Genomic DNA, 124277 nt, shown 5'->3' with positions numbered 1-124277 from the left:
GAAGGAGCCATGTAAAAAGGTTCTTAAAATATAGAAAATAGTTTGTAGAAAAGTTTGAAAATGTATGATGGATCTATGAATATGCAACAAGCTAATAAATTTAAAGAATATCTCCAAAACAGCAAGTATACTCTTAGATAAATGCCAAGCACACAGCCATTATTACCTTTTGCTTTATTATTTGTCTCTGACTGTCTTTTATTAAACTTTAAATTTTACCAAAAAAAGTGAACCTCGTTTTTCACACTAATTGTTTTAGGTTCCTGCCAAGTTTAGTCAGACTGAATGCCCGCTGGTTTTCCCCCGATGGTGGATACCCTGAAACCAAAGCAAACATTTGTTCCTGTGGGATGTTCCTTTTGCTGGGATCATGTGTCAAATGTAAAATATTGCAGGTCTCAAGTAAAAATTGAGCTTCCATCTAACGCAGCCCGTGCCAAAGCCCTGCTGACAGGAGTTGGTGCTCAGACCTCAGGCCAAGCCCAGCTGGACACTTGGAGACAGAGGATGCTTCCAGCTCTCCATTTCTCAGTTCCTTTGCAGACATGGTCATTACCTTTCCTCTCTCTGTTAACTTTACTGGTGAGGAAGTTCCCATCCATTTATCAATGTTCTTCCCATCTAGGAGAGCTCAGCATGGATCAGTGCTTTGTGTGCTGCTGCACCAGCACTGGAGCCCCTCCTGCCGTGCCCCTGCAGCCCAGGAGCTCCAGGTGAGACCAGGAGCAGCCGTGCTGGCTGGGGCTACAAGTTCATACAATCAAAACCCACCCTCCATCATGTTACACAGCATAGGGAAGCAAAATACAGGGTTTATTTAAAATCTTTCTCAAGTGGAAACCAACAGAAGTGACCCGTTATTACTGAAGATTTCTCGAGCCACCCAGGAAGAAAAAGTGATATTTAGTTGTCATTAAAGGCTCAGAACTGCATAACAATTTCATGCTATGTTAACTTCTAGGTTTTCTTTCGCATATAAATTTTTAAGGAGTAAAATAGAAAAGTAAAATAAAGGCACTTGACCTTTAATCACAGTTATTTGTGTGATCAGTCAAGTGTGGGAAAAAGCTAGTTTGTGCTTGAAAGATGCCCTTTAAAGCCAGATTGCTCTAATATGACACACAACTCTCACAGTGTAATATAGGGGATCTTGCTCGCCTGCCTCCAGGCACAGCAGCTTCCTTTTAGTATTCACGCACTGGGTGTCACTGCTGGGGCAGTAGAAGGTATCAATGTCATGAAGCAAATCAATCCACACCCCTGGGACAGCTCCATTCATCACCAAACTCCACAGGCGTGTACACCTGCCTGTCACTGAGGAGCCAAGTAGGGAAGAGGATTTTGGAAGTTTATAGAGGGTTTGATGTTAGATGTGTTTTACTAGAAGAAGGGTCTGTCATGTTAAAAGCACACAGCTTTTCCATTTATCTGAAATATTATTCCAAGCATTTATAAAATCTTGGTACTAGAACAGCCAGAGGTATTTTAATTAAGATTTTAAGTATCATGCTTTGGGAAAACGATCCCATGAATTTTGTTGCAGAAACAGCAGATGACAAAGTCATTGCTGCTGTGAAGAAAACAGAGAAACAGAGCAGCCTTTAATGGACACTACTGGATTTCTTAACAAACCCAAAGCCACACCAGGGACAGGATGGGATGGCACAGCCCACCAGCTCCTTGAGTGGCACAACAAGGGGCCAGCATCTGCAGGGGAAGGAAGAGGAATACCCAGGTTGTCTGGTCACCTCTGCTGCTCACAGCCAGCTCTGGGGCTGCTGCCCTTCCCCACTCCTGACTGGAGGCTGCAGAGACAAGAGCAAAGGGAAAGCAAAGACATGGGGTCAGCCAGGCTCAGATTGTCAGGGGAGCTTGTGCAAAGAGCAGGGCTAGCCCAGAAAATGTGTAATTGGCCAAGCTGAGCTATTACCTGCTGTAAGTGAAGACAGAAAGATAGTTTTGACACCACGGTGAAAATAACCCTCCTGGAAAAAAAAAATCAATACAAACACCACAGAAAGAGAATCAGAAACCAAGACCATCAATTCCTGAGATAAAGAGTTGAAAGTCTCAGTGGGAGGACAGCCAGATCTGCACTGAAAAACAAAACTTTACTTCTTTTGCTGACAAATTACTTTTTATGCTAAAGGACAAAGGAACCATGAGGATGCAGGCCTCAATGTGCAGCTGAAAGAGCAGTCCTTGACAAAAGATGGAGCAGGCAGAAATCTCATGGAAGCTTTTGCACTTCTCCTTTCTCTTCCACACTTGTAAGTATTTTTGTACAATGAAAAACAAAGGATTTCTGCAATTTTGTGCTGTTTTTGGCATGTCACACAAATATGCTCTAGGACTTCTGTTACTTCTGCTGTGACAAGGGCAGAGGCAGAGCAGAGGAAGCAGCAGCAATACAGCACAAGTGTTCCTGGCATTAAAGAATATCCCAGAGAGGAAAGTGGCTCAGACAATCTGATCCCAACTGCACCTCACCACTCTGCCACCCCCAGCTGATCCCAGGGCTCAGACACTGCTTCTCAGGGGCACAACACTCCATCACAGCCAGTGCTGGCCCATCCCTGCTCACCCTTCCTGTTAACTGACAAAAATCACAGTGAAGATGAAAGGTAATGTAAAGCTTCCCCATAAATCTCATGCTCAAAGCTGCACAGCCCAGCCTCAGGGCTACAAAGGGAAAACTCTTCTGCTTTCTGGGTTGTTTGTCTGCAAACACAAAGCAACCAGAGCTGTGCACTTGTTTTTTACAGCTCTGTCTTTCTGTCAGATCTGTACTCTGCTTCATGATGTCTGCACTATAAATGTTTTGCAGCAGTTCTTTAGCTTTTAAAGTAATCACATAAAAGACCCTTGACTGCATAAACACAGCTCATCTGGGTAAATGTCTTTAAGCATCTTTACATTTCATGCTAATGGATTTTCAGACAGCCCACAGAGATCCACGTTGTAGAAAATAATGTAAAATAGAGTGTCTAATTTTTTTTAAATGCCTCACATTCATCATATACTGAGAAAATCCAGAGCTCCAGGCAGCATAATATCATTACACTTAAGTAAGTCATACCCCATTCTGTCACCATCAAAATGAACCCCACCTTTGGCTGGGCCACAGATCCCCTCAGTGTTAAGTTCCAACTCAACCAGAGACAAATTATCACATGCTGTTAATTAGAACCAGACAGGAGGGGTCCAAGTGTCACAGTCTGGTGACAGAACCTGAAGTGCACACGGAGGCCCTGAGCTCAGGAGTTGTGTGTGGGATCTGCTCCCCCTGGGAGCAGTGGGAAGGCTCGTGGAGGATGCAGTCCTGCCCCTCAGAGATGTTTTGCTGCTGGTGCTGAGCACAGGGCAGGATGCCAGCACCCCACAGGCTTCTTCCCCCTCAGCCTGCCCCTCTGCTGTGCCTTCACTTGCTCTGCTTGAAAGGCAGAGGTGCAGAGTGAGAGCTCAGGTGGGTGAAAACCTCTGAGAACTGAGGAGGAAATTAAGATGTACCTCAAGTATAATGGTGCAAACAACCACTAACATAATTTTGATACCAATTACAGGAATTTGAACAAAGGAGTTGTCCTACCTTTCATTTGCTCTTCTTCTCCTCCTGGCTGTTTCATTAAACCACTTACAGAGATTTGCAGCAGTTCTGTTTGAAGTGCTGTCGTCAGGATTTTCATTTTCAGTCACATCAGAAATGGTCTTAGAGCAGGCTGGTTATGTTTCACAAAGGGATCTGTAGCATGTGGCCATCACTCATTGTCAGAGGCATTTTAGACAGGCTGATCCTGCTGGTCATGTGGCTTCTGAAGTGAGTGTCCAGCGTTGAGTGCCAGGGAAGAAGCTCCAGAGTGGCCACAGCAAGGGCCAGTGCCTGCCCTGGTGCCAGGCTCCCTCCACAGCCTGAGCACTTCTCAGACCTCCCTCAGCAGCTCTGAGCTGCACTGCACTGTCTGCAACCCAAACCTTGGTTTATTTGAGGACTAAGTGTGTGCCAGTCTGGTTCACACTGCTCCTGAGGAGAGCATCCTGTACACCCTAAAGGAGGACCCCAAAGTGCCAGTGCACCTTGGGCCTGGATTCCCCAGCTGTGGTGTCTCTTCTATTTATTAAGAGCTTTTTCATGTTTATATCTTTGTGCTCATCACCGTTTAAAATGCATTACCAAGATTTCTAACTTTCCTGGCTCCTCAATGACGTGGCAGTAAATGCCCCTTAACAACAACAAGGGCACTGAACTGCTGTGGATTTCCATGGAGTGATGCTGCTCTGGCTGTTATTCATCAGGCAAATCAGAAATGCAACTTGCATGACACACTGATGAGGAAAGACACTTCAGGACTCACTTGGTAACTCAATCACCACAAGACATTCACCAATTATCCCTCCCCTGTCACAGGGTGAGGGTGACGAGGAGGTCATGCAGAGTGAGTCTTTTTCATTTGTCCATGACAGAAGAAGGGAATACACTTTGCAAATTATAATTAACAATTTAATCCAGCTGTGGCTAATTCATAGATGCATTTTGCACTCCAGGACTCAGCACTTGGGCAGACTCTAAATAAGGCACCAGCATGGTGTGTCCAGCTCCCTGAAAGCTCTCCAGTAATTACAGATTGCTCAGCAGAGAGCAGGACAGCTTTCCATGCCTGCAGGTGCCTCTGCTCCTCCTGCCACCCTGCCAGGGTGAGATGCAGCCCTGGAGAGACAGAGACTGCCAGCTACTGCATCCCCCAGGATTCCTGCCATGGGGTCCTGCCAGCCCTGTCCAAGGATGGAGGGAGGGATCCTCCCATCCCAGCCCTGCTCCCATCCAGGGATAGAAGGGGACTGGGGAAAGGGCTGCAGCTCAGGGAAGCAATACATTCTCCTCCATTCTAATGGGGCACTCCAGGCCCAGAAAGAAATTGGCATACAGGTTCACAAAAATCCTGCTTGAATAAACAGAAAGGGAGGGCATGCTGGAGAGAGCATCCAATCTGCATCATAATTAGGGAAAAAAATAACAAATGGCAGAAACAACCTGTTCCCATCTGCAGCTGCAGTTTGCTCCTGCTGTATTGAACAGCCAGGCAGCAAGCCCACCTTCTCTGGAAATGTATGAGTGTCTCATGCAGTAAGAGTGGGAAAAGAGCCTCTCTTTATGTGTGTTGCAGAACCGGCTGTAATGAGGCATCAGAGAGGATTTTGCCAACCAGACACTTACTGCTGTCTTGGGGGGCTCAGCCCTGGAAGGGAGCCCACATGGGGACAGCAATGAGGCTCCAGATCTGGGGACCACCCTGGTGTGGGGCTGGGTCTCTGCCCCATTCAGCAGTTCAGGTCACTGTCACATTTGGCTACCCAGAACAGGAAGGTGCAGTTCTCAGTGCATGCATTGCAGACATTATTCAATCCCAGATTGACTAATTTATCCATAAAACTTCCTAATGAGTCTGATAGTGTAGGAATGAGAGAAAGCAGCATTGTTATCTGCAAACAGCAGCACCTGACAGCATGTTTAATCACAGGCTGTATAACGCTGACATGGGTGGAGAAGAGGATTAGACACTTCTTCAATTAGTCACACAACAAAGGCATGAACACCAAGCCCGAGGGCCACTGAACCCAAAAAAGAGCAACAAATGTTAGAGCTGGGGAGTCCCAGTGGTGGGGAGGCACCTGGAGCCAGGGGCAGGCTGTACTGGAGCCCTCCCCAGCCTCCTGAGGGCAGCCAGCACCGCTGCAGAGCCAAAGCCACCACGAACACTGCAGGCTCTGTGCTGCCTGTGATCTGCAGGCTGCCTGTGCATAACAGGATTTTGCAATCCATGGCAAACATGCTAATGGGATAGAGAGGTAAAGAGTTCATCCTACTCACTTTTCTCCGCTTCTTTTCTTTTTTTTCTGAGCATCTCTCTCCTGGTTTTCTCTGGCTTATCTCTTTCTGAGGTCTGCAGATTAAAAGCATTAATACGAGCCAGAAGTTATTATGTGAATCCTACTTATCACAAAGTAAATGGGATCTAGTGGGCTGCAGCCCTGGAAGCCACGGCCATTGCTTCACAAGGGTTGTTGTCAAGGCCATCAGGGTTTTCTTTCCCCAGCCCCCAAGTCTGGGGGATGTGGCTCACAGGACTGGGGGGAGCACAGGGAGAAGGGAGCATGGCTGCAGGAGCTGCTGCTGCTGTGCCACTGCATGGGAGGGAGCAGTGATGATGTGAAAAGCACATTGGTGGGGGCCAGAGGCTCTGCACAAACTGTGGGGAGGTGCTGGTTGTGCCAGGCACCATCAGGCAGGATGGAACAGCTCTGGCACCAACATAACAGAGACATCATTGCTGCTGCCACCACCTCTGCTCCCACAGCAGGCAAGGTTTAGCATCTGCCTTCCCTTCTTCCTGATTCCAAATCTTGGGTTAAACCAGTAGCTGCTCCATGGCGAAGTCCAGGTATTTTGATTTATCTCTGAGAGATGTCATTATCAGCCACAGCAGCAGACTCTGACCTTTCATGGCAGGGCCCCTTTGAATTTACTTTCTGCCCCAAGGTAAAAGAGGAACCATGAGAAATCAATTTTCTTTCCTCCAAGACCCCCTAGTTTTCAAGAACTTTTAAAGGGCAGACAAACCGTAACTGGGACATCTTCTACCTTTAAAAAGATCCTTCATCATATTAGGTTTTGATTAATCAGCCTCCTACTGTCCTGTCACTTTCACAGTGGAGAGCACTGGAGACCTCCCACCAGCCCCTCTCTGCAGAGGGAGAGGGAGGAAGAGGAAGAGAGGGAGAGGGAAAAGGAGAGAAAGACAGAGACTTCCATGGCTGGGGAGCCACAGCCATCTGTGGGGAAGGCTCAGCCAGTCCCTGTGCAACCCTGCCCTCCTGCTCCTGCTCCCTTTAGCAGAGAGATGCAGCATTGCTCCGGGTGCAGGGACATGCAGCATTGCTCCGGGTGCAGGGACATGCAGCATTGCACTGGGTGCAGGACCCTCCTGGGCACTGCCAGCTGCCAATTCCTGCTCAGCTGGTGCCACTGGATGCCTTTTGGCTGCCTCCAAGCTTTGAGACATTTCCTGGGACTGCAAACCCCGAGCTTGCCTGACTTGCCCAGCCGGTCACCAGGCCCTTGGCACAATCACCAGGCTCACAGAGGAGCCTGTAGGACTGACACTGTAGGACACAAGGTGCTCATCCCAGCCCAGGCCACAGTGGGCAGGTGTGGGCACCCAGGGAGCCCTGCAGGCTCTGAGTGGCAGCAGGCAGCCTCCTCTGCCTGTCAGATAACATGTATAATTCAGGTGAAATATTCATTTAAGACTATCTGAGCCATGGCAATAACCTAGACATTATGACAATACAGATCAATAAGCCCAGAGAGGATCCTTCACTGAAACATGCTGCAATTGTTCAAACCAAGTCTTAATTGTGACAAGAATTGATTTTTCTTTTCTAATATCCCTGACTTTTAATTAAAAAGTAGTTAAGTAGACAATGCATTTCCAGGATCTTTTAGAGGCAGGACGCTATCAAGGAGCACACACTTAAAATGCAGAAGTGGTGCCTTGTTAATACAATGGCACCAAACACAGCCTGGGGAGCTGCAAAGTCAGAGATGCCCATGGATGAGTAGGGCTCAGGGACACCAGGACCCCTAGGCCACCAACCACTGCCAGTGCTCCATCCTGGCCTCAGAGAGATGAGCACACCCCCACTTGCTCTCTCCTGCTCCCCAGGGTCCTCCAGCCACCTGCATTTCACACCCTCTTGCACACACGAGTGCATCTAATAGCCCTGATTATCCAGCAGACTCCAGCGCTTTGCTTTGCCCTTGTACACAGCACACGGCAGAGGCTGGCAGGGAGGGCAGGACCGGGCAGGGAGGGCAGGACCAGGCAGAGAGGGCAGGACCAGGCAGGGAGGGCAATTGCTGCAGCACCAGCTGCCCCAGGAGCTCGGTGAGGTGAGCACAGCCCCAGCACAGCCTTCCCCCTACTCTGTGTGTTTCTGTGCCCATAGCACAGAAGGGGCTGGAAAGAGAGAACACTGAAGCCCCTGTGAAAGGAGGGGGTGAACTCCTCCAGCCTTTTTTATTTTATTTCCTGGCAGTGTCTCAGTGACAGCAGCACAGCATAGTGAGAGTGCAAGGAGCTAGCTGTAAACCAGATACTTCTCAATCATCCTCCATTAGAGTAAAACGGGCCAAAACACCTTAACCTGATTGGAGGGGGACCATTAACATCAGAGATTCCATTAAAAGAAGAAATGGCCTTTTATCTACTAATCAAGAATCATAAAGGAAAATTCTTTGGAAGACATCCATAAATTCTGATGAGAGGGAAGGGGCTGCACACCCCCTGCTCTGAGTTCCCCATGTACAGATCCTCTGTATTGATGAACCCTCCTGCAGAGTCTTGCTAAAGGCCAGCAGTGGTGGAATTTGGAGCAGCAGCCCAAAGCAGGGAGAGGCCCAGGTTCCAGAGATCTTGCCTCTGCATTGAAAGGGGCTGGAATAGCTTTTGGCCATTCTCACAGAACATTTCTAGTATTTACTCTGCTGGTGGGTACCTAAGTGGTCAGACACTGCAGCAAATCCTGTTTCCCTAGGTCTGATTAGATTAGAGAGCAGCAGTGCTGGAGTGCTTGCTGATATTGCCAGGAAAGGAGAGCAAAGGCTGAAGAAGATTCTCAGAAACATCCCTACCCATTATTCCCCCCCCAGCCCTTGTTCATGCCTGTCAGAGATGCAGAAGCATCACCCTTGCAAACACAGCCCATTTATTTATATCCCTTGACTCATCAAATAAAATTCAAACCACAAACAGTGAGAAATGGTATCCTGGCTCTTCGAACCCCTCAGCTGCCACAAAATGCTGCATCCCTGCCAAAAGCCACCATCTGCCTGCCCCTAAAACCTCTTTCCTAGAAAGGGTAAATCCAGCAACCAAGTACTGAACAGCCCCAGAGGGAAGGACTGGCTGGCTGGCAGTGTCACCGGTCTCATGGAGGAGTGGGATAGCCCAGACAAATTCCCTGAAGAATTTATGGGGCTATAATACCTTTTCATGCTGTTAAGCTTTTAATTCATCCAAATTTGGATGAATTAAATTGTTTTAGGCAAGAGCTTAGGCTCTAATTCTTCCAACATACTTCAGCAAACATCAGCTTGGACCAAAGAGGACATGGGAAGCCACTGTTAGTAATTCTGAAGAAGTTCTTCCCTTGCAGATGCTGGGGACCCTTGCTGGCACCCCTGGCTTTGAGATACTCACCACAGGAGTAGCTGCCAGCCAGCTCCATGCTCAGGTACTCAAGCAGCCTCTCTTCTTAACAGGGGGATTCATCCCTGTTCAAACCCTTTGCAGAGGAGCTTCATGGAGCACACACACGGAGGGGCTGATGTACAATTTGTAACTCTCCTTGCTCAGACAGAAATCAGCATTTTGGCTTCAAAGAGGAGGAGGCAATGCTACCTCCTGCTGCAGGACCTGTCCCCACTACCAGAGCTGGAGGGTCTGTCCTGCCACAACCCCTCCCAGCACCTCTCCCAGCCATGGCCATGCCAGGACAGGACCGAGCCCTCACCACAGCAAACCCAAAGGCCCTTGAACTGCCCGTGGCTGCCATCCTCACCCAGCCCTTCCTCACTCTCAGCTCAGCTCAGCTCACAAAATTGTGTTTTGGCCAACAGCTTGTCTCACCTCTGCCTGCAGCAGGTGCAGTTTGGATCCTGCCCTCTCAGTGCTGGCCTGCCCAGATGACCTGCTGAGGAACACATGGGACATGTTACCCCACTTTCTATTTACTGCTGGGTTTTTGGAGCTGTTCATCATCCAGACAGCTCAAGTGTTGAAGCATGACAGTGACCTTTCCCAAACAAGCCAAAATTTTCCAGGCAGACAGCTCTGGGTTTGTGTCAAGTTCCTGTTCCCCAGCCAGCAAGTCCCAGTGCCTGCCAGTCAGTACATTCACATCCAGTCACTGAGCTCACCTCAGCTGCCAGGCCATTGCTGCAGTGCCAGGATGACTGTGGTCAGTGCTGGCAGCTCTCCAGGGCTACCCCACACCTGCAGGAAGGTTTACTTCACCAGACATACCCAAAAGGGAATGTGGCAGTCAGTCTGGGATGGTTTCCCATCCATCCCCATCTGACAGGAAGGCATGAGGAGCATTGTCTCAGTTTTCACTGGCCACAAACTTAACTAACACGGGCCACATGGAGCCTACAGCACCATGGCTGGGGCTGAGGAAGCAGCCTGTCCCCTGCACTCACTCTGGGGCTGTGGTTTGTGTTTGGTTTCCTCCTGTAACTCTGTTCCTGACCTCACAGCTGTTAACTCTCAGAATCTGACCTTAAGCCTTGCTAAATGAATTTCTCCTGTGTGTTACTGTAAGGGCTGTGCAATGCCAGGAATGATGCTCAATCAAGGCGTGCTGGAGAAGCACGGGGTCTCAGCAGGGCACAGCAGCACAGACTACACCACATAACATTTCTGCCTCCCTGCAGAACGGAGCAATGGCAGAAACTTCAAGGAGTTCTGCTGGGCTGGGAAGCAGCAAGGTGCACAGCTGGAGCCCAGATGTGCAGAGGCCACAGGGAGGAGCTGGGCAGAGCTGCAGCAGCACATGGCACAGGCCATGGCTGGGCCAAGGTGGGCAGGGCAGGCAGGGGCTGAGAGCTGGCTGCCATGGCCAGCAGCCTCATGGGGCATGTTGTCTGGTCCTGGCACAGAGGGCCTGGGCCATGGGCACATCACAGCACTGCTGATGTCACTGCAGGGAAGCATGAGCCTTCAGGTGCCACAGAGACTTGAGAGAGCAGTGGAGTAATTGAGTATTGACTGAGATGTCCCAGGTGAGCCCTGGATGCACATTACATTCTGCTTAACTCAATAATTACCATTTATATTATCCATTCCCACACTCTGTTAAGCTAAAAGGTCTGTAATTAGTTACTTGGTTTAAGTGGAAAGTGTTAATTAATTCATATTATGAAGTACAACTGCTTCTCGAAGATAACATTGAACATTCTATCACACTGTGTCCCTCTGTAATGCTTTAACAAAAATACAAGCTTGTCCAAATGAGCGAGAAAAGGTCCTACAAATCAGACACTGGGATGCAGAACTTCCTCTGCAAAGCCCAAAGGAAACAACAAATGGACAAACTATCCAGCACAACCCCTCTCAGAGCTGTTCCTCCTCTGAGCCCCAGGAGGACATGCCAGGCTGCATGCCTGCAGCATCCCCAGTCCACTGGTAGCACCACAAATGCATTTAACTGTTGATTTATATTTTATTCCATTTAACTTAGTTGTTAGAAGAGTTTTAGTTTGGGACTTGATGTGTTTATGGCAAAGTGTCAGCACAGCACATCAGCCAAGGGTGATTTCAGACCAGACAAATTCTCTCACCATATCATGACAACCCTGACACACTCACACAAACGCAAAATCCCTAAAACTTCCCAAACAAACATCAGCCATACAGACACTTAGAGAAAAACCTTACAAAAGGTGCAATAAATTACTGAACTTTTGGCATTGGGCTGAATTAAAATGATAAACTAAAGTTTTTCTTGCCAAAAGCTGTTTTCATGCTGCTGCAGCAGCAGATGGTCTTTCCTGGAGGTGAAGGATTTTGAAGATTTGCCAGTGGAGAACCAGAGGCTTAACACTTGTATTGTAAGATGTAAGAGGAGAGTAGCTGGAGGTGCAGTAGGAGGGTGGACTGAGCCAGTTACCTGCTTATTGGGGTCCCTTCATAATTCCTGAGGAGGGAAACCCCAGTAGCCACAGCCTTCCCTTCATTCACATCATCAGCCTGTTCTGGCCCTGTTTTATGAGTCATTAATTCCTAAAAGCAGAAAACTGCCTGATGGGCATTGGACAAGAATATTTACTGTATCAGAGACAATAATACAAAGTAAATTTCCAGCTATAAACCAGAGTTTGAACGTTGATGTATCTTTAATAATGATAAATGAGGAATTTATCGATGCAGTGAAAGTTCACATGAGAATTTTGATTCATGATCACACGGAGCTGAGGTGGAGCCAACAAACCCAGACCCAGCATCTTGTCCCAGATTTGGGCACCATCACATCCCTCACCTGCACCCCAGTGATGGCCAGCCCCCCTTTCCCTCCTGTGCTCTGGGGCTGCAGAATGACCACCCAGGCCCTGATCCCCTTCCCTGGCAGCCCCAGGAAGCTGCACCACGGGAAGCATTGAGCTGTGTGTCGTGAGCCAGGGCTGTGACAGCTCCCCAGCCAGCCAGAGAAATGCTAATTGCAAAGCAAGTAATTAGAGGCTATAAAATATGACCAGTACAATTACACTGAGGATTTTTTCTTCTGTCTGTCCAGAGTCTTGGCACAGAACAGTCTTATAATTAGGTGACAAAACTGACAGGCAGCTCCAGTGAAACAGCCTGTCCTCACCCTCTGCAGAGGCTCCCCAAGTGTTCTGCACCAATAATTACTAATCAAGTTATTTCTCTCAAGATTAAAAAAGCATTCCACAGGTAATTTGCCCATAATAGCACAGGCCTGGTGCTGCCTGCAGAGCCCAGCAGGTCTGGGATGGCTCCAGTGCCAGCATCACAGCCCCTTCCTGAGGGACCCCCACCCCAGCTTGGGACCCCCTTTGTGTCCCCATGGGCTCTGAACTGCTGCTTGTTCCCCCAAAATTGCCACACAAGGGCACTCAGTGCATCCCACCACCACCAGGACCTCCAACATGTCATGACAGGTGTCATGAGGGACTGCTTTGAGATCACTTCAAGAATCACCAGCAAAGGTGATCCCAACACAGCCAGGATCCCAACACGATGGCAATGGGTGGGACAGAAGGAAGCAGCAGAGATCCTGAAATGTTCTGGTCTCTCCAGACTGTCAGTGGGCACAAGGATAAACAATCTGAGGAAGAAGAAGGGGCACAAGGTGTGTCTGAGCCACACCAGACTCACCTGGTGCTCACCTGTATGGGGACGTGCCCTCCTCAACACTGCTTCATCCCAGGTGTTGCTGCTGGTGTGCTCAGTGGCACTGTGATGATGCCATCCAGCTGCATTTTCTAAAACTGCTTGGAAAAAAGCCCACGAGCCTGTAATTTGTCATTACCATACCGACCTGGAGAGCAGCTGAACAAACCACTAATATCGAGCAAACAACCAAACAAAACCCATAATGGTTCCTGTCAGGCAGAGACCAACGCTGATGGATGACCTGTAGCAGCACTGGAGAATAATTTGTGAATTGCCATTGATTTCCAAAATCAAAACATAAATTTTGCTTCACAGTTGAAGCATCATGGGAAGTTTTGTTTTTAGTGGGTGTTTTGTCTTCCTGTGATTTTTGGAGGGGAAATAACATTCACTCCAGCCAAACCCACAGAGTCCTTGTGACACAAACTTGCTGGTTCAACTCAGGCACCTGCTTCTGGGTCTGGCCTGGATCATTGCAGGGATCTCAGAATTCTCTTCAGTGCTGATGTGGCTCCCAAGTCAACCCCATGAGCACCACTGGCCACCCACAGCAGCCTGGCAGGAGGGGTCCCAGCCCCCACTGCATTCCAGTGCAGAGCATCCTGCTGCCAGGGAGGACAGTGCAGGACTGCCTGTCCAAGGAGAAGCACTGAAACCTGCAATTTGGCCCAGCTAGGTGCCCACTGATGTTTTTGAAGGGCCCAACACCCTCTCTTCCACCACAGCCCACACGCAGCTCCAGCCCACAGCTTCACCCCAACAGCTCCTGCCTGTGACCAACAAACTCCACAGCTCCCACCACCTTCCAGCTCGGCTCCACTTTTGGGCAGGAGTTCAGCACGTGACTGTCAAACCCAAATCCCCAACAGTCACCTTGAGCTGCTCCATCTCTCTACCAGAACTTCTGCTGTGCTGCACACCCTGTGAGTGCTCTGCTCTTCTCCTGCCACTGCCACTATCAGCATTGCTCCTGCTGCTACAACAGGACCGAGCCTGCAATCTGCAACCTTGAGAAACCACCTCTCTGTGCCAGCACACAGAGCCACCTGAGCAGCCCAGCAGCTGGGGACAGCTCTTCCCACAGCAGCAAACACGGGCAGGACCTGCCACTGGTCCATGCTCTGCTTCCAGCAGCTCCATGTCTGTGTTCTCCTGAGTCCTTTTGTCATCATCTACCCCATGACAGACACATTATGATAGTAAAGATCAGCTTCATTGTGATCCCAGGCAGATGCCCAGGACTGGCCCAGAGGAGCAGCAGCGTTTTGCACAAGGCAGTAACAAATTACTGAGTGTCACCCACGATTTATCACTGCCTTGGTTTCCAGACAGTGATGCTGTTTCCCCCAGGGAAGCAGCCTTGTGGGTGCCAGCACATCTGCTCTGATTGAGCCTCTAACAGGGATGATTTTGCTTATTTTATTGGATTGGAAGCATCCCCAATAAGCATCTTGTCTCCTTGTCGGAGTGATGCCTTTGCCATATGACACTGAATTTACATCCCATCCACTGCATACACCTGCTCTGACAACTGGAAAAGCACCATATGGGGTGGGGACACACTCCAGGTACTCAGTCCCAGCAGGGACGAGTCTTTGCCATGCTCATGAATATGCCAGAAACATCTGTAGGTGACAGGCCCTGCCAGAGATAAGGCTATGCAGCACTGTGCCATGCTTTCATCTTCAAAGATGCTTTAAGATGCAAAGAAATTAGCAACAGCTTCTCCTGGGCAGGGCTTTTGGCTGCATGGGGGTCTGAGACCCCGCAGAGAGACTGCTGGAGCCTGCCTGCAAACTTGAGCTGCTCTGGTGAGGAGCAGACAAGAGGGGAGAGACACCCCAGAGGGCACAGCTGCCTTGGGCACGGCTTCTTGGGAGGCTCCCACTGCAGCTGCCAGCGCAGTTCTGCTACTGAGACCTCACCTCACCACACAGAGATGAGGACAGACTCCTCTGGGCCAGCCCTCCCTCTGACAGCACCCCCAAAATGGGCTGGGGTGCATCCGCAGGGGCAGGGCCACGGTCACCCAGGGTTTGAAACACATAGCAAACAGCCTCCACTCCCTGGCATGACACCTCCAGCTGCTGAGCCACGAGCCACGTCCCTGCAGCCACCTGCCTGTGCCCCTGGTCCGCTGGGACAGCAGCCTGGCCTCACCAGCAGCACCTGGCTTGTCCTTGCCACTGCCTGGGAATGGGGATTGTGGCTCCAGATATCCCTTTCATCTCATCAGGGGCTGCTGGATTTAATTCCCTGCACTTTGGTGTAAAGTGAGGGTCCCATCCAGAAAGCAATTTGTGTTTCTCAGAGCAGGCAGTCAGAACATTTTCCATTAAAATGTAAATTTAGCTGTGTTTTCTGGCATCTCTTTTCCTTCCTTAAGAAGAATATGAACTTGCATTATTTTTCCATCCACGGTATCTTCCCCTCCTCTTTGTTTTAAGGAAAAAATCTGCCTGATATACACCTTTAGCAAATTAAATTTGAATTGAGTCTGACAGCACAACAGGGATCGAGATTACAGGGAGATGTCCTGCCCTAATTGGAGTCATTGCCAAAAAGTTATTTGCCGAGCATTAACTATGGAGGGTACAAGTAGAGCAGGCGTGGTCTCTGCACCCAATGCTCATCTCACCAGTATTCCCAGCTGGCTCAGGACCAGCCTTTCCTAACACCAGCAGCACCTTCACGGTGTCTCTCAGGAACATCCTGGATGCTGAGTTTGGTTTTACTGCAATCCCAGCACCACAGAGCCCCACTGGCTGCTCCCTCTGCCAGCCCTGGGGTTCCTGCCCTGCCAGCAGTCCCTGTCCCACCTCCATCCCTGCCCCACCTCCATCCCTGCCCCACCATGGATCCCTGTCCCACCTCCATCCCTGCCCCACCACTCATCTCCCCACAGCTGCAGCCAGAGGGGGATGGATGTCTGGTAACCAGTAGAGGATTTTGGCCAAACATGCTCAGAATAAGGAAACCAACTGTCCCACTCACTGCAGGGTTTAAAAGATGATGTTTCATGATTAAAACCCCAAATCCCTGTGAAGTCACCATTTCTTTTGCTTTCAGACACCTGGAGGCAGGGAAGGGCTCTCTCCACACCTGGGGAACACTGTCAGCATTTGAAGGGTGTTCAGAGGACACAATTATACACCAAGGACAAAAACATGAAAATTCCCCTCTGCCCACATTGGGCAGGTAACTGCCACGAGCTTGGGAGCTCCTCATTCCCCAGAAATCTCATCCAATCAAGCTGTGACTGATGACAACTTGCACCTGACAGAACAGCAGCCAGGCCACTCCCTGTGGGCAGAGTTAATGGAGAGCATCACCCCAGACCCCGGGGACAGTGGGCTCATCAATAAAAATGAATTATTTCATTGCAAGGGGGATCTGATCCAGTGCTTGCCCTGTCCTGAGCCCTGACCCAGGGCCACACATGGCTTTCCTACAGGATTGCCCCTGGGACCCAGCACATCTTGGAGTGCAATGGAATGCTCTGTCCCACAGCAGCAGCAGCAAATGAATCAGCAGTCTCAGCCAGCATTAATTATGCAGAGAATCATTTGCTGGTAAGGAAAAAAAAAAGTTCTAATTTAATCAAAATTAAATTAATAGTTAATTTAACAATTCCACAGTGGAAAGCCCTTGACCTCTGGACTTCTCCTCCCTGCATGCAGGGACTGTTCACGGCTCCTGCAGTGGTGACATCCCATGGCACCCCAGACTTCCCCACCTCACCTGCATCACCCAGAGCCCCCTCCCCAGGGACTCCCTGCAGCCATCCCCAAGGTGTCAAGACCAGTGTGGGTAAACCACAGCAGTTCTGAAAAAGGGAAAAAATGGAGAAGAGGTGGATGAACACAGACCACGTTACCTTTAAGCCCCTGAAAAATTCCAGTACAAATTACTGTTTTTTTAAGGAACTGGAAAATAGGAAGAGCAGCCAGGCAGAACATCCTCCAGAAAAGGGAGCTGAGAGCAAATCTGACAAATGTACCTGGGGTGACCTGGAAGAGGGAATGCTGTCTGAGGAAACAGACTCTCCAGATGACCTCAAGGTCCCTTGTGTCTATATAATCTACACTTCTACAGACTAATTCCTTAAATCAGTATCCTGTGAAAAACCCTCACTCTGAGCTCCCAGCATCTGGCAGGACAGGCTGGGCTTCATCTGGAAGCATCTCCCCAAGCAGTGGACTGTCTCCTAGTCAAGGCATTAAAACAAAATAAATCAGAAGAAGATTAACATAAATTGTTTGAAAGACTTAATCAGCTGCAAATTCCAATTTTGTGTTTCCAGCTTAATTACCCTGATTCTGGTTCTCATTGTATTGGGAAGAAGGAGGGCAGTAGCAGCATCACAGATCTCTGGTTGCAGTGATGGAGGAAAACTTCTCCCTGCTAAGGGCTCTTGGATGCCTCAGACAGCATCACTGCCAACAGCTCCAGCAGGGCTGGAAAGGGTCAGACACCAAGCAGCTTCAGCTCTAATTCCAACCCTGGCCCAGGCAGCCTGGCCTTGTTCTGCTCATTAGCCACTGCTCCATGAGTTTGAACTGGCTCTGCTAGTGAAGTTCTACAGATGCATTTTTGTTTGCAGGGCAAGTGCAAATTAAAATGTAAACCATGCATCTCCTGCTCTGAGTGCTCAAGCCAAAGTGATCTCCACAAGGGCTACCCAGGTCTGTGAGTAGGTTTGTGAAGGTGTTTATAGCCCCACATTTCCAGAAGTACCTCCCCACTGCAGCAGAAGCTGTGTCTGATCCCCATTCTGCCTGGGCTGGGGGTGCATTTTCACCTTGTCACTGTCCTGGGGACTCACTGCAGGTGCCACCAGCACCCTCACAGCACACGGGGCTCTGCAGTCACTGAGTGTAGCAGCAGGATCCTGGTGAGGGAAGCACCAAGGACACCTGAACGAGCAACAAATCCTGGCTTTGCTCCGTGCTGGCACATTCCAGAGGTGTTGACAGTGCCCCGATGCTGATACACAGACTTGTCACCTCATGCTGACAGCACAGTGCCCCACAGCCAGCCAGGTATCAGAGGAAAGAGGGAATTTATAGTGCCTGCAGTTTCTGCAAGGAAAGGACAGCTCTAGCCCTTTCACCCATGCCTGATGCACGGCTCATCCTCTCGATGCTGGTGGTACAAATAAAGCTGTCACTTGCAGGGACACTGAACGCTGGCAGCAGGGAATGAGCCATGAGCAGAGGCACCAGTTGAGATGGTGACACTTTCCTCCAGTTTTCTGCCCACCTCAGCTGTTTGCAAATGCCACTCCAAGATGAGGCTGTGGGGACCCCAGAGCAGACACCACAGCCAGTCCCACTCAGGCAAGGCAGCTCTTCCTTAGGGCTGTGCCCCACCCGGGGGAGCATCACTCCCCACACAGCTGTAGGAAAGGAGCCCTTCCTGGCTGTGAGGGCACCAGCTCCACCTGCATGTTCCAGAGTCAAGGGGAGAGGAGGATCTGCTGCAGCAGAGCCCCCACAGCCAGGGCAGCAGCTCCTGGAGGCCCCTCAGTTGCTTGGCTCAGTGACCATGGCTCAGCTGCTCCCTTGGTGCAGGGCAGAGCCACCAGCACAGAGGGCAGGGACACAGCTGCACACAGGGTAACCATGGTGCAAGATTAGCTTGTCTGAGCAGAGAAATACATCACTGGGAAAATAAGAAACGTTTGGAAGGTGGATGGCAGGTGTGAGTGATGGATGGACCACTGGAGGAATCCAGCAAGGATCAATGAACAGCTGATGAGCTGAGGAAAGAGGCAGGGGTTGCTCACTGTGCAAATCCAGCAGGGAAATTGCTCACTGTGGTGGGAGGTTACAGCAAGCCCCCAAACAGCCCTTACACCCCCACAGGCAATGAGGGCACCAGGGCAGCAGTTCTGGCTCTGCTCAGAGCTGGGGGATGTGGAGAATCACCTGCCCAGATCCACTGACCACCAGGGCCCACAGGGTTACCACCAGGGCCCCACTCTACCCCCTCTACTACACCAGACCCTCTGCTCAAAGCAGTGCCCACCAGCACTGTGGGGACAGGCAGACAGGACAAGGGGTCCTGTGCAGGCAAAAGGACACGACCCCTCTGATTGCCCTCAGCCCCTTCATCCTCCAGGATATTTGACTGGGAAAGGCAAGGTAAGAGCAGAGATCACACACTCACTCTGCACTCAGCCAGCCTGGTGCTTTGGAAATTTTAGAGCAGAAACTCCAGCCAGGCAGTGATGACTCTGGGGTCAGCTGTGTGTGCAGTGCTATCCATTAGCAGTGCCTGAGACAGCTGCTTGTGAGCAGTACAACAGAAAACTCCTCCATGACCCTCAAGACATTGGGGAAAACATCTCAGAGCAGGCTGTGCAGGGGCTGGGGGCAGGCAGGGGAGTGGCCCTGGCACTCTACACACATCCCATGGGACCCCAGTGGAGCTGCTCTGCCTAGGGACAGGATCCTGGCCCCACACCCCACACCATCCCCCCCTTGCTTCCCAGTGACTTCACTTTTCGATCAGGGATCAATACCAGTGGACACTTTCATCCATTCCCTGTTCACTTCAGCTTAGCACCATTTCAGAGCAAAATCAAGAGAGAATTCTACATTTAAACGAAGGAAGGTCATCACACCAAGAGCTTATTTCATTCTCTGCATTAGGAAGAAGCAGGTTGTTCTGAGCAGCTCTAGCCTGGGTTATCTGAATACTGTGAATTTTCAGAAGTACTGAAAGTTTCATCTCAGGAAGAGGTTTTGATCACATCTAGAACAGAGAAAAGCAGCCAGAGAACAGCACCCTCAAAGCTCCAAAGCCGTCCATGTCTGCTTTCCTTCCAGTGCAGATGGCATGGGATGGACACTCCGAAGTGTGGGTGGGACATACAGGGCCTTCCCCACACCATCCTGACAACACTTTAACTTTCATAATCACTGTATTCACAAAGCATGATCAGGATAACAGAACAGACATTTGGGAACAGTACAGCAGCACAAAGAGGACAGAAAGGGTTTTCTTTCTTTTTTAATCTTCTTTAAAATTTACCTTGACATAACCCATCGACCTTATTAAACAAGGCCATGATCACCCACTCCTGAGTGCACAGGCACACAGTGCCCAGCTCCAGCAGCTCCCAGTCCCAAGGGTTAGGAAGATTCTGGTACCAAGCCATACTTCTTCTTCAGGATTTCAACCGTGGGCGCCAGTGCACTGCAGGGAGAAACAGAGCAATCAGAACTAAGAGTTTGGAGCATTAAAACTTCATTTTCTGGGGAAGAGCTATTAGCAAGACACAGAATTGCACCTAGAGCCAAGGAGAGCATGAACTCCAGAAACTCTAGCTTCACACAGCAGCTGTGAGAAAGGGGAATTTCAGAGCTCCTGAGGATTTCTGTGTGTGCTCATAATTAGGTTAACATTAATGGGAAGGTGGAACTGCTGTGGGAAGCGAAGCAAAGCAAACAAAACAAAGCCAAGTAATGCATGACCCACTCCTATCCAAAAGCTTTGTTTCATTTAAAGCAAAAGAAAAGCCCCAGCTGCACTCACCAGCCAGGCCGGATGATGGAGAATTTCCCTGACACAGATAAATCAACCACAGTTGACCCCAAGCGACACTCTGGGCTCTGGGTGTCTCCTATGGGGCCTCCATCAATGACCAAGGACAACTGAGGCCACAGGTCCTGGAATTCCTGCAAGAGAGCTGCGGGTAACAGTCCTGACAGCAGTTTGTATTATCTAAATGAAATAAAAACACAGCAGCAGAGCAACCCTTGGTTTATTGCTAAAGCTGAGCTCAACTGAGAGAGCCTGGGGCTCTGCCCAACTGCTCCAGTGACATCCCCGAGGGATGAAAGATCCTCACCAACACGGTCAGGGTGCTGCCCTGGGAGCTGATGTTGGCGCTTGTCAAAGCCAGCGGCCCCGGGCAGGCTCGTGCCAGGTCTCTCATGAAGGGGTGGTCTGGAATGCGAACACCAACCAGCTGCAGGGAAGGAGAGGAGGGTTTTGCACACAGAAACTGTTTTCATTTTGCATTGCCTGAAGCTCTGTTTACTTAAAGCTGAAACTCCAGAGAATTGACAGATCTACATCTGCTGAACCAGCAATAACACAAGACTTAAGTCAGGCCCTAACGCTGGTTTATGCCATGCCCAGGTCAGTCACAGGGAGCAGGACAAGGCAGAGACCACTTCTGGGGACAGGTAAGGACAAATGTTACAGCAGCAGCAGTAGCACAAAACCAGCCCCCTGCCCCCAAAGCCCTGAGATCAATCCTGTAGCCATGACCTACCGATGTGAATGGATTCAAGTCTTTATTTAGTTCTTCTGAGCGCTTTAAGACCAGGGTCACAGGTCCCGGGAGCAAATCCCGCAGCAGCTCGTCGGGAACATTGACGTGGCAGTACCTGCAGGGCACAGACCAGCGGGATCAGGGTGTGCGCACGGTGCCGCCCGGGCCACTGGAGCTGGGGCAGCTCCGGCACGGCTCTCCCATCCCTCCCGTGGGGCTCGGAGTCTGCGAGGGAAGGAAGCTCCTTCCGCACCCCGCGGGCTCCGCGCGCACCTGTAGAGCCGCTCCACGTCCCCGAGGCAGATGGCGAGCGGCTTGGCGCCGTTCCGCCCCTTCAGGCTGTAGATGCTGCGCACCGCGGCCGAGTCCTGCGCCAGGCAAGCCACGCCGTACACCGTGTCCGTGGGCACCGCCACCAGCCCGCCCGCCTGCAGGGCACCGGCCGCAGCCGCCACCGCCTCCCTCCAGCCTGCGCCACACCAGGCCTCAGCGGGGTGCCCCGGCTCCTGCCGCCACGGCCCGGGGCCGCCGCCCTCCGCTCCGGCGCAGCGCAGCTCGGCCGAGGCGCTCCCGCCGGCCCAGCATCCTCCCTCCGCTGGTTCCCCGCGAGCACCCTGAGGGTCGGGCCGGGCCCCGCCGCCGGACGGCAACAGCACCAGGCGGGCACGGCCCGGCCCCGGCCCCACCGCTCCCTCCGCCGCCCGCGCCAGCGCCAGCATCCGCGCCGCCCGCGCCATGCGGCGCCACTTCCGGTGCGGGGTTATGACGTAACAACCGGGGCGGGGCCTCCGCCGCCGTTCCCATGGCGACCGGGGGCGCGCAGGAGCCGCGCGTGGGCCCGACGGAGACGGCGGGAGAGCGGCCGGTGCGAGAGGAGAGGAACGGGGGGAACGGGGGATCGGGGGTCCGGAGTGGGGAGGAACGGGAGGGCCCAGGGGCATCGGGGGCTCCGGGGGTATCTGCGGCGCCGGCCGTGACCGCTGTCCCCGCCGTCTCCCCGCAGGTCCCGGATGACCCGCGGAGGCTGCGGGAGCTGCTGGAGCACCGGCAGCGGCAGCTGCGGTCCCGCATCGCAGCCTGCGAGGAGCTGACGGCGGCAATGGCCGCGCTGCGAGCGGCGCTGAGCCCCGGCCCGGCGGGCGGCGCGGGGCCCTGAAGAGCCCCGGGACCGGGGATCGGCCCCGCGGAAGGGACCGAGGGGTTCGGGGCTCCAGGAACGGCCGGGCGGTGCCGGGGCAGCTCCAGGGATCGGTGACGGCGGCACCGCCGCGCTCCCCCGTCGTGGCCTTGGAGCTCGCTCGGTCTCGCCGCGCTCGTGCCTTATCGCATTAAATTTACACTTCAAAATAAAGCGAGACGGGCTTGGTCTGTATCTCCCCGCGCCCGCGTGTGCTCCTGAGGAGGAGGCACAGCCGCCCGTGTGCTCCCAAGGTCGGCTCTTCCCCGGCTGCTCTGGGGTCGGGACCAGCCCGAGCGGACACTGGCGAGGCTGCAGAGGCACAAAAACCTTGCTGAGCTTTCCTGTGGCCTCTGCTCAGACCCGGCCCAGAGCCGTGACCTGAGCAGGAACCAGCTACGGGACCTGGATGGAGCTCTGCGGTGGCAGAGGCCCCAGCTCTGCGTTTCCACTCACACCTCAGGGCACCAGAGCGGCCAAGCTGGGCAGTGCTGGGAGAGGGAGGAGGGTGAAAAGGCAAACGCTGCCTTTCAGGGTTGGAATTCCTCTTCCTAAGGGGACAGGCCAGGACGCTCACACTCCTCTCCCACAGAATACTCTCAGGAAAAACTATTATAACACAATGTTTAAATAAGCATTTAATTAGGATTCCATTAGTATTAATATTGCTTTCAATTCCAAAAAGGTTAATTTCCACTTCTTTGCAGATATTTCAAAGTACAATATTAACTTCATACAAAATGAGCAATTAAGCAAACACCATTATTTCACATTCTTCAAAAAATACAAATTCATATTTACTCTTTTGGGTTTTGGAGATGCTCTTCCTTTGGAAGTACTGTACCTGTAACTAACATCTTCACATTGCTCAATGTAAGCACATTTGTTCCCATGTTTCAGAGTTAAATAAATTCCTTTATTACCATACACACATTCTTGAGAAACTGGGGTTTAGTTCAGCTGTCTCCAAGGCCCCAGGCAGTGCAGCCTCCCCAGCCCCACCAGCTCAGCTGGAGCTGGAGCTGCCCCCGGTGTGGAGCCAGGCTGGGGTTTGGGCTGGCTGAGGCAAAACAGAGCAGAGTCAGCCCGAGCAGTGGGAGGACAAGAGAGTCACAAACCAGGAACACCAGCGACTGCAACTACAGCACTGCAAACACACCCTCGAGTCTGCTGGAAAAGGTCATGTGAAAAAAATCTTTTTTTTTTTTTTTAAGAAAAAGTAGAAACTGCATTTATTTGAGAAAGTGTACACTGCATAATGAACCAAATTTTGGCCAGCTTGCACACCACTGCAGCATGGTGTGGGGTTTCACCTAGTTCCAAAAACACACACTTAGACTATGTACACTACTACATAAATATCCAGTTTAATTTGCATTTCTCAGTGCAGACACAGAATCCAACTTCTAGAACATGTGATAGATATCAAGACAAGACACAAAAAAGTTCAGCCCTGTCCATGAGAATTGACTACAGGTAACATTTATAAAAACTTGACATTGCTTCCAAAATATGTTACGGAAAAAATAGTATACAATTAAAAACTCTGCAGTCAGAAATTTATAGGGTTTATTAAAGACATGCTCTTCTTTTTTGCCTTACAGTCCAAACTGACTCCAACAGTTCTGCCCAGCTAGCTCAGGTAACTCCTGCCTAGAACTTTTCACCCGCAGATCTCAAATCGTTTGGCAGAGACACCACCCCTGTCCTCGTTCCGTGGGGAGGATCCGAGGCAGTGCCAGGTTCTGTGCCTTGCCCGGTGTCTCCCGGCCAGCAGTGGAAGCCAGAAAGTGACACCAGAGCTCTGCTCTGCCCCACTGACCCAGCTGCCTCCCCTCAGGAACAACCCAGCAACAGCTGCTCATCTCCAATCTCCTCCAAGGACAGCTACCCTGGGCTCAGCTCCCCCCCAGCTCCAGCTCTGAACCCAGGTTATCTTGGAGTAGGAGTGCTGTAAACAGTTCACAGCGTTGATGCACATCAAGGACAACGTTGTGGATGGCTATGGCCATGCCACCCCCAAGAAATAAGGCAGTAACAGGACATCAGAAACCATCTCGAAGACAAATTTCAAAGGTGCAACATGCCTGTTTGAAAGCAGCTTGTCACTTGTGTTCCCACGTGGGTACCAGAACGAGGACAAGGGGAAGAAGGACACACATCAAGGGACACAGCATGTCCAACAGGAGTTACAAGCAGCCCCCAGAAAGCGTGAGAGAAAAGGCTGCTGAAGCACAGTGCTCTCAGAGGGTTATTTGCATAGATTGGACGTTTGCTAACGATGCATAATTTGTCTGGGGCACGGGGGAAGGGCAGCACAGCAGCCACCACAGCTGTTCTGTCAGACAGACACACACGGACCACGCGGGACAAGGATCTTTAGCTACAGGTATTGCACCAAGTTAAGTGCTCATCTTTGCACACCCCTGTTAACTTTTACTCAGAGCAAAAATAAACTTTGTGAAAGTATATACAAAAGAAATTGCAGCAATTGGGTTAAAGATAAAATAACCTAAAGTGCATTTTAGATACCAGTATGAGGTTCTGCAAACTTGTCTTCCTGGGCACACTCAGCATTACACAAGTGTTCAACTCGTACTTTGTTGCATGTAATTCAGTACCAGCATTCAATCAGTGCTGATTTTCCACCCCACCCCCCACCTGCAAGCACAAAAAGCAATTTCTCCAACCTTCAGCTGCATGCCAAGTCTGCTTGCTTGGTGACCAAAGCTACCAAAGTCAGTAAGTTGACCCCCTCTACATATTTAAGCTTCTACACCCATCTAGAAACTGTGAGTGACCGAGTAAACCCCCACTAGCACAAACAGGTGACCTAGAGCATCACAGTTTTGCTCTCTGACTGGTAATTAAAGGGGTTCATGCAGACTTTGTAGAGGCAGGCACGCTGTTCCCAGAGGCTCCAGCACATGACCCCTTTTCTGGGAATCCAATGTCTCACCACATCTGTAAGGGAAGAAACTCTCCCTTTTATTAACCATGTAATAATGAATATACTAAATGCTGGGGCAGCAAGGAGAGAACAGGAAAATCTCTGGCCTTGCAGAATCTCAGGGCTTTGCTGCAGCTGCCCTTGGATCTCCTTCCATGCCAGCATGGCACAGACTGCCCTGGAGCACAGTCTGATCACACAGTACTGGGGATGATGCAAATGTGAAAACATCTCACACACACGCAGCACAAACACTCTGGAAAGCAGATGAACGATAAACAACAAAAGCACACACCTGTAAAACACAGTGAATGCACAGCCTGTGTGCTCACAGAATCACATGCTCCTGCCTCAGTACAAGCTCTAACCAGTTCCACCTGAATTGCAGCCTGCCTGATGCACGTCTAAGAGGGCAATGGCAAACCCAATGCACCAAAGAATCAGCAGGACAAGGTGCTTTTCCTGGAACACAACAAAAAAATCCCAGCAGCTGTGAAGAGAAACAACAGAGATTGACCCTGGGCACTGCTACCCATCACTGCAGCTCCACATTGAGCTTCCCAGCTCAGAGACTTTGGTAGTTTCTTCTACTAATTTCAGTCACAAAAGAGTTTCTGAAGATGCTCTCTGATCCAACCAGAAGCATGTTTTAGGTTGACTAAGTCATAAGTAGCAAAAGTAAGAAAGCCTCCCTGAAGGCTGTGAAGGCTCAGAAGTGGTGCTAAATTGCCCAGCTGTCACAGTGCAGGCCACATCTGGGACCCTTGTCCCTCATCAGAGGTAACCCCCCACAACTCCTGGGGAATCTTCACACTCCTGCACCAGCTGTCTCCCACAGGCACACATCCACACCCACTCACCCTCAAACACCACAGCTGCACTTTGCCAAAGAAAATGCCCACAGTGAGAGGCACCAGAGGGACCCCACACAGCTCCAGGCAGTGCTCACTCCCCTCCCAAGTGCAGCTCTGTGCAGAGTAGCTGGCAGGAGACTCCTCTGCGAGGACAGTCCCAACCATGCAGGCTTGGGACTCTGTTTTTTGTGTTCAAAGCAGTTCTTGCTGCCATGCAACCCAAGTGCAGCACAAAATGAAGCTGTAGGAGAAAAGCAAAGGGGCCATCACCTCACTGCCCTCCGAGGATTGCCATTACAGGAACAAAACAAGAAATGCTTTGTTAACCTGTTTCGTGGATGCCAAATTTTGCTGCTGCAGGACTCACAGCCCTGCTACAACAGCCCTGCCACACACCCAGAGGAAACACCACCAGCAGGTGTGATGTTCATCCCTGCAACTGCCAACACCGAGCTCTCTGCCCTGGCAGACACACGGAGTGCTCCTGGCACACCTGGCTGCCCTCACAGGACACGGTTCTTTCCCTTCTGCCCTTCATCAGAAGCAAGCTGTCCAGGAGGGGAAGGCCAATTCCCTTCAGTCCTTTTCCACCCATGCCTGGGCAGTGCATTCTCAGGGGAACAGCACAAGAGGTCGCTGAAGCCAGTCTCAGTGCTGGTGAGGCTACACTGAGCGTGTCCCAGGAGGACTGAACACCTGCTCAACACCAGGCAGCACTCACAGGGCTCTCCCCTCCCTGGAGCTACAGAGAGCAGCTCTGATCAAACACAAAGAGTGAAAGATCTCTACCCACTACAGTTTGCATTCCTAAATTGAGTGCAGGGACACTCCCCACTAATTGGCTTACAGTCATTATCTTTGTATCTACTAATGACAACACTGTAAACTGAATAAAAACTATTTAATATTCTTTCCTTTAACACAACAAGACTGACAGCCAAAGCCAGAAAGATGGATAAAAACTATAAAATTACATCTTTTAAAATAATGCAGCATAAATAAACCATTTAGAATGAGACTGCATTTATTGCAACATTACAGGCTTTTTGGTGGAAGGGGGGGTTTGGATTTGATTTACCCTGAGTAGATTAGAATATAGACTCTCAGTTTGATATGAAAAACTATTCTGTTGTGTAACATCTTTTAGTCAAGAAATAGCCCCGTGCACAAAAAGCTGGCATTGCAGTAGGCTGGAGGCAGAGTCAGGCAGAAATTATATAGCTCACTGAAAAAAAAAAAAGAAGCATGTATGGACAACTGAAGGACAAACTCACTGAATTTAAACTAAATTTACGTTGAATCTTTCTCAAAAATTTTTTAAGGGTTGTTCTTCACAAAAGATGAGAGTAACCAGCAAAGGCACCGTGCTCCTGATTCAACAGTCCCAGGGTTAGAATGATGACTTGTTGCTGAACAGAGCCTAAGGAATCAAAAGAGCAGCAGGCACCAACCTGACCACACCTGGGACCCACTGTACCCTGTGGAGGGGCCAAGAAAACAAACTCTGCAGCCAGAGCCAGCAGCAGCTCCAACTGTGCTTCCATGTTGTGACACAGTGTCTGCAACACACTTGAGTCCTAGTGGAATTAGATGAACAGATCTATTAGGGGCACAGGGTACTTGTGCCCTGCTGAAATGAACTCCCCCAAACTCCTGGAGGCTTTAGCAAGAGCATTAATACACAGCAAAACCAGGCACCAGCTCCTCATCAGGTACGTGACAATCGCATTCAAATCACACTGCAGATAAATCCTCCCCCAGCTATGCCATTTCCTCCCCCTGCAGCCTCCTTTCCTGGGCTCCCCTTTAGTGCATGGTTAGTAGAGACATGAGAGACAGAAGAAAATTAGAGACCCAGGAAGTTGTAACAAAGACCCACTTGCTGCCAGTACCTTAATCCCAAAAGTAAGTGATGTGCAATTGGAGACAAAGTAACCCCCCTTTTCCTTTTAAAAATCTTTTTGCACACGAGTAACCTTAACTTCTGTGTTCACATATGACAAGCAAAAGTGACAGACAGTGCAGCCAAAACAGTTCATATATAACTTAGCTTTTTTTTTTTTTTTTTACCTTTTCTTTTTTTAGATAGAATCTCAAAGGTGGATGTACCTGGGACGTGACTAAGATGACATCCGTGAAGCAGAAATAAGCCACAAAACTTCCAAAGAGGAAGGAATAAGAATTGATCCTTCAGTTTCTGCTTCTAAGGAGAAGGGTTTTACCCTCCAGGTGCAAAGAAAAATCTGGAACATCTTCACTTAGAGAAGCTGCTATTCAAACCAATTTCTTCCTCACCCTGCAGTAGTGCTTCGATTGGAATTATATTAGACGGGGTTTCAGGGCTTTGGAGGGACAGGAAGTCCGATACATCCATGGCACTTAACGTTTCAGTCTGGGAGTCTGAAGGGTTAACTATCTGACTCCTCTGCCCACAGGAAGGAGGAGCAGAGGAGGAAGGAAAGGTCTGAGGCTGCAGCTGGGAAGCTGGCTGCTCCAAAGCTTTTGAATCAGGTGAGGAACATTCCTTCTTAACAGTGGAGGTGGCTTTGTCCTTGGCAGAGTCTCGGCAGGCACACTGGCACTGGCAGGCCTCCTCCTGCTTTATAATAATAACAGGAACGCTGAGACCAATCTGCTGAACGGGGTTTCCTGAAGGTGAAACAAAGACAAAACACAATGGAGCTACATAATTTCACAGCAGGGAGAGAGAAATCAGCTTTGTTAAATTGGTTCAGCTTACCTGTGTTACCAGCTACTGGTAATGCAGTGGTAAAAAACACCTTTTCTACTACTTTTGGAACTTGTGGCTTTCGAGAAAAAAAACAAACAAGAAAAAAAGTGTGAATTGACTCAAATTACATTTCTATTGTTCAAATTCTAAACAGCTATATGTATTCCAAAGAGACACACAGAAAAATAGGGCTCAAAGTATTGTTTCAGTGGTCCTAAAGACTGGGCATAACATCCCTTGCATTCTTTGCTGGCAAACTCAGCTTGTGGGTTTTGATAATTCAATGACTGAATTCTTAAACACTGCTGTGTGTGTTCCCACTGGCTGTACTTGCAGCCATTCACTCATGTCCACTTACAGCTGAGAGCCTAAAGTGGCACCAATATTGTCAAAGAGAAAACTCCTCAAGTTTCAGCTATCCAGACTTACTGGAAACCACATTCTCTTTTCAGAAAAACTCTTTTCATTATCAAAATTAGGCAGAGATAGAGAATACAAAATGCCTAAAAACAACCTTTATAGAGTCTTTTGTGCTTCTATGCATTAAAAGTAATACATTAAGGCCCATGTGTATCAGGGCCTGGTGGTGCCCTGTCCTGGATAAACACACTGATACCTGCTGGCAGAAGTCCACCACAAGGGGAAAGAAGAAAGCAAGATCTTTCTGCAGCCAGGGTTTCTCTGTGCTATAATTATTTCCCTGTCCATTGAAGGGGCTGCATTGGTGATGTGTACACCCATTAACATGACAAGCATTATACCACACTGCATCCTGGGGTTTATCTTACAGGTCTCACCCCCCTCCCTTTTCAAAACCAAGGGCTCTAGTAAGAATGGTTCAAGCTGTTCCAAAGCCCTGCTGGATGTACTGACCATTTGTTCTTGGCTTTGTGAGGAACCAGTGGCACCATTTAAGATCCATTGTAAGTTCTGCTCTCCCATGACAATGCTGGACTGCAGAATGGCGGTGTTGGGAGAAGGAGTAATGGTTATAGTGGGGTTACTGGTCAAAACAGGGTTTGCACCAACAGGCACAGTCTGAACTACAGCTGGCAGGGGCTCAGCAGCACTCGGGGCTGTCGAGGCAGGAGCCCCAGCAACCACTGACAGTCCCTGTACAAAGGGCTGTGGCTGAGGCTGGCTGTGCTGCAGGAAGTCTTGGTGACTGGCTGCAAACGGTGTGCTGTGAGGAACAGGCACTTCTGGGGATTGTAAAGCAGTTGCAGGATTCCCAAACGCAGCTGGCTGTGAGCTGGGTGCTATGGAGGAGGGAGCAGCAGGCGCTGCCGAGCCTTGCAGCGCTGCCTGCGCGGGCTCAGGGAGGCCGAGCTGCAGGACCAAGGGGAGGGACAACGAGGCTGCGTCTCCTGCTGGGGGCGGGACCGCAGCCACCGAGTCCGCGTCGCCGTTAAACCCTTCGATCAAGGGAGCAGCTGAAAGAGAAGCACAAAAAATAGGAATATATCCATTCTCATTAGGTCTGAATAAACTGCTTTTTCAATGAACTTATCAGCTAGCTGATGGATTTTTGCCAAGTAAAGCATTAATCATTACCACATTCCTAACTTCAGGCTAGTGTTCAAAAGCAACCCTAGACAGTGAAATCTAAAGGTAGCTGCAAATTCAGGAAGCTGGTAACACTGGGCTCTACAATGAGCCTGATCAGGCTCATCAGCTCTCTCTAATAAGCCTTTTATCAGCCAGGTTGTGCAGCAACTTCAAGAGGGAACCTTGAAAACAGGATGACGTGGACTGCTTAAGAGCTCCATGCCAGTACTGCAGGACAGTGTGCTGGGTCACCTCCCCTGTCACTGAGTGTCACACCGCCTGTGCACACCATGCATCCCAACACCAATGAATTTCAACACTGAAGTTAAAGTACTTTTTGCTTCTTAGAGTTACATTGGGCATCAAGCTTCAGTCTGAAATGCTGAATTCAGTTCATGCATGCAGAGCTGCCAAAAAGTTCTCTTTTACAGCAGTGCAGATATAACTGGTACCTGTCTGCTGAGAGTCATCCTGATTTGCAGTGTGGTCTGGGCTCTGAAACATAGACTCAAAGATGCTTGCTGGTGAGATTGTGCTGAGGTCCTGTCCATGTGTCTGACAAACAGAAAACAAAGGAGAAGACATCAGATAACGTTGCATCTCAGGTCTCCACAAACCCCAGTCAAGCAGCATGTGCATATCAGAAACAACCCTCCAATGAACCAGCCACCCTCAGGAGTGGCAACATATATAAATCTTACATGTTGTAAATTTACACCCAGTTTTTATTACTTCTAATTAAATCTACCAACATAATGAGCAAATCCCTACAAAATTAAATAACTTCTTCAAAAGTAAAATATATTCTTCCGCCTCCACGCTTTGTTTAACCCTTATTTCTTGCAGTACTCCATCAGAAACATTAACTGGCTGCTTGCAGAACCTTTTCTGGAGCAGAAAAAAATAGCTCCATTTAGATTGTATCCTGGACTATGTAATTTTATTCACCCACACTGCTTGAGGAGCAGAATATACACAAGAGCTGCACCCTGCTCCCACACACAGCACAAACAACACAGCCTCCTCAGCATCTCATTTTCCTCTATGTAAAATCTAAGCTCAGTCAACACTCATCAAGAAGCAAGAACGCTTTTATGATAAAATCAGAATCAGATGCAGAGCTTTCTACAGCAGGTTGAACTAAGCACTGCACATTTTGGAGGACAAAATGAAAACTCAAATGAGGAAGAGGCAATTCCAGGACAGAACTCACTGGATTAGAGTTCTCCCGCAGTTCTGAATCCGTTGATATGAGGCTTAAATCACTCAGACAAAGTGAGTGACTTGTATCCTGTGAAAAAGAAAAACCATTTGAATTATATATTAATGTCAGAAATTTTTTTAAATTACTTTTGAGAGTCCATACTCTGCTTATATGGGACTCAGGTCTCAGTTCTAAAATCTAAAAGAAGCAAGATTTTAAAGCAAAGGATATTTAGCAGCTACCAAGGATTCTTAACATCCCTGTCGAAGTACTTCCAATAAGTCATATAACCCAGAATTTTAAATTAGCATAGGAACAAATCAACTTTTAGAAAATAAAAAAAAAAAAATAAACCTTCCCTGGTAGTATTTTTAGTTAGCATCTATTTTACTTCACATGTTTACCCCACAGCATTGATTCCAACTGAAGCACACACAAGGAAAGCAGCGATCCCAGTCTTAAATGTTACACTCTAAGAACAAGCTGCAGATCAAATGACTTCTTCCCCAAGTTATGGTTTATATCCACCCAGCACAGAAGCATTAAGCAGAAGTGCTACTAACCTCAGACACATTGTTATTGGGAAGTGCATTATAGGTATGTCCTTTCTCATGACCTTTCATGTGACTCTTGAGACTGTACTGGGTACTGAAAGTCTTCTCACAACCATTGCTGGGACAGAAGAAGGGTTTTTCCCCTAGAGGCAGCACAGAAGACATTTAACAGACTTAAAAGCATCCTTTGAAAGCACCTGGGAGAGCAGTATTCCATACAAACAAGATATTTAATGCCCTTTCACATATTCAGTATTCCTGGGAGTCCTGCAGGTGAGTGCTTCCATTTCACCACAGGAACTGATACACAACACAATATTTAATTATTATGCATCATTACTGATATATTTGTGAAAACATGTTCATTGAATTCAAGACCTGTCAAGCATAAATATACAAATATAACTGCATTAATGGAAAAATTTGGATTGGCCTGACTCAGGTGCAGGAGTTCACAGCTGGCCTTTTTAAACTCATGAGTTTTCACATGGGCACACTCCTCCAGCCTGCAAAGGTCTCTCTGGATGCCATCCCCTCCCTCACACGTGTCACCTGAGCCACTCAGTTTGGTGTCACTCCCATATTGTATGTAACTATAAATTCATATCAGGATTCTGAATGTCAGTGTAAACTCAATAAGTTCAATTAAAGAAAAATTTTTTAAAATAACACAGAACTTACCAGTATGTGTTCTAACATGTGTTTTGAGGTGGTGGCTTGCAGCAAAAGCCTTTCCACAGCCATCATGCTCACACCTGAATGAGGCATTACAGGACAGTCAGCATCAGCCCCCTTTGATACATTAGCTACAACCTTCAATCATGCTTTGCAATAGTCCCAGGACTCTAACAAGCAGGCCCAAAGCTAAGCCCTGTTAGCAACCAGGTATCTCCCAGCAGCTGCTGTGCATGCTACACACATCATAGCAGGGCTCTGAGTAGATTTTAAAATCCAAGCACAAAGGCAGTACGTGGGGGGTCTCCATGGAATGCATGTTGCATCCCAGATGAGAGCAGCAATGTGTTTTAAAAGATGCTCATCATGGCATAGGTTTATGTTTTAAAAACTACCTTAACTATTCTTGTCTTTTAGGACAATCACTGCACCCACTGTTAAAGGTGCTGCACGAGCTCGAGAACAAACAAACTCCAATGCCAGCCAGACCCCTTCACTTATTTCTCAGGAGAACACCATTCCATTCAGAGCAGTAACAGCTGCTTTTTGGCACAGGTGCCTCACTACCTGAGCCACAGAAGCCAGAACTGCCACCCAGTAACTCACCGAAATGGCTTTTCTCCTGTGTGTGTTCGAATGTGCTTCCTCAGGTCACTGTGCGTTGTGAAGTATTTGCTGCAGCCTTCTGATTCACAGTTAAATGTTTTCCCTGTGTGAAGCCTTTGATGTGCTTTCAACCTAAAAAACATGTCCAAAAAACCCTTCTTAGAACTGGTAGGATAAGACAGCCCTGGCCTGAGGCAAGCTAGTTATGGTTTCAAATGTGCAGGACAGGATCAAAGGTTTAACATATCCTGAGCAGAAGGTAATGAGCTCATGGAAGTGACTACTATCAGTTCCAAAGTCCTCCCAGAAGTCTGAGAGACCTTTGTGTTCAAGCACCACCTTCAATGCTACTGCAGTATAAAGAAGTCACCACAGTTCTGTCATCCTACCCCTTGCACAGCATTGCCACACTTAAGGGGTTTATATTCATACCTGTACATGGAAGAAGCAAAATAAATGTATTCGAACACAAACACAAAGCAAATGCAACCTGCAGAACAGCAACAGCCATACCTACAAGAAAACTCACCAGAGCCTTCCCACCTGTAGTGTTGAATACCCTCTCACCTGTACAGAGCTGAACACCCCTTCACCTGTACAGTGCTGAACATTTCTCACCTGTACAGTGTTTAACACCCCCTCACCTGCACAGTGTGTTGAACATTTCTCACCTGCACAGGGTGTTGAACATTTCTCACCCGCACAGGGTGCTGAACATTTCTCACCTGCACAGGGTGTTGAACTCACCTGTACAGGGTGTTGAAGGCCTTCTCACAGCCCTGCACGTCGCACTCAAAGGGTTTCTCCTTGGTGTGCACCCTGACGTGGATTTTGAGGCTGTAGGAGGTGAGGAAGGCCTTGCCACAGCCCTCCTGGTTGCACACAAACGTGTACTCCCCCCGGTGCGTTTTCTGGTGCGTGCGCAGGTTGCCGGCGGTGCTGTAGGTGCGGGGACAGCCCTCAAAGGTGCACTGGTAGCGCTTCACCTGAAGGACAAAATGCTCCATGCTTAATCATTTTTATTAATTTCTGGAATCTAGACGTGGATGTAGTCCTTTGATGCAGTCAGACATCAAAGACAATGTAACAGATTTTGATATCAAAGCCCCCCCCCCAAAAAATTTACTGCCACTTAATTCTCTGACAGCAACATTTCTGCTGTGCACTGTGAGGAAGGAGTGGCACATGGGAAAGCAGCTGGCCTTGCAGAACAGGAATCTAACAGAAGGGGAAAATGGAAAAACATAATCCAAAATTTTTCTAGCTAAAAATCTGACAAAACAGTTGGAAAGAACATTGAGGAGCCATCAAACCTGTCCACTGGTAACCCACATTTAGCACCTGTATTTTAGTCCAATGCTTCCTGCAGAGCTACTTATTTGTGGAGCAAGAAGACAAAGGAAAATGCACTGTCACAGTGCTCAAACCCACTGCTCTGTGTGCTGAATTACCATCAACACCTTGAGCAAAACAGTTTTCACCATTTCCCATGGTTTAACCACCAGTCCATTCACTACTTCACTTTATCCCAACAGCCTTCACTGAGCCTGGCTCTTTCCTTCTGTGGTTACTGCAACAGTCAGTGCTCAACTGTAACGGATCACATCAGGTCACAAGGACACCCAAAGGTGTCTCAGATTTCTCAGTAAGCCACTGAGATCCCTAGGACATTTTCACATGGAACTAGATTTAGTACCTTCCCCACTTCTGGAACAAGCACAAGGAATTGTTTAGAAGCTTCCAGTGTGCAAGTGGTAACACCTAATGAAATCCCATCCTCTCTTGTGAAGCAGAAGGAATACATCCCCTGATCTGCCTGAATAAACTTATCCTCCACAATTAATTACCAGACTGATGGCTTTCATTTATCTGTTAAAGTTCAGAAACTTCAACACCTAAAGGTGATTGAGATGCCCAAGAGAAAGCCATAAGTCACAAGAGATGCCCAAGAGACAAGTCACACCAGCTGTAAATCAGGTTCTAGACACTCCACCATAAGAAAAGAGAAAATCCCTTCTTGGTTACTTCCAATCTGTTTTGTAGGGCACAAAATTGCCAGCAGAACCCCTTTAAGAAAATTCTATAAAGTAAGTAAGTGATCTTTTGTGTGTCTCAATCCATGGTCTCTTGCTGCTCCCACAACAGATTGGCATTCACCTTCACCTTGCCTCAACAAAACCTTCATGTCTGGAGAACACTAAACCCTCATGAGACAAACAAGAGACTTTTACACAGAGCACAGAAATACCAAACGTGCTGGGTTTGGCTGTGATAGAGTTCATTTTCATACCTGTATAGAGCATGTTCTGGATTTGTGCTTAGTACAGGGCAAATGATATAGAGATGGATTTTTTTAGGGGGCTGGGGGTACACAGGGAGTGGAGAGGGGACACCCAGGACAGCTGACCCTGACTGATCCAGGAATATCACATACCAAGTGATGTCATGCTCAGTATAGAAAGCTGGGCGAGGAGGAGGAAGGGGAAACATTTTGTGTTCCCCAGTCTCTGTTAGGTGTGCTTGAGCCCAGCTTTCCTGGGCATGGCTGAGCTCCCACCTGCCGGGGGAAGCAAGGAATTAATCCCTTCACATTTTCAACTAGTCACTCAGCATTCTCAGAGAAGGAAACAGTAATTTCACTCTAAGCAATTTGCCCTTAATTTACAGTACAAATCAGGCAGAAATTACCACTAAATGCCCAAGAAGGGCAGCATGGTTACAATGCAGTTAGGAAGTCTGGTTGGGCTGAGGCAGCCACAACAAAGGAGCACAGAGCAGTAACACACCAACATCAGCAAGGACATTTTATTACATGAGGAGGGTACATCATCCTCTCCCAGAATCACCAGATCCACTACAATTTGTGCATCAGTCCTGAGGTGAATGTTCCCAGTTACAGCTTTAAGGCAGCTGGAATTTACACTTTACAGAACATCCCCCATGATACTTCCCATGGCACACGAGGGATCTGACACAGGCAGGAACTACCTGAAAATCAAGGAAGGGTTCTGTTAAGCTTTCTAGGTGTTTACATTTAGGTCTAGAAGAAAAAGGACAGTATTAATTACAGATTCAGCTGTTTGGTTCCCAGCTGTCACTGCCCATGTGTAAGGGGAGGTGGCAGCAGCAACATCACTTTAACGGCCTGAACTCTGTCAATGGCCTTGCAGCACTCCCCTCCCTCAAAGGCCAAATCCTTATTTCACAAATCCCTCCAAGGACAGCACAGCCTGCAGCAGTATCACCACCACATTCTGAGCAAAACAAACTTGTCTGTGAAGCATCCCAACATTTAATTCTCCTTCCACATTAGCACATCAGCACACTGCTTTGTGTTACACTGCTTATACAAAACCATCAGATTTATTTGAAAGCCTCACAAAGACAGCAGCAAGAGCTCCAGGCTGCCACAGCACCCAAGCACAACAGAAAACAAACAAGGCAGCAGAGGCCAAGCCCTGGACAGGCAGGACAGGGCCCAGAAACTTTGAAACTAAAGACCATGGCTTTTGGCCAGGGACAGTGAGCTGCTGCCTCTACCAAGGGACACTGGAAGAGCCGTGATCCAGCATTTACCTCAGAAATGGGAACTTGTTGTGCAATAGCCAACAGGGCTGGAGGAAGCAGAGACTCACACCCTGGTTCAAAGTCTACAGTAACTGCTCTGTTTACCTTTAACTCTTCCTGAGCTTACCATATTTCTCCTAAATGGCTACACTTTCTGTGTCATCGCTGAACAAAGAATAACTGAATTTGAAATATGAAACTGTAACCATGTTTGTTCTTACCAACACAACTATGAGTGATGCATAACAGAATTAAAAGTACAACGATAAGTAAAGTGCAAAACCCCTTTTTAGCTTCATAAATGTAAAAGGCTGACCTGAAAACCTAACACTTTAAAACAATTATCTCAAGTGTTAAAACTGTTGCAGACATTTTGGAAGTACCAAAGAACGGAGCTGCTGATTTTCAGAGATGAGCCAGATGTCGGGAGCTTTAGAGCTCTCCTTTCCTCACCTCCAGACAACTTATCAGACCTTTGAAACAGCAGGCAAAAAGGCCTTTCACACGTGCTCAGGGCTCAGTGCCACTGCTTTCACATTGTAGTATCACTGCTCTCTGTTCTGGGAAATTAATTCCAGAAATGGAAAATAAATTCATATAAAACATTTCACTAGGAAATTCCACATCTTACAAGCCTTCTCTAAAAAGCAAGGGTGAAAAAATTAATTTAATTGCACATGCAGCCATTAACCCTGTTTAGCTCCCACCCTCTGCTCTGGAAGTGGCTCAGGGCCCCAAAAGAGGAAAGAGAGTAAAATACTTCAGCAGCTCCAAGCTGCAGAAGCTGCTAACATGAGTAACTGACAAAAGGAGACTCAAACAGGCTTGCTGAACACATCTCAGTCCAGAAACTCCCCAGCTGCAGAGCTGACACCCCCCAGGCCCTTTTCCCCAGCACTCAGCCACGATGGTGACAGTTCTGTGCTGAAGGACAGGACTCAGTGTCACAGGCAGGGCTGACACTGGCACAGACACCTGGACTCATCACACATAACTCAGGCAGGCCTAAAAATGAGCACTAAGCTGTCCCTGAGCTCGTGTCACAGGCAACTTCCCTTTGCTTTTGCACACAAAAGAGTCCCAGGACAAGCCCTCCCCACTGTGCATCCAGACAGAATTCATCAGGGAAACAGAATTAAGAGTAAAGTCCATTTTAACCATGCAGGCTGACCTGTGCTTTCAAAATACATCAGATGGCAGCTTAAAGCTTCCCTCTTCTGCTCCCATTCTCCCTGTGATACAATAAAACTACAGGTAATTTAAAATTTGGCATCTCACGTTTGGTACTCCAGCTCCAAGCAATGGCCTGGCCCATAACTGTGACCTGAACGTGCTTTTCTTGAGAATGTGGCCAATCCCAGAGTAACAGCTCAGGTTGTTTCAGCTGCCTCTGAACTCACACAATAATGACCCGACCAGAAGAAAACCTGAAGATCACTAAAATTACACACTAACATGTGTCACTGCCACACCCTCCTGCCATCCAGTGTCACAAAGCACCTTCTGGCAGGTTCCTAGGGCAGCAGGTGGTGTCAGAGGGAGGAGGGATGGCCCTGGCAGTTCTGCTGGGACATGGTTTAGGGGGGGCTGGGGATGACAACGAGAGCAGATTTAGTGGAGGGCAATTCACTCTGTTACACAAAATCCAAAACCGAACAAAACTACTGCCCCTCTCCTGAAAACAAGCCTTGTGAAAGCCCATTTTCAAAGCCTTTAAGGTGCACAAAACCCAGAATCACATTTAGCTACTCACTTCCTTACGCTTGGTTTTTGGGCACTCAGACTGCAAAGTGAGTGTTGCTCCTTCGATGTTTCTTGGCATGGGAGTTGAACCAGGATTTATTGTTAGATGAATCTGATCTGGAGAAATAATGTGTTGCACATAACCCTGTGACATCCCTTCATGATCTGGTATTAAATGAAATCCTTCTTCATGACCCTCGGGTAAAAAAGGCAAGTGATCACCACACTGTCCTTCATCCTCCTCATCTTCCAGCACACTGTGGTCCTGCTCTATGAGCACAGTTGTCCTGTCATACACCGTCCCGGACGAGGAGGACACCAGTCCGTTTTTGTCAGAAAACCTCATCATGTTTTCATCTTGGGTTAAGTCGTCTTCCTCCGCTTCATAGTAGATGGCGTTGCCCTCGGGACTGTTCTCGCCCATGGCTCCGCGCCTCTCACCGCGCTACCGGGAGCTCCGGCCGGAACGGCTCATCTGTAACAGACGGACGGGTGCGGGAGGGTCAAGCGGCGCGGCCGGCCCGGCCCGGGCCCCATTCCGCTCGCAGACACAACCCCAGGGCGGCCGGTGGCGGTGGGGCCGGGCCGGGCCGAGCGCCGCGGTCCCGCCCCGAGCGCGGCACTACCCCCACCCGGCGCGGTCCCGCGAAGAGCCACTACGGGTGCCTGCGCGAGCCGCACTGCTCCGGCTAAGCTCGGCTCTGCTCGGCCCGTCCTTCCTCCCTTCCCCTGTCCCACTCACCCCCGCCCGCTCACCGGGTGCCGGCAGCGGCTCCTTCCCCGCCCCAGCGGCACCATGATCGCCGCGACCCCACTTCCGCTTCCGGCCGCGCGCGGCACGCCGGGAGCGCCGCGCCCGCCGCGGGGGCTGACGGGAGGCGGAGGGCGGGCGGAGCACAGCGCCCCCGCGCGGCCGCGCGCGCCCCTCACGGCTCTCAGCGACACCGGGCTCAGGCCGCGAAAAGGCTCCAGGTCTTTTTATTTAAATAGCAGGGACTTAAAAACTCTCGTCGTTTTCACAAGTTAAATAAAATACAGTGTAAATATAAGCTCTTGTATTTTTTAACTTGTCTACATACAGCTTATTGGGAAACTTTATGTCCTTTACAGCACAATCAGGTGTCAAACTGCCTGACCTCTGCCTTCAAAAGCAACAGATTGTATAAAATACCGTGATATCAAAAAAAGCTCCAGTATAATGTACAAAAAATATTTTTTACAGTGATTCAATGTCTAAAAGTCAGATTAAGTGCATCTGATATTCATGGTAAATAATCATCTTCTCTCACGAGGAACTGGTGGATGAATTGCTGAGCTTTCCTCTTCTCAGCCATGTCAGGCGTGGGGTGCCCAGGAGGAGGCCGCAGTAACAAGCCACCAAACACGCTGGCTGCAGGGAAAAGCCACACAGACACACGGTGAGAGCAGGAAGGACAGCGAGGGCCATGCCACCAGCCCCAGGGAAGAGTGCCTGCCTGCAGAACGAGGCAGGGGAAAGCTGATGATCCCCCCCATCTCCAGGTCGCTTTCCCAGACTCCTGCTTTTCTATGGACTGTTCACTTATAATGAAAGGTTCAAAGCACTACAAGCCACAGCTGCACTCAGGTATGAAGTGTTTTGTTGCCCTAACTGTGCAGACCCTCTGAACGGAGGGTTATTTTGCTTGCCTTACCAAGAATATTCACATCCAAATGGTTTTTCCCTGAACTCTTCAGTAGTTCTCGTAGAAACGCCATCAGATATCGAAACACATTTTTATGGCACACTGGCAGCTCAGAGATAATCTGAGGAGGGAAAAACACCAACATTTATTTTGCAGGCACAGCAACACCTTCCAGCTGCACCTGCCCCCAAAATCCCTGTCTTCCAGTGCCCAGAGCTCGTTATAACCCAGAAGCAGCAGTTCCAGACCATTTCTATTAACAGAGGATTGAGTTACTGAGAGCACAACCCGGTGACTGGTGTACCAGAGGCCAGTTTTCCTCCTCTCCCCCTGGTTCCTCAGGGAAGGCAGCAGTACCTGGCAGCTCAGCCCGTAGCTGCTGGCACTCTCCAGGCAGGAGCTGTAGAACCTGGAGCAGATGACAGGCTCGGGCAGGCTCTCCAGAAAGAGCAGCAGGGCCTCTGCCACCGAGTGGTTGCTGCCCACTGATCCAAACATGGTTAAGGAAGAGCACAGCACCACCTAGGCTGAAACATGGATGAACTTTTGGTGAGGTGTCCAGAACTCTGCCTACAGCTCACAGCTTTGGGTTCATCCCCTGGCCTGTGCACCAGCTGCTGCTGCTAGCAGTTGGGCACCTGTGTAATTCATTGGCATTGCCAGGACTCAGCAGAGGATGATATAAAGCCACGAGGAAATGCAGAGCTCAGTTACCCCAGGAGCAACTCAAAAACTTTTCTCAGTTTTGGCACCTTGGCACAGTGAACCTTCTTGGACATCAGTCTAAAAGGATACACAAAGTATCATACATTCCGTTGTCCAAACAGTCTCGGATTTGCTCAAATTCAGATCTGAGGCCTGGCTGCTGAAACAGGTCCTCCTGCAAAGACAACCCTTTATCAGTCCAAGGAAAATAGAAGAATTTTGGGTAAATAGAACAATGTCCTTATAATCTGCCTGTAAAGTCTCTCCAAATTGGTTACCACCCGAGCACAAACAGCTCTAGGAAGGCTGTGGCACTGCAGTGAGAGCAGTGCAGGAGGACACTGCTGATGCCTGGACACATAGACATGGTCACTAGCACCAAACAGTACAACCTGGGGCATCAGGACCACTTATCCCCCACAGCCTTTGGCCAAACACCCCCAGCTCACAGTGATTGCTATTACCAGTATCTTCTTCAAAACTTATGCAATGCAAACAATCTCATTTTGTGTTTTCAGTGCCAACCTGCTGGGAAGCGTTGCGATTCAAGTGCTCCACCATCATCCACAGCTCTTTTGGGATGTTCAAAGGCTTTTCAGCTTGGGCAGGATCATCACTCATGTCTACTGGCATCAGGGTCTGAGGGAGGGCAGCGTGGGCAGGAGGGAGACAAACAAAAGGTAGCTAGCCAAGTTCTTACTCAACTCGGCAAAAATATTTCACAAAGCTTCTATCTGAGAATTGAGACTTCTTAATAAAAACAGACAGGCCTTAGCATCTATTTTAATGCTCTTGTGTGTTTGGAAGGGAATCTTGTCTTTAACTCACAAGTCTCCGAATGGATTCTGCTGACATGTCCTGGATTGGTTCCCTCATGTAACACAGTGTATGGATGGGAGACCCAAAGCAACTTGGCAAATAGTTGCCTGTTATGGATAGAAAATAATCCTTCCCTCTGACAAGATGCAAGACTAAAATATCTTCAAGTTTATCCTCTCCAGAGTTTAAGCGAGTAGCTGTTGATTTATTAACAAACACCTCCAGCTCAATTGTGATCTCAGCATCTGCCAGAAGATGATAAAAAACACAGACTCAGAACCAGTATTGAACCAACAGCCTGCAAACAGGCACAGCACTCTCAGAAGTGTAGAGGGAACTAAGCCAGAAGGGGACAATATCAGCTCATTAACATGAGACAAATGAGGAGCTCACCTGAGAGCAAGAAGCCCTTACTGGGATTAGCAGTCAGCCACTCCTTGCAGTAGGTTTTCTCATCTGGTTTGCTGATAAATTCAAACTGGCAGGGCACTTGGCCATTGCGGATTGTAATCTGCTCTACCTGCAGCTGCATGTATTTAACATCCTCAAAATGGATCTAGAAACAAATGTCAGTGTAACATCATCAGCCAATTCCACCTTGCTGAGCAGCAATTCCTGTCCTATGGTTCAATTATTAAGCAGCAATACAACTAGATTAGCCCCTTGCTCCCACTCCCATCTCTTCCAGGACTGCACTGGATCACGCTTACTCTGAATGCCAAAGTCCTTTGTGTCAGGGGGCCCTTTTAAACAAATGCCGTCCTCAAATAACTACAATAAAATTGAGAACGAGATAGCTGTAGCCTCAGATGTCTCCTGGGCTTATCTTTATAGTCCCAGCACACAAAGCAAATACTGGTTTGTGACCTTCTCCAGATCCTCACCATTTTACCTTTTATGTTTGAAAGCACAAGTCAGAGCAAGGGTCACAAACCACCTTTTTACTTTTTACTTTCTCCCTTCCACCTCAGGGAATGACACACCCCGTGTTTTAGCCTTGGACTGTGAATGGAATTCACCAGAATCTCAGTAGGAACAAGGATTCCTAGGGCTTGTAAAGAGAGCAGCTGGAAGCCAAAATATTCCACTTTTTGGAACCAGACACAAGGGTCTAGGATCCATCTTCTACTGCTGGGGTCTAGGGCTGCTCAGCTCCCTCAGGGAGTGCTGGCACACGACCATGGCTCACCTCTCTGCGGGACAGGGTCACTGAGGGAATGTTGGCATTCTCCAGCTTATCCAGGGAGCGAACTATTTCCTCAAAGGCTTTTCGATAGAGCTCTTCATTCACAACCTTCACCTGAAAAGGACACACACACTGGACCAGCTGGCATTGACTGTGCCTCTGCAGGACAGCTGGAACACAGCTGGAAACGTGGGAAATAAGTTGATTTTAGCAGCACATTAGAGTATACAGCACGGGGAATGGGCAGGGCTGCTTGGAGCACTAATCTCCAAGATCTTCTCATGATCCAACACTAAAGGACCTCGCCATAAGTAACAAGAGTCACTCAGTCAGTACTAGATCAACCTTTTTTCCCCCTCAGAAAAAAATAAGAAGTTTGACAACACACTACTGTGTTCCCAAAGAACACTGACAGATATTCAGGCCTTGCCCAGTTTAACTGCAGTATCATTTACACAACCCTTGCCTACTGTGATCAACAATCCCATCTCCAAATCTGATCCAGCCCTTTCAAGCCATTGTTCTCTGTGGGTGCCATAAAAGCAGGAGAGAGAAATCAGCACGCAGGGAATGAGATGAGCAAAGCTACTCCATCCAGCACTGACATACTTACCCCAATTTCAAACACAGAGCTCACTGGCTTGTGGTCACTGAGCTTCAGAGCCATGTGGCTGCGATAGCTCAGCTGGGAAACGTTCTGCCCTTTCCAGAGTATCCGATCACACCATGCTGGAACACGACACTTCTCACTAAAACAGAAAAAAAAAATAAAAAAAAAAAAATCAACATTTCCAGGCATGACTGAGATGCAGTAACAATGCAGGGCAGAACACTGTCACCCAGAAACCAGGGTTTCCTGCTATGGCCTGCAGCTCACTCTCTGTCAAAGTGGTATTTTTAACAGTTTCTTTGCATATATATAAAAAATTTGAGTATCTACTATGAGGTATCTCGAGCTCATGCTTTACTTCCTACTTCTTCAAAGGTGCAAGATACAATTAACATACAAAACAATACTCAGGTATTTTTGACCATGAGAGCCATTAAAAATAAAAACTCGGGCTCTACATTTAAAGTTTGCATTTATTGTTTTCACTGTCAGCTGCACAGATTTAATTTCTGCACTTGCAGCTGAAGTTCCTGGTTTGCTAAGACTAGATGAAGTGCTCTGTGTATAGAGCATTGCAAGAAGCATGGTTCTCACAGGCTTTTGAAGAACAGCACAGCTGACTCCACGTCAACCCTGGTTGGCCACACCTGAGCAGGTACAGGAGAGATCAGCAAAAATGAGATCCTAAAAATTTTACTTGGGGAGAAAACCAACAAACCAGACAAAAAAGAATTGAACTAGCTAAAAGGATTCATTAACTTTATACACCTCTAAGAGGAAACCTGAAAGGATTATTACTGGAAAAAAATATTAGGAGTATCTGACAAATAGCTGTGGGAGAAATCAATGTAAATAGATACAAACAGGAGATGAATTTTGGAGCAAAGGGAGAGAACCAGAAATAGTCTCAGAACTGTTCCTATTTACAGCCACTAGACCTGCAATATTTTTTAGCCTTGTTTTTACTTCCTTCAGTGGTAACCTCAGCCATTTGTAGCATCACATCTAAGACAACCACTGTACCTTGTGTCCCAGTCATCACAGCCAGCATCATACTTGTATGTTGGCTGGAAAGAGATCTCTCCTTCTGTGAAGCCTTCAAAGGCTGCATTTGCCTTCATTTGCCTCTTCAGCTACAAAAGAAGAAAAGATGAAAACTTTAATTTTAGATAATCCCAAGCACAGTTTCCAAATGGAGTAAGAGGGAGACACTGAGCACAGAAAAGGCCAAGGATTCGTGTGGTTTGTCCCAAGCACCCTCAGCACCATGAGCAGGTAGGTGAGACATCAGTACCTGGTCATAGTGGCAAAGCTCTAGAAATGCTTTCTCCTCTACAAGCTGCTTCACTTTTGCCACATCCAGTTCCTCCAGACGATAGTTGAGGTCTCCCAACCATAGGATCACACTAAAAGAGAATAAATACCAGAATGTGTACAGGCCTGAAATTGCCCCAGAGTGCAGCCAAGCCACAGACAGCAGCTCCACTGTGCAGCTCTGGGGCTCTCCTCATCACAAACCCCTGATGAGCTGCTCTCATCAGGAATAACAACAGTGAAAACTTAAAAGAGAAGCTACCTTTTCTATTTTTGCCATTATTAATCACTGTTCTACATGTTTGTCACTATCCCTTAATGTCTCCTGTTGTTATTGTGACTGAATTCCACAGCTGGGGAAGTCAGTGCTTATTCTTGTCCCATCCCCACTCCAGTTTTGAGAATAAAACAAGGCTTGGGAGAGCATAAGGTGTGGGAAAGCCCTGTCCAAACCAGGTAAAGCTTTTCTGGCCCCTCCAGCTGACATTTATGCCACTGGGCCCCTCTCCTCGACCCCAGCACATTCACAGAGTGCTCCCTTGCACATGCCATGGTTCCCACAGCCAGATGGGAAGCATACTCGTGTTTGCCAATAGTGAGAGGGGGCAAATTTGGATCCAGCTGGCAGAACTGCATCCGAGAGCAGATGTCTTTGAAGTCCTGGTTCCTGCGCTCGTATTCCTCCGTGTGAGCTGCGAGGTGAGAATTCACAATGCACACGCTGGTGTTATGGAATTTAAACCTGATGGCAACACCACCTTTGTTACCCTGAAAGAGAAAGACAAAGACATTGCTCAGCAGCTTCTACACTGCAGATGAGTTACTAGCAGTGGACAAGCCAGAAGACTTTGAGACAGACTTGTTTAATTCTTGAGGAAGGAATAGGCTGAAAATCCTAATTAGTGATTACTGCTTTGAACCTTGGTGAGCACCTGGCAGTTCCCTCTTACAGTTCCCTGAGCTGGCATGGGGATAGGACTGTCTGCTTCTAGAGGCAGCCACAGCCCTTGGCTGGAGGAATAACCACTGCATCCAAGGAAGGGGGCTCTTCCAAATCTCACCCCTTCTCATGCACAGTTGCCATCTTACCATTCTCCCCATGATTCCAGTTCCCACAGTCTCAACTTCCACCTCAGAGATGTTCAAAGCCAGTTCTGCCTTCACGTACAACAGGAGCATGATCCCCACCAGCCGCACAAGTTTCACCTGAAAAAAAAGAGCCTGGTCCATTCAATGCTGCAATGGAAGAGGATTGCTGGGAGAAGGCACATCCATCCATAACATGGGTCACCAAAAAGAAAGTTTCAGGATCATCCAGTGCACCAGCAGGGCTCACAGTGCACAGGCCCCCAGCAGCACAGCCCAGGAAGGAGCTGGGAGCAACACCAGTAAAGGAAGTTGAAGCCCAAAGCAAGAGCTGCAGCACAGACATACTCATGGAAGGAGATTCCCCTCAGCAACAGAGACAAGAGACAAAGCAGACCTATGGAGCAGGAGCTAAAACACAAGCAGTATTCCTACCAAAATACCTTCACAATTCATTCCACCATACATTGTAGGCAGTCCTTCCAAACATGGAGGAAGGTACAAAACTTCCTATTCTCCTTCCCCAAGACAGCAGGAAGTGGGGAAGCCTGGATTTGTTTCCCATCCTGTCCCTGCCTCAGCACCCTGCACAGAAACACTCCCTAAAGAACCTGCACAGCCTCTGAAGACACAGCCATTGAGAACAAGAGAAAGCAAAGGGAAAAGAGAGCCAAGTGGAAAATGATTCCACACTCAAGCCTCCCCAAAAGTCACATTTACCTTTGCATATTTGGCATCTGGATGAAGACTATCAGTTACAGCTTTAAACCATTCTTCTTCCTTCGGTGTGTCATTGAAAAAGAAGGCTTCTTTAGTCAGATCAAGCTCCTGGAAACTGTGTTAGAGGAAGGAACCCGTGGATGCATGCACTTGTTTATAACTCTGCAACTCCTTCTCTGGGAAAGAACTAAATCAGCTTATACTCACTAAATTTATAACTGAAAACTCAAATTCAGTTTTGCTGATGGTACAGGTATGTTAAATGTAAGGCTAAATTACTGTCATTGTCACATCAAACGGCATTAGGGATTTGGTAACACTGAGAGGCCAAACCCTGCCAGACCAACAACCCTTTGTGGCTGTGGGCACACCCACCCTGCAGCTGTGCAATGCACTGCAGCAGTGCCAACATTGCTGTGGTGTCCTGGCTGAGCTCCTCTGGGGGACAGATCGGCCAGCACAGCCCAGGATTGTGAGGATGGGCCAGGAACAGACACTCACCCCACGCAGTAAATGTCTGGAGGCTCAGCATCACAGCTCAGCCAAGGCTGCAGGCTCTCCGTGGGTGACTGACCATTCACGTTGTATGTCCCAACAAAAACCCTGCCAAGACAACGACAGAATCCCAGAGCTGCAAACTGCAGAGCCCAGGAAACAGCACTGCTATGAACCAGCTAAATAATGTTCCATATAACTAACATGCTGCTAGGGAAAATTAAGAAAGGTGACAAAGTTTAAATCCCTAAAATGGTTTAACTGCACCTTTACAGACACGTTTTTACAGAAGGACATATTATTATACACAAATACCAAGTGTTAAAGAGAAAACAAAAATAAGGCTACAGCTGTGCAGCAGCAGTTTGAAATTATAAACTCACAGAGAGTTGAGATGAGATGCATAAAACCATTTCAAACACAGTAAAGTTTTGGTGCTAATTATATATTTCACTCAAGCTCTTTCTTATGAACTTATTGCAACAACTGCATGGATAAACAGTGGACAGAAATGGAGAGGGAGAGGTTGGAGTGCACAGAGCTGATGCATTTCTTGACACTGTCTAAACTAAGCACAGAAAAAAGTGATTTCAAAAAGGCCATTTCTTCCACAAGAACCATGAAGCAAGTCTTGATAGAGACATGAATTAAATTCTGCTCTTCTCATGCCTAAAGGTGGGAAGAAAACTGTTCTGGAAAGTATGGATCATACTTTTCTACAAAATTTCCTGTTTGTGGGGACACGGGATGAAATAATAAATGCTAAGAACCCACAAAAGTAAGTTCTTCTCAGGAATGATCATTACCTGTAGTTCTGGATGTGTGTGTAGGAGTCCTCCATTTGTACAAGCTGAGATTTAACAATAGTGTCTCTGAGTCCAAACTTTGGTTCTGATAAAATCGAGGCCTTGTTTGAAGCCATGACACGGGAGGCCCGAACCTGTTCAGTTCTCACTTCAGACTTGAGTTTGTTTTGCCTGCAAATGAAAGCAAAACTGCAGATGAAGCCCAGGCTATGCCCACACCCTAACTAGCATATTTCTGCCACTGAGGCCTTAATTCACATTTTTCTGTTTGTTCATTAAAGACAGATAACATTTGGGATAAGCCAAGAAGACTGAAAGGAGCATTTCTTAGCAGGGTTGAGATCTCCAGACAAAACCAGTTTAACTAACTAAAATAACAACTGGTTTTCACCATCCTGGTGCAGCCTGTTGATGCAGAGCAGGCCTTACTCACAAATGGAAAATTATACAAAACCTGATACATCTTCCCTGTTTACTGGAGCAAGGAGAGGGAAATCTCATCTCCCTCTGCCTCTGCTCAGCCCTTCTGACCTCAGCTAGAGAATGAAGAACTGTGTTTGTTTATAAAACCTTCTGGTGGAAATCTTCCAGTTCTGCCCAGAGTGGGTGGAGGTAGAGGTGGTTTTATTTTGTGCCTCCTGGCTCTGCAAACTCCTTTTGCAAAGGAGTAATGCCACAGCTTGGGAATTCCCACCAGCAATTGGATGGTAAAAATTTAAGGTCAGCAACCTGCGTACCAGTGCCAAGGACAGCACAGTGACAGACTCTGAATGATTTGCATCAGGGTCCACAAAGTCCTGGGAACTGGAAAATGAAACTGTAACATTTTAAGGGTGCATCTATGAGACACAGTGGCTCTAAGCCAAAGCTCTCTAAATTCAAAATAAACAATGCTAGCAGGTCCTGTCCCACTAAACAGCCAAAATTTGCCCAAAGAGAGGACTGGAAGGATGGTCTCTGAGGGACTGGAATGAAATTTCCACTAATGTTTTGATAGCATGCTTATGAACTTCCTTCTCTCTTAACTTGAACCTGCAGATTCTCATCTCAAAAAGTTTCCAGCTTCTGCTCTAGACCCCCCTCACCTCTGTGCACTGACCTGGGAGCACCTCTATCAGTGCTGTCATGGCTGGAGCTCTGACTGACTGCAGCTTTTTTTCCATTTTGTTTGATACCTTCAGAGCCAACCGCTTCTGGAAAAAAAAAAAAAAACGAAAAAAACAACAAAAAGTTTCACTTTAAACACAAAGTGTTCTTCAATTTATCAACATGCTTATGTAAACACCGGCAAAAATCCGTGGGCAGAAAATAATTTAGATTTGTGTGGAAAAACAAAGTACCCCACAGTCTCTCTTTGAGCTATCTGACAGATTTAGCTTACTCTGACCCAAGTGTTCTGCGATCATGCAGCTTCCCCTGCAGAGGAATAAATGACAGGAGCCACAGAGAGCAGCAGAACCACTGTCCTCTGTGTGGGAGCACTTGGTGCTGCCTTTCCTTACAGCTAAGCAGGACTTAACAGCACAAAATCCAGGGCTTTACCCCAGGAATCTGAAAAATTTCTGTTAATAACAGACTTTTCCTTTCTGAAGCAAGACAGGAAGTACCAAGAAAAGGGGGGAAAGAGGAAACAAACAAACCCCACCATTTAAAGGGTCTCTACCTATCTGCAAGTACCCAGCAAGGCACAGGTGCCAAGAAATCTTGAGGGCCATAAAGAGTCACAGCACGGACCCACTGAACCTCAGCAGAAACATCTGCCTCAATGCAAACTGCACATTCCTAAAACAGTAACAGGGCTGCTACCACACAGATCAAACCAACCACAGGAGTGACACTAAACACATCACACTACCTTAGCAAAATTTGACCAGCCTTTCAGCATTTTGTTTCAGTTACAATATTCTGCTCCTACAAGTTGCAAAGGAACAGTTAAAAAGCTGGATTCTGGGGGAGGTCTCAGTGTTTAAGATGCAAAACCAGCAATCTTAAAATCATGCTCCTTAGCACACAAATTCAATGATGCAGCAATTGTTAAGACTGTTAGGTTCTAGGCATTCAGTTGAGCTTCTCCTCCAATGAAGACAACCCAGAAAAAATTAAGATGTTATTGCTGTCACAGAACATTCTGCAGAACAAGAGCACAGAACAGAAATAGAACTTGCAGCACTTCACCCAAGCCCTCAGGACAGAAACCAGATGGCAAGAAGTGGCCAAATTCTCAGCCTGGAAAACCTCTTCTGCCCAAGAGCCTTCTGAGAATAGACTGTGTAAGAGGATTTATCAGAGCTTGGACGCAGAAGAGCACATGACTGAAACCTCCCTGCAGATCACACAGCTCATGTCAAGCAGAATTGACCAGGAGCACACAGAGATGCACTGGGATGTGCAGGCCCAGGGATTTGCCACACAGCAGTTTCTCCAGGGGCATTGAAATTCAATTACTACTCCTTGGACCTCGGCAAGCTCTCCCAATAACAACCATGCAACATCCCTTGAGAGTGAGTGACAGGAACCAACCTGAACCTTCACCTCAATGGACAATGGTTACTTTTGTGCCAAGAAAAGAGCAGATTCCAAGGGTTTATTACCTTCATGGGTCCATGCCACTCGCCAGTATGCAGAAGGCATTATTGCAGAATGGAAAGACATGTGAGCCTGCTGCTGACACAACTGCTACCTGATCCAAAGATCAGAGTTATACATCACACCTTGCATTCTAACCTCATGGGGAGAAATCAGCTTTAGGTAGGATTCTCCTAAAAAAGATTAGCTTTGCAAAAGGGCTGTTTCCTTTAGATAAATTTACATCTAGCCACAAATTCCTGTAGTCAGAGGGATCTATATGGAGCACTCTGAAGTGGAATAATGACCTTGTTCGATAATTGAACTGAGCACAGAAATACAGAGCAACATGCAGAGATTATAGATCTCAATTGCACAGGATTTGCAGTTAAATGAGATTCAAGCAGTAATAAAGGCATTAATGTTAAAAACGTGCAGTGATATTATAGTACAGCAGGAGAATGTATCCTATCTCCTGGATAAAACAGGATTCATGCTTAGCGTCCAAAGGGGAGAATTAAATCAACCTTCATGCAACGAGAGGAGCCCAGCCTAAACGCAGCGGGGTACAACAAAAAGCCAACATTCAGGTTTTGAACCCCACACCGACTTCCAGGAATTTGCTTTAGCTCTGAATCTTCTCACACGTGCACTGTGCAAAGCGGGAAACGCCGGCGAGCCCCGGGGGCGGCGGAGCCAGCGGAGGAGGCGCCGGAAGAGCGGGGCCCGCCCGGCGGAGCCGACCCGGGCGCACGGCGAGGGCACCGGGCGGCAAAGCCACGGAGCGCCGGCGGGCGGCTCCCGGAGGAGCTGTCCGGTGCCCTCTGTCCGGTGCCCTCCGTCCGGTGCCCTCCGTCCGGTGCCCGCCACAGTTTCCCCTCCGCCTCCCGGCCCGGCCGCGCCGCGGAGCTCCGGGAGCGCCGGGCGGGCGCTCAGCTCTGCCCCTGCCTCGCCTCCCCGAACGGCGCCGGCCGGGCAGAGCCGCCCTCCCGCCCACCCCGGCGGGTCCCCGCGCTCACCTCGGCGGGGCCGCCCGCCCGCGGACATCGCCGCAGCCACGGCCGCCCCGGCCCCAGCGCCCGCCCCAGCCCGCCCCGACCCGCCCCCGGAGCCGCACCCCGCTCCCGTTCGACCTCGGGCCGCAGAGCAGCCGTGCTGCGCCCTCCAGAACACCGACCGTCGCCGCCGAGATGCCTGGCCGCGGGGAATCGGCACCCACGACGGTGCTGAGCGAGTTTCAGCAGGGAGAGGCCGGGGACGGACGAGCGGCGCCTGCACCGCCGGAGCCGAGCGCGCCGCCACATCCGCACGCACGGAGCTCGTACCTGGGCTGCACCTGCTGACCTCCTGCAGGAAGGTGCGCGTGTGCGAGCCGAAAGGCAGCTGCACCGTCAGTCGATCGTCTGCTGAGCTGATCTGCACAGTCACGTCCGAGCCTGAGGACAGCGGGAGAAAGAAAGAGCTCCTGTGGTTCGTGGGTCGTGCTGACAAACCTTCACAAACTCAGCTGAGCGTCTCTCCGCTCTACAACGGTGGGTGTGCACATGCATGCAGCCTTTGGTAATATCTCCCCTTGCCTTCTTACTGTGTTCCTTTTCAGAATTTTACATGAGAATGCCACTTAAAATATAAAAACCGTCATTTATAAAAAAAATTGTTCTGCTTGTACAGGAATAATAATTAATCTTCCAGCAGCAGTTTAAAAACATATGGAAAAATAGTTCCCTTGGTTGGATGGGGCTGGCAATGCTCATTAGCACCAGCTAACAATGGCCAACAGCATGGCAACTGCCCCAGGAGCCACAGGGCACAGCCCCTCTCCCGGGGCCAATAACCCCCCACTCCTGCCCCACTGTGCAGCTGGCACAGGGCCCAGAGCACCTGTAATGCAGGCGCTAAAGCAACCACAGAACTCACCAATGACGTGAAGGTCACCGTCGAGTACAACTGCAAAAGCAAAACAAAGTTCAGTTGAAAGCTAAACAACGGGTTTTCAGACCACGCTGATACTTTGTGATTAGTGAGCTCGGCAACTTCTCCAAACGTTCCCTGCAGGAACAGAGTCAGGCAGAACAAACCTGCTGGGCAGAGGCTGTGGCTGGGGCCTGGAGGGACATAGGTACTCTGGTCCTCACAGGGCCCTGCCAGAGATGCCATGGGATGCACAAGTTTCACCGAGGATAACAAATTGTTAAAAAATGTGAAGCCAGAATAGATTGCAAATTTCAGGAAGCAGAAGAGCAGAATACGGACTCCAAACCCATTCATCCCATTCTCTGGAACTGGCCCCCTGAGCCACCACAGTGTGTCAGTACCTTCTTCCACTGCAAACCCGTCTGTGATGGGGATCACTCTCTCCAGCCAGACGTCCTCAGCTGTGATGGCCATCCGCCGGTGAGTGTACACATAGATCCTGCAGGCACAGAGCACAGATGGAGGCAAAGCCTCCTCAGTTCTGGCGTGTCTGCAGACAGACAAGCACAGACCCCATCCCACCCAGCAGCACCTGCCTCGTGCAAACCCCAAACTAACTCCTCCACCAAGCGCCCACCCACCTGCTCATCCCATCACTTAAATGTGTTCACATTACTGACAGAGCAGAGCAGCTCGCGGGTCTGGGGCTTCTCAGTGAGCACCCATAACATCAAGGTACAACGCCTTCAAACTGCTGCCCTACAGGACTGCACCCGGGTGGAAAGCCCTTGGGATGGGGTTCCCGGGTGGCTGTCGAGGCTCGTGGGGGACCCGCAGAGTTCTCCCGGACACGCTTCCTGCCCGCCCCGCGCTCCGGTACGGCACCCACGCGTGCTGCCCGCGGCGCTCCACCAGGCCCAGCAGCCGGCTCTCCACACTGTCCCCCGACGCCAGGAGGCCCTGAACCGCCTGCGGCTGCGGGTCAAGGAACGGCGCGACAGCGGCAGCGAGCGGGGATCGGCGGGGAGGAGCGGCCGGGACGAACCGGAGGGGATGGAGCGGGGATCGGCGGGGCGGCGGGGAGGAGCGACCGGGACAAACCGGAGGGAGAGGGGACGAACCGAAAGGAGCTCAACAGGGACAGCGGGAGGGAGCGGCGGGAACAAACCGGAGGGGACAGGGACAGCGGGAGGGAGCGGGGATGGGTGGGCGGGGGGGCGGCCGGGACAAACCGGAGGGAGCGGGGACGAACCGGAGGGGACGGGGAGAGCGGGACAGAGCGGGGATCGATGGAGGGGATCGGCGGGGACAGCGGGATAGAGCGGCGCAGACAGCTGGAGGGAGCAGCGGGAACAAACCGGAGGGGACGGGGACAGCCCGGAGGGAGCCACGGGGACAGTCCGGAGCTGGGAGCGCGGCAGCACCGCTACACCGCGGCCGATCAAAGGATACGATCCGGCAGGTCGCCCCCTCCGCTAGGCTCTCCTGGATGGCCACCGACTGGTCCATGTCCGGCCCGGCAGGGCGGCGGACGGCGCTGCCCGGGGCCGGCAGCCGGAGGCTCTCCCGGCGGCGGCTGCGCGCTCAGGGCGGCTGTCGCAACGCGATCGGCGCGGCGGCCGCGGCTCCCCCCACCGGGGCCGCCCCCGCTGCCGCTCCGTTACCGCTCCGCTCCGGAAATAACGGGGCCGCCACCGCAAGCCCCGGTGGGAGCGGTCTGGCTCGGCAGGGACGGCGGATACAGCGCGGAGGGATGGGGGAGGCACGGCCCGGCACGGCACGGCACGGCCGCAGCTCCTGCGGCCCCGGTTGGCTCCTCCCGGAAGGAGAGGGAGACTGAGGGGGAGCCTCTCGGGTCGGCAGATATTGGAAAGGATAATTTCCATGGAAAGTCGCAAGATGTTCTTATTTTCGGTGGCACCTTGAATTATTTTTTTGGTTTAATTTCAAGACGACCCAGTACAGGAGCCGGATTATTCTTCAAATTAGTTCATGCAGAGTGTGGGAGTAAGTGCTGTAAAATATCACCAGAGCCTTTTGCACTGTTGAGAAGGAGCTGGGCTAAATTAGCTCCTTCCACAGATGTAGCAGACGTAGGTCAACAGACAGGGAAAACCCGAGTGGTCTCGGTCAGCGACAGCTCTGCATCACTTCCCCATTCCCTCTCGGTTCACCAAGGGACAAGGGAGCAGTCTGAAAACGCTGCTCTAAGCACCAAACCTTAGTGGTTTGTGAAATTGTGGTGCTGGGCCGTGTTTTTGAGATAGAAGAACCCTTGACATGAATACACCGACACTGGCCTGACACAAAGTAAACACACACCCCAAACGCTGAGCTGTGGTTTCCCTGTACCAGAACAGGCACTGCAGAGTGGGAAGGGCCGGCTGTGGTAGAATGATGTGTTTTTCATGCAGCCCCACATCCACCCCGTTAGGGCTGGCCGTGCTCCATGGGGGCCAGCACCACCGAGCCTTCTTGCTGGGAAAGTTCACAAGGCTCCAAGGGCTCAAACCCACCCAGCCCAGCTCTCCCACCCTCCCACAGCTCACCACGAAACACCAGCACTAAAGGGGGCTGACACAAAGATTTTAATATTTTACAATCTTTTCTCTAAGGAACCAGTGGCAGCAGAGGACAGTGGTGGCAGGGAACAGCACTGTTCATGTGCATTGACTTCAGGTAATTCTGCCTGGCCAGCTCCACCTGTGCTCTGTGTGTTCAGCTCTGGGCTCTGCCTTTAGCAGTAGAAACCACAGATGTGAAACAGAATCATCTAAAACATGAGATGCTTTTAGATTAATCCCACTTCCCTGCCTAAGACTGGGAGATGAAACATAAAGTTACTATTTTACATACACGGGCAAGAAGCATTTCAGAAAGACCTGTTTGAGACTAACAGGTCAGAGGAGGTGCAGGGAAACTGTGCCACAAGCAGGTCATTGATTAGAGCAGCCTCTGTGCCTCAGCCAATGCAGAATTTTGTGAGTTTTAAGGAGGCCTAAAACCGTCTTGTTCCAGCTCCTGAGGTCCCCCATTCCAGCAGCACAGAGGCACACACTGCACCGCTCCCAGTATCCACAATTAGCTTGCAAGTCTCTCAGGTCTGCAGGATTTGGGCGGGGTAGAGTAGAATCCCTTGATGTAGCTTTCTAAGTGCACAGATTAAATGCTTTTCCTCTGGATACACAGGGGGACTCTTGTTCTCAAGTACTTAAAATTTACTGAAATGCCAGGACTCACCCATCCTGGGATGGTGCAGGATTCAGAGTGCAGCTTAAGGGGGAGTTTAGGATCAACAGCAAGGTCCTGTGCAGGGCAAGCAGAGATGTGCCCAAGGTGTGCAGCTACCCATGAGCAGATGCAGAGGGCCCTGGACACCTTGTTGATGGGAGGGACAGTACAAAGGGTGTTTGCTAGCAACCTTGGCTGAAGGATCCTACTGATCCTACAGGAGAGGCTGTGGAGCTGCCTGACTGCTGCCTAACCCCAGAGAGATGTGGAGGCCCTGTAATTCAGGAGCAGGAGCACCCCACATGCCATGACCTTCAAGAGTGGGGCCAGTGTCACCTGCCCAGCACTGTTGAAGTGAACTTTGCCATCCAGTTTGAGACAGCTGTTGTTTGGGGTGGCTGTGCAGCACTCCTGGTAACAGGCAACATTTTTCCTACCATCACAGACTGGTTTGGCAGCCTTGCAGGCTTTGCTACATCCTGCCATGTAATTCAAGCCCGTCTTCTTCATCTGGAAGGAGAGAGTTATTAGCTTGGGGGTCATGCCGAGCCTTTAGTATTAGCATTACAGGAACACAATGCCCTGCAGCCCCAGGCCATACCTCACAGAAGTCCTGCCCCAAAATGCATCTAGTGGTGGTCTTCCTGCCTTTGAAACACTGGTCCCCGTGACAGGAAAATGCTGCACACACTTTTCCCTAGGCGAAAAAGGACAGGGAGACCCCATCTGTCCATCAGACTCAAAGGACAAAAACTGCATTTCAGACAGCCCTTCACTCTCCAGGGCTCTTTGCACTCCCCTCTGTTCTGCTGGTATTTGTGCTCTCAGGCATTTTAGATTCAGAGATAAAGGAGTATTCTGAAACTGCAAGAAACTACTGAAAGACCAGCAAAGCAAACAAGTTTCAAGACTCTTTTTTCCTTCCTCTTCTGCGTTCTGCAAAGATAAGCACCTTCCCCTCCCCTAGGCTCAGGAAAGGGCTGCAGAGCCCTGTGGGCTGTGGGTCCTGCACCCTCCGTGCAGCTGCAGGAAGGCTCATCCCATGGTCAGGTCAAACTGCCTGAGCTGATGGAAGCACTGGTCTGGGGAACAGGGCAGATGGACAGGGGTAAGGGCCACTGGACAGGGCTCCTGATGGACTCCTTACTTCCAGTGCTTGTTCAGGATTTGCTGCCTTTCCAGAGCCAGCTTTTTACCCTGTAAAGCAAGTGGAGGAGGGAGCTTTTCCTGTCCCCTGCTCAGGAGGGAGCTCAGCCATTCCAGCAGCCACAGACTCCACAACCCATGGATGCAGCAGCCTCTGCTCCTGTGGTACTTACATTTTGGGGAGGAGGCCGAGGAGTGGTGGTGGTGGTTGTCAGTGGCACAGTGGTGGTGGTGGTGGGTGGAAGGTCACCTGCAGACACACGAGGAGTCCTGAGAGGCTGGACACACACGGGCCACACTCACCAGCACTGCTCATACTGTGGTCAGAGCTGCCAGGGCCACCCTGCCCTTCACCCGACTCCAAGGACAGAGCAAGCCCCAGGGCAGAAGAGATGCAGCCATGCAGCCACAGCCCCTGCACGACTCTGCCCGCCCATCTCCCCCCTCTGCTGCAGAACAAAGCTGGGCTGATACCATAGGCAGTGGCATTGAGCTGCAGGCAGAGAGGGCCAGCACAGCACTCCAGGGCACACTGCTGCCTGCTCACACTGCCGTTGGTCCTGCAGGGCTCTGCACACCTGCTGGTACATCTGGCTGTGTAGTTGGTGCTGGAGAAACGATAGAGCTGCAACAGGCAGAGTCAAAGGATAAAATGAGTGTGAAGAAATGCTGTCATGAAAGAGCAAAAATAACTGACAGACTGTCAGAGAGGGAAGGGAGAAGGACACAGACTTAATAGAGCATTGTGGATTCTGAGATAAAGGGAAGGCTTTCCCTGTTGCAGCCCCCTTGCATCTCCATACCTCGCAGTAGGTCTCGTTCTGGCAGGTGTTTGTTCTGTTGGCGTGGCCTTCATCCTGGTAGCACCTCTCTCCGGAGCACTGAAAGCTCTGGCAGGTTTGCTGGTGAGACACCAGGGTGTCACAGCACTGCAGGGCTGTCCCCAACCTCCCCCTCACTGTCTGGAGGGGCCACACCCCACTGTGCTCCCTTCCACCACAGCAGATGCTCCCATGGCACTCCTGGATCTTGTCACTGACCAGCTGGGCAAGTGACACTGACCATGGGGCTGCCCAGCAATACCCCCCTTTCCATTCCTGGCCTTACCATTGTCTCTTCTGCTCCCTTCATAGAGGTGTTAGTGACTGCCAGAGAGCCACTGTTGGTGGTGGCCACCACTGTGGCATTGTTGGTGACCACCACCACTGAGGTGTTCTTGGTGTCTTCTGAGGCTTCCTTGGTAGTCACTGCCACTGTCAAGGCATTCTTGGTGGCTGCTGAGGTGTTCTTGATGGCCATGGCCACCACTGTGGTGTTCTTGGTGGCCACCACTGCAGCATTCTTGTTGGTAGCCACCATCATGGCATTCTGGGTGGCCACTGAAGTGTTCTGGGTGGTCACAGCCGCCAATGAGGCCTTCTTGGTGGTCACTGCCCCTACCAAGGCACTCTTGGTGGCTGCTGAGGTGTTCTTGATGGCCATGGCCATCACTGAGGTGTTCTTGGTGGTCACTGAGGCCTTCTTGGTAGTCGCCGCCACCGCCAAGGCATTCTTGGTGGCTGCTGAGGTGTTCTTGATGGCCATGGCCACCACTGTGGTGTTCTTGGTAGCCATCAAGGTGTTGGCAGTGGCCACCACTGCAGCATTCTTGGTGGTAGCCACCATCATGGCATTCTTGGTGACTGCCACCACTGTGGCATTCTGGGTGGCCACTGAAGTGTTCTTGGTGGTCACAGCTGCCAATGAGGCCTTCTTGGTGGTCACTGCCCCTACCAAGGCACTCTTGGTGGCTGCTGAGGTGCTCTTGGTGGCCATCACCGTGGTACTGGCAGCTGTGTTGTGTGCTGAAAAACAAAAAGCTCCTGCTTGGTGAAGGAAACACCAAGGAGGAACGTGCTCAGTAAGCCCTGTGTCCCCTCCTGAGCCATGGCACAGTCCAGAGGGACTGAGGGAATCATCTGTCACCCTGTGGCTGGGAGATGAAGTGGCAGTCAGTGACAGGATGTCCCCAACCACGTCCACTTGCAGCCACCAACTGGGCAGCCCAAGAAGCAGGTCAGAGCCAACAGCCACCACAGCAGCACGGGACAGATGTCACAATGGCCTCTCCCTCCCACGTCCAGCCACATTGCCTGGCAAGAACAGGCTTTTATGGGGGCTAAACCACGAGGAAAGGTTCCTCACCTGTCCTGTCCTATAGAGCACAGCCTGGAAAGGACAGACAAACTCCCTGGTGCACCACGCTGCCTTTGCCCCACTCCCCAAGATTTCCCCTTGGGATACAGGACTCACCTGCTGTGGCAAGGGAGTCCTGAAGACAGAGTTGCAGAGCCAAGATGCAGAGCAGCAAGCCTGGAATGGAGTGGGAATGACTGAGAGCACCACACCTACAAGTCTGCTTTACCCACAGCCCAGAGAGCCCCCCAGCAGCACGGGCAGCTCATCCTTGAAACATAAGATAAGCAGGGATATTCCTCCACCTTCCCAAAGCCCCAGAAGGCACCCCTCACCCCAGGGAGGCCTCTGGTACAGCCCCCAACAGCCGGAGCAGAGATGGACCTGGGATGGGGGACAGACAGACACTGCTCTCTGTCCCCATTACCTCGAATGGAGGGGACGAGCCATCGGTGTCCAGCCATCGTCATCCACCAACAGCTGCACCCAGACCTGGCAGAAGGAGGCACAGTCAGAGCTGCTCCCCCAAGGTGCAGGGGGGACACCCCAGTGCAGCTCTGTGCTCTAGCTCCAGTGCTCCTCCCTGGGACAACCAGCCCTGAGAGCCTCCCCAAATCCACCGAGGCTGCTGACGGGGAGCAGGAGCCCTGGGGAGCTGTGTGTGCTGTTGGTGTGGCAACAACTCTCCCCAGAGCTCAGCCCTCAGGCAGTCACCAGAGCAGGAGTCAGGGTGACGCAGTGGAAAGTGCCACCCTGCAGGAGTTGGCTGCTGCAAGTGAAGATGTGACTGGCTCTCCATCCTCTATTTGCATTCCAAATGTTTACCTGTTTTGCTAAGGAAATGGTGATGTGACTCCAAACAGGCTCCAAAGCCAAATTCTCCAAGGACAATGGTAATACTCCCCTCCTGTTTTATGATTTAGGCTGAGTAACCATTCCCTCAGGACCTGGAGGGCTGAAGCTCATTCAGAGACCTCCAAGGCCTTTCCCTGACAGTGACAGAGCCAGCTGGCACCTCACCTTGCAAACCAGCCCAGCCACCACCCAGAACAGCTCTGAACATCCTTACTGAGCCCAGTGCCAGCCCAGCCCAGCCCCAGGGCAGAAAAGGAACCAACATCTGCCTGAGATAGTCTCATCCCAAAACAACCTTCCCCCCAGGCAGGGAAAGAACCCACAGCACTGACTCACCTGTCTGCCTATTCCTGAAGCACCTGCAGTCGCTGCCAGCACTGGAGCACCTCTGAGCAGCTGCTGGTGCACCTGCCCTGCAGCCCAGCCCCACCCCTGCCAGCCAAGCCCCAGGGAAGTGTCACATGTGGCTCCACAGCAGCAGAGGCACAAAGGGACCTGTACAGCAATGGAAAAAGGGCTCGTGAGGATGGACATTGTCTTGGTTTGAAAGACAGATGTCTGCTAAGGAAGTCAGGAGCGTCTCTTGAAATGGAAAATGTAAACCCCCTCTCTCTAAATTATTGTAATTTTGAAATTAAGCAGCTTTCAGGTAAAGATATAGGGAATAGAGTTAACAGTTTTTTATTAGGAAAATTAAAATAGAATTACAGTAACAAAAAAAACCCAAAACACTGACAGAATACAATCTAATACCCTATTAGTCAGTCAGGGTGGTGGTAGCAGTCCCATTAAATGGTGGCTGAATCCTCCTGCAGTGACAGGTGTGGTTCTGTTGGAGCAGTGCTCCTGGAGAAGGTAAAGTTTTCTTTCAAAGGCCCAGTGATGATGTAGAAGGGTCTGGCTTTCTTCTGGAATCCAATGGAAAAAGGCTTTGATGTTCTAAATTTCAGATTTTATTTTGGTAGGAAATGTTTGGCTCCTCTCTCTGGCTGGAGCATCTTCCAATGGGATGATGTAATTTTATCAATCATGCAGTGGGACTCAATGGCCAGAAGATACTTTTTGGAGGAAGGGTGGGCCGTGGAAAAGATAAAGAACACTGCCTCACCTGGTTTTTAACAGATGGCCCATTAGCAGCAGATACCCCTCCCCCAGAGATGAAGATCACTGCCTTACCTGGTTTTAACAGATGGTGATAGAACACATACTTCTGGTTACATCCTGTATTGCAACTCAAAACATGTCACACAAGCCACGACTGCACTCAGGGGACTGGGGGGCACAACCACTGCCACATGTGATGTGAGTGGCCTCTGCACAACGGGCCAGCAAATCTTGAGGCATCGTGAATCCATGGGCTATGCACAGACACCTCCCAGCATGGCACCAGGGGCCAAGGATGCTCCTGAAGCTACAACAGGCACCTCTAAACACAATCTCTGTTTCCTTCTCCATTCTCCTGCACTGCAGAAGGATCTGCACCACCCACCAGGTCATTCAAGCCAACAGCAGAACCATAGAAATCACTGCAGAGCCAAACCTGAAGCTCATTTGGTAATTCCCTGAAAAAAACGATGGCCAAAGCTCTCCAGGGAGAGAGACCCAAGATAAAAACAGTTCTGTAAGCCAGGTGAGCTTGTTTTGAAAAGAAAATCACAAGTTCACACCAAGATCTAGAAACAGGATCAGTACCCATCAGCACACAGTGTCCATGTGCTTTAGAGAGTCAACCCTCACCATAAACATTTCCAGCAGAGGGGAAATGAAAGAAGGGTTCCAACAGCTGTGTAAAAAGCATTTTAAACACACTGTAATCAAAACTCCTTCCAGCACACGAAAGAAGACAAGTCTCTCGGCACTTCCTAAATTACAATGACTTTATTTTTCAAGGTATTTTTTTAATATAAAACAATGTCACAAGTCTAACTGGCTTACTAGAAAGTGACTCTATAAAGTATTCTTGAAATCTATATTCATGCACATACAAAATCCAGACAATGAAGAAGTCAGAGGTGCTGCCAGATCCACTCTCTCTGCAGATGTGTGATCCTTCACCCAGGGACAGCTACAGCAGCCCTTGGCGCTTCAGATCTTCGTACGTCTTCTTATTCACCACGTTCCCACTGGAATCCTCATATTCCTCCTGCAACAGAACCAACAGTTCAGAGACAGCACTCAAATGTCAGCTCCAAGAGCAGCCACTAAACCTGAGCACCCTGGCAGAACCTCTGTGCAGGAAGGCAGGCAGTGGATCTGCCAGCAGGGCTTGGGAGAAGAGCTCAGCCAGGGCCAGAGTCATTACAGCCTGTACTACAGGGTTTACTTCCCACTCTTGCCCTGCACACTGCTGAAAAATAGCTTTGGAACAGAAGTTTAGGAAAAGGCATCAGTGTAAGTGAGGACACTGCTCTCACCCAGGGACAAGGGGTTCCCATGGACACAGGAGTGGAGACAGAGTGCCTCTCACTGCTCACCTCTGTATCAGGCTGCCACCTCTCTGAAGCCTTCTGCTGTTTCAGCTTTGCCCACACTGCAAACACAAAGTCAAACAGGATCTATGTCACTTCCCTTGAGATACTGGTTTTTAATGCAGTAAAATATACACATGAGCTTTTTTCCCCCTCCCTTTTTAAACACTGTCACTTCAGCAGTCCAGGAATGTATCTAACCCTCATTACAAAGTTATCATTCCATTGTGTGGTTACTGAAAGGCACTGAACTGCAGCCAACAAGAATTTAAACGGATTCTTCAGGATGGGACACGAGAGCAAGGTCCAAAGCCACTCCTTCACAAAAGGTGGTGTTCTTTAACACGTTCCCTGACCTGCCATCACTACTTACACGAGACTGCATCCTCAATCTGTGTGACATTGGCAAAGTGTGCTGTGTTGGGAATGCCCAGGCACCGCATTCCATGGGCATGTCTCCACTCCTGGGGGAAGAGATGAGGTCAGTGTGAGAGAGAACACCACATCCTCCACAATGACAAAGAGCACAAAAGACATTAGCATCTGAACAGGCTGCAAAACATACTATCAAAGTACAAATCTACCAGTCTTCTATAAAAACATTATTTTCTTGCCCTGCAGACAGTAACACCACACCAGCCATCAACAGCCACACTGCACCCATCAAACCTGAGCACAGGCATTCAAATGTGTTCAAATGGGCAGGACAGCAGCATCAGCAAAAGAGATCTCCATATGCCTGATATGATCTCTAGGTCCTGTTGCATGGCCCTGCAGCACAAGCTCAGACCCACATGGCAGAAATGCTGCTCAGGGACTCGGCAGGGACTCATTGCAGTGGCTGAATGGATGCAGCAGGGCTGTTCCTGCAGGGAATGTCACTTACTGCAAAGTGCCTCTGGAATGCCTTGGGCCCTCGGTAGGTGTAGTTACCACAGATCTCACAGTTGTAGTTGATGTTCAGCCCGTGGAGTTTATACAACCAGTAGGGGATGGGCTGCAAGCAAGGAGACATGAGGATTAGGTCACATGGCAAAGAAACTCAAACAGAGAAGCAGCGTGGAGCCAGTGACCTCTCCCACTTCTCCAGGCCTGACAGTCTTGGTTACCTTCCCATCCCAACCAAGAGGCAGATTTTTAGGGTTATAAATGATTTCATTTTCTTCATCTTCACTCTCACTCTCACTGATCTGCTCTTCCTCCTCCTCCTCTCTCTCCTCCCCTGTCCGTGCCTGCTTCCGTTGCACGTTCTCGTGGGTGAGGTGTCTTTGCTCCTGGGGTGAGAGAAAAGAAGGGATTGTCCACATACCACGACAGCAAAAAGTCAGGTCAAACTCCTGCAGTGAAAAACTTCTTCAGTGTAGAGAGGGAGAAAACAGAAGACCAGTGTGAAGCAGAGAACTCCCACCTTACTCAGCCAAATAATTTCAGTTTTTAGTACCCTGACATTTCCTACTTGCAAAGAATGAAACCTTGTATCATCTATTAGCATTTCCAGTGTTATTACAGCTGAAAACAATCCCCCAAAACTGAAGGCAAGGAGCAAAGCAGATCAAGTAAAGGTTTGCAGTACTGTATGACTTATGCACAAAACAGAAGTGGTGCAGCACACTGATGTGATGCTGTCCATGAAAGCACTACATAAAGATGAGGACAACATTCCAGTCACTACTTGATAGCTCTGAAATAAAAAGCTCAAAAACAAAATAAAATCCTTACCCCAAGAACTTCCACATATTCATAAATCTGAGCTTCCAGGAATGCAAGATCTTTATTTCTTTCTGTGTCCCTGAAATAGATGAGGTATCTTCATTAAACACAAGGTCAGCTCTGATACCTTCCATTTGGTTCAGCACTATTTAGTCCAACATGAAAAGCTTCTAATACTCCAGAATCTGTCCTAACTGCACAAGAGTGGTGACTATAGAACATTCCTCATCCAAGAGGAGAGAACATTGCCAGCCCTAGAATGACCTCGAAGAACTCACCTTTTGCTTCCTTTTGTCTTTGGATTCTTAGCAAACAAGGAAGGATCAAGAGCTTCCAGGGATTTGCCTTTTGTGCTAAAAAGCCTCTGAGCACGCTCCTCCAGAGTCCTGCAGAGAAACAGGGAAGGGATTAGTCTAGACTGCAGTTTTACAATTTCTGAGAATTATCTGAATTCATGCAACAAAATTCCATAAACGTAGCTTTTAGGAAACCATTAGATTCCTTTTATCTTTGTCTTCATTCCTCAAGTCAAACTCTACTGTACTAGAGACCAGTTCAGAGCAGCAGATCCCACTGCTTGGTTCTTAACGTTTTATCTTTCAAACATCACTAAGGTAATTCTAGTACAACAGAGCACACAACTATCCCAGAAAGAAACGTGATACAGGAACACCTCAGAAATGGAAAGGAACTCTACAAAGACTGCACCTTACCCGCCACACTTCAGCCCCAGAGCCAGCAAAGCTGATTTTAATCTGTCCAGTCCCAGGGAGGCCAATTCCTGTTCAATTAAACAAACCACTGTAAGAGACAAGCTATTCAACACATACAATATGGGTATAGTCCACTTTAGCTTATTCATGAAGAAAAATCCCAGATGAACAGTATTCAAGAAAGGATGAGGAATGTGACAAATCTAAACAGGTTTAGATTTCAAGGTACATCCCCCAATGGGAGAAACTACATCATCAGCACCATCAAAGTTTTACCCAGAAAGCAGGGTACAAAAATACAGCACTAAAATTACACAGAAACCCCAAATGACTGAAGTTCCACCTGCTCAGAATGTGGCAGTAAGTGCAGAGCACTGGAAACATACCTCCCAGGAGGAGAAGGCCGAGAGGTCCAGGTGGGCACCAGCATGGGTCAGGGCACTGCTGGTCTCTTTCTGCCAAAAAAAAACCACAAGCAAGAGTTGTAAGACACTCTACAACACTTCTGGCCACAGAACATTTTAACCTCAAGAAGAGCAGTTCACAGAGAAAAATCCTCTTACTAAACTGAAAACGGAGCACTAGAAAAGATGCAAAATGAGCCAACCTGAAACAAGGCTCGTTTTAAACCAGTTATGCTGAGTTTTAAATACAGGTCAGTATCACCCTGCACCCTGGTGACACAGAGCTGCAGCCCTCACTGTTATGGTCACCCCCAGCAATGACTTTACACAAATGCTCACACAGCCCCCTCACAAACACAGCAACACCACCCAGGCTCGGGCTGCTCACCGGCCAGCCTGGGAATGTGCCGTTCTCCCACTTCTTCTCAAACTCCGTCTGAATTTTCCCAAAGAGTTCATTCTGGTCCAGCAATGGTTTCACTCGATCTGTGTAATCCTGCAGGTACTCAAGGAGCATTTCAAGATACCTGGCAGGGGAATCATGAGCACAGGTAATTCACTATTGCCCTCCAACCACATCTTTGGACAATCACCACCCTCCAGTGCTGCAGAGGGACGTGACCAAGGTCAGGACAGTTTTCCACACAGGATTTTCTTGACATAGCAGTTCCAAGGGTAAATTAAAGCTCTTCCTCTGAGCTGAGTGTGGCTCTCCACATTTCTGCTGCACTGCAAGTTCGCTTGGGGCTCAGACACATGACTGAGCTCAGGGACCCAATTTATGTGAGTTAAGTTTGGCTGTTAATTATAATTCACTGATATTAATTAATTATAATTAGCTGAACACTTCAGAACCAAATTCCTTCTCAGGAAGTGCCATAAAGAAAGCAGGCAGGCAAACAGGCTCACCTCTTGTATTCAGCATTTTTTCTCTCCTTGGGAATATCAAAGAGTTGGTCAAATGTGGATAAGTAAGTGATATAATCCAATTTCTAAGAATAGAAAGTCTGAGTCAGAGTTCATACACAGACAAATTAACATCCAGCTCCCAGAAAAGAGAAGCCCCAGCCTGTGCAGGGCTCACACACAGCAGCCACTCACCTCTGATGATTTCAGGTTAATGTACTTGAGGTAACAATCGTGCAAATCCAAGTATCGTCCATACCCTTCCTCATCTGTGAACTCCACCAGATCTGCAGGAAAGATCATGAAAAGCTTTATTATGAACTTAATGTTCCCTACTTATTATACAACTGTTTTTGAACTGGAAAAGGATTAGCTGTGAAGTCATTTATGCTTAAGAAAGGTGCTGTGATGCCTCTGACACTCATTGAGCAGCCCCAACTGCTTCTCTGTGCAAGCACCAGAACATTCCTCAGGACCAGCAGCCTCACTGGGGAACATTCCAGAGACTGCAGCTCAGAAGTATTTAGACGACAGGAGAATTTTCAGAATTCATTTAGTAAAAGGGAGGTGAGGCCCTGAAACGTGCAAACCAGATCAAACAACCTATTAAATAATGCCAGAGCTTGAGCAAACTACAAACTTACTCTGAGCTTCTTCACTCGGGTTGTCTCTGGCCTTCAGCAGCTCCTCAAACTCCACTGACATAGGAACACAGATCTGCAGGGGCGGATACAAGCCACACAGTGATTTACTTCAGCTCCTGTCCCAGAATAACTAATATAAAATCACGCTAGGTGGCAAATAATGAAATTGCAAACAGAGAAGAGACTCAAAGCTTTGTCACCTTTCTTTCTGCACAAAGGCAAAAGTGTGGCTTTAGCCAACACGAGAAAGGTGAGATCTGATCCCAGCACAGCTGAACATCCCTGTTCTAGCAGGGAACAGGGTGAGTGGCCTGCACTGCTCCCTCACATGCTGCCTGACCCCGAGCAGCTGTGCTCAGGTGACTGCCGAGTGTTTTCGTATGTTAATGCAATAAAACTGGGGAAACAAAATCTGTTTCTGTAGGGATAAGACCCAGCAGAGCACATCTCACCTGTTCCTACGGAGCAGGTAACTACTCACCTCATTTGGATGCTTCCTGTGAAATTCCTTAATTTGCTTCAGTCTGTTGTAAAACTCTGCAAATTCATTTGGCCCGGAAATGGCACTGAGCTCTTCCTTGCGTAGGCTACGAGTTCATGGACAGCAACAGATTATGAAGGGAAGGGAAGGGAAGGGAAGGGTGACACTGACACAGCCAGGTGTATGCTGCAGTGTCTGACTGCAAACCTCCGAGTCATGGGGGACCTCTCAGCCCACCGGGCTCAGGAGCTCGGGGCCACATTCCCCTGCACACGCTGCAGTCCCTGACAAGAGCCCAGAGCAGCCAGGGCCTCCCCACGACACGACACAAGATAACAGAACGTGTCCATCCAAATCGTTTCCCAGGTGCACTCGGCTCCTGGCCTGCATGCAGTGGCCACATCTCGATCCGCGCGTTATTCTTTAGACATTTACATTGACTTCAGGCACACGAGGGCCCCGGGCACACTCACCCGTCCTTGTCGTCGTACAGGTCCCGCAGGTTGCCGCTCACCTCCATGTACCTCTGCGGAACAAAGGAGAGGCCCGAGCGCCGCAGGGCCCGTTACGGGACGGGCCCGGTTCGCTCCGGGGAGCCCGGCCCGCGCCCAGCCCCGCTCCCGCCCCCGGCCCCGCAGCACTCACGTCCTGCATGGCCCGGGTGCGGTGGTCCGAGTTGATCTGGTCGCGGAGCTGCGGGGAGAGCGGAGGCGGTGAGCACGGGCCCGGGAGGCGGCCTGCCGCACCCCCAGGGCCCCAGGCGCACCGTGGACTTCTTGGTGAGCATCTCCTTCACCATCACGTCCATGAGCCGCTCCCGCTCCTCATGGTACCGCCGCTGCTGCTCCAGGATCGTCTCCATCCCGCGCACGGCTCCCACTACCGCCGGAAGGCCCCGGTGAGGCCCGGCTGTGTGTGCGGGAACGTTCCGGTTCCGGGGCGCGGCGCGGTGCCCGGAGCGGCCGGCAGGCGGCGGCTGCGGCCCGGCCGGGGCCGAGCGCGGTGTCCGAGCTCAGGGTCCGAGCTCAGGGTCCCAGCGCGGTGACCGAGCTCAGTGTTCGAGCTCAGTGTCTGAGCTCAGGGTCCGAGCTCGCTGTCCCAGCGCGGTGTCCGAGCTCGCTGTCCCAGCGCGGTATCCGAGCTCAGAGTCCCAGCGCGGTGTCCGAGCTCAGGGTCCCAGCGCGGTGTCCGAGCTCAGGGTCCCAGCGCGGTGTCCGAGCTCAGGTCCGAGTGCGGTGTCCGAGCTCAGAGTCCGAGCTCAGAGTCCCAGCGCGGTGTCCGAGCTCAGGGTCCCAGCGCGGTGTCCGAGCTCGGTGTCCCAGCGCGGTGTCCGAGCTCGGTGTCCCAGCGCGGGGCCGTGTCCCAGCGCGGTGTTTGGTGGCACTGGGTGTCCCCAGGTGCAGGTTTGTGTTTGGGACAGGGCTGCCCCAGCCTCGAGGCCTCTGCGGTGCCGAGGCCGAGCCGGGCCGGTGTCTCGGTGCAGACTTTGCTTTCACACACGGGTGTCCCCGAGCCACACGATCGCCCTGCGAGTCCTCCACAGACACCCCGGCTGCCGCATTCCACTTGGGTTTCAGCTGCCTTCTTCAGATCCACCCTAAATCCAACGACGGATCGTACCCCCACACTGCCAAATGCGAAGCTGTAATTGCATTTTAACTCACTGAATATGAATAAATTATTCGTGTTTTTCTGCCATGCGCGATAAATTACTCTAAGCCAAAAGCAATTTAAAAAATTGTCTTAATTAATGGCAGACAAAGATGATCCTTCACTGAGGAAAGGATGATGCTGCAGGTAAGAATGTTGTCCTTAATTACTCCCTTGCATTATAGGCTGCTCCAAAGTACATCACTTTTCTTTATGAATGCCTGTCTAAAAATAAAAACAGAGATAAGATTCTGAACTTTAGTGTTCTTCCATTTCTGTCTGCATGAAACTTCATCTCTGGAAAGGGAAGGAGTTGAAATCCAGCAATGTCCCATCCAGCCTCCTTATTTTGGGCTGCTGGCATCAGGAGGATCCAGGTGGGACAGGACCAGCCCTTGCATGACCACCCTCCTCCTCACACACAAATGGCAGCGCACATGGGAGGAGGTGGGAGAAAATGGGAGAAATTTGGCCAAAGAGACGCCCTTTCATTTCAGGGCAGCAGCACAGCCTGTTAGGGGCTAGGAGCTGAAATGCACAGAATCACAGAGTATCCTGAACTGGAAGAGACCATCAAAGAATGAGAATCGTCCAAGTCCAACTCCTGGCCCTGCACAAGACTCCTCAGGCAGTGGCTTGAGCCTGGCTCTGCCCATGGGGGCTGCAATTGTTGTCCCTGATCCACAGTGGTGCAGGAGAGCACAGCTTAGGCAGATTTGGTCAATGCCAGGGTCTCTTTCTACCCCTGCAGTGCTGCCCCATGTCCTCAGCAGCTTCCCCACTCCCACCTCACCAGTGCAGCAGCCCTGGCCTGACCCCCCTCACATTGCTCCTTGTGCTTAATAAAATTTCCATGACTATTTCAGACCCGCACTCCAGAGTCTCGGGGGATGTTTGTGCATGACATCACCCTCCCCCTCCTGTAAATCAGGCACTGGGCCATGTACAGCCATGACCCATTCATGACAGGGATAAAATCCAGATGTTCCAGTGCTATGTGCAGCTGGGTCATTTCCTTTTTTGGCTAAAAACGTGAGGCTCTGGAGGCTGACTGAAAGAGGAGCCTGGGGGCCCTTTGTAGAGAAACCTTTTGCGGTTAATCCCTGGAAACAGCACTGCAGAAAACCCGGCTTGTGCTGCTGCTGCTGGAGGAGAGGCTCAGCTGGGAAGCTCTGGGCTGGAGCTGCTCACTCACCCTCCAAGGCCCAGCACAGCACCAGAGCCCAGCCCAGGTCACAGGGCAGAAACAGCAACAAAAATCATGCTAGAACTCCATCAGCTACCAGAGCTGGAATCTTTGAAGAAGCCAGGAATGTGCACATACCAGTGCCATGGTCCTAGACAGAGGCACCCCATGGATTGTGCCAATCCTGCCACCAGAACAGCACTCACAGGAGCTCAGCCACTGTGCTGGGGGTGCTGGAGCAGGCACGAGAGAAAGTCATGACAGCTGTTAGTAAATGTAAAGGATCTGTGGAAAATAGTTTCATATGTTAGGAAATAAATGGCTCCCCGGCTGATAAACATGAGTAAAGAGCATGCAGCACTTCAGGGAAGGCTGCCAAGAGGGACCACGGATATCCTGGCTGGAGGCTGCAGCAACATCTACCCAAGTCCCCTTGGAATGTTGTGGCACGGGCAGGCAGTGCACACTGCAGGGCAGGGTGTTGTGGCACGGGCAGGCAGTGCACACTGCAGGGCAGGGTGTTGTGGCACGGGCAGGGTGTTGTGGCACAGGCAGGCAGGGAGGCTGCTCTACACCACAAGGTTGGTTTGGTACCGCGGGGATCCCGACAGTCCCACAGCCAGCCTGGAAGCACGGAGTGGTGCCCACGCAGGACTGGCACCCTGTGTCCTGCAGAACTGCCTGCCTGTACACACAGCAAGCATGGACAGATGGACACCCCCAGCCCCAGGAACCCACTGCAGCCACCCAGCAGGAGGAGGGAGATGCTGTTGTTCTGCCACAGCCACAGGGCCGGCAGGGCTGGGCTGGGCTGTGGTTTGGGAAGGCAGAAACGAGCACTGTGGACATTGCCTGTTCCCAGAATGAGAGTAGGGGCGAGGCAAGGCTGAGCAGAGCCCAGCACCAACTCAGTGCTCTGTCCTGTGCCCGCTGTTCAAGAGACACAGAAGAACAAGTGTCACGAAAACAGTTTATTGTATAAAGCTGTAGGAAATACAGAGGACGCTGAGGTTTAGGACAATTCCTTCTGGAGATGGCTCCGAGATCCTCTCATAATAGCAAACACACAAACTCTGATTTGCTGTCATCAAAGCTTCCAAACAAGGATTCAACAAGGATCTGAACACAGAGTAATAACACTTCAACATGCATAACATTTTCTGTTCCTAAGTGAAGCCCGGGTGGGGGGCTTGCCCCTTCATCCTGTAGTTGTGTACAAAATGATGGATATTCATGATGAATGAGTACAAAAGGGGGAAAAAAGCCACAAGAACAGGTTTTCAGAAAAGCAGATGGCTGACTAAGCAGTAAAGCAGGGCTGGCGAAAGTGCCCCAGCAAGACAGAAGCAGAAGGATGTAGAGGTAAGGCAGGCATGAGCATCCCACTGAGAGGGGTCTTAGCCCAGGGCCAGCTCAGCCATTGGGTAAGGATTGCTCAAGGCCTCATGTGAGTCTGGGATGGCTCAAGACACCCTGTTTTGCAGTTAAGGCCAGCTGGGACCTGGGCAATGCAAAGTCCCCCCCAACAGGTGCCATCTTTGCTTTGCTTCTTGTTTGGGACACAGAGATGGACGAGTGTGGCTGGAAGGAGCCACCACTCCCTGCCTGCCACTGGGGACACAGGCAGCCCTGGAGGAGCAGGTTGTGGACATCCTGCTGCCCCCTCAGCTGCTCTCTATGCTGGAGCCCTGTGCTCTTGCAGACCCTCCCAGCAGCTACTAATCACAGGCACAATCTGTTGCCAATGCTCCCTTCCCTGAATTAATGGAGGTCTCTGGTGTTCCCAGTGCTGCTGGCAGCTGAGCTCTGTATAGCAGTGCCCATCCCATGGATCCTCATGAGAGGGATGGAGGAATAAAGCCCTGAGTGCTCTCAGCCTTCAGCACGCTCTTCTCTAGGGCTCAGCCAGATGCATCTGAGCATCAGCAGGCCAGCCCTCCCAGCTCCAGCTCAGCCACCCCAGCCATGGGAGGTCACAGCACAGGCAGATGGGAAGGGTAGGTGTGGGTGGGCAGAATGCCCCATACATACAAGTGACTTGAACTCCTCATTCACTGCTAAGAGAGCACCTCCATGGAGGTGCTGAGCAAAGGGTCTGGCCTGCAAAGACTGAGGTACTGCAGAATTCCAGAGGTGGATCCCATCTGTCAGGATGTATGCTCTTCTCCTGGCCACACTCCAGCCTGGTGTCCCCAAACCTCCAGAACAGAAGACATGCCCTTCATGCCCGGGCCAGCTGTGCTTACAGGAAGGCTGTGCAAAGCCAGCTGTGACACAGGCCAAGCTGCATGGCCCCGAGACACTGCCTTGTGTCACCTAGCAAGAGGGAAGCACATGGAGAAAGAAGAGAAGTCAGCACTGTGCCAGAGGGTGAATACATGCTTGCCAGCGTGCAGATCCCAGTGCTGAAGCCACTCCTGCCCTTTGCTCAGCTGGGGCCTGGGCTCATGCCTGGTTAGACTGGAAGCGAAAAGAAAGAGTAAATAATGGGGGGTCTTGAAGCTCCTTTTTCAGCTTTATTTAGCTTTGACTGCACAGAGCCATAGCACAGCATACTCTAGCCTTCAGGGAGGGGGCACAGGAACCCTCTGAAGACACCACGGTTCGGGGTCAGCTCCCATCTCCTGTGCCTTGTGCTCTGCCCCTGAAATGCTGCTGGGGAATGTGGCACAAAGGCCCTGAAGAGTAGAGGAAGCCCCTGCTCCGTGGTGTCCTCGGGGGCTCATAGGTCATTGCTGCAGTCACGGCACAGGATCTCATCGTTGTCAGGGATGAAGCCTTTCCCCACCAGCGAGGTGCTGCAGCGGGCGCAGTTGAAGCAGTTGTGGTGCCAGTGACGGTCCTCAAAGGAGACGTATTTGCCACCACCAAAGCCTGTGGGAGGGACAGAGGGCAATGTCAGAGTCTCTGGGGAAACTGGGATATGAGCTTCCTGACCTGCTTATCTCCAGGTCAGGATGTGCCATCTTCACACATGGCACTGGTGGTGGCACCCAAAACACACCCCAGGACCAAATATATCTGAGATGCGAATCTCCACTCTGGTGGGGGAAAAGCACTAAAATTGCTTCAGAGCAGACTTTGCGGGGTTGACATATTTGTACCAGAATCACGATTTTCTTCCCTAGGAGGAGCAGGGAGAGGAGCTGCACCATCACAGTGGATGAAGGCAGACAGAACTACTTGAATCCTGGGAAGAGCCACCCTGCACCAGCTCAGGCCCAGGTTCTAGCAGAGGCTCCACAGGAGCTTCCTTTCTCTGCTGGGAGTTGTTGGACTGGTGAGCTGTGACCCTCTTCTCCCCAGGACTGCAACAAACTCAAAAGGACCGGAGGGGAAGTGAATGCCTGGGAGCTGTCCTCAGCCAGAATCAACCTCTGAGTCACCAGCTGATTCACGGCTTCTCCTGCCTTCCCAGCAGCAAGAACCTGGGAATTGCAAGGGGGAATGTCAAGTGGGGGAGGGCAGGAAGGAAGCCAGACTCTCTTAGGGGGTCTGCAGAAGAGGACCCCCTACTTCCCCTGCCTTAGGAAGGGTACAGCAGGTCCAGACTCCCCTGCCCCACGTGCTGCTCTTGGCTTTCTCTGTCTGTGAACAACCTTTTCACAGGACATGGCAATCAGTATCAAAAAAGGCAAGCTAGAGACATGAGATCATGGTTTGAGGGGTTACTCTGAGGCTTTTACCTGTAGGTAGAAGGAATTCCTCCCACAGGACACAGTTCACCACTTTGAAAGATACAGACAAAAGGACAGAAGTAGCCCCAGGACCACTGCACCACGGGGTTCCTCAGAGAGCTGTTCTGCTCACCTGTGATGGGCTTTGTGCACGCACTGCACTTCTTGGCATAGAGGTTCCCAAAGCACTTGATGCAGTATGGGTTGTCATCCTGGGAGGTGAACTGCTGCCCAGCCAAGGGGGTCTTGCAGCCCGTGCAGACAAAGCACTCCTTGTGCCAGGGCTCATCCCGGTAGGTCACTCCTCCCTTGGTGAGGGTCTGCAGGAAGAAAGCACATGCTGGTGACACACAGGCAAAGGGAAACAGCCCAGACAGGGTTCTAGCACCTCTGGCAGGGCTCAGGCAGGAGCAGGGAGTTCCCTGTCCCTGCATCAGAGTTGGGGGCTCTGGGCTGTCAGGCCACACGAACCTTTTTGCATCGAGTGCAGCGAGGAGCGAACTTGCTCTCGTAGCAGGGGACACAGTAATAATCCTTCTTGTCTGGGATGAAGGACCGTGACCCTATGGGCTGCTGGCAGCTGCTGCATATGAAGCAATGCTCATGCCAGGTCTGTCCATTGTACTCCAGCTTACGGGAGCCTGCAAAGAGAGCCCTGCAGTGACAGAAGGGAGCAGCACACACGCACACAGGGATGTGGGGGGCCGGGCAGCATGAACTGTGGTCCTGCACACCCGGCTCTATGCTTCCCCTCCCCGTGGCAGTTCAGGACCATGGGCATCTGGAGAGGGGGCCCCAGGCTCACAGCACAGCCACAAGGGGAGGGCTGCAGGAACATGTCCCCAGCACTGGCACAAAGGCCATGGCAGAGACGCCTGACGTAACCTGCATCTGAAGATGGTGCCAAAATAGTCAAGTAAAGGCACACACACCTTTGCCTCAGGCCTTCTCCAGAGACACTCATACATCTTCAGTCATTCTGTCTCTTCTTGTCAGCACACAGCAGAAAATGCCCAGGAAACCCTTTGTTATCTCCGCCCTCATTCACTTCCCCATGAAAAAAGGGAACAGACAGATGGAGCTGCTGTGGTGACCACAGCTTAGGATCGTGCTGTCTTGCTGGACAAGCAAAGGACCCAGCCCTCTACATGCAGTGACAGGAAAACAGATCCAGCTCTCTCCCATGCTGCTCTCATGCTGGACCTGCACCCCAATTGACACCAAGGGACCGGGAACAAACTGCAACGCTCAAGTCTGCCTGCTCCTACCTGGCATGACGGTCTTCTCACAAGCGATACATTTGGAGGAGAACTCGCTGCAGTAGCAGTCGTTGCACAGCAGCTCCTTGCCCTGGCAGGTGAAGGGCTCATCAGCCAGAGAGCGGTCGCAGCGGAAGCAACGGAAGCAGTGCTCGTGGTAATGGCGGTCCTCATAGTACAGCTCCTGGGAGTACAGCCAGCATGAGGAGGGGACCAAAGGCCCTGGGACTGACCTGCTTGTCTGCAGAGCCTCTACTCACCCTGCAGTCGTGGCCGATCAGCTCCTTGCACTCGTCGCAGGTGTTGGCGAAGTGCGCGTCATAGCAGGGGATGCAGTAGGGGCCATTGTCCATCTGGATGTACTTGCGCCCATACAGGGACTCCTTGCAGTTGTCACAGTCGAAGCACTCCGTCATGGTGCCGGTCTGAGGCCCTCCTTCACCTCCTTCACAAGCAAAGATCAGGGCAGGTGTGGGTCAGTATCAGCTCAGGCTGTCCGAGATACCCTTGAGCAACCCTGCTACCTCCAGAGTCCCTGCACTGAGCCAACAGCTGCTGTCAGCACAGGGGACAGACCCACACTGTGCTCCTGCTTTGGGGCTGCATGCACTTCCCTAAGAGCCCGCAGTGAACCTTGCTTCAGGCTTATACTCCAGTTCACAGCTGGAGCACTTTGGCACCACTCAGAAAACCTGGACATGTCAGCATGCAGCTAAGCTCCTCACTCTTCGCTACCTTCCTGGGAAGTGAAGTGTAAAATAAAAAGGGAGAAATTTCCTGCATGAAAAGTTTTGGTTTGGCACTAAAACCACGCACGTGCCATGTGGTTGTGTGTCCACTGTGACATCTGAGAGCCAGGCACCCTAAGGGAGATCTGTCTGTCCAGCTGCCCTTCAGAGACCAACGCTCAGCCTGGCACGGTCTGTAGCAGGATTCCTTACAATGGCTGAAAGCTCTGCCTGAGGGGCTGCTAGCAGCTCAAACCCTGGAACTTCTCCAGAGGTTTAAAGCAGCTGCTCCCTAGGGAAGCAGGAATCAGGCATTCTGTACTGTGCCTTGGCTGTGGGATCTCATCCCAGTAAACTGTTCTGCATGTGTTGCTTCAACTACAAACGCTCTCCAGGGAGAAGCTATAGGGGCAGATGGGTGCTCCACAAGCACCCTGTTGGGGTTTGACATGAAGAGACCTGACATCTCTCCTTGCTCTTTATCTCCCTCACAGACAACAGGTTTGTGGAACTATTTTGCTTTCCTTGGAGCATTAACTCCAGGACAAGAGTATCTTCCTCCTGTTTAGTTTAGCCTGATTATTACTAAACACAGAGTTTTCCACTTGCAAAATCACACCCTACTTTAACCCAGGTTGCTGTCAAGTGTAGACAAGCCCACTGAGTTACATGGGAGCTGTCAGCTGCAGAGCACCTCCACGAACCCACCCATTTAACAAAGAGCAATTACAGCTCAATCTGCAGTTAAGCATTAATGGTCAGGGAGCTCCCTACTAGCTCCTGCACCCTCTCCCCACAGCCGGCTGTAGGTTGGGAGGCAGCCTCCAGGGCAGGAGCTGATCCAGACAGCTCTGACTCACAGCCCAGAGCTCCCCAGGGCTATTCTTGGCCAAGCCACACAGCTCCCAGCTGTTGTCAAGCCTGGTATGTGCCGATAGGACTGATGGAGAATAAATCCAGTGCTCCCACATGGCTACGTGACCAACCGAGGAGGAACAAAGTCCCTTTTCAGACATTTGCTACCAGCTGCCACCCAGGCCACTGCCCGCTCCGTGCCCTCCAGTGCAGCAGGCCAGCGTGTGTGGCTGTGGCCACGGGAGCAGCTTGTCCTTGCCAGCAACACAGGCTGGTGCCAATGCTCCCAAAAGCCTCCCCCAGAGCTCCAACCAGCAGCCCTGAGTGCTGCCTGCAGTGCAGAACAAGGCAATGTCCAGTCTGTTACTGGACACAAGGCAGGCACATGGTGGTTTGCTGCAAGGTGCTGAACTGGACCTGCTGTTCCAGCTCTGCTCCAGCTTGTGCTGGTCCCCCCCAGTGTCCCTCCCCTCTGGAACACCCCCAAGGTGCTCCCATGACAGGACAGGAGCTCCCCTGACCCCCCCACAGCTCCTGGCTGCTTCTCTGCCACCTTACTTGCCTTTGCTCCTTGAAGCTACCTGGGACCTTTTTCTCTGGCAAAGAATTAAATGAAATTTCCAACTCTCCTCCTCCCCCTCCCAGGCCTGGTGAAGGGAACTTTCCAAGGTGTGTCTGTAATAAGAGGACCTCTAATGAGCACTCCTGGCCTGGGAGCTAAGGCACTGCCAGAGCAGGGAACTTCCATACTTCTCAACAGGCTGCCCTTTAGCTCTGTGGTCCAGCAATAGAGGCTCAGAGGACATCAGAAAACACATAGGAAGAAAAAACAACCTGAACGAAAAAGGCTGGGGTTTTACCAGTGACAAGGAATAAGCCTTTACCCTGACCCTGATGCTGTCAGAAGAGGAAGTGAAAAACAAACCCTCCAGGAATGATATACCAAGGAGGAACCTAAAGCACTGGGCGAGGCTTGCCTCCACTTGGAGTGGATTCTCCCCAAAGTCTGTGTACCCCTGCTGCACACTGCCAGCTGAGTGTGCTCCCCAGGCTGGGCGTGCAGCACAGCCAGGTCCAGGAGCCTTACGTGGCCAAGGCTGCAGCCAGTGCACCCGGCAACAGACTTTGAGCTGCCTTTTCAACAGAACAAGAACAGGCCCAGGAAGTTTGCTCAGGGTTATTTGTGTTAGATAAGCTGTTTGCTCCCTTTGTTCTGCTCTCACATGCAGAGCTGGGCAGGGGTGTTGAAGCCTGGGCAGTACCAAAGCAAATGCAGCATCTTCGTCCCTGAGATGTGGTGCTGTGAGACCAAACACACCGGGAAGAGGAAGGTGGGGCAAAAGAAATAGTAGAAAAGCCCACAATTCTTACTGTGATTGTAATGATGAGCCTGGGAATTCATTTCCTTATGAAGGACAGAGATAGAGTTTTAAAACCCATTAAAAACCCCTTTAATCGAGGCTCAGACATAGAAGGTACAATATAGGCCCTTGCTCTTGCACCAGGGACCATGTGCTCATCCTTTGCAGTCTGCATCACCCTGTCAACATCAGCTGTGTGCTGGGTGTGCTGGGCTGATGGCAGGAACGCCTCAAATGCTAACCAAGGTGTAGCCCTATAATGATGGGATTGCAGTTGCAAATAGTGTTTGTCCATTGCCAGATGGCTCCAGTCCAGGGGGACAAGGCTTGCTGAAGCAGGTCCCTTGTACAGGTTGATGGTGGAGCTGGATGTGGGATATTGCTCAGCTGTCTCACTAGCTGTAGGAGGGCAAAAATAAACACAGATATATGCCTGCCAGCTGCCTCCTCTTTTCCTCTGAAAGATGTAGCTGTGCTCATGGAGCAAAGGAAGTTCAGTTCCTCTCCTGTGCTCGTGAACAAACAGCTTTAGGAACAAGAGCTCCACTCACAAACAACATTCAAAGTGTTCCACCATGCAAATCTGATCAGTATGGAGCAGAGCTCAGAATAGCCTCATGTATGGGAAAGGTCAGCAATTTGTCAAGGAAGCACAGCAAAGTCCACTTTCTAATTAGAGAGTAACATGCACCCAACACCACCCTGGTGTCATTGTCCAAAGCCAGCTTAGCAACAGCCCCAGGAGATCACTACATTAATTTTAGCACCAATAAACCAGGGATTTGTTATGCAAAGGAGGCAATACAGACAGAGTAGGGCCTGATTCACACAATCACTGAAGAGTTTAGCTGGCCTTTTGAGAGGTTCCTCCTACAACGAACTCCTTAGGTGCAGAGTCTTGTGTGTGGTGAACCTGTAACCCCATGTAACTTCACACCAGTTTGTTGTCAGCTCACAACCAGCTGCTCCACAGAGTGACCCTAGAGTAATCCATGGGGCTATTCCTAGGGAAACACTTAATCTTTTCAGGACACAGGAAAAGACCTGCCTTTGACTGTCTGTCAGGTCCCTGCCTATTCTCACCTCCTCAGGGCTGTCTGAACATAAATATAAGCACTTTGAGTTCACACCTAAACAGACACACAGAAAAGAAAGCACGACCTCACTGGAGGCAAGTATTCCCCATGTAAGGATGAAACCATCCAGGGACATGGCTTTGAAAGACAGTCCTCAAAGCACTCCAAGGTCAGCAGAGGAGAAGAACACTTTTTGTTCCTGCTCGCTTTCCAGAACCATTATGGGTCCTGGAATCTGCATGAAATTGTTTCTGCCTGTGCCGACCCTAAAAGGCAAACCAGCTGCTTGCTCTGAGGAGCAGCTCCAGCCCCTCCGTTATGCTGGGAGTGCTTTCATTGCACATTTCCTGACACCACTTCTGGGGATGTGCACAGGGTCACTGCGCACCCTGGCCCCAAGCCAGCTGAGGTTCTTGGGGGGTAGGGGATAGCTCCCTGGGGGTTTCTGCACACTCATGCTATTGCCTACCTGTACCCTGTCATTCTGCTCCCAAACCCACCTGCACTGCAGCGAACCTGGTGCATCCCTGGGGCTGTTAGAGGAGAGCTTGAGGCAGCTGGGGAGAGGTCCCAGTGCTTGCTCAGAGTGACCCAGCCTGCATGGGGCACCCATGGGAGCAGAGTTGCATCAAACATTCACCCGCCTGCTTTCAGCACCAGTGAGTCACTTCCTGCCCTCAGCTCTCGCCTCCAAGCTGCCTTCCAGCCTCAGCCTTCCCTGGGACAGCTCTGAAATCTGAAGTAGGAAGGAGAGCTCCAGCATGGCAAGGAATAGATACTTTGCAGGGACCACCGGAACAGCCACAGGCTTCGCACAAGCAGCTTCCCCATCACCAGCACAACCCCAGAGGATGCTGCAGGTCGTTCCTCCAACACACAGAGAAAATTTGGTTCTTGCAGTCACCCTCAGAGGCAGGAGATAAGCAGATCAGCTGGCTGCATGGCCACAGCCTCCCTGCACCACTGGGGTGCTGTGCTCATGCATGTGCATGCACCGAGCTCTGCTGAGCAAGCTCTACCTCAGCCTTTCCCCCAAGCATGGGCAGGACACCCTCCTGCCCAGAGCAGTCACGGGCTGCTCCAGGCTCTGCAACAGATTGAGTAAAACGGCTGGCAGCACTTAAAAAACACCTCGCATTTCAAATAAAATAACTTGCTGTCAGCAAGGTAAGCAGCTTCTTGAAAATGCCCACAAGTTTGTGAGGAAGAAGCAGCAGAATCCGTTAAAACTGAAGTAGCAGAATCTGACAAGCCACAAGACCTAAACTGTTTTAACAGTCTTAGAATGACAAAATAAGGGTCTCCCATTGTTCAGAAGGGATCCCTGAGGTGCCCCATCCAAAGAACAAAGCCCTATCACAGACTCCTCCTGACAGCTTATAGATAAAGTGCCAAAAACACATCTATCCCACAAATGTCTGATTGTACTCTTAAACAGAATACAATCAGTAAGAAAATCACACCTGCCTCCAGCCCCCACCTGCCCGGAGGTGCCTGCAGGAAATGCTGTTCTGTTTGCACAGCGTGATGGAGACATCACACCTGGTCCAAGGTGAGCAAGGGTAAGCTGCCATCACTGCTGGCCTTGTGAGGTACCAGCAGCACGGGCAGAGGCACAAGAGACAATTCAGCCCGTGCTCTGGATTTACTTTCTTTGAGGAAAGCTAATTCTACCAGGGTCTGAGAAAGAAGCTGAAGAGTTCTACTATGCAAACTTAAAATTAAAAACTGTACCTAGGAAAAAAGGAGGGAATGGTTTCAGAGTTAAAAAATTAGTACTAAACATCTGTAGGGGTTAACTAACTATTTTAGGTTCTGAACAAAATCCTGGCCCTTCAGAGATGTAGCTAACAGCAGTAAATCTGGGAATACGCAGAGCAGGCAGCCTATGTCATTCAACTAGACATTAAACTGGAATGTTTGCTCAAGAGATCAACTGTTAATCTTATTCAGAATGAGCACAAAGTAAGCAAATTCTGTGCACTCAACAGGAAGTCAGGAATTGAAATAATTTGGGCACTTTGGACTCATCACATTCAAACCGCCATTAATTGATGGAGGAAGTCTGAGAGCAGAGGAGCCGGATAAGAACACACCAGAAACTTCTGCCCAGCTCAACACAGAGCCTTCTGTCATGCAGTTAAGAAAGCCATGCCAGGAGAGATTCTGGCTTGTCTCTGAGGAGGCTGCAGAGAAAAGAGAGGCAGCCTGGCCCAAACTCCTCGTGACAGGTAGCTCTCCTGCCCTGTGCCAGGGACAAGCAGGGCACTCTGGCAGCCAGGCACAGCTACCACCGAGGCGAGGGGTTGGCTGAGGGCAGCAGCTGCACACATGGTCACGGTGGCCATAAGAGGAAGAAAGATGCTGAAGCCAAGTTTCAGGGAATGTGAGTGATCACAGGAGCTTTGGGGCGATCGGAGGAGCAAGAGCTGCAGTCCGGGGAAAGGGCTGCTGCTGTCACTTCTTAAAAAGGAGCAAGGGACAGGTGTGCAATTACTCTCAATAAGCATGCTGTAAGCATGTTACAATCTAGCACTGAAAGCTTAATTTTGGACTGAATTAGTTTATGCCTCTGTAACCCACAGCCATATAAATGCCTTATTGCTTATCCAATGTAACAATCCAAGGATTCCTGGCAATCGTATTTTCAAGATCTCTTTGCCCCACAAAATAAAGGTCGTATACAGTACAACAGAATTCAAACATGAAAGCGTGACAGGAAATGACTAACTGCACACTGGGGCCAATGTACCTTCATCTTGGATCAGCTCAGCACACAGGAATCCTGCAACTCAAACAGACATCACAGCCTATATGCAGAGAAAACAATTTGACTGCTCTAGTTGCTAGTTCTTGGGGCCTGTGCATCTTAGTGTAGATATTACTGCAAAATAATGGAATTCCACTCTATTTCCCTGAAGTTCTCTCACAACTGAATCCTTACGCTGTAGTTTGCATTTTTCCTTCCCTTAGAGACAGCTGCTTTTAAAATTGAGGATGAAGCTGTTCTTATTTCTGCGTTGATACATAATTTAAGTTACTATTTACAAAGCTTTTTCCAGTCCTTAATAAAAGACACTTACGAGACTACACCTCTGTTTTGCCCAAAAAGGCAATCAAGGGGCTGCCTCAAGCACTGGACGCAGCCCTAGTGATCGTGTTTCTTGCTCACGTGCTGAAAACCAACCTGTACAATTTGAGCCCAGTCCCCTATTCCCTGCCTCCCCAGCAAGCCTGAAAGCTCTTTTGCTGATTAAGGCTCTGCTCAGCTTCATGTTTCTTTTCAATAAACAAAGCAACTTTGACTTCCAGTAGCAGGAAAAGATACATATCCCAGATATGCTTTATTTAATGCGTGCCTATTACTTAAAGGGCAAAGTGAATTTTTTCACCAAATTTGGTCAAAATACTCCCTCTTCCGATTTGATTCTTTGCCTCCCAAACACAAGCATTTGCAGTTGGTTTCTTACATACAAGCAGATCTGTTGATGGAGAGAGGTAATGTGCATCTGAGCCCTGGCAGTTTTGTGCCTTTTGGGGCTCTCCAAAATCTGCAGAGAGAAGAGAAAGGCAGGAAGGTGACAGGAGACGCTGCAGTGACATTTGTGCACTCCTTCTCTCCCACAGGGCCTCTCCACCTGCGCTGGCTCTCAGCCCAAGGAACACGGACAGCCTCCCTATAAAGCGCTTTTTACAGCTGCTGATGTCCCTTGCAAGCAAAGGCAATGCCAGCCCTGCAGCACGAAGCATGCGAGCAGCTTCTAAATCTGGGGGAGGACTGAATGCTGGCAGAGACAAATTGTCTCATGTTACCACCCCGCCAGGGGCTTGACGGTTCTCCGAAACAAACCCAGGATCATTTGTTACCCGGGAGATGCTGTGTGTGCCAGCTGCAACCCTCCCCAAACAGGGCAGCACAGCCCAGGAAAGGGGACAGATGGGATGGCTGAGAGGGGAAGAGAACACCTTCAATCAGCCAGCGTAAAAGTGACACAAGTTCCCTTCTGTGACCGGAGACTTCTCTGCCAGGTGATTTGTGCAGCACGTGTCATTTACTTTCACAATACAGCGCTGGTTATCTTCAAACCGTTCTCACTGACACCTTTAAAATTGCTCTTACGTACTGTAAAATTTAAATAATAGGAGCCATCAGTTGCAATTGTTACGTATTTCACATAAAATCTCTATAAAATAACTCCTTGCAAGTACTAAAAAGAAACTTGCACAATGCAACATGCAACTGTTTTTGCTGTGCAGAGATAATCTTTGGTGGCACCCACGAAAGGGAAAATTGTCACATCCAAATGACCATGTGGGAACAGCTATTTTAAGGGACAAAAATGCTCACAAAACGTATGAAAGCCTTTATATCATGCAGCCACACATGGAGTTTCCAACCCCATCCCCTGCCCACCGGACATGTCTATCTCAGAACTGGAGCTGCTGCTGGCAGGCAGCTCAGTAAACATGTGGAGTGACTGTGCCTAAAAACTCAGAAAGAGAGGAAAAGCTGTTTCTTTACAGAAAAAAATCCCACATGAACAGAAAAGAAGTAACAACATCAAGAGTCCCTGATCCAGTTCTGTGGCTCCTTTACAGAACCTCATTCTCTCATTCCCATCTGAGATTTATAAGGAAACCTACATGAAACATCTTTCACAGGTTAAAAAGGATCAGAAAGACCAGAATTTTCACTAACAGAATCTCTTCTCTTGGCAGCTTTCAGCTGAAGACCAAGAAGAGCTGCTGTCTCAGCCCTTGAAGCAGCATTTGAAGCAATGCCTCGTTTCTTTGCTGCAGGGAAGGTGCTCCACACTCATTGATGCTGATGGCAGCAGCAGCAACGTGCACTCTGACTATTGGGAAAAAGTTCCCAAAGCTGTTCACACGCTCAAGCAGCCCGAGGATCAGGGGCTTTGCTGCAATGTCCACAACCCTCCCTCTGCTCTCAAACTGATCAGAATTAAAGTGCTCCATTTACAAGCCATTCGTCCCAAACTGGCAAAGCCCAGAAATAAAAGCTCAGCCCAATTTCTGTTACCTTGCATTGCTGAAAGCGATGGAGCAGCACGAGCCCAGCTGTGCCAGGGTGCTCCTCCAGCCCCCACCTCACAGTCAGCTACAGCAGGTGCCACGGCCAGGCACTCTCAGGAGTAAATCATCACTTCACTAGCAAACACTCAAGTGCTTGTCCAGCAACAAAAGCAGTCACATCATAAACCAAGGGTGACATCAGCACAGGGATTGTATTTCCAAAAGGGGTTTAAATGTCATTACTTGTGACTAGAAATCGGACACTTGCAATAAGTTACTCTAAATTTTCACAAGAGACATGATTCCAGTGTCGTGTAGACATATTTTACTTCCAAAGCCTTTCTATTGCTCAATGTCATGATGACAGAAAAAAACCAAAAGAGAATAAGCAAAACTCCTAACATAAAGTGAAAAACTCATGAACATCATTATTAGCCTGAATTACCAAGTCAGGTGCTAACAAGGTGAGCAGCAGAACCTGTATTGACACTTGAAGGGCTCAGTGTGATCTCCTCGGGGCCCTGTTATTCAAGGTCTCTTCATGGCCCTCTTCCATTCTTATTCAAAGTTGTGCTCTACATCTTCTAAAATAAAAACTCAAAACTATCAAGGACCTGAAAGCATTACTTCATCATCCTGTAGTTGTTGCTGTTTCACACTTCATGAAGCACAACACAACCCGTGCACCTTCACCAACCTGACGTGCAGTTATGATTTCCCACACTCAGCTCTGGGCTCTCCAAAAGCAACACATCCAAGACTTCTACACATGCACATTGGGCAAGATTTAATATTTCTGTGAGTTATATGGTGTTTGCATAGGGTTGAGAAATAGCAGAAATAAAACTTCTCTTGGCTGAGATAGATGCAAAACATGCTGTGCACTTTTTGCTTTTAATGACTCTTGGTGAGTACCACTACTAGTCTATGTATTCCAGAATGTTCTGAGTTAAGCAAACAGCAATTTTCTTGATATTAACTGTTCAGCAAGTTAAAAGGAGCCAGTGAAATTCCTTTAGATTTAAATGCTGACTTTTCTTTTTGAAAATGTCCATGTGCCAAAGAAAGAGGCAGATGAGAATAATCCAAATTTAAGGACACAAACTAAAGATTTACCTGGGAAGCAGTTTAGCTCCCTGACTCTCTACTGCCAGTAACACAAACATATGTGATGATCCAGTGCAAGATCATTAATGCAAAAAGTCCTCAGTTTCATCACTTCCTCAATTCCCTAACAGCTGTCAGCAGCAAAAATATTATTTACCCTTGTAATACCTGCAGGTCAGGGAGTAATGCTATATCTCTCCTGGGATTTGTACCTCAGAGGGTTCTGGCACTAGGCAAAGCCTGTAGAACTAAAAATGGAACCAAGATCCAAGTTCCATCTTTATTCTCCTTCCGAGATGCAGCACGTATCCCTGTCAGTGGAAACTGTGACACCCCCTAACGTGTGTTACAGACCTGCACCTATACATTGCACAACCCTAACTCTGTGAGAAGCAGGAGAAAAGGGAGGAGGAAGAGAGGGACGTGGTCTTCAAGGTCCCTTCCAACCCTGTAACAGACAGACACGGTGCTGTGCTGTTACAGAGCACAGCTAATCCAGGGTCCAGATCTTTCAACCAACACCATGCCTCTGCTGGCTGCTCTTGCTATTTAAACTTGGGGGTTTAGCAGCGAGCAGGCTGAGCTGGCAGGCACAACTGGAATAGGGCAGCACCAGGTCAAAATGGGTTCGTTTTTAAGAAAGGAAAAAGCCACGTTTTCCTTAAATGAGAGTAGTGGAATTCCAAGGTGAGGTCAAAAGACTGGCAAAAGTCAGGAGTTTAGGCTGGTACTGGGGCTCATGATGCTGACACAATCCTTAGGACCCATGGTTTTTGTTGCTATTCTTTTTTTGTTGTCTTCCCATCTTGAACAATATCCAGGAACAATGTCAGGTGAGGACCTCAGAGAGGAATTTTTGTCTTCAACCATGCTGAAGGCTAAGCCTTTCAGATACATATTTTATATGATTCCCTTTCTTTTGTTTCATTAGAAGAATTACAAAAAGACGTTTTTTTCAAGAAGCCTGAGTGTACATGCAGGTTGTGTATGATCTGCATCCACACAGACCTGAAGCACAACAGAAATTACCTCTGACACACTCACATGAGGAAAATCTTGTGGGCTTGGATCATTCAAGAAATAAGGTTGTTTTACAGCTACAACAACACATGGCCAGAATGCGTTCTAAATGGGTAAGACACAGGCTGAAAATCAACTGCTAATTGTTTTTAAACTTTGTATTTTATATTAAAAAACCTCCTTAAGACCTTAACAGGCAGAGCTGAGCCTAGAAAGTATTTTTATGGCTAAACCTGAAAGCAGGGACCTAGAACAGAACGAGTCCATTAAATCTCAAACCCTGATCCCCTGCTTGAGAGTTCTGCCTCAAGCAGCTGGGATTATTCCTCCAGTTAAGCAAATTCCTGTTGCTAAGACCCACTCTGATATTTAAATAAATTTGGAGAAGATGCTGAGTGGTCACTATGCTTTACAGATAACAAGATCAGAACTGTATTGTTTGATGGATTTCTAAGAGAACACTTGAAATTTCGGCAAACAAATTTAAAATATCAAGGTCATATTTACATTCCAGGATAATAATTAAATACTTAATATCTTGTGGTTCCACTATTCTAGGTTTTTCTACACACCAAAATATTTAGTCATGTGAAAACCATCTGTAGCAGCTGGAAGACATTCATTTGGCCTGCCAAGATTAATTAGTTTAAAAATACATAAATAAAGTGTTCGTTTTATTTCCAAAAAGCTGCTGCTCTTGGTTCTCTTAGGGTGCTGGTGATTAATGCTTATGGAAGGTTCTCAAAAAGAGGTATCAGATGCCAGTTTCACAAATATCTGTTAAGTAAAACAAGGCCTGTGTTTAGGTTACTGCTCTTCTGGACTAACTCAAGTCATTATTCACAGCAATATAAAAACTAGCTTGCAAACACTTCAATCCCTATTTTTAGTCTTTCTCCTATGCTCTCAAATCCACAATGCTGAAATCTGCTTTTAAAAATTGATGAAAAGAAATTTCTCTTCAGGACTGGGGTTCATATAACCGTGTTTAAGAATTACAAGACCTAAGTCTCCAAGCATGTCTTTTCTCTCCAAGAAGTTCCTGCATAATCTTCTCCTGCATAGAGCTTTTCAAAGTCAAGTAAACAAGACACACAGCTGAAATCGTAAAAAGGGTTGAATTTGGCTTAGTATCCATAGGGATCACTTCTCTGGCCAACAGCTTGCAAAGGGTTATTTCTTGGCTCATCATTTTTGTTTTGCTGGAAGATGCTGAGGTTTTAGTGAAGTTTCTGCAGAGCAGGCAATAGCATTCAACATTTTTTGCTCAGTTAATGAGTTAAGTTATCTTAGCTCTCCAATGGCTGGAAGATTATGGGTGTAGGAAAAGGGAATGCTCAGAGAGCGGAACTTCTGAGCAGTCACCACTAAACTGCGGTTAAAACAGACACCAATGACTCTATTCAGCTCCCAAACCTCAGACAGTTTCCATTTTCTCAATAACAAAGCATTTTTGTGGAATGAGGTAACAGCCTCCATCTGCCAGGTCGACATCTCCACTAAGATTTCTCAAGAGTGTGGCTGACGAGGGCTGGCCAGCAGAGCCGGGAGAGGCAGGAGAGTCCCTTTTGCCTGGGCAACACAGGGACAAACTGCCACGGGACAGACGTGGAGAGGAGTCTCTGTGGCACCACCACACAAACTCTCCCGGGAGTTTGATTCACAAGCAGCCCGGAGCAAGCTCTACACACTGCAGAGCTGAAGAGTCAAAAGGAAAAGGGTTGAGGTTTGTCACTAAGGATAGCCAGGGACAGACAGGAGGGAGCAGAATGGGTGCCACAGGTCCAACAGCCCACGGTGGGTGGGTCAAGAGCAGGGTGGGTGTGATTTCAAGGCAAACACGGGTCTGCAGGCACACACTGCCGGATGCACAGTGCAAAGGGCAGGGCAGACATCCTGCTCCTTGGTGACAGCACTGCCTGTGGGATTGGCCACTCAAGAGCCATACACCCTCCCACACCTGAAATGCTAAATATCTGAGACTGAGCAGTTACAGCCTCAGGACACGGCCTGGGAGAGGGTTTGGTTTTGTTCTTTACTTATTTCTTGATTTTGGCAGCCTATATTTTGACATCTCAGTTCCAGGGATGCTGAGCACCCAATCATTCTTTTGATTTCAGGTAAAGCCAGCTCAGTTCTTCTGAAAAGCAGACCTTCATTTAGATCCAGATGAAGATTCCAGCTCCTGTCAGGACCCCCTCATCTGACTCTTGTCTCCCTGTGAGTGGCCAGTCACTCAGCTCCCTTGCAATTTTGAGACTCTCAGCTCCAGGTTCAACACTCCCACATCTGGTTCTCCCATCTAAAGCAAGGCAATTTTCCAGTTGATTTTCTGATGGCCTTTGCATCCCTGTAACACTTCCTCCTGAAGTTTAGAAAACGTTAACACTAACGTCCTCTCTCTCTTGTGCAATTCCAGCTGTGTGCCCACGTGGATACCTGGTGAGTGGCATGTTCCTTCCTGGCCAGGACAAAGCATTTCCCAAGCCCCTTTTCTTCCTATGAGGAATGCTGCTGTCAAATCTCAAAAATCCACGCTGCTAGTACTAGCCTTCTACAAGGTCAGCCAAAGAGGACTTCCATCAGGGATGAGCTTTGCTGGAGAAGGCTCCCTGGGGATTATCAGAATAGTACAGTCAAGCCCAGATGGCCACAATGTGCTGAGCACATTTCCCGCAAACACAGCAGCAAGGCAGAGGCCTCTACAAATCAAAGTACACCCTGATTTCTGCCATCTGCTGAACACTGAGGGCCAGGCTGAGGCCTTTGGGAAAGGTCAGGATAGTCTTACAGGCTCTCAAGATATTGCTTTTGTTCTCACTATTTGCCTCTCAATTCCTTCGTTAGAAGATACTAATCTCTCTGTAAGGCAGTTACTTGGAGCCAAGACTTTAGATATTATTGCAAAACATATGCTTAAAAGAGACTGGAAATTATGCTGGCAGTGTTACAGAGGGGAGCAAAGCACAGCTTTGGGTCAAAACAAACAAAAAAAATGTAAGCTAGTAAGCAATTCCCATGCAATAGTTTAGGAGAGCCAGCAAAAGCTTCTTCTAGAAAGAAAACAATGCTGTGAGAACGAAGCTAAGGAGAGCTGGCTCTTGGAAAAATAAAATAGCTAGTAATGAGCCAACAGCATATATCCAAGAGACTCTTTCTGGGAAACCGACCCAAGCCTTATGCTGGAAAGCCCTGAGGGACTAGGGACCTTGAGGCTAAAAGCTGGCAAATTGCTTCATCAGTTAAGGTTGGTCTCAATGTTTCCTACAGTGTAAAAATAATTTGTTTTAGCCTACAGGTCTCCACAGAGCACTGGGTAAATTCAGGCTACTTCCTTTGGGAAGGGAAACGGAGTGCCTGGCAGAGCTCTGCCGGTGGGATATTTTCAGGGGTTTCCCACCATCACTGACAGCCCTCCAAGCCAAAGCTGGCCCAGCACACTGAGGCCATTGGCTCTGCTGGATTCTCCCGGAGCTGCTGTAGTGCACTGGGCACCACACGCCCATTTTACTGGGATGGGAACACCCTCTGAGCTGCTCTGGTCAAGGTTACAACAACACGATGAATGTGCCTGTGTAAAACCCCCTTCTGGAGGCTCATTCAGCCAAAATGGAGGCAGCCAGGCCAATGATCCTGATCTTGTTTTCCAGAGCGATAAGGAGGAGACCTTGTTATCTCTCTTTCAGAGATTATTTTATACACCCACCAGGATCTAGGTGCTGATACAGAGGGGCAAAGGCAAGGTTTGTCTTTGCAGCCTGCTGGTTCATTGCCAGCTCCCCAGCCACAGGACTGTACCAAGAGCACAAGACAATGAATGTGTGCTCCAGCCAGGCTTCTGCGTCAGCAGAGAAAATCCCCGTTTTGGCAGGGGATGTCAAGGTGCTGTCTAATGACTTTCTTTCTCTTCCAACTCCTCTGATTCATGTTGCCATCCTTCTTGCAACTGACCTAAATAACATGTTCAGGCAGCACTGGAAGTGTTTCCATCTCATACTGCAATGACAGTGAAATTTTCTCATCTGGAAAGGGAATTTCATAGGGAAGTCACAGCACAGGTGAATTAACAGCGTCCTTCTCAAGAAAGGAACACAAGCACCTTGTCTTATCCCATCAGGGAGACTTCCTGGCTGCAGGAGAACAAAGGTTGCCCAGGAGCAGGGAAAACACATACTAAGTCTGTGCCCAAGCCCCAGCAGATCTGAACAATGTGGGCAGATTACTCAGTTACCTCATTTCCAGGTGTGCTGTCAGCATAAGCCATGATTGGCTTGGAATGAAAGAAGTAAAACTGTTCCTAGATCTGGACTTAGTCTGCATAATTTATGGTAATTATTGCTCGGTAGCCATTAATTCTTTAATGCCATATCATACTCTCAGCCCTCAGTTCTCTCTAACCTTTTGGTCACCACAGACCATTGCACTGCAGAGGGGTCTGAAGGACAGGGTGCAGGACCACACTGTCCCTCCAGAGCCAAAGGCCTCAGGAAGGGAAAAGCAAAGAAAGCCAAGGTAGAAGGACTTCAGCAGGTCAGCCCTCTCCAGACACACAGGGAGATGTGTGCTGGTAACATACAGGCACTAAAACGGCCTTATCCCCACACAATTACAGCTCTTCACTACAGCACCATCTGAAACTCAGGTGTCCAACAGCATCACAGGAATACAGGGGCAATCCTATCCCTGTCCCTCCACAGTGATACTCTCCCAATCTCATTCTTTACTGTAAGCCAGGGCACTTCCAAGAGCCACGTAAATATGTCCTATCCTTCCAACCCCTAGCAGACTACAGATCTCAGTGCTACCTTATGGCAGCGGCCCTCACAGGCTGTGTGCTGAGGAACTGAAAAGCCAATTCAAAATGCATTTATTGCCAACAAGGAAAGTGACTGTGGGGAAATACAGAAGAGTATTCCAAAGCTGCACAGCCTGCCACAGCACTTCCAGCTTTCAGGTCAGGAAGTGCTCACCTGGGGCTGGTGCACTATACCTTGCAAGGCAGGCACTAGAGCCTCAGCAGCCTAACAGATGCCTTTTTTATTGTGAAGATATACATGAATACAGATAAAGTTTCCCTATTGCAATAGAAAGGAAGTTATACTTCATCCATACCAACTCTTTTTCAGGTAACTGAGCTTCAAAACTTAAGCAGAAAAGCTGCCAGCAAAACTTGTGCCTCTTTGTGCTACAGTTAGTCTGTAACAACTAGTCTGTATGTGTTATCTCTAGTTTTTATTAGCTCATATTTACTTTGGCTGCACATCCAAGCAGTCATTTAAACAGGGTGAGAGAGGAAAATCTTGGACTCACAACAATGGCCAAGCAGTTTAATCTACCACTGGGGATAAAGACTTGACTCCTATTGGTGTGTAGTGCTGGCAGGGTCAAGTGTAACATGTGCTGAAGGAAGCACTAGGGAAGCAGGTCTCTGACTGTTCAAACAACACCAAGCATTTCCTTGAGCTATTCAGAGTTCTCTTTGCCCCTCCTGGGTAGAGAAAACAGCTCCAGCTGTCCAGTCACCTGCGCTGGCTTCTCCACTCACTGGATTCATGACATTGGTGGCCGCCAACAGCTCCAGGTTAGATGCAGCACATTCCTCGTTCCTCACAGCTCAGATGTTCAAAGCTAAGTTAGGAAGCAGTCAAGATCATGTCCTTGGCATCAGCACCAGGTTGGTGCTGGAAGATAATTTATACTCCTGAGCAGAACTGGCACTGGGCAGATTGACCATAAACATCAACAAACTGCTGTTCCAGCCATGAGACCAATCAGGAGGGTCCAGAATTATTATCTAGCCATGCTGCTGATTTAATTTTCTTTTTTGTATTTGGGAAGTTCAAAATACTTCACATAAAAGAACTCTGCCGTTTGCAACTGTGGGACGATCTACAGTAACATATTCAGAGGCAAATAAAAAATGAAATGTATTAACAATCAGATGACCACAGGCCAAATCAAGTCAAGGTGAGACTACACTAAGAACATGAATTTCAAGATTTTTTTTCCATTGCTCTTTGGATTCTGTGTTAAGACATTACTAAATAATTCTTAACTATTAATTTAGCCCTAATGGACGTGTCTAGGATTCCATCCAGAGTAATATTATTGTTTTGGTGTGCCCCTGTGAGTAAGGGCAGAATCATTTGCTAAAATCGTTCTTCATTTAGCAAGTATCAACAGATAAAGTGGTCACTCAGCAGAGGCAGTTCTGCTGGAGTGAAATACAGGAAGGTAGAAGCCATGTGGCATTCTTCAATTTCCCCTTTCCCTTCACAATCAGACCCTTGATATTTTCTTCAACAGGAAAACTGACGTTCCCTTTCCATGTAAACTGCTGACAATTGTATTTTACACCTGGTAAAACCAGAGCAAAACGGAAGGAAGAGAAGAAACAAAGACCAATGACTTTTCTCAGCAACTGCATCTCTACAGAATGAAGTATTTTCCTTTCCCCACTTCAGAGCAGACAGAGTCCAGTAAACACATCTCAGACTTTGTGGGAAATGCCCCCTCCTTGCTGGCAAGTGGCTGTGGGACAGTCTGTGCAGCTTGGCCCTTTTGTCCACAACCTCACTTTAAAAGTGACCTTAAAACTCTTGGTAATAGTAATCTGAACATTAAATACCACTGGTAAAGCTTCTCTGCCCCCTAACAACTGGTCTTCTCTCTTTCCTAGGTACAGCTGGTATTTAGGGTTATAGCTATTCTCTCCTTTTGAAAAAAACCCCACCTGAGTAAAATGTTTAAATTGATTTTGATGACATCACCAAGGCAAAACACTGTGAAGCTCTCCCTGAATTTTTCCGGTTTGGTCATAGAAATTGCACCTATTTCAGCAGAAGCAGCCAAAGTCCCCTAAGGAATGAACCACTTGCACTCTGAGCAAAACTGCAAATATCACTGGCAACACCTTCCTGCCAGAGCACCTGGGCACGGGCAATCCAAGAACAGCACATGTCAACCAGGAATACTGAACACCAGAAATGATCTCTTATTTGAGCAATTAAAAGGAATTATGGAGCTGTTTGTCCAGTTAAGAGGTTTGGCTTTAATTCAGAGCGCTCAGACCTCAGTTTTCTGGGTACCTTCTTTATCACACAAAAGGTGAAGCACAGTGACAAGGTTCAACTCGTGCCTCTCTCCCAAGGTTACTGCTGCAACTGTGGCTCATCAAGCACAGCCTCGTGTAAGCTACAGGCAGCAAAAATCCTACAGACATCCATGAGGATCCCAGTGCACCACCAAAACAATCTTGTGCATCAGTGCTGCAATTACCACAAAAGTCCTTTTTAAGAGCGAGGGTGTTGGAAACACTTTGGGCATTGAGAGTAATCAATTTTTTCCACCTTTCTGCTGGCATTTCAAACACCAGTCAACTGTGTAACAGCAGAAAACTCAGCTGCAATTAGGAACACAGCAGAAAGCATCTTACCTCATCAGGCAAGCAATAGAGCAAGCAAGTCCTGGCTGGGAACAGAACCCAGTGCTTCCAAAGTTGGTGCACTGGGAATTCTGGTAACCTGCCCACAGGGAAGTTTTTTCTGGCTCCATTAGTTAAGGGTTCACCTCAGTCTTGAAGCTGCTGTGTCCAAAGTCAGAAAAGAATATGGCTAAAGTCATACCCCTCAGAAATCAACTGACAACTAGTGAATACTGCCTACGGTCATACAAGACTGGGACACTACAGACAAAAACCCATGTGCCATCAAGGACATCGTGATGACAGCAGACGAGAAAGAGACTCCTGCCTTTACTCCCCAGGATGATTTGGGAAAGCTGAGCTATCCTAGTGCCAGCTGTGTTCTGGGAGAGCAGGGATGTTCCAGCACCTGCTCTAGAAGAAGCCACAGTGCAAACCAGGAGCTGAGCTGAGGGCACTGCTGGAACAGCAGGGACCTCCTGTCCTCCCAAAGCCTGGGGAACCACAGTCACCTTCAGCTCTCTACTCACAGCTCAGCTCTTCAGATGCTGTTCTGCAGGCAGGGGAAAAGGGCAGATTTTACCCCAAAAAATCCAAGACAGAGAGACAGGGATGCTCCAGAAGCTGAGATCATGGAAAAGTTCACAGGGCCTCCTGCTAGGGAATTCTGGCTCTTTCTAAATGCTGCCCTGCCTTCAGTGTGTCCCACCACTCCCTATGCACAGGTTTATGGAGTTCATATTCCAAAACATACCTTTTGCTCTAGAGCATCTGCTATAATTAGTGCCCACAACTAACCGTATCACCTATATTTTTGTCTCCTGTGCTACGCCACCATTTTTAAAAGTGTACAAAATTACAGACTAAGCTGGGTAAGACTGAGCTGGTAACTGATAATTCTATGCCTCAAAGGAAGTGGTCAGCAAGAAAAGCAAGGGAACAATACAGTCGCCATATTAGGAAAAGGAAAGAGGGTGGCACAAAAATAAGATAGGAGAAATGTCAGACTTCCTCTTTCCTCTCTGCCTATCATGAAGTTAAACCACATATTGACAAAGCAAATCAGGGAAATTAGGCAGTTTCAACACCTGGGCAGCTAGGAGAGCCACAGATTTCTAATGCTTGGTAGAGGAGTCAGAAAAGTAAAAGGAATGTCCCTACGCTCTTCCCTAGAGGTGTGTGCTGCCACCAGGATGCTGCACCCACCAGAGCTTCGCCATTCCCTCTGCTCCTAGGAATAGGTTTTCTACTTTGGAAAGATTCCTTTATCGTTTTCAAAACCGGGAAACACTAAACATAGCAAGTTCAGATTTAAGTAAAGAGACCTCAGTATCAAATCCTGTCCCATGAAGATACATAACCCTGGCACATGCCATCCCTCTGCACTGCAAGCCTGTGGAGAGAAATTCTTAGTACCACGCTTCACCCAGGCTAACTGGAAAGTGTATCCAACGTCCCCATGAGTTCTCATTAAAGTGTCAGTGGTTAACATAACCACAGGTACAGAACTGGAAATGGGTAAAAGAAAACAGTAAAAAGTTACCTGTAAGAAAACAAAATCCGAAACGTAGCTGTGTTGAGGCAAAAAAAATTTCAAAGATCCTGAGCTATTTTTTAATGTGAGATCCAAACTGTGACTTCCAAGTCTTTGTCTAAAACACACACACACACACAAAGCAAGGCTTAGAGTCTTTTCTCATAGCTACCCCGGGATTCTCTGGAAAAATAGCAATCACTCCAGATGTGTCGAAAATTTTCCTGTGCTACATTTGAGCATTTGGTTATAGTTTACTCCCGGGTCTGTTGGTCGGGAAAAGTCTCCGTACTCTCTTCATAAAACACTGCTCAAGCTCTCAACTTCGCAGTCTGGCAAAGGGGCACGGCCCAAGGGCTGTGGTTTTCTCCTTTCATAAAGCGGAGCGCACCGTGCAGCCGGAGCAGAGCTCTCCGGCAAGCGACGTCCCAGAACCGCCACCGAGACCCCGGCAGGGTCCCGGGAGGATGCCCCGACCCCGGAGAGCACCGGGGACGCTGCGCTTTTCCTCCAGCCCCCCAGAGCACCCCCAACACTGCCCGACCCACCCAGGGCTGCGGAGCCACAGCGGCCGGCGCTCCCCGGCCCGGCCCGGCCCGGCCCGACCCGACCCACCTGGTCGGCGTCCCGGGGCTGCGCTGCCGCTCTCGGTGCCCCGGCGCTGGGCAGACCCGGCTCAGCTCGGCGCTGCTCCCCAGCCGCGAGCGCGGAGCCCGGCCCGGGGCGGAGCCGGGGGCGGCCCGGGGCCGGCCCGGCCGGTGCCCGCCCAGCACCGCGCCCGGGAGGCGCCGCCACCAGCGGGGGGGAGCGGGCCGGTCCCGCCCGTGCGGCCGGCAGCGGGATGGATCCCCCGTCTCGGGGCGGCGGCTCCGGCGCCTCGCCTCCCGCGGGCAGGAACGGGAGCTCCGCGGGAGGGCTCTGGGCGGCGGCGGGCGGACCGGAGGCGCTCGGCCCGTGGGGCTGTCCCGGCGGCAGCGGCCGGACCCGCCCATGACCCGGGGGTCTCCGCTCGGGGCCGCGCTCGGGTCCCCGCTCGGGGCCGCGCGCGCGTTCCAGCCGTCGCCATGGACACGGCGCCTCCTGGCGGGGGCGCGCGGCCTCTGACTCCTGACCCCGGGCCCCGCCTGTTCCGGCGCGCGCCCCGCGTGTGGACGCGCGTTCCCGGGCCCGGCGCTCGCAGCCGCCATCGCAGCCATGTCGGCCGCCTTCAGGAAAGCCGCCAAGGCGCGGCAGCGCCCGCACCGCGAGCGGAGCCAGGTCAGTGAGCCGGGCCGGGCCGGGCCGGGACCTAGCGGGGCCCTCCGCGCTCCCTCTCCGCGGGGCCCTCCCCGCCGGGCCCTCCGCGCTCTCTCCCCCTCACGCTCCCTGTCTCTCCCGTAGCCCGCCGCCCGAGCGAAGCTGGGCTTGCTGGAGAAGAAGAAGGATTATCGGCTCCGAGCACAGTGAGTGCGGCCGCGAGGGGCGGGCGGCGCTGGGTGGGTCTCCCCGAGGGTTTCCCTGCGCTGTCTCCGAGCTCTGAGCCTCGCTGGGAAAGACTCGGCGCCTCAGCAGGGCTGAGCACGGAGAAGCTGTTGAACAGCTCTGATTGTTGGTTTTATCCTCCCCAGTGACTACCACAAGAAGCAGAATGCTCTCAGGGCGCTGCAGAAGAAAGCGCTGGACAAGAACCCCGATGAGTTCTACTTCAAAATGATACGCGCTGAGGTCAAGGTGAGAACCTCCATTGCCTTCAGGCAGGATTACACTTTGTTGCTCTAAGTCACATTTTTTTGCCCCCTACCTTGTTTTGATTTAAATTTACGACTTAATAGATAAATGAGAAAAATTGGTTTGATGCCTGTAGAAGGCTTTGAAGAAAATGAGGGACAAGGGACAAAGTTCTGCTGTTAGTAGGCCCTACAGTGGGATGGGCTGTCTGTAAATGCTGTGTTTGTCTGCTTGTAGGATGGAGTCCATGTAACAAAGCAACCAAAGGATGAAGTTACCCCGGAGCAGCTGAAACTGATGAGGACACAGGATATTAAATATGTAGAAATGAAAAGAGTTGCAGAAGCCAAGGTAATAACTCACACTTTAGTGTTTTCTAGTTTTCTCAGAATTGTTTTTTTACTGTGTTGTTCTTGATGTTGCTGCTGGTGATTGTGTTTGTTTGGTGAAGTCTGTTTTGTACAGTGCTGGAAAGGACAATAGAAGTGTCAGTGGAGTGCTGGATATAGAGCCTAAAGGTGTGGTGATTATAAATGACACTGTGCATTATTATAGGATGCAGTGACTTTATGTAAATTTCAAGACTTTAAATGTATATTTCTGCGTAGCATGTTCATAGAGAAATGAAATCCCTGAGGTTGGAAGAGAGCTCTCAGATCATGAAGTCCAGCTGTTCACCCAGCCACCACCATGGTCACCACTAACCTGTGTGTCCCCAGGTGTCACAGCCACATGCCTTTAGAGCACTTCCAGGGATGGTGATTTCTCTGGGCAGCCTGTTCCAATGCCTGACTGCCCTTTCAGAGAACAAGTTTTTCCTAATACCAGATCTGCACCTCACCCAGCATAGCTTAAGGCTGTTTCCTCCTGTCCTGTCACAGAATTAATTATGTTGGAAAAGACCTTTAAGATCATCAAGTTCAACCTGTGATCTAACACCACCTTTTCAACCAGACCATGGCACTGAGTATCACATCAAGTAGTTTTTTAAACACTTCAGGGATGGTGACTCCCCCACCTCCCTGGCTCATTCCAGTGCCCCGAGATTTTTTCCTAGTGTTTAGTCCAGCCTAGACTTCTCCTGGTGCAGCTTAAGGATGTGGTCCTCTCATTCTGTCACTGGTTGCCTGGGAGAAGAGACTGACCCCCACCTGGCTACAATCACCTTTCTGGTCTCACCTGAGCCTGCTTTTCTCCAGGCTAGACAGCTCCCTCAGCCATTCTTCATAGGGTTTGTGTTCCAGACCCTTCTCTGGACACATTTGAGCATCTCAATGTCCTTCCTAAATTGAAGGGCCCAGAGCTGGACACAGCACTCAAGGTGCAGCCTCACCAGTGCTGAGTACAGGGGAAAACCCTTGTTAATTGAGAGAAGGGACTAACTGACCCCTGGCTACACTCTCCTGTTGGAGTTAGGAGGTCTCCCATCTGAGGAGAATAATCTGAGGTGGGCTGTTGGAATATGGTGGGCTGGCAATCCACAAAAACATGATCCTCTTCTGAAGATGTGGTATGCTCTGATGTTGATTCACAAAACAGAATCCAATTTTCACTGGGGACAAAAAATCAAAGCCAGCTTTAAACTTCCCTTCATGCTTTTGCTGGTGGTTCCATGGCAATCATTCCCCTTTGCCAAACAGAGGACTCAGTTTTGCCAGGTGGATGTGTGCACTTTGCTTGGGTAACAGCAGGAATCACTGTAACCCTCTGTCTGGAAAGGCAGTGAAGACACATCATAAATATAGACTAGATGTGTTTTCAGAGATGAAAAAAGGAAGGAGGAATTGGGCTATTTGTAACAGCAGCGTCCTCTGGTTTTACTCGCTCTGAGTTTGGCCACGCTTGGACTCTCCGCAGAAAATCGAGCGGTTGAAGGCAGAGCTCCACCTGCTGGACGCCGCGGGGAGCGGCCCGCGCCGGCATCTCTTCTTCGTGGACACGGAGCGGGAAGGTGAGGCTGGAGCCGGGACGACTTGTTCTGTCACCTCTTAATGTGGACTGTCGCTCCATAAAGAAAAGAAAGATAGATACATTTATTTTCCTCAGGAATAAAAATTCGGGTGCTCTAGAAATCCCTTTTGGTTACAAGCTTAGACATCACTTCTGCAGACCCTGTGTTGCTGGGGCTCCTGTTGCTGACTGTAGCAATGTGTTTGGAAGGTTTGCTGATCGAAAGAGTCCATGGAAGTTTATTCCTATTTTTTTTTTAATGTATAGTTCAGGAGTTTGATATTGCTACTCACCTGGACACCGTTCCTGAGCTCGTGGATAGAGTGTACAACCGACCAACCATTGCAACACTGCAGAAAGAGACAGTGAAGGGACCTACTGATCCTGCCCACCTAAAGGTACTGCTGTGTTTGCCCTACAGAGTTCTTCATGTTTTACATCTTTTATATGACAAGCACTAAAAAGCATTAATTGCACCATTGTGGAGGTGAACATAATTGTTTTCTTAAAACTTTTATTGACACAAGGCAGTACTGGATGTTATTTAATCACCAACTGACTGCCTGGAGCCTGCAGTCACATCTTCTCCTGGACTAACATACAGTACTCTTTTCACTGCATCCCAGTCCACTGAGGATGGACCACCATAAGTTGTGGTGTACAGGCCAGAAAAAAGTGGTGTAGATCTAATTAGGGAGTGTCCCTGCAAAACTCTGATAATTCTCCTCTATAAGGGAACATATACCCATGGGACTATCTTTGCTATTTTTTCTATCTTTATCTATTAGACTGCTGCAGTTTCAGGTGTAATTTTTTTCAGCATCCACTGTTAACTCTCCCCTCACACTTCCCTAAAACCCCTTGCACCTTGAATTAGGTGTATATTAGGTGTGTGTGTGTATGTATGTACATATATATATATATATATATATATATATATCCAACACAGATGTCTCTGTTGTCTCTCCTGAACTTACAGTATTTTTCACTTTGGTTCTGAGCCCAAAATGGTTTGAGATTTGTCTCCTTGCTTTCCTTCCTAAAGCCATTTAGGCTATAGTCTCACTTCCTGGCTTTCCTATTTTGAATTGTTTCATGATTCTTCAGCATGAATTGCTTATTCAATCAGCTTTTATTCTTATGTTTTAGTGTCATAGAAGTAGCTACACTTGGCTTTACTGCTGTAGATTCTGCTTGGGTAATTCAGATCTGTTGGACAGTCCTCTGAGTATGAGTTGGTTGTGTGTAAGGTAAAAATAGTTGTCTTAAAATTGCCGACTGGTAAATTTTTAACCTGTTTTTTCTGACTGAGATGTCAGATAATAAACACCCTGTGGTCCCTTTCCTCCTGCCAGCTGTCTCAGTTTGACTTGTCAGTAAAGCAGCTGGACGAGTCCTAGACTGACTAGTTTTCTCCTAAATGTCTGAGTCATATTTTAAACATGTTGGGATCTGTTCTCCTTAATTTAATTACTTAAATCACACCTGCAGTAATACTGTTCCTGTGCTGGGAAAGCTATCCACTCTCATTAGGCAAACTTGACCCAACAAGTTGCATTTTGAGAGGCCTCTGCAGGCTCTGAGCACTTCAGGAACTGGTCTCTGTGTCCTTTGGATGTGTCCTTTTTTTTTGTTTTCCCTCCTCTGGACAAAGTGGACTTACATTAGGGAGTCAAATGTTTTCTTGCATCCGACATTAAAATTCGAAGGTTATAGACCATAGTGTCTAGTTCATCTCTGTCTTAAAACAGCTTTTTTTTTTTTTTCTTGTTTCCAGAAATTAGCCCAGCAGAGGAAGAACCAGTATGACCTCCTGAGGCAGCGCATCGAGAGAGAGAAGGCCATGTTTGTCATCTCACAGAAAATCCAGACACGGAAGGATCTTCTGGTGAGGGATTTGGGTCTGGTTCTCCAAGTCTGTTCTGTTCTGTTCAGGTCATTAGGGCTGGTATTAATGTGTGTTGTATATGTTGTATTTGTTTCTTCATTCTGCTTTTATAGTGACACCTCTAGATAACTTCTAAAGATAAGTAATCCTCTTTTAGTGTGGAAAAAGCAAGAAGATTAAACATTCCAGTAAACTGTATCTGCTAGTCCAAGTCTCACCTTGTCAGCAAGGACAAAGACTCAGCTGTAAAATGGCACTCAAAAGGAGTCCACAATAGTGTCACTAGGGGTTAGAAGCAGGGAACCATTTCTCTAAGTTATTGGAAGGTCTTAAAAATCAAAATGATCACAGAAATTACTTGTCTCAATGGGAGTCCTGTTCTCTGGTGGTTGTGGGCAAAACAGATTGTGCCTGACAGCCTGAAGGGGAAAAGACCAGATAAAATCATAATCCCCACCTAAACAGGGCAAAGTGATCACTTCTCTTTTATGATCAGACCCAGAGAGGGATTCTCTGATTTATGTGGGTATGGGTGGCTTTTCTCCTTGCATGGCAGCAAATGTTTGTATTTGTTCTTTTTTCCAGGACAAAACTCATAAAGTAAAGGTGAAGAAGGAAACAAGGACTAGTCCAGCTATTTACAAATTCAAGTTTCAGCGGAAACGTTAGCCATTCCTTTGAATAATTGTTCCAGTCTGTGCTCAGAAAGGAGGAGCCATATCCCTTGGAGAAGGGCTGGTGCCAGCCTGCTCTTGACTGCAGCTCTGCACTTTGCTAAAACAAATCACTGTGGGCTTGTGGTAGCCATCAGTGTGTTTTATCTAATTAATTGATTAATAAACCAGAGTTTGTCGGTTCTCTTGATATTTACAGTGGGAAGCCATGAGATTTACCTAAGTGTCCTGGTAAGATGCACCATAAACAATCAGTGAACAGTCAAAGTCAGAGTGGAAGGTTAGGGAGGTGGGTTAAGTACAGCCCAGGGATGGGGAAGATACTTAGGGATTGTCAGCTCTGGGGCTGAGCAGGACCTGTCCAAACCCATGAGAGTGGAGCTCAGCGTTTTCAGCTGTCTTTTCAAGCAGGTGAAAGGTGAATTACTCTCTAGTCGTTTCACCAACATCCCCCAATCCATCTCATTTTCCTATTTGCACTATTCTATTGTGTGCTTTTCCTCCAGAGTTGCTTCAGTCCAAACTGAGGCAGTGCCAAAATTCTGTGTACGGAGAGACAATGCAGCAGCCAAGTGTGGGACAAGAGTTTGTCCTCTGGGTTTTCCTCGGGCCGGTTGCATTGCCAGGGTTGGGGGGTGTGCAGACACATCCAGAGTGTCCTGGAGCAGCCCAGGCACGTTCAGAGAAGCCTCCGTGTGAACATTCCTTTCCTTATCTCTCCCCATCACCCTATCGCTGCCAGCAATAAGCACATGGGCTGCAAAGGAGGGAAGAGAAAAAAGATGCTCTTCTCAGGCCCTACCTACTTTGGAGCTTTACCAGCAGCTGGGTGATGAAACGCGATGTTTTTACATGCTTAACTGCAGCTCCAGACGTTGTTCTGCCATCGCAGAGAGAACTGGGGGGAGAACCTTTCAGGGGAGGGTACACAGAGTGTGCAGAACCTGGAGTCTGCGGATTCTGTAGCGGCTGTGAAGCGCCGGGAGGGGAAAACAAAGCCCTGCGTGTGACAGCGGCGGCTCCGGTTCGGTCCGGTTTGGTCCACTCCGGTTCGGTTCGGTCGGGTTTGGTCCGCTCCGGTTCGGTCCAGTCCTGTTTGGTCCGCTCCAGTTAGGTCCTGTCCGGTCTGGTTTGGTCCATTTCGGTCCGGTTCGGTCCGGTCGGGTTTGGTCCGCTCCAGTTCGGTCCTGTCCTGTCCGGTTCGGTCCCCTCCGCTCCGGTTTGGTCCGCTCCAGTTCGGTCCTGTCCTGTCCGGTTCGGTTTGGTCCGCTCCAGTTCGGTCCTGTCCTGTCCTGTCCGGTTCGGTTTGGTCCGCTCCAGTTCGGTCCTGTCCTGTCCGGTTCGGTCCGCTCCGCTCCGGTTCCCCGGAGCCGCGCAGCCTTTCCCCGCTCGGCGGAGCAGCCGCAGTTCCGGGGCCGGCCCGCAGGGGGCAGCAGCGCCGCGCGGCGGGGACGGAGCGGGGCCGTGTCCCCCGTGCCCGCCCCGGGGCTCGGGCCGGTCCCGCGGGGTCACCGCGCACCTCGGGGTCCCCGCTGCCTGCGAAGGGAAATCCCTCTTAGGCTGAGGTTTGAATAGATAAATACTTCATCCTTGCCTTTGGTTAATTTTACCTGCATCCAGAGCGTTGCTGAAAAGGATGGGAAAGAAAAGCAGCAGTTGTGCTGGGAGACCCTCGAGGAGTCCTGTAGCAGGAATTGAAAAGCAGCAATCTGGCCAGGCCCAGCCTTGTCCACCTCTGTCCCACTGCAGAGCAAGTGCTGGAATGGACATAAGTTTCTTTTCCATTCCCTGGAAGGGAGGCATCTCTTCCTGATTTGGAGTGAGGTGTTACAGGACGCAGTAGGCATCCCATAACAGGGATATGTTAAGGGATGTGTATAACATATGTATGCCATAACATAACTGCCAGGCTTTCTTTGAGCAGTCACTGGTCAAGGTCCACAATGCTTGTCCTGGGGGTGGTGGTGTCCACTGGCACCAGCCAGGACACACAGACTCATGATCACAATATGGGGTCTGGGTAGAAAAGATTGTGCCTGCTCTGATTTACTTTTCCCTGGGAAAGCATGAAGGTTTTAACAAAGGGAAAACAGAGCACTGTTACATCTATAGTGGTCACATTGAGCAGGCTTCTTGCTGGACCCTGACCTCCAAATCCCATAGCCTGTGGAGTGATTTATCATCTTGTGGCCATAACAGACTGAAAGGAGGTGCCAGCTCTTGTGCACAAATATTTTTCGCCTATCCCTGCCTGCAATGATGAAGGATTTGGCAGGTGCTGATTTCTGAACTTCTGTGTTAGCAGACAGGGCTGACTCATACCTGCTGCCCTGCAGAATTCCCAATGGCTTCCAGGAAAAAAAATCCACACCTTCTCAAAGACCTTGCTCTTTGACTCCCGAAGCCTTTACTTTGGTATCCTCATACTAAAGCACTGAAATGTTTCAGCAAGGATCTGGAAAGAGCCAATACCTTATAACTGAGTCAAAAACCCAGCCCACTGGACTACAGCATAGGATTTAAAGTGAGACATGGGTGGGATCTGTCATCTTCAAGCTGGACCCTCATGAGGCAGGACAGTGAGAAAATGCCCACAGCTATTTTTTGTTTGTGATAATTATACCATCAAAAGCTGAACCAACAGGTTCTTTAGCAAGGAGATTTCCTACAGCTTGAAAGATACAGATATCAAAATACCCCACAGATTCACAGCTCAGGTTTCAGGTGACTCAGTAATATTGTGCCATATAATCATTTAGTGTAATTTCTTGTTCAAGTCCTGAAGAACTCAATTGATAATGACTGTCTATAAAAGTTAATAGCAGACTACACTTGCAGGATTATCTCTAGGCAGCTGCAACAATATATTTTACTAGCAGGAGAACCATAACCAGCCCTTAGGCTTCTCAGCTGCTTTCCTGTAGGCCCCATTTTCCAACCCTGAACCAGACTGGAGAGCACGGCGGGGTCCCTGGGGCACGGCAACAGAAGCTGACTTGCCTGGGGGTGCTCTGGATCTCCCCAGGGTGGCTACTGTGGGGTCTCCATCAGTGGCCACGTGCTGTAGCAGCCAGAGGGACCCCCAGAGCCTCTGGAGGACCCCAGGCTGTGTTCTTTCAACAAAGGATAGCAGGGAGTCTTGATCCCACCCATGCCACTGCTCCCAGTGCTGCCCTGGGAATTTCCATCTGCTTAGCACACACCCTCCGGATCATCCCGCACTCGCCCACCAGGTGCTGCCATTGCAGGGTCACCAGTGGCACTGTGGGCTGGGCACAGGTGTCTCCAGCTGCAGGACTGGCTGCCCTGGCCCTGCTGGTCCCTAGGACCCTACAGCCAGGTTCAGCTGAGGTGTCTTGCCCGAGGGCACCAAGGAGAAGAGGGTGGTGAAGTTCCTCCACTCAAGCCTGAGCAGCTTCACAGCAGGGAGTTGAAAGAGCAGAATGTAAATCAGGAATGACTAATTGCTGCTCAGCATGGCTGCCCTAAACCTCTCTGTTCCACAGCTCCTTGGCCACCTGGACCTTTCCCACCTGATTAGGAGCAACATGGGGCTGCTGATGTCTGGGAAGAGTCTGTGTACAGGGCACTGTCCCCGTTCATCCCCACACTTGGACACAGCCACCCTTTTCCCTCCAAACAAAACGTTCCTCTCCAAATTCCATTACAGAAGGTTTCAAATAAATACATAAATACCTGCTGCTGCTTCTGTTGAAAGGTGCCAGGCATCAAGAGTGGACCCAGGGCTGAGCAAGGTGAAAGCAGCAAATATTTGCTTTGTTGTCTCACAGTTGTGTACCTGAAGCCGTTAGTGCCTTGAGAGAACCCAGGTGAGCAGCATTGCTCCAAGCAGGCAGGAGCCCATTATTTAGTGAGAACCTATTCCCAGGATGTCCCTGGCTTGGCAGACCTAAAGACTGCAATAGTGAATTAGTGCATACAGATCATCATTTACTGAAACGCAAGCCCCGATGCACCTTTCTAGGGAAGCACTAATTTATTATGCATTGTTATTAGCTGCAGCAGGGCCTTCATTAGAGCTAGAGTTAAGGTCTGTTTTGGCTGCCTCATCAGCATCAGTGAACTGCGTCCCTGCGAGGTTTGATACAATTTAATTAACCTAATTAAAAGCTCTGATTGCAGAGATGATTGGGGTAGAGCCAGCAGCAACTGCATATTTATAACGAGCTAGAAGGTGTGGGACTGGAGCCAAATGATATGCATCTCTAATGAGCTGGTGCTATTGAAGTGTGGATTTGGAACACTAACATTTATTTTTGGCAACAATGGCCAGTTTATCTTCATGATAGAAACGATCACGGGTTGATTGGGTGTAGCAGGCAGCTCAGCACTGTGCTCCCTGGCCTTCTCCAGACCACTGGCAGGCACACACAAGCACCCACAGCCTACCTGCTCCCCACTGATCTCCCCCACACTGCCAACACCTTCCCCTGCAGGCACAGCACACGCAGCCCTGGGGGGGACACAGCACTCACAGCCTGCCCCAGCCCCATGCAGCCATCCCACATAAGCCCTGGAAGATGCCAGCAAGTTTCCCTTCCCCAGCCACCACTTCCTGCAGCCCTCCCAAGCCACCTTCACTCTCCCCACACCTCCTGCCCCACAGCCAGGCTGGGCTCCTGGTGCAGGTAACCCACCTTGGTTACTCCCAGGTATCAAATACTTCATGCCCTGATCTGCTGGTCACCAGGCACAAGTGCCCAGACAACACAAAGCAGCCTGGAGCAGAGATCAGCCCCAGCACTGGGGCTTCAGTGCAGCCAGAACCTCCTGTTTAGTGATGGACAGGCTGCCAGCCCCTCAACCCCCACCAGCTGTGCCAGAACGTGGGGATTCCTGGCAGCCCAGGTCAGGGAACCCCCATTTCTGGGCTGCAGCATCTGTCATCTCAGTAGTGCTCCTTCTCTCTCCACCTTTAAAGGCTACGTGGTGCTAAGAGGAGTCAGGGGTCCAGTGCACCCAGCAGCAGCACTGGGACGTCCCAGGCATTCTTAGCAGCCAAGGAACAGCAGCAAGTCTGCCAAGCCACTTGGAAAATTTGATCCATGCTAATTATGCTGAAAAAAGCTCTTCTGATAATGAGTATGAAATGGAAGCGTAGCTAATACTCATCTCTGAGTGCCATTAATCTTTAAAACTGGAACAATAAGTGAAAACACTGCAGGGCATATGAAGCAAGGTGTGATTCACATCTGCTCCTCCATGGCTGCCTGATTTATTGGCACAAGGCAACTTTCCTGCACTGTTTCAACAGAGCTGCATTACATAACACCATGGACTGCTTTGCTTTGCTTGCCTTTCCAATCAAGGCATCTCCTCAGAGTTTTACTGATCTTCTGTCCTTTCCTGGGACATGTCAGGAGCACGGGAGACAAGTCTTCCAAAGCCATGGCTTTTTCCCAGGGCTTGGCCTCTCCAGAGATGGTTCTTTCCTCCTGGCCCTGACAGTCACTGTGGCAGCAGGGATGTGGTTCTGGGTGTACTGGTGGGGCAGGGCAGGACAGACTCCCAGGGCCCTGGCTGCTCTGTGCTGCCCAGAGAGCTGGAGGGGGGAATGGATGCAGGCAGGGGGATGGAGCCTCCCTTCCCATCCCTGCCGTGACAGGTGCTTGCAGGTGCACCCACAGCAGCACCTGGGGTACCTGTCCCCTCCCTGCACTGCACACTCTGTTACAAAGCCAAAGCTCTCCAGGACCTCTGCTGCTCAGATGCATCTATCTCACTTTTGATGTATTTTATTTTCAAATAGCTCTCTCTGGGACTTACTATCTTCTATTTAAATTGTGGATTTGCTGAAGTGACCTTTTAGCTGACTCTGAGGAGAGATGGGTAGCTGCTTCCCCTTGCAGTCCCAGAAAGACTGCCGACCCTGTGGCTTTGAACAAGTTCAAAGCATCACTTGCCTTTTGGCCATAGCCTCAATAGTGCCTTTGCATGGATTTTTCTCCCACACTCTTGAAAAGACATCATCAGAGACATTTCCCCTCATGGGCTCTTTAATATTTACAATGACTTTGTGAATAGATAATATATTCCACCTTTTTTTTTTTTAGCCTTTTAAAAGCACATGATCCTTGTGCAGTTGGAGGAAGCAGTGGATGCTGTGTGCTGCCTTTGAGGCTGGGAGGACAAACAGATCTGGGGGAGATGAGGATTGCTCTGAGCCATGCTCACTGCCTGCCCACAGCTCCTGGCAGAGTCCTGGGGACACTGGGGACAGACCTGGGGTGGCCCTGCCGAGTCTCCTACTGCAAAAGTCCTTAGAACCTTCCTCCCACTACTGACTAAGCCCAGAGCTGATCATCTTGGTAGCTGGAAGACAACTGAAATGCAAAACAGAATGCTTCTGAAAACTGTCCCATAGATTGCCAAGCATCTTATAAAGCCTGGCCATGGGCTTAAGTATATCAAAATCATATGGATGCTTTTTGTCAAAATCATTCTAAACCAGGAAGGCAGCAAGCAGCTTACAACCCAGAAGTGTCATAGATGTACTCGTGAATGCTTGTCCATAATTTTTGTTTATTCCAGCCTGCAAGTCCAGGAGGGACTGTCAGATCCTGTGTTCTGATCTATGCTGCCATCCACTGCACTCCACTCCGAGAGCCAAGACCAAGTCCAGCAGCTTCAGCTGGGTTTTGGTTTGTCAGTCCTGAGGAGGCTGAGCCCCAGCAGCCTCAGGAAGGAGGGCTCCTGATGGCAGAGATTGGCTGAAGGGAAAAATGCCTTGGTGTTCCCAAGAGCTGGACTGGGATCTCTGAGGCAGGGGAAGGCAAGGGTTCTGTGATCCTTGGCGTTTTCACTTGGACATAAAACTTCTTCCTTGCCTCAGACCTGGTGAACACAAAAATTACAGACACACGTGGGCAGAGCAGAGCCAGAAATGTGCACGGAGGCTTCGTGCAGGACTGCACGGTGGGGGAGAGAGCCCTGAGCAAGGTGCAACCTCCTGCTGCAACAAAACACAGCAGGCCAAGTGTTCTTTAGGGCAACAATCCTTCTTGGCCTGCAGAGATGACAGGACTGGTGCTGAAGCTGAGGCTCAGGGGCTGTCCTCAGGGTGACACCAGGCTTAGGGGCTGAGGTAGCCCCTGAGGTGAGCTAGCCATGGTAAGGCACACAACTGTGCAGAGGGGAACATTTTTTTTTTTTCAGTCCATGTTGCCCTAACAAACAAATGTTCTGGGATACAGACAATAATGTTTTTATGAGGCTCTAAATTCTAAACTGAAATGCTCTTTGTAGTGGACTAATAGCCAACACGTGTCCCTTCATCTCATGCTGAACTTTTGTGGTCCTACAGGGGTAAAAAAGGCCCTGGTGAACATTTACACTGAGCACTTTGTTCTCACAGATTTGTAGAGCAAAGAGAATAATGTATTGAGACTCTCAGCCCGTGCCAGTTTGGCTTCATTTGTCCTGAACTTGCCCTGAGAGATAATGTTTCCTTCTAATCTGCTGCCTTCCACCTACAGCAGGGACCAAGTGAATAATTCTCCCAAACAAGCCTTTATTCTTAAAACTCTGCCTGGCCCTAACCCTTTCTGCCCCTGACAGAGTAATTGTTGTGTTCATGACATGCTAATAGCCCGTGCTGTGCCCCAGCCCACACTGGCTGTGGCCACACAAACGGGGCTCAGGCTGTGCTGCCTGCAGATAATGCTGCTCTTTTGGCATTATTTGAAAGAATGTGCCAGGCCTCTGAGCACCAGGCATGCTCGCTCCCAGCCTGCCTGCCCCACAGCACAAACCAGGTGCAGAGGCTTCGCAGAAATCAGCACATCTTCCAAGGAGTGAGGCTTTTCTCTCCACACATGATAATAAAATGAGTGCTACCCTCCTATAGGAAGAAGACACAAGGAAGAGGAAACAAGACATCTAAGTCTCTGGTTAATGAGACAAATATTTTCTATTCTTTTCTGTTCAGGTGCTTATGTCACCCTTTCACAATGATATTTTAATAAGCCTTTGTAAGCTCTACAAATTGCCCTTTATATCTGCAGGAGAAGGGAAGCTCCAGGGGATGAACAATGTATGCATTGAATACACAAGAAATGCCTTATCTAGCCTGCTCCTGGAAATCACTCTCCAGAGACATCTGGAATGGGTGTCCCTCTTAAAACACCCAAGGGAGAGGTATTAGTGATTTTAGTGGTGGTTTCACAGTGCTTTTCAAACGGGACAAGGCTAAGCCGAGGTCAGACCCCATGGTCAGGGACTGACAGGCAGCTTTGTTCCTTTGTTCCTAACCCTGCTCCTGAGCTTAAGCAATGGCCATGGGTCAGTCTCTGATACCTCCCAGAAGGCTGCAGAGAAAAAAGCCTTCAGACTGTACTGGTCTAAACCTTGGAGTTGGCTGACACAGTGTTCCTGTGTGAACAGGAGGCTGCAGCAACTTTCCTCAGTGCCAAGGGCTGGGTTTGTTTGGAGTGACACCTGTCTGGTGTGTGGGTGTCACATGGCACATGCCAGTGCTCAGGTGTGGGACAGGGAACACCCACAGGTACAGGTGAGCTCACATGTGTGCATGTGAGTGTTGAGGAGCACGCATGCACAGGTATGTGTGCTAAATGCAATCTGTGTGGGCTGTTCCCGAACTAGTCCATGCATGGCAGGGGGGTTTCTCTCCAGGAGATGTAAGAAAAAACCCCTTTCACGTGCAGGTTCACACACGAGCGTGTATATGCAAAACCAGGCAAGTATCTGCTGTACACATTCACCCCAGTGTGGGGACAAACCCCAGCAGCTCAAAGCAGTAGAAAAACCAAAAAAGGCACCGAGAGACGCTTGGCTTTTCCAGCCTGCACTCAGGGCTCTGCATTGCAGCCCCTGCACAGCCCTCCCTGCCCCAAACCCTCCTCCCCAGCCCCATGGCTCAGGCCCTGCCCTGTTCCCAGGGCTCCTCCAGAGCCAGAGTGCAGCATCCCCCCACAGGACAGAGTGTTCTGAGAGAGCAGAGGCTCAGAAAACCTAAGCAGGAACGGCAGTATCCTTTGTGTATCATGAGCCTGGGCTCCTGCCAGATTCCTCTGCACCCACTGCCTCTATTAAATGTGTCAATCATTTCTTGGCAACCCAAGCCCCAGAGAAGAGTTGAGAGGCAACTTCAGGCAGTGCAGTCGTTTTCATTAAAAGGTAAAAATACATGCTGAGCAGGAGCTGGGAGCAGGACTGAGATCTGCCTGCACAGAGAGCAGGGCTGCCAAACCCTCCTTGCTGAGGAAGAATAAGTGGCAGCAAAGAACAGAGCTTCCCATGGTCACAGCTCTGGCAGCCTGTGAAATCCCTGTGGCCACTCTTCAGGGACAGCTGCAGATCCTTGCATGTGGATCTCAGTCTCGGTGGAAAGCAGAGGGAGAGCATCAAGGGGCAGGGCATGCAGGAATGCCCCTGCACGGCTCCCCTGGTGCAGGTGGGCAGGTCCTGGGGTGATCACCTGGCACCAAACCCCTGGCACAGCAGCAGGTGCTGCCTGCAGCACAGCTACCAGCTCCTGGCAGTCAGCACAGGGCTGGAGTGCAGCTGGGACCCAGCTCTGGGGGTGAGCCCTGGGGAGAAGCTGTGGGCTCCATTCCCCACCTGGAGCCTGGTGCTCCTGGCACCAGGGAGCAGCAGGGCTCCGGGGAATAGAACAGGAAAGTCCAGGTGACTCAAATATTCCTGGCACAGGGCACAGCTGGTGCCAGCTGAGCACGGTGGGAGAGAGAGGAGGACAGAGAGGCAGGGACCCACTGGAGGAGCCCATGAGTGGGGATGAGGGGCCTGGGGACACCATCAGGAATGGTCACTGGAGGGAGTTCAGGTGGTGGGTGCAGGGACAGTGAGGCACACTGTGCAGGGACACTGCTGTCCCCAGAGGATTCCCCAGTCAGGAGCTGCTCTGCTCAGGCCACTGTGCCAGCCTGGCCACATCCACTGGGCTCCTGAGAGTGGCTGCATGCTGTGCCACTCCCAGCCAGGCAGCTCTGTCTCCTGGCCTGCTGCTCTGTTCCTTCCCTTTGCCTCTTCACGCAGTTGCTTTGATCTGCACTCCAGGGGTTCAGTGTTAAAAATTAATGTTTCATGAATGTTGCTGCCCATGGCTTGAAAAATGGCTTTTTTTTCCCCCATGGTGGTGGCTCACACCAGCTCCTGAAGGACTTCTGCTCCAAGTTAAAAAGACAGGCCAAAACCTCTTGTGTCCCATGCCTTGGTTTAGGGCAGGACGGGACCTGCTCCTGCCCTGCAGAGCTGTGCTGCAGGGTGAAGCTGGGACCCCATCCTGGTGCCCGAGGCCACCCCAGCAGGCTCTGTCAGTCCCCAGAGCAGCCCTGCCCTCCTGCCTGGGCCCCACCAGCCCTGCCTGCTCCACCAGGGCTCAGCTCTGCTGCCTCCTGTGTGGGTGAGGAAGGGGCTGTGGACAGTGGGCTCATTGCCCGAGATGGGCCAGTGCCAGGTGCAGTGTGCCATGCCCTCGGTGCTCTCTGGAAGGGGCTTTCTGCCCCGTTTCTCTGCACCCAGGTTCAGCAGTCAGCAGAGAGCACAGGTTCTCTGAGCTGGTGACAGAGAGGCAGCGATTCCCCAGCACCTCCAGCACCCTTGTGTCCCCTCACAGACAGCCTTGCCCAGCCTGGCTGGTGTGCCAGGGGCTGGCAGGGGTCCTGCCCCATGTCCCTGGGCTCTCTGTCTCTCTTTGGGAGGCTGCTCGGTGCAGTGCCCTGGCCAGGACTGCAGCCCGGGGCCAGCACAGCCTGGGAACGGTCCTGTGTCCTGTCCTGCTGGGTGCTCTGGGAGGGATGGGAGGGAAGGGATGCAGCGCCTGGGGCAGCAGGGTGGGTGCAGCAGGAAGTCAGGCTTGCCAAGCTGGGTGTGTAGCATGTGGGGATGCTTGTCTGGGCTCCCAAAGCATTTTCCAAACACTTTAATTATAGTGATTTATATGGCAAAAGTGTGGGGGCGAGAGCTTGGGAAAGGCATTAGCAGGTTTGTTCTGAGGGCTCTAATCAGAGGTAGGCGATGGGGAGAGGGAGGGGACAGCACTGGGGCTGTACCTTGAACTGCGGCGTCAGGACAGGTTTGAAGGATGCAAAACTTCCCAGCTGTGCCAGGGATGTGCTGAGGGCATCCCTGAGGCCTTAGTGCTCCCCTGGGAACAGCCCTGGCATCAGGAGCACCACCAGATGTCCTGTGCCTGCCCCTGGCGCTGCTCCTGAGGCCAGCTCTGAGGCACTGGGGCTTCCTGCTCCACCAGGCTCAGCCCAGCTCTGACCAGCCCCAGCCCCACACAGCTCCAGCAGCCCCTGAGCATCACCTGTGCAGGCACAGCAGGTACATGAGGCCACAGGTGAACACGGCACAAAATGCCTTGACTGCAGTCACCAGAAAACGATCAACAATCCAACAGCAACTCAGTGTTCTCATTTGGTGTTACCTTGAAAATTAATAACCTTGTCTGGTTTTGTTTTGCAAAACGTTGCTCTCAAATCCCCACTGTGCCACAGAGCAGCACACTCACATGCACACACAGTTTCCTGCAGCCCCAGCAGATGAAGAGACCCCTGTCTCTGCACAGAGACAGCAGCTCCTCAAGCCCAGGAGCTCAGCAGCCAGGGCAACTCTGCAGGGCATCAGCGCTGGGTCTGAAATCTCAGCTCTTGTGAGCCTGGCTTGCTCTGAGCACACTGTCACTCCTACAGAGCCCTGACGGCACCGGGGACAGTGAGAGGAACCCCGGGCTGCTGTCAGCCTGGTGGCACCGTGCTGGCCAGGGGCACAGCGTGGGGCAGCTGAGCTGTGGCCAGCAGCAGCGTGGGGATGTGGCTCTGCAGCAGCTCTGACCCCTCTGAGCCACCACGGGATGCAGCCCTGGCAGCGTGGCCACAGCACATGTCAGCACCGCTGCAATCTCCCTCCTCGGTGGTTTTTTTTCTGATAAATAACCTTTTCCTGTCCTTTTTGACAGTGATGTTTATTGATGTGTGACATCCCTCACAGCCAGGGCTGGCCTCAGAGAGCTGTGGTGCCCTGCACACCCCAGGGCTGTAGAGAGAGTGGCAGAGGCAGCTCTGCTTCTCTCAGATGCCCACAGCCTCCCTAAAACACTCGCTTCCAGACGTGTCAGGATGGGCACTAGCTGAGTCTCCTGGTGGGAACAGAGTGAAAACAGCACTTTAAATAACTGTACCTCGGCCTCCTGGGGCTGCTCCTGTCAGTGCTGGGCAGCCCTGCCTCGGCTCCTGCTGCAGCTCCCTCTCTCAGGAGAGGTTCACCACAGGGTTCACCAGAGGGTTCTTCACACCCCAACTCCTGCCCAGGGCACACAAACCCCTCAGCATTACCTTGGAATAATTTGCTGATACAGGGATAAGCAATCACTGCTCTGCCCATAGCCTCACGTTATCACTTAATTGAATCCAATTGATTGAGAAGCTAAAAGCAGCCTTGGCTTAGAGCACTGCAGATGGTGCTGGGGTGCTGAACCCTTAAAAGCATTGGCACCAAGGGCAGACACAGGCTTGCTCTCCAAAAGTGTCTCACATCTTACAATGACTGGGAACCAGCAGCAGGGATATTTTTTCATACTTCAAGTCTGCACAACCAACCTCTTATTCTTGCCCTCCTGCCCTCAGTGGGCAGGCTCTGCTCCCACAGAGATTTCAGGGGAAGGAAGTGTGCATCTGCAGGGCGATGTGGGGGCAGCCTGGCTCTTAAGTGGTCTAACCACAAGCCCACAGTGCTGGGAACGGAGCCCAGCAGACCTGCTGCCCAAACAGAAGCTTCTGTGTATGAGCAGCTGCATGCAGGGCTGCTTGTGAACCCCCCGAGCAGTGCTAGAGATGGGAAGATGCAGGAGCAGCCCTGTCACAGCTGTCCCCTGTGAGGGAAGTGGGACAGGCACTGAGGTCCCTCCAGGTGCAGGAAAAGGACAGGGAGGGAAGCAGCTGCACCTTTTCAGCCAGCTGAAAAGTCCCTGGGTGCAGCTGGCACACAACACTGTCTGAGGCTGCTGGGGCATCTCCACTCCAAAGAACAGCATGAGCTCCACAAACTGCTTTTCTGCTGTGATCCTGACCATGGGATACCACAGGGGTCAGGGATCTCTCCTGGGACTCTGTTTACAATGCCCCTGCCCAGACATGCTCAGCCTTGGCTCACCTTGCACTGGTCTTTCTGATTTGATTGCATTTTCTAGGAATTCAAGACTGGCATCCCTGCAAAACTCAGTGCATACTTATCAACTATGCTGCTTTCTTGCCCACTAATTAAAATCAAATTATATTTGATGCACATAACATACTTTGCAGTGAAAGAAACCTCCTTTCCCAGCCTGCTCTCTGAAGCAATTTATTTAGCCCACTGAGCTGAAAAGAGTGCAGCCCTGCAAAGACCCCAGGGATGCTGAGGACCCAGCTGGCTGGAACTTCTCCTGGGCTCACCTTTTTGTTTTCATTCCAGGCTAGAGCCAGGATTTCCCCAGGGCTAAGGGGAAGAGCAAGGGAAAAGTGATCCCAAGGGAGCAGCTCATGGGTTTCTTTTTGGGTCCACCTGTCTCCTCTGCCACGGGCCTGGGCACCACACATGCCACCAGCAGGTTTGGCTGCCTGGGCAGCAGGAGAAGATGAGTTTCCTCAGAGTGATGCAGTCCCTGCACAAGGGCACAGCAGTGCTCACAGTTCTGCTCTCTAGCTGTATTCCCACAGGGAAGGACATGGGGAGCATGAGCCCAGAGCAGCCCCCTCCCAGGAGGGTGTCAGCAGTGCCAGCCCTGCAGCAGCACTGCAGGATGCACCCACAAATGCCTCTGGCTCAGGCAGGGCCTGAGATCCCATCCCTCTGCCCAGCAGCACTGGCAGATCCTTCTGCCCACATGCACTAAAATGCAGGTGCTGGGTCCCCAGAAAGCAGCACGAGGCTCAGCATGGAGCAAGTCACACAGTAAAGAGACTCAGGAGAGAGGGGCCAGACCCTGCCCCGTGTCTCAGTGAAGCCACTACTCTCAGATTTTTTTTTCCTTAGGGGAAGGGTCAAGTTTCTGCAAAAAGACAAGACTTTCCCTGTGGTCCCTGTGCTGGTGCTGGCAGGAGCCATGTTTGGAGTAATACATCATCAATGGAAGGTATCTAATGATGTATTGCCCTAATACATCACCATAGCAACAGCACTCTAATGATGTATTATTCTAATGTGTTACTCAAGTGCCCATTCCTCCACATGATGTATGGGTAGGGTGGCTGTGCTCTGCCAAGCCCAGATGCAGCAAAGCTCTCCTGACTGCCAAGCACCTTCAGGAGGGTTACCTGCCTCTCTATGGGCTGCACTGGCTGTTTGCTCCCACCTCGGAGGGCAGAGGTGCTACCTTGCCACCCAAGGCTGGGGGAGCTCCCAAACTCGGTGACCATCACAGTTCTCTGGCAACTACAACTGTGGTCCCTTTCCTCCCCTCCCCACAGCCAGCCCAGCTACAGTGTCACTTGTGGAGCTCTGAAAGACAATTTTAAAAGCATTCCTTCCCTGGCATTTGGAAAATCCAGAAGGGGAAGTGACAGGCTGGTTTGTGCATTTCTCCAGCCCCTTCCAAGGTATTAAGGCCACACAGTGCTCTGGGTTTGATCATTAACAATGAAAATACCAGCTGGAATTCTCCTGCTGCCTGTGACAGGGACAGCATTGTTTCCAATTCACACTATCTTTTTGACCATTCAAATGCCATCAATTCAGTCACCCCAATGCGTAGGACAGTTATCTGAAATGTTTTCCCAAACAGCTTAGTGACTATAGAGCAACAATTCATGGCATTGCTTGGGGACATCTGTGCAAAGCAACGCTCAGTAAAGAGCTCGTGGCCAGCTGAATGCTCCCTGTGTGGACTTCAGATTCCAGAGAGGAGCAGGGAAGCTGGCAGACAGAGAGACTGAATGAATGGCAGGAGAAATCATTTCATCTATGCAAATCCATGCCAAGCTCTCAGTGCAGCTGCTGTCAGTGGGGAGCTCTGCCCCTCTGGACTGACATGGAAGATTTTATTGAGCTCTGAGATGCTCTCTCTGCCAGACCAGCAGCCACTCACTGTGCAGGGACTGCAGCCTCCGGTGTCCTCCACAGCCACCACGGGCATCCAGGTGAATTCTCCAGGGCACAAGTGCAGGTTTTGTGGAATGTCTCTCTGATCTGAGATCCCCAGGCCTTAGAAGCCTCCAGAAAGTGGAAGCTAATGGCACCCATGGCTTATTCCTTCAGAGGAGCAGCAGCACAGCCTGTATGAACACAGTGTGGCACAGGCTGCCCAGGACAGTCACCATCCCTGCAGGCTGTGGGGGCACTGCAGCAGGAGCTCTGCTGGCTCATGCTTGTCACACCTGGCAAACCACAGATCATTCAGGTCACTCTGAGTACCCAGAGCTGAGGGACAAGCTGCTTCAGAGACCCAACCAGCCCAGAGAGGATCCCCTGGCACAGAGCAGAACCCCAGCCTGGCCAGAGCAGAGCTGGATATGCCAAGCCTGCAGTCTCCCCAGGGCTGTGCCACACTTCCCTCAGCTGTACCTGTAAGTGTGGGTGTAGAGGGAGGCAAGAGGCCTCCCCTCCCTGGCTGGGAACCTTTGCAAGGCTCCCGTGCTGCACGTGGGCAGATTCCAATCATCTCTCAACGTTTCAGCACTGACAAATTACAGGATCTTCAGCAGGAAAAAAAAAAGTGAAGCAGAGTGACCAAAAAAGAGGAATGATTGTATTATCAATAATGTTTCCAGTGGCTGATGGATGAGGACACCCAAATGATTTTCAAGATTTCAGTAGAAACCCTCCCAATGGCAGCACAAAGGCAAAACGTTTGTTAACCCAGGGTCTCCTGAGAAAATCCACCAGGGATGTGCACAGCCATGGCAGCATGGGCTCAGCATCATGCAGCTCATCTAACTGCAGATGAGACAGGATCTTTTTCCTCATCCCCACAGAGACAGGAGCGATCCTGAGTGTTCCAAGAGGGATGAACAGACAGACACACTGCTCAACGAGGCCCCTGCCACTCTTTTCCTTCCCAGGGCTCAATGCAAATGTTTCCTAAACAGCTCTGGAAACAAACAGCTTTTCGAAAGCTGCCCTAAAAGCCCTCTGCTTTCACTAACATCAAGAGTAGGGAACATCAAGAAAAAGATCACCTCCTAATTCTTTGGGGAACTGAATTTGCAGAACAGGCATCCTGTCTTAAAGATAAACATTCCCCTGAAAAGGCAGGCACAGCCCTTGCCCTGTGCATGGCAGGACATCCAGCTGATGGTTTTGTGATGCCACACATCCAGCACAGCTTTGGGAATGCTCTTGTGCTGGAAACATATTAGACAACATTGTCATGTATTGAAAACTGGCAAATCTCCAGGCTGGGGTTTCAAGGGATAATTTGCAGATTGAATGTTAGTAAGTATTATTGTATTTAATAATATTTACCTTGCAAGGCTGTGCTGACTTTACTTTCTTGCCCATTGCACATCTTGATTTTTACATTTTTTACCCCTATAACAAGCAGTGTAGGCAATTCCAACACAGCTGGCAAGTCAGGAAGCCAGCTGAAAGCACATGGGAAGAGGTGATTCTTCTGTGCCTGTGTCACTGCCTCCCCAAACTCTGCTGCTTCAAACATTTGCTGACACAGGATTCTTGTTTTGAGTCCTCTCTGTCCTTCTTCCTGCAAACTCACCCGGCCTCAGCAGTGCTGCCCCAGCCGAGGCACGTGGAGATTAGGAGCAGGCATCAAGGGGATCCTCAGCAGCAAAGATCTTCTTTTATCTCCATGGGGAAAGAGGCATGGAGGGGAATTGCTGTCATTTCTCCAGCCCTGCTCTGCCCTCAGAGCTGTGATGTGGCTTTGCTCTCGGGAGCCTCTTTGTGCAGAACATCAGAGCAGCAGCTCACCTCAGCACACCTGCAGCAGGTGCTCCAGTGGGCTCCCCGGGAGTGTCCCCTGCAGCTCTGGGACCCTGCCCTCGCCAGGGGCAGGCTGGCCCCAGGGGCCACTCACACCGTGCTGCAGCTCGCCATGATTTATGTGGCACTCCTACAATTGATGTGCTTTGTGCCTGGGGACAGTTAAATGGTAGCTCTGTCATTAGCTTAAGCAGAGGTTAAAGGTGATCAATAACAAGGGTTTCACGCCCAATTGATCACCCCTTGCTATTTATTTCTGCCTTTTGCTTTCCATTCCACGGTGCTTTTAGAAATAGTAATTAAAGACATAACAAGTGTTCCACTAGGCAGAATATCAAACACTCCAGATATTGATTCAATTCTCTCCCTTTTAATGACGTTGACCTGCTCCTGTCCCCAACACCAGCAAGGCTGGGCCAGCCTGCAGGGCCAGGGCTGGGGAGTTGAGAGCCCTCCTGGGGCAGAGGCAGCCCCTGCCCTGGGCAGAAGGTGGAGAAGAGCACGATGCTCTGGGACTGACAGCTTTTAGGTCCCAGTCACTGTCTGAGCCTCAGTGCTTGGCCCATCCTGCAAGCACAGACCCCTCACTGGGCTCGGGGTGGGGAGCACAAGGGAAGAAAGATGTGAGGTCAGGTTTGGTGACAGTTTGCAAATGCTTGGACACCCGAGCCCATGGCACGGCACGGCAAAAGCATCATGAGAACTGCCCTGAACACTGAGAATTCTCAAGCTCCTGGCACTTCCAGCTCTGCAGAGGACACACAGGCACACAGGCTGTGCACCTTAGTCCTGAAGGAGAGAAATTCAGAGTTGCACCCTGACCCCCACCTGGCAGCAATAAGGGCAGGGGACAATGTCCAACACCACAACGTGTCATTGCTCCTGCAGACAGCTCTGCCAGACTCAGGCCATGGGCACAGAAATAACCCCGTGCTGCTGCGAGCCAGCCACGCTGGAGGGACACACGGCAGCGCTCCACAGCCTGAGCTGGAGCTCCGCAGCTGCCGGCGGATGGGGAGAGCTCCCGCAGTGGGTGATGCCCTTCCCCAGCACCCATCCTCAACACTGAACAGCCTGCCCTGCTCTCCACAGCCCTGGGCAGCACGGGCAGGAGCACTTTTAGCAGAACAGGAACCCACAGCAGTGTGGGGGCAGCGGTGCTGTGTCCCTGCAGCACACAGCACACCGGGAGGGACTGAAAACCCCTCTGCATCTCACACGGCTGCAGCTCTGTCTGCTGAGGTGGCTCAGCAATCCCTGTAAATTCACCCTCCCAACTTAACGTCATGCTTTATGACGTCATGAGAAGTAAGAACACTTATTGGGAAAAAAAAATTCTAAACATTTCTCCTGTCCTTAAGAAAATGAACAGGGGATCTGGGAGTAACATCCAGGAGCTCTGATAGCATTTCAGAAGAAAGTCTGTGCTATAGCAAATCTCATAATCCCTTCATGTACTACAACTCCCTCATTGCCCATCCTTCTGTTGGTTTGTCTGTAACCAGGTCAGTCTTAAACATGACTGAAAAAAATATCTTCAATTTAAAACTAATTATTTATTTAAAACATCTTCAAACATAAAGACATCTAATGCAGGAGCCTGACTCTTTAACCTGCAAATCACTGCAAAAGATGCAAATGAGTAAATTAATTTCCTAGAGTTTTGTCTGGCTACAAATTCATGATCCAGCATAATCTCAGTCACACAGCCTTTAGTGTGACTGAGAGGTAGTAACACACAGTGAGCTCCAGGTAATAAAAATCACAGGACAGATTTTCTCAAAAAAAAAAAAAACCAAAAAAACCCAAAACCAAAACCAAACCACCAACCAACCAAAAAAACCACAAAAGACCCAACAAAAAAAACAACAACAACAAAAAAAAAAAAAAAAAAAAAAAAACCAAAAAAAAAAAAACAAAAAAAAAAAAAAAAAACAAACAAAAAAAAACCCCAAACCCAAAAAAGTACAGTAAAATGTAAAGATGTCCATTTTCTCATTGGCTCTCTCATACCTACTGGTCCATGACTGCAGAGCTGGCATTTTCATGGAGCATCCAACACCTCTTGTGCATATATGTGATATTTGCAAGAAGATTTTTGTGCACTTGTTCACTGATTTACTTTGAAGGACACAGCTGTTTGGGGTGCAGCTCCTGAGACAGAGCTGAGCAGCTTCAGTGAGCCATCCCCTTCCTTAAACATGCTGACAGAATAGCCAGCTTGGAAACATTCTGTAGGAAATACTGCTCTGTGGCTGTGGTAACTGCTGGGATTTTTTAGAGAATTTGGATGGAAAGCAGATTGCCCCTGTGGAGCTGAGAGAAGTCAATGTCCTCGAGGAAGCAAGTCCTGGATGCTGCTGGTGCTGCACAAACACCTTGATCAGGCAGAATGCTCCAGAAGAAAAGGTGAGAAAAAGGAAAATAAAGAAACATATTTGAAGTTTGGCATGAAAAGCATTCTTTGCTGCAGCAAGCGCTCTCAGCAGCGTCTGAGCCAGGGAAGCAATGTAACCTTCACAAGGCTTACAAGAAATAATGCTCAATTTGCTCAACACCAAAAATAATGTGATATCAAGGAATATGAAATATTCATAAGGTCTGATCTAACATGCACGTTATATGGTGCATGCTGCACCACACAGCCTTTGCAATCCCGTAATCCCCACGCACAGCACAGACTCTGTGTTAGCTCAAACTGGAGCTGGGGGGGAACCTCTGCTGGCAGAGCTCCCTTCAAGGACAGAGAACACCTGAGAAGTGCAGTTGGCCGCGTCTCTGCTGCTGCACACACCTACACTCACAACAAATCACAAGTGGGAGCAAAGCTGAATGCCCATAAATCAACTTGGCAAAGCGCAGTGGTGGCTCCCATGAGAGACTTTAACGAGCTCCTTCTCTGTGTGTTTCCTACAGAGGCACATGCATGCAGAACAGGGATGCTGCTGCTCAGAGCCCACGTTGTACTCGCTGGTGGAAGCCTGCAGAAAACCTTTTCTTTGGAGCTGCCCATTCCAGGAAGGTGCATTGGCCTCGGTCCACCCTGAGGAGCAATATTAAACAGATGACCAGACACGGTCATCTGTGGACATTTAGCATTTTAAAACAAAACCAACGCATCCCCCACATCACCTCAGTTTGCTCCTGCCCCTCCTGGGCTGATCTGCTCCAGAGGAACAGAGGACAGCAGGTGCTGGCAGCAGGCAGAGCCCGCATGGGAGCTGCAGCCCCTGAGTGCCCGTCCTCAGCACATGACAACGGGCGAGCAGCAGCTCGGAGTCACCAGCCAGGATGTGCTCATTTCAAACAACCCAACTGTGAGAAAAACACAAGGCAGCTAAAGAGAAGTAATTCCGGAGTTGTGGAGTTCTGCCCTGGGCAGGACCCAAGTCTGCTTCCAGCACCTGTGAAATGACAACTCTGAGCTGTCCTGGGGCTGATCCAGCTCCAAACAACCAACGGTAGAACTAGCATAAAATTAAAATATATGCAAACAACATTAGCACAGAATTACAAGATTTGCTTGACCTGACGGTACTGAAATCTCTCCTTCTAGGGGAGAGAGCAAGCAGGAGTGGGCAAAATTGGGAACAAGACTCTACGGTGTTAATACTGATGCTGTGAATTTTCATGCAAAGAGATTACAGTGTTTCAGCTGCTGCCTTAGCTCATAAAGCACTGTGCTGGGATCAGACACAGCTCTGGCTGGGCAGCCCTCAGAAGAGGCCAGATTCAGTGGAAAGCATAAGATGAACACGGCATTACTAATTACAAGTGACTGTGCCTCGCCAGGCAAACTGCTGTGCTGTAGTCACTTCTGCAGTTGTTATACAGCAAGCATTCCCTGCTCTTGCAAGTGGCAGCAATAACAGCCTAAGACAAGAAGTCTGGAAGAAATTGGATACTAGAACACTACAATGTTCTCCTAAGCATGCATGAAAGCTGATCAGCAACTGTCCACATTTGTACAAGAAAAAGGGAAAAAGTGATACCCTACTACTGAGCATTGTCTGCCTTATAAAAAACAGCAACGTCCTAAAATTACCAATAACCAGTTTATAAGATGACAGCACTTGGGAAGCACAGCTGCCTTCCCATGTCCCTGGAGCACACAGACACACTCTCTGCCCGGGCAAGGAGCAGCACAGCTCTCACCCTTCTGCAAGCATGAGAAGGGCTGAGCCCACACCAGGGCTGCATTCACCTGCTACCAACTTCCCCACCTGGCCAAAGACCCCTTGGTCACCACCTCAGCTCTCCTCAGCAGTCTGAAATGAAAACCCTGGGTCACCAGCCCCTCTGGACTGTGGGCAAGGCAAGCAGATCACCCCAGTCCCTGGTGATGGATGGCACCTGCCCCGAGCACAGTGAGCACAGCCCAGTGCCCCCGGGGGACTGACCAGCATCTGCTGGGGCCAGGCACTGCTGAGTGCTCCTGGGTTAGAGCAAAGATTTCCCATCAGCACAGACCTAAACCCCTCTCTGAACTGCACTGGCAGCGCTTCTGCTGCTTATCTACACTTCCTACTTTGTATGTTTACTGTTTACTTTGAGCATTGTTAAATAAGCATTCGTACATTTGCTTTTCTTTAATGTAGCAACACCACAGTCCAACCTTTTCTTGCTTTACTACTGATGTATGGTATCAGGTCATGCTTTCACCTTAGTGAGAAACAACGCCAAAAAAAAAAAAAAAAAAAAAAAAGGTCTCCCTCCAGTAATTGCTATTTAATCCCTGACCAGGAAAACGAACAAGTTATTCTAAGATAGGCAAAGCTTTGGGGCATTTGATTTTTAGAACAGCTGAGCACTGCAGCACTGCAGAAAGGACATATACAAAGAGTATTTTATTTTTGCTGCTCAACAGCACGAAAGAGCTAATGCAGAGGGGCTGCCAGTGCCTTATAGAATCTGACACACCGAACAACCCAAGGGTGCTCATCCTCCCCAGCACTCACAGCACATCTCATCTGTTAGCAGAACGCAATGTGAAAACTGACCCTTCCCTTCTGAGTATCAATACAAATCTTGTTTGCCATCCAGGTTAGCTCAGAATGAAGAGGTTAGTGAAATGTCTCCTACTATAGAAAATCAGCACAATTAAACATTAAATGCAAACGAGTTTTTCTTTAAGAAACAAGCAAACAAAAAAACCCTTCTTTTGTTCAGTTTTGATTTTGTTTCTTCTTTCCTTAAAGCCTGGCTGTCACACAGAAATTCTTAAGTAAAGGCTGCAATTACAGCATGACAAAACACTAAAAACAATGGTACATGTGTGGGGAATACACAAGGTAACAGCTGAGGACAGATTCTCAGAGTTGGAAATTAATTTAAATGCTGTCATGATACATTGACTCAAACCCTTAAATCATCCTCCTACTTCACTTTTTTACTGGAGTGTTTCACCTAAGGTAGTACATCTGCTTAACTGTTTAGAAATTAGTAAATATTCAGTAAAAATGGCAAAACTTTTTGAATTCAGGATCTCTACAACAGCCCATTCTCTGTTCTTTTATAAAAACCAGTCTCATTACAAAAAAGGAAGCAAAGCCTGCAGCAAAAGCTGACAGGACATGCACTGCACACTAAACCCTTTAAGTGAGATTTCCTATTATGCTCTGCATGCCAAGGGAAGTTATTAATACCCTAACCCACAGCATTCAGTAGCTTGTTTGTATCACAAAGTGAACCATTTCTTTACAGAGTATTTGTTGAAATAACTGCTCAAAGTGACTTTATTTTAA

General features: G+C 49.8%; 7 protein-coding genes across 11 annotated transcripts; 1 reads left to right on the top strand and 6 right to left on the bottom strand.

Annotated features, from left to right (window-relative positions):
* Window positions 1-19972: 19972 nt before the first annotated feature.
* On the bottom strand, window positions 19973-21995 carry YRDC (yrdC N6-threonylcarbamoyltransferase domain containing). Its single transcript, XM_014881235.2, has 5 exons — window positions 21532-21995; window positions 21259-21373; window positions 20830-20949; window positions 20514-20656; window positions 19973-20174 (listed from the first exon to the last, which is right to left on the bottom strand). The coding sequence occupies exons 1-5, from the start codon at window positions 21993-21995 to the stop codon at window positions 20111-20113; spliced, it is 906 nt and encodes a 301-aa protein (XP_014736721.2). The 3' UTR covers window positions 19973-20110.
* Window positions 21996-28290: 6295 nt separating this feature from the next.
* MTF1 (metal regulatory transcription factor 1) lies at window positions 28291-39694 on the bottom strand. 2 transcript variants are annotated; one of them, XM_014881309.2, is made up of 11 exons: window positions 39624-39694; window positions 38878-39342; window positions 34305-34543; window positions 33558-33689; window positions 32958-33031; window positions 32286-32419; window positions 31732-31809; window positions 30971-31073; window positions 29844-30403; window positions 28980-29046; window positions 28291-28888 (listed from the first exon to the last, which is right to left on the bottom strand). In XM_014881309.2, exons 2-11 carry the CDS (start codon window positions 39289-39291, stop codon window positions 28494-28496), a joined length of 2196 nt encoding a protein of 731 aa, XP_014736795.1. In that variant the 5' UTR covers window positions 39292-39342; window positions 39624-39694; the 3' UTR covers window positions 28291-28493. The 2 variants fall into 2 exon arrangements, with proteins under 2 accessions (XP_014736795.1, XP_088034625.1); XM_088178499.1 differs by having other exon boundaries at window positions 39610-39678.
* A 123-nt stretch (window positions 39695-39817) lies between these two features.
* Window positions 39818-54356, bottom strand: INPP5B (inositol polyphosphate-5-phosphatase B). 4 transcript variants are annotated; one of them, XM_014881321.2, is made up of 22 exons: window positions 54204-54356; window positions 53641-53720; window positions 53153-53250; window positions 52755-52784; window positions 52163-52273; window positions 49372-49465; window positions 48273-48443; window positions 47473-47574; window positions 46972-47086; window positions 46255-46371; window positions 45746-45933; window positions 45146-45257; window positions 44875-44984; window positions 43855-43990; window positions 43245-43355; window positions 42449-42611; window positions 42065-42300; window positions 41762-41875; window positions 41327-41411; window positions 40889-41016; window positions 40541-40652; window positions 39818-40257 (listed from the first exon to the last, which is right to left on the bottom strand). In XM_014881321.2, exons 1-22 carry the CDS (start codon window positions 54258-54260, stop codon window positions 40130-40132), a joined length of 2598 nt encoding a protein of 865 aa, XP_014736807.2. In that variant the 5' UTR covers window positions 54261-54356; the 3' UTR covers window positions 39818-40129. The 4 variants fall into 4 exon arrangements, with proteins under 4 accessions (XP_014736807.2, XP_088034622.1, XP_088034624.1 ...); XM_088178496.1 differs by having other exon boundaries at window positions 53637-53720; window positions 54204-54353; XM_088178498.1 differs by lacking the exons at window positions 52163-52273; window positions 52755-52784; window positions 53153-53250; window positions 53641-53720; window positions 54204-54356 and adding an exon at window positions 51857-51916.
* A 963-nt stretch (window positions 54357-55319) lies between these two features.
* LOC148221288 (uncharacterized) lies at window positions 55320-60573 on the bottom strand. Its single transcript, XM_088178368.1, has 9 exons — window positions 60495-60573; window positions 59731-59795; window positions 59421-59480; window positions 58236-58972; window positions 57932-58030; window positions 57603-57753; window positions 57302-57378; window positions 56584-56679; window positions 55320-56492 (listed from the first exon to the last, which is right to left on the bottom strand). Exons 2-9 carry the CDS (start codon window positions 59771-59773, stop codon window positions 56232-56234), a joined length of 1524 nt encoding a protein of 507 aa, XP_088034494.1. The 5' UTR covers window positions 59774-59795; window positions 60495-60573; the 3' UTR covers window positions 55320-56231.
* A 1444-nt stretch (window positions 60574-62017) lies between these two features.
* On the bottom strand, window positions 62018-68425 carry SF3A3 (splicing factor 3a subunit 3). The gene is made up of 17 exons (XM_014881293.2): window positions 68251-68425; window positions 68130-68177; window positions 67958-68010; window positions 67485-67590; window positions 67004-67076; window positions 66555-66646; window positions 66363-66445; window positions 65842-65980; window positions 65436-65504; window positions 65050-65117; window positions 64615-64722; window positions 64346-64415; window positions 63736-63900; window positions 63513-63623; window positions 63000-63090; window positions 62633-62688; window positions 62018-62301 (listed from the first exon to the last, which is right to left on the bottom strand). The coding sequence occupies exons 1-17, from the start codon at window positions 68344-68346 to the stop codon at window positions 62224-62226; spliced, it is 1506 nt and encodes a 501-aa protein (XP_014736779.1). The 5' UTR covers window positions 68347-68425; the 3' UTR covers window positions 62018-62223.
* A 2851-nt stretch (window positions 68426-71276) lies between these two features.
* Window positions 71277-96128, bottom strand: FHL3 (four and a half LIM domains 3). Its single transcript, XM_014881296.2, has 6 exons — window positions 96010-96128; window positions 75517-75701; window positions 75266-75440; window positions 74469-74638; window positions 74131-74317; window positions 71277-73194 (listed from the first exon to the last, which is right to left on the bottom strand). Exons 2-6 carry the CDS (start codon window positions 75670-75672, stop codon window positions 73043-73045), a joined length of 840 nt encoding a protein of 279 aa, XP_014736782.1. The 5' UTR covers window positions 75673-75701; window positions 96010-96128; the 3' UTR covers window positions 71277-73042.
* Window positions 96129-96525: 397 nt separating this feature from the next.
* Window positions 96526-101803, top strand: UTP11 (UTP11 small subunit processome component). Its single transcript, XM_014881332.2, has 8 exons — window positions 96526-96651; window positions 96775-96836; window positions 97002-97104; window positions 97339-97452; window positions 98959-99052; window positions 99319-99449; window positions 100829-100939; window positions 101525-101803. The coding sequence occupies exons 1-8, from the start codon at window positions 96589-96591 to the stop codon at window positions 101606-101608; spliced, it is 762 nt and encodes a 253-aa protein (XP_014736818.2). The 5' UTR covers window positions 96526-96588; the 3' UTR covers window positions 101609-101803.
* The last annotated feature ends 22474 nt before the right edge of the window (window positions 101804-124277 follow it).

This window comes from Sturnus vulgaris, chromosome 24, assembly GCF_052056855.1.
Source record: "Sturnus vulgaris isolate bStuVul1 chromosome 24, bStuVul1.hap1, whole genome shotgun sequence".
Lineage (NCBI taxonomy): Eukaryota > Metazoa > Chordata > Aves > Passeriformes > Sturnidae > Sturnus > Sturnus vulgaris.
Note: the sequence above shows the minus strand (reverse complement) of the source record. Positions and strands in the feature narration are given on the sequence as shown.

Excerpts from the sequence above, each read along its gene's own strand:
- MTF1 (XM_014881309.2), bottom strand. The coding sequence starts at position 39,291 with ATGGGCGAGAACAGTCCCGAGGGCAACGCCATCTACTATGAAGCGGAG. Across the intron at positions 31,810-32,285 it reads CCAATAACAATGTGTCTGAG|GATACAAGTCACTCACTTTG; the intron begins GTTAGTAGCACT and ends TCTTTTTCACAG. Across the intron at positions 29,047-29,843 it reads CACAAAGCCAAGAACAAATG|CCACAAGTTCCAAAAGTAGT; the intron begins GTCAGTACATCC and ends TTTTCTCGAAAG.
- SF3A3 (XM_014881293.2), bottom strand. The coding sequence starts at position 68,346 with ATGGAGACGATCCTGGAGCAGCAGCGGCGGTACCATGAGGAGCGGGAG. Across the intron at positions 65,981-66,362 it reads AAAAATGCTGAATACAAGAG|GTATCTTGAAATGCTCCTTG; the intron begins GTGAGCCTGTTT and ends TTCCCCTGCCAG. Across the intron at positions 63,901-64,345 it reads AATATGTGGAAGTTCTTGGG|GAGCAAAGACACCTCACCCA; the intron begins GTAAGGATTTTA and ends CTCTCACCCCAG.
- INPP5B (XM_014881321.2), bottom strand. The coding sequence starts at position 54,260 with ATGGACCAGTCGGTGGCCATCCAGGAGAGCCTAGCGGAGGGGGCGACC. Across the intron at positions 52,274-52,754 it reads CGGTGACCTTCACGTCATTG|GCTCGGACGTGACTGTGCAG; the intron begins GTGAGTTCTGTG and ends CGCTGTCCTCAG. Across the intron at positions 43,356-43,854 it reads GCTCTGTGTTTGAAATTGGG|GTGAAGGTTGTGAATGAAGA; the intron begins GTAAGTATGTCA and ends TGTCCTTTTCAG.
- LOC148221288 (XM_088178368.1), bottom strand. The coding sequence starts at position 59,773 with ATGACGATGGCTGGACACCGATGGCTCGTCCCCTCCATTCGAG. Across the intron at positions 58,973-59,420 it reads GGACTCCCTTGCCACAGCAG|CACACAACACAGCTGCCAGT; the intron begins GTGAGTCCTGTA and ends TTTGTTTTTCAG. Across the intron at positions 56,493-56,583 it reads TGGGGCAGGACTTCTGTGAG|ATGAAGAAGACGGGCTTGAA; the intron begins GTATGGCCTGGG and ends CTCTCCTTCCAG.
- UTP11 (XM_014881332.2), top strand. The coding sequence starts at position 96,589 with ATGTCGGCCGCCTTCAGGAAAGCCGCCAAGGCGCGGCAGCGCCCGCAC. Across the intron at positions 97,453-98,958 it reads AAAGAGTTGCAGAAGCCAAG|AAAATCGAGCGGTTGAAGGC; the intron begins GTAATAACTCAC and ends GACTCTCCGCAG. Across the intron at positions 100,940-101,524 it reads AGACACGGAAGGATCTTCTG|GACAAAACTCATAAAGTAAA; the intron begins GTGAGGGATTTG and ends TCTTTTTTCCAG.
- FHL3 (XM_014881296.2), bottom strand. The coding sequence starts at position 75,672 with ATGACGGAGTGCTTCGACTGTGACAACTGCAAGGAGTCCCTGTATGGG. Across the intron at positions 75,441-75,516 it reads TGATCGGCCACGACTGCAGG|GAGCTGTACTATGAGGACCG; the intron begins GTGAGTAGAGGC and ends CTGTACTCCCAG. Across the intron at positions 74,639-75,265 it reads TGAGAAGACCGTCATGCCAG|GCTCCCGTAAGCTGGAGTAC; the intron begins GTAGGAGCAGGC and ends CTCTCTTTGCAG.
- YRDC (XM_014881235.2), bottom strand. The coding sequence starts at position 21,995 with ATGGCGCGGGCGGCGCGGATGCTGGCGCTGGCGCGGGCGGCGGAGGGA. Across the intron at positions 20,950-21,258 it reads ACTTGAATCCATTCACATCG|CTGGTTGGTGTTCGCATTCC; the intron begins GTAGGTCATGGC and ends CCTTCCCTGCAG. Across the intron at positions 20,657-20,829 it reads GCAGCACCCTGACCGTGTTG|GAATTCCAGGACCTGTGGCC; the intron begins GTGAGGATCTTT and ends GCTCTCTTGCAG.